Below are 119121 nucleotides of genomic sequence, written 5' to 3' on the forward strand. Positions count from 1 at the left end.
CTGAAGACTTGAATTGTGAGCTTTCAAATTGTGGCTAAGGTGTAACTAAGTGTTTGTACTTTGTTGCCACGACTGGTCTCACAAAACATGGACATTTTTGCATCTCTGTTTACGGTGAGCATACAATGCTATCTGATGATCAGGAAGTAGCACGTCCAAGGAATTACACGTTGGACAGAAATCCAATCAAGGTCCTTGACCCGGGAAGTTGTGATTCATATGAAAATCGGATTCTGAGATTCGTGTGATGGCAAAGTTGTTGTGGAAGTTTAGCACACTTTGCATTGTTCTCTTTGGGTAGGGGAGATCTCAGACTTTAAGAGTCTTGAAAAAGTGTTGCCCAGCAATTCTGATGTCCACATGCCTGATATTGTGATATAGCCCTATGTTAGATTGTGCTAGAGCTGCCCAGTGTCTGGATCTTTCTCACTGTAGCGCTCCATCCATCAGTATATACAAAAGTAGTGGGATAATTTCCAACAATTTTAAGAATATTTTTTAATTCTCCTTTTTAAATGTCCAAAGAAAAAAAAATTTTGTGTTCTGTTGGTCAGGTCGTGGAGGTTCAGCTGGAGGGAAATTCCGTATTTCCTTGGCCCTTCCTGTGGGAGCCGTTATCAATTGTGCAGATAACACAGGTAGGTTTACAGTAATTATCGCATAATTCAGTTTGCGCATCTCCTAAAACTAATTACAAATCTTGGTTTAACTGAAGGCGAATGAAATCAGACATGGTTTGCTTGGAAATATATTTAGTGTTTGTCGTACCTCTGTGGCATAGGGGGTTAGCACACTAGCGCTGCACAATGACCCAATGCAGTCGCTGTGAGTTAGTCCAGCTCACGCTGGCTTCCTCTCCGGACTTACATAGGAAGGTCATCCAGCAACCTGTGGATAGTGATGGGTTTCTCCTGGGTTTGAATGTTAGATAATGGTCCTTTTGGAACTAAGAAGCTGGTTTTTCCATTAAATCATTTGTGTATATTAGGATTTACAAATTCACAGTATTACCGGATAGCACAGTTGGTAGAGCATCCGCTTCATGAGCGGTAGATCCAGGATCAGTCCTGGGTCGAGTCACATCTAAGACTATAAAAGAGGAAATTGTAACTTCCTCGCTTTGCGTTCAGCATGAAGGGGATAGTGCAACGACTGGTTGACCCGTATCAGTGTAATGGCTCAGGCGGGGCGGCTTACTTGCCTTCAGTAAGTCGTCTCAGTGAAGCAGCACTAGATAAAAGAGCGGTGGATATCCGTCCTGCAACAACGAGATACATTACATACATGATCATACACCCTGAGGATTCTTTCGTCGTCATATGACTGAAAAATTGTTGAGCACAACGTTAAACCACAAGCACTCACTCACAAATTCACATTCGCTGTGATATCCTGCAAAAAGTCAATATAGTCTTGCACTCATGCACTCATGAGAAAAATAGTTTGGGTGCAGATTTACAAAATGGATGCACATTTGAACATTTCACTGGCTTAATTTCAACCCTGTCCTCACTCAGTAAACAGTGGGTGTTAAAACATAATGAACCCTAATGGCTATAATATAAGCTACCAAAGCTGCTTGTAGGCGTGGACAAGGGCCAAGTGGTTGAGGCATGGTTAAGGATATGCCCGGTGCTAATTCAAATTCTCTTGGTTTTACTGTTTGTGTGGCCTTTTTGAAAGTAAGCAGTCAACAGTGATTATTTGGCCAATCCAACTTTTGCTGAAGGACACTTGTCTTCCACAAATATGGTGTTCATATTTGTATGTCGGACACATGTAGGAGTCAGTAACTTGCCAAGGGTCCGTGGTTCACTCAGGCCACCTTCACATGTAAACCTGAATGCCATAATATAATTGGAAGATTCCTGATTATAGCCTTAACAACAGTGTGGTAAATAAACAAAGCTGCTTGTCACAGCTGAAAGCATATCCTTGATTACTGGTGAATAGAGTGACAGTAGTTTTACAGGCAAGAACTTAAGAAAGCGTTTGCTGTAAGATGACTAGATCATAGAAAGAGATATTTTGAAACCCTCAAAACTGTTTCTTGGACATACTTATTTGATTGTTGTTAAATGCCATGCTCCAGAAGCTCTGATTTATGTTGCAGTTTTATTTGATGGAGAGGAATCTGGACCTTGTGTCCCAGAAGTCGTTTGTGGTGATGAAGGTTTATGTTGTTCACCTGTATCATAGGTATGAAATTTGTTTCTAGGTGCAAAGAATTTGTACATCATTGCTGTCAATGGGATCAAAGGTCGTTTGAACCGAATGCCTGCAGCAGGCTCTGGAGACATGGTGGTGGCAACAGTGAAGAAAGGAAAGCCAGAACTCCGGAAAAAGGGTAGGAAATGCGACTAAATGATTCCCATGTTAGCCCAGTATTACTGAAGCAAAATCTATCCTTGCAGTGCTTGCCATTCTTTTTGAATTAATCAACAATTTGGATAAATGAAGCAGTGGAGTTTTCATTTGAAACAGGCTCTCCAATTGAAATACTGCCAATGTGACAATAAGCCATAATCATTCATTCATTCATGTGAAACGGGCTCTCCACGGTATGGCTAAAATACTGCCAATGTGACAATAAGCCATAATGGCTCACTCATTCGTTCATGTGAAACGGGCTCTCCACGGTATGGCTGAAATACTGCCAATGTGACAATAAGCCATAATCACTCATTCATTCATGTGAAACGGGCTCTCCACGGTATGGCTGAAATACTGCCAATGTGACAATAGGCCATAATTGCTCGCTCATTCATTCATGTGAAATGGGCTCTTCACGGTATGGCTGAAATACTGTCAATGTGACAATAAGCCATAATCGCTCACTCATTCATTCATGTGAAACGGGCTCTCCAAGATATGGCTGAAATACAGCCAATGTGACAAATAAGCCATAATCACTCATTCATTCATGTGAAACGGGCTCTCCACGGTATGGCTGAAATACTGCCAATGTGACAGTAAGCCATAATCGCTCGCTCATTCATTCATGTGAAATGGGCTCTTCACGGTATGGCTGAAATACTGCCAATGTGACAATAAGCCATAATCGCTCGCTCATTCATTCATGTGAAATGGGCTCTCCAAGATATGGCTGAAATACAGCCATTTGACAAATAAGCCATAATCACTCATTCATTCATGTGAAACATCAAATTCTCACTCAGTTAACCTATAGTTCTTTGATGTTTGCTGAAGCCAAGGCATTGACAGCCACTCAGAGAATGATACGTTTTAGCTTCAGAGATCCTTTGTAATTGTGTGAAAAACAGCAGCACAAGTGCAATTGGTTCATAATAATTGGACTTGTCACTGGCAGCTGTTTACGAGGTTGAGAAAGGAATTCTGCCTCCTGAAAGATCTTGCATAAGTTGGTGAGCCTTTCAGTTTCTTACAACAAGCTGGGGAATTGTCAGCACAAATGTGCAATAACTGGACATAATTGTGGTGTTGGACTGTCCATTTAATTCAGCTGTGAGCGTTTTGCTCAAGAATTGTTTATATAACTTAGACTGGAAAAAAAAATGTAACATGTTCTGAAATTTCTCACTCTTGTGATTTTAGTTATGCCGGCAGTGGTGATTCGACAAAGAAAACCGATTAGAAGAAAAGATGGGGTGTTTATATTTTTTGAGGACAATGCAGGGGTCATAGTCAACAATAAAGGTGAAATGAAAGGTAAGTCACGGATATATACAAGACTTCAAAAACTAACCAATGAAAAAATAAACAATGTACTGTATAATTGATACAGTATACCTCTTTGGGGCTATATAAAAAAAAATAACATTTTTGTCTGAATTGCTGAAGCTTGAACAAGGTATTTAAAGTTTATGGAACACCCCTAGCATATGCCTATCGAATATGTGAACAATTTTTTAGTACAGCCTTAAGAACATCAATGAAGTAATTAGTTACCATAGAGTTGCTTTTTTGGGAGGTGGAAAATACTGTCAATTACTCAAGGCTGTTCATTGATGCCCTTAAAATTGCCAAATTTCTCCAAGGTGTGTCATATAATTTCAGTTGAGGTTGAAAAATGACTGGGGTTTAAAGGAAAAGACCTATAAAAATCGAAGTAGGCATTGCTAAATAGATCACCTAAAACTATGCACAAATGTGCTTTCATTTATTTTTTAGATTTTGATGAAGTGTTTAAGGCGTTCAGACATTTGAATTATAAGATGGGCTTTATGGACCATACTTCAGGAACACACGTCTCTGATCACAACACTGAATGTTGGAATAACTCTTTTTAACCATTAGTAAAACATTACCGAAATAACGTTCCCAAAAATTCCTTTTTTCTGGTGAACATCAGGAAAAAAAAAAGATGACGTGACGTCAGAGTTCCTAGATACCAACAGTATGGCTCATTAATCAAACCATGGTATTCAAATATTTGGATGCCTTTCAACGCTCAAAAAAGTCCGGTAAAATAAATGAAAGCATTTTTATACATAGTTTTCAGTTGTCCGTATGATGAACCTTACTTCATATTTTGGCTTGTTTTTTTTTTTTTTTACTTTAATTGAAATTTTCACGTTAATGACTAAATATGGTTAAGGTACATTGACACGATGTCCATTTTCAGTGATGTATAATAGTGAGTTGTCTCCCTTGCATAAGTTCAGCATATTTTCTTTTCGCCAGGCTCGGCTATTACAGGACCTGTAGCGAAAGAGTGTGCTGATCTGTGGCCCCGTATCGCATCAAATGCAAGCTCCATTTCCTAACTCTGTACATTGACGAAAGTAAAAAAAAAAAGTGAACGAAAACAATTTTTTGTCTTTTTGCTGACCCTGTGCATTTAGCTACAAAGGTTATTCTAGAAGCCTTTTCATCTACATCTAGGTTTTACTGCTGGGAACCCTGGAGATATTTGGTTATCACAAGATGGAAAAGCTTGAAAATAGTGTTTTAAAAAATAAATGATAAAACAAAAGACTTGAGTTTAGCTATCAAACAAGCTATTTGAAATAAGCAACCTGGTATGAAGTGTTATTAATTTGCTTATGATGGCATTTTTCGCAATGAAAATTAACAACAACTTAGGTTGACAATTTTGAAACTGTTGAGACCAAAAGAATGGTGTCATACGTGGAAGGTCTGCAGCAACCTGGGTTCCCCGGGCTCTGCTGAGTTTCCTCCCACCATAATGCTGTACAAGTGAAATTTTTTTGGAGTACGGCAGATAGTGATTGGTTCACGATGATATATCCCCTGTGCAGTTCAATCCTGAGCTGGCTAAAAGAGCGTGATATTTCTGGATGTGCAGGAAGGTCAAAGGAGCAATTCAGCCACAAGCACATGTATTTCTTGTATTACGACAACCGGTTGATTTCAGCATACATGGGGGTCTCCGTGGCTCAGTTAGTTAGAGCGCTAGCGCAGCATAATGACACAGGAGCCTCTCACCAATGCGGTCACTGTGAGTTCAAGTCCAGCTCATGCTGTTTTTCCTCTCCGGCTGTAAGTGGGAAGGTCTGCAGCAACCTTCGGATGGTTGTGGGTTTCCCCACAGGCTCTGCCCTTTTTCCTCCCACCTTAATTCTGGCCGCCGTCTTATAAGTGAAATATTCTGGAGTACGGCGTAAAACGCCAATCAAATAAATCAGCATACATGTGGTTTGTCTCTACCAGTTAAGGTGATAGATCAAGTGTAATAGTGGCTGATGGTCATTACATTAGGATTTCACGCACAGCTTATAATAACACCGTGAATTTCACTGGAAGGGCTGCATAAGCTGATTTACCTGTAACTGGAAGAGACTAGGTACCATGAAGTGTGCATGCAGTAGGATGCAAAGATGAGCTTTCCATCTACAGGGTTTTCTGGTTTACCCCTGGCACTCTGGTTTCCTACTTGCCTCCACCCAATATAACTAATCGCCATCATATATAAAGTGAAAAATTCATATAGAGGTAATGTATAGGTAATGTACATGTTCTTGGTTGGAAATTCAGATTGATTACCTATTGTATATTGAGGAGTGAGGGATACTAGGAATAAATTGTGCTGACGTCTAATTCCATTCTTAAGCTGGCTTTGCCCATGATAATAGTTATCATTCATTCCGCTGATGTAAGATTATTTCACTTGTATAGAATTTACGTGGTTAGTTGACTGCATCTGTGGCCTAATAGAGTGTCGGGTTACCTGGGATGAAACCCGAGTCAGGCTATACCAAAGATTTTAAACATGGTACTTGGGGTTGACTAGCTTAGTGCACAGCACTGAGAGGTTACAGCAAGGAAACGGGACTGCTTAACCTGGTGTCAGTATAATGTGATTGGGTGGGGTGTTATGTCTGGTGTCTTCAGCATGATACTTCAGTGGCGGCACAGACCCTGCCACAAATATGTATACACACCTAATGACTTGTCAAATTGCAAAGTATGATGTAAAATCCCAAGCATACATACGTAGTTGTTTATCTACAAGGACGCTAAGAGAAACCACTGCGGCTTTCCTAAACCCAACCAAACTGCTTGGCAACAGGATCTAGATTCAAATGTGGTCCCGTCCATTGAAGTCTAGGTTTGGTACGATTGTTGTTTGGCATTATACTCGAGAACTTTTCACTTTCACAATGTCAGTCAGTATTATGGGTAGAGGGGTAAACCACTGACAACTAAGTTCTTAAAAGAAATACGTGTAAACTTCCTCACGTGTCTTTATTAGTTACATAATTGTTCAGTGATAGAATACCGAAATATATGGTGACTATATATTTCCGTATCCTATCACTGAGAAACTGAGAATTTAATCTGCTAGCTCTGGAGGGCTGTATACTGTCGCAGCTCTCTCCTGTTACATAAGCTTACCTTGCTGGCTTCAGTATACTACTGCTGGACACTAAATAATTGTCTGTAGTCACAGTCGCCTGCGCTATCAATTTATGATAGGTGTTCCCGCAAGTCATCATTAGTAAATTCACACAAGCATGAAACTACACTGAAAACTGCCATGTTTGACAGCATACTCCTCATAGCCCGTACAAGGGGAAATAACTACTGACACTAACATATTTTGTATTCGTTTAGTCTTTTCTTTGATTTTGTTTCATTTATTTGAGAAATCATTTTAGTGATCAATGTTCATTATGGGTTCCCTCTAGGTCATAACCAGTGAGACTGATCTTAAACAATTAGACCGTATGTGTGAAAAGGTCAATATTTTCTAGTAGTAGTGGCAGTGATAATTGTACACCTGATTCCCTTCACTGTGGGGAGTATACATTCAAATATGGCGGTTGGAGGAAGAATTTATCCAGTTTCAATACCTTAAATTAATTAAATTAATAGCTGAGGCAATTATGACTACAGACCGACAAATTATTTGGTGCCCAAAAGTGGTATACTGAAGCCAGCAAAGGAAGTACAGTGGTGTTCAAGGTAAGGTTATGGAACAAGACAGGGCTGTGATAGTATATGTAATCACCACCCTACAGAGCTAGCAATGACCTACCAATTCAGTACAGAAGACAGACGTATAGGTGAACCGCTTCAGCAAAGTGATCATTGTTTTCACAACTGGACAGTGGGAGATAACCTACTCAGCAGACACATTGCAGAATTCGAAAGAATATACTTCCCCCATGTGATCATTGTTGTCCAATGAAAAGCGGAATATTCTGTCTGATGCGCGTTAAAGAGATGTGCACATCATATTGATCCCTGACAGGAGTTACGTCCCTTTGACCTGTGTGGCGCCATGCATCAATCAGGCTGCATGCTATAAGATGTCCAGCAAATGTTCAGTCTTCCTGCAATTTGGGGGGAAAATTGGATTTATTTTCTAAACAAAATAACAACGACAAACAAACTGTTTTTCACAAGTTCTGTATTTATGTCCTTAACAAATACACATTTAAGATATTTGTAGCAAACAAGTATCATACATGACCAGAATAAAATATGAATGGATGTTTGAAATGGTTCTGCATCGCACGCCTTAATTTGAGTAGAACAACTACGTTTCATTAATGTAACCGCCAATGATTCATCCCCTTACTTCTGGAAGAAGATTGCGTCCCAACCTCCTTACAATTCCAATTAATCTTCTGTTTTTTTTCACAAGCATTGTTCATTAACTGTACACTGTTATTCTAACAATCCATCTCTGTGCACAAACATGAGAAACTATTCTCACCAGTACAAGACTTGACCAAGTTTTTGCCAACTTAAACATTTCAATGGTTTTCTAAGCTTTATGACATAATCAAAAGCAGCTTAAGAACTTGTGAATAAGCAAAAGCTAAGAAGACTTATGGCACAGCTTTACCAAGCCAAGAATCTCTGCTAAACCTGATCACAGACTTCAGCCCCAAGGTACAATTGTGACCCAGTGTTACATCAGAACACCAGTTTTAACAATGGTAGTCTAACTAATGGATAAAATCCCACCGCCCCGGATAACACCCTTTGAATGTTTCTTAAATGATAAAAATCTTTAATGAGATTTTCATGAGTTACATTATTAACTTTTCATTATTTTATGGCAGTAATGAACAGGTTGCAGATATTATTATCTTAGAAAAACTGACTATGGACCACGGCATGAACCCAAAATGAAAAAATCAAATTATTTAAAAGGTCTTTTTACAGTTGAAAATTCACAGATCACATTCCACCACAGGATAAAAATACCAGTCTTACATATGGTTTCAATCTACATTTCACCTTGCCATGAATGGAAACTGGAACTGTTACATAAACTATTCACATTTACATGCTGCACATTACTTTACTTTATATTGTAGTAAAAATCAGGTTATTTCTGCTTAGTACAGGTATTTCAATAATTACAGATAAATAACAAATTGGTACATTTTTTACAAGCTTAGTTGCTGCAATTCTGAATGCTCTTTACATGTATACTACAATTTGTAAACTTATTGTGCTGTATGGAATTCATTTACAGTTTAATAAAAAGCAATGTTATAAATTCGGAATAAAATTGCATGTCGTTATCCTTGTGCTTTTTTCGTGTAAAAACAGCATGTTACATCACGTAACAGCACTTGCAGACGTAACGCCCTGTACAGAGGAGCCACAACCTCCTTTCAGAGTATTCAATGAGATGGAAGAAAGATTATCCCTGACAGAACTAGACGAAAAAACCTAGAAAGGAGGTTGTTCCCTCAACACCACAAAATCTGAGATTGTCTTCACTGTCTTCCACTTGAACAAAGGAATGTCCTGGCAAAAGCATTAGTATCAGTACAGATAACTAATGTAGCGATCGCCCTGATGAACATCACTCATTTGTTCAGGTTGCACTCTCTGTTTTAAAACTGTTCCTGTGCCAGAACTGTAACTTGTATTGACACATACATGAGTTGCCACTTTCCCTTGTTCCATATGATCTGCTTTTGAACATACAATGTACTCGTATTTGTTTAATTTGAAATCATTACCAGGAACTGTGTTGAATTGATACAAATATTTTGTACCTGACTACAATGACTAAAACTGAGTGTAGGTAGGACAATATTTTCATATAAAAAATAATAAAATCTTTTTCCTATTTTTTAATTTTTGGGGCTAAAGGTGATAGTTGAATTAGAGGCTGCCATTTGATTGGCAGTGTTATGAATATTTCCTGTATAAATTATCCATATTGCATGTATAGTATGTGTACATAAATAGACAATGTAAACTTTAAACTTCAAAAGTGTAACAAATCCTTCAGGCTGGTCCGAAAATGGCAAAACAATCTCCTTAAAATTCTTCACTGTTGATCAAGTTTAAGTCCGTCACATAAACTGCGCAGCTGCAGCATTCAGATCTGAACACATGGTATCACAAGTAGCCACAGGCACCCGAGGCCTACTTCATACTAATAACACATCCCACAAGTCACTTTGGCAAGCACCTCAACATTTTGGCATCTCCATCTCAATATCTTGCAAACATGGCAGGTGTCCATACATTTATTTATACACAAAAATAAATCTTAGAAAGTTTGTTCCATGTTTTTGATATCTCCCCACTATTCAAACACTTCTCAAGAAAGTCTCTCAGAGACTTCTGTAGCTGCAACACAGCATACAGCACCCTCTAGTGACATGATGATTACCCTACACCTTCAAAGGGAGTTCATTTGTTCAAAGGCCAACAGTTTTGTTCCAAACCAACTTTAAGGCTTCTATTTTTTACTGGTGTCAGCTAAGAATATCTCAACTTCTTGGGGATTAAGGTTTTCCTGTGCTTTAAGTCTCTGTTGCTTCATTGCAGCACGCTTTTCTGCTAATAACCGTTTACGAGCGTCTTCTCGAGCCTTGGCAGTCTGTTTGGCTTTAAGGCTTTTCTCTGGTGAGGAGTCGGGAGTATCTTTAAGGTTCACAGGTTTTCTTCGAGCAGCTGTTAAAACAAGAACATTTTCCAAATAAGTATCAATGCATTTCACCAGATATCCTGCCTTACTGTTCTACCAGAGACCAGAAGAAGCTAATCTTGCTAGTCATATCAAACATGTAAAATTCAGTTGGCATTGGTCGATATTAAAGTAAAGATATATAACAATGAATTTAGAAAAAAATTATTTGTGAACTTGGCAAAACCTGAAAATGGTATATCATTTTGGCAGGAGTCTTAAACAGGAAATAACTTTGCATACAATTGTAACCATAATCTTCCAAAAAATAACCATAAAACGCAGCACAATTTCATTAAGGTGGACAATAAAAATATCATAAAAAAGAGATACCAGAAAGAGACAACTACACTACCTATTATAATACATTGTTGAATGAGTGATCACAGCTAAATAGCATAAGATAAATTATGAACAGAAAAGTTTGCAATGACTGTATCATAAAAGAAACAAATTTAAAAGCATGATAAACATGTAACTAGTAAGCCACGCCAAAAGCCAAATTCAAACAAAGAATACATCTGATGACTAATGAACTACTAGCATCCACAGGAATCTTCATCTATGGGCATCTACATGTAGCCTCTCATGGCACACATCAACAATATTATCTATGGTTTACTAGTTTCTTCTCGGTTTTTATAACACTGCACTATTTTTTTTTCTAATCTGTTATGTTTTCTTTAATAACAAGAAAACTAAATTGGTATTTAGAAACATTAACCTGGTATTTATGTATTTTTTGATCTAGATATTTTAACTTAAATCTTCTCTCAAAAGCAATTCCAATCGCCATAAACAGGCTTATAGGGCTTACATGTAGTTATGAAAAGTCCCAAACCCTTGTACAGGTTTCACCTACAAATGTGTTAGGCACTCAATTCCAGTGTTCAACTACTTCTAGTATTAAGATAAGACATGATTTATTGAGCTCCTAATAGTATTTCTCCAAACATAACATTAAAGGTTCTATTAACTTGTCAGGATTTGTTCTATCGTGACTTTTCTTTCTTTCCTTCCCTGCTCCTTTTCTAGGTTGGACATCACTGCCAGGTGGTATGTTCCCCTTAACAGGAAAAGTTGTTCATCTTATAAGACACCAACTTGACTTTTGGCAACAGGTGTTTAAGCCCTGACGCAGGACTGACCCACTGCAGTCACTGGGTGTGGGAGAGCTGGCTCACCTGGGGTGTGGCCGGGGGTGTGCCCCGGTGTCTGTGAGGGCGTGTGGCCCGGGGTCTGTGAGGGAGTACTGCTTAATGAGAGACTGGCAGACTTAGGACTAGAATTGGCAGAGCTTCGGGTCGACTGGAAACAAGCAAAAACGAGGTCAGTGCTGAGACAAGGTGACACGAGCCAATAGAAAGCTGCTTCTATATAAAGCAGGGTGAACACAGAGAAAACTGTGGCAACATACAGTGGCATAGAGGGCAGAAGATTCTATCTACCAACATGTAACAACAAACAATTCTAAAATGGGTAAGGAGTCCTCATAAAATGTCCAAAAGTTTCAAATACCAAAAAATGCTTTAGGTATAAAGATCTATTCTGTATACATGAAGGAGTGTATCAGATAAGTATCACAAAACTGGTTAACACTTCAGATCAACAAGAGTCAACAGACATACATGTATGTATCGTAATACCGCATGTCATTTTATATTTTATGACCCTTCAATGTTGTATGAGTAACAGGCTAAGAGCCTTTACATAATCTGCATCATGTAGCCCGCCACATTTGTGAAAATTCAGTTCTCTTCTTGCAGCTTGTCCACAGCATAACAGGTTCATGTAGCAGAAATTCGACTTCATAGAGCATGTACATACCAGTGAGCCACACGGTTATGCAGAGCATAAAACCTGCTGATCAAAGACATTTCATGGGCTGTATTAATAGCTGCTTTGGAACTTATCGTCTTATACATTATGAATATTAATGTGGACAGCCAGCCATTAATCAGGGCATCGGCATCATCCATGCAGATCCTGATAGTATGCGTTGCCATGACAACAGGAAGTCACAGAGTCTAGTACAGATATGGGCACCCTACAGCCTGCAGCATTGGCAGGCCTACATGTACCACACAGCCTTACAAGGAGAGATACTGGCATATGTGTGGGTGCTGCTATATGTACTGGTCCTACAGCACTGAATTCTCTACCTGCAATGGCTTCATCCAGTATGCTATTATGAACCTCAGGTAGACTCAAAGAGGAAGTAAAAAATCATCATTGTTGTGGACAGAATTCTATCCTAACCACGCACCGTAATGGAGAACTGGTAAACACACAGCACTGGGGCAAGAAAAACAAGCAGATGAAAAATTACCTGTACCCGTATTGGAATATCTTTCCATTCATTTTGCCTCATAAATGCTATTTCTGCAAACAGTTCATCAAGGTCATCTATTTGGAGTTTGACCATGTCCCAGAACCCTTGTAAATCTTCCCACTTCGTTGGTCGTTCAGCTCCATCAGGTTTCTGAAAGCAAACATGAAAATATTCCTCAGTTGCTTATATGTACATCTATATACTTTAACATGTTTGTGTTCTGTGAAACTTCACTCAAACTAATCAATTATGCCAGGTATACCAGAGCTGAAGACAAAAATATTGCACCCAGTGTACATACATAAAATCAAACATAAAAATATTCCTCAGTTGATTACAAATACATGTATACAAATACATACATACTTTAACTTATTTCAATTTCACGTGTATTTACTCATATTAATGAACAATATCAGGTATATCAAAGTTTACATGCATTGCTTATGTTTTACACATTATATTTCCAAATAATTCATAGCAATACGATTACCAGTATACCGTTTTGCAAAGAAAAACTGTCTGTACGCAAAACCAAACACACGTTCAGTAGTTGTATGCAACTTACCATATGCTTATGGCATAAACCTCGAAACTGTTTGAATTTTTTCGATATCAACAAATTTGTTTTGCCAATAGCAGCACGTATCCTTCCATTAGCTGAAACAAAAGAAGATAACATTTACGGGTACCATAACCATTTCCAATGCCTTTTTACATAATATACACTGTTAAAAACTTTGTTTTGTCAAAGTATGTTAAATCTAGTGCTATCTCTCCACAAAGAATTCCTTTCTTTATTTCACCTTATTTACTTCTACAGGAGGATAACTGTGTGCCCAGAGAAAATCACTAACCTTTGCTGCAGGACAAACCTCCTGACCGTTACATTGAAAGCAGCATGTTTATTACTGTACTGGTACATCATGCAGCGTGTAAATCAAACCCCCCACCCCCCACCTTGCCATTTCAAATACTGTAAAATACTGTTACCAATATGGTATGCATACTTACCTTATTTTTATCATTAAATAGCATTTGCTGATCAGTGCAGTAACGTACATATACACGTGCATGTATGTTAAATGACTAAATGAGGTTAAGATCACTTTGGTGGTATTACAGCCCTATTGTAGTGATGTACGATGTGTGAGAAATCCCCCAGACTCCTTACCTTCCTCTGGTAGAGCAGTCTCCCCCATGTCACCCTTGGCCTGTCCACACAGCACTAGTAGTCTCTCCTCTTCTGTCTGACACAGGTCCAAGTAGTACTGGCCATCCTGACAACAACAACGTCACAGTTACCCCTTACTGACACAGAATCATCAGTATATAGCAGTACCCTTGCTGGAAATAATACTCTATCAGGGTCCTACATGGAGCCGGAGAATTAATAATCCCGGCATTACATGTAACTTCAGTTCAAACTAAATTAAAGGGCCATTAACTTTGTATCAGGACTCAAAACATTGAGAAATTGGATTCTTTTTGGTGCAAGTAATGCCAAGCAAATGCTATGATTCTAAAATCTGTCTAGAAGTTAACCGTTGGTTACAGAGATGGTAAAGATGCATATAGATAAAATCTATCCATGCAATAGGAACATATATGATTTTATAGGCCCACCTGTTTTACATATACTGTAAACATAAATTAATGGGAAATATGATTTTGAATTTTTAACAGGATATATCACAGCCCTTTAAAACACTATGGTACCAAGAGAATTCTTAAAAAATACATTTCATTCGCAAGTACTTAGTAAATACATATACAGATACACATGTAAACATAGTAACTTCTACCATGGTTTTCAAACTGAGATCTTCTCTTGGGCAGGTGATGTACAATCTACATAACCCCCTGTACCCTCTTCCCCATCACTCAACCCCAGCCCCGGATTTGACAGGGTTGAGTAGGGTCAGAGTATGAGGCAGAAGACATCTGTGGCAAACAACTATGTCAGAGTACACAGCCTGCAGATTTATGAATGGTTTTGCCTGGCCGACTTCCAAGTACACAGTAACTTCCCCTGACAGAAACTGATTACTAGGCTGACCTGATGGATATACACATTGTGGGGTTGGGTAGAATATCACTGTCAGAGTAAAGGTAGATGTACATAAGGAAAAAACATCTGTCACTAACTATTTTCTACTCTTACACGTTCTATATGTTTAAAGCACTAAACATACAGTATTAAAGGAAAAGACTTCTAAAAATCAAAGTATACATCACTAAACAGACCACACACATGTAAAACTATGCATAAATATACTTTTTTTTTTTTTTTTTTTTACATTTTTGTGAACAGAGTTAAAGGCATTTGAATTCTAAGGTGGGCTTTATGAACCATAATATCAGAGTTAAGGAACTCTGACGTCACACTAAGTTTGTCCAACTCTAATCACGATGCTGAATGTTTGAACAGATCGTTTTACCCATGAGAAAAAGATTACTGACATAATGTTGTCAAAAATTCCATTCTTCTAGTGAACATCAGGGAAAAAAACGATAATGTGACGTACAATTTCCTAGCTATCATCAGTGCGGCTCATAAAGCCCACCGTAGTATTCGAATATGTGAGGGCCTTTCAACACTCTTTAAATAAATCTGAAGAAATAAATGAAAGTATTTTTAGGCATAGATTTCAGCTGTCTGTATGACGAACCTTACTTCATATTTTAGCTTTCTTTCACTTTAACCTATACACCAAAAATACAGGTGATTCCTATACATATACATCGATACATCATTTCCCTGCCTTATTTTTTACCACAATGCAAATTACGGAATGCACAATTCCAGTATCAAATCTCTAAACTAGCAGACTACCAGAACAGCTTCACTGAAAAGATGAAAGAAATATACAATTAGGCTTTCCAAATCATTGCCTAATTGAATTCTACCTCATTTTCTCCCTTGTTCAACAAAGTAAATGTACAGTGTATACCCAATAAACCCACATGCATAATATCCACTCTAACCCGGGAAAATCTCTAAATTAGCAAGTCAGTTTCACCAAAAAGATAAAAAAAAAATATTCAAAGTATCCTGGCTCATTTCCGTTCACACTCAACACAGCATACATATACATAAGGTAAATTAGCGCAAATTTTGTCCCTGACTTAAGTTGCACATTTTTCCTGATTGTGATAATTTCATAATTCTACTCATCTTTTAAAGTTTGTTGGTTCAGAACCAAAAGTAATATTTTATGAGATTTATTTGACTCTAAAAATGCACCTTTTTATTGTGTATATACAATCTGGTCAGGTGCACAAATTAAACATTGCTCAAACTCACCTTATACACATCTCCTGTGGGGTAAACACCAGCATGACCATTAGGTATAACACCACTTATCTGTCCATTCACCTGTCCTGCTGGCTTCACCACAGCCAGGTGAGATTTGTTGAAATTCACTGGTAAGCTGCCTGTCCTGGTCACATGCGAAGACGGCAGGCTGTCCGGACTGGAGCTGTCTGAGTGCACGGACGACACACTCGCGCCTGGTGACGACAAATTGATGTCTTTCCGAGAGGAGTATGAACTATACCTGCCATACCCACTCACAGCACAACTAAGTTTTAAATATGACGGCATTTTGTTCACATCGCGTGGAGATATTTCACAGGAATTGGACAATCTTGGCATGTTAGAGCCTCCACTGGAGTGTTTTGACAAGGCACCGTTCTCTAGGCCGACCAGGGGAGCTCCATGAGAGAGCTGCATGTCTGTGGGTGGGGGAGAGAACCTCTGGGGTGCAGAATCCCGATATCCCTTTGATGAGGTGTTACTTGGACACAGGTCCAGCAAGTTGTCCTGACTCAGTATCACCTGTTTAGATCCCGACACAGACGCCTGACCACTGCTATTCAACAAGGCTGGCTCTCCTCCTAGAAAGAATCGAACAGGTACATTAGTCATAAATTTACATAGATAATGTACAAGTTGCACAGCTGCCTAATCAAATACCAGTAAACTATCATCTGATGATAATATCTAAATGCTCTGGCACTGAGTCTCACATATACAGTACATCTACATGTATAACAGTCAAACTATTTACAAACCAGGCCTGCAACATATGTCTGGCAGTACATTTGAATCAATGGATAGTACCCAACATATAATAAGAACTGTAAACGCTACTGGTATATATGGACATTGTACCAATCCACATTTCTGATTGTACATGTATGTAGCTGTTACATTTGAGCTCTAAAGTTAACAGGCTCTGCAGTTCTGGTCAATTTAAAGAAGAGAGAGCTTACACATGCATAGGTCCAGGGAACAAACCTACAAAAACTTCAGGGTGTAATTCTGTCCTACCTAGATACTAGAAAATGTGAACTTTACCATGAAGAGAAAAAAATACAGCAAGTAAATGAGACGACTAAGAAAAACTGCATAGTGGAGGAAAGTCTACTAGTGAGAGTCCTGTGGGTGTATGAGTAAGGTAAAGGGACTGATCGAAGGCAGCTGGCAGGCTGTCTGTCAACAAAAACTACCACCAGTACGGTTAGCTGGTTAAAATAGAACTGGGAGTTGAAACAGCTGGAGATTGGAATTGCTACAGAGTTTTCTACATTCTCTTGGGTTTTATAAAGCAGTAAACTACAGATGCACTACAGCAGATGAAATCTCTGGCAGTAAATAACTAAACATCTCTATGTTGTTTTAACAGATGAGAAACTTCCTCATACATTTACATTACATGTATTTCCAGTGGTGTGATAATAATTTATACACAAATTCATACGGAGTTGCTACCTGTGAGTTTAAAAAAATAGCACACTGTGACATACATGTTGTGTTGTTCATATATTTCGTTTTCTCCCCTTAGAATGTAGATTCTCTACAAATTACATTGGCATTGCTGGAGCTGGTTTTTATTTTCATCTATAAATATATGTACCAGGCGCAATCTCATCAACATCCAGCTGTGTACTGGATTGGAATCTGTGTACTTGAATCTGCTGGATTAAATCCAAATCATATGATACATGTACACCCTATCTAGAATATAAGAGGTAAGGTATAGGAGGACAGAAGTGATATTCCTGTGGAAGAATAATGAAAGTAACACATCTGGAAAAGCTGGCAATAAATAACCATCAATGCACATGCGACATACCATGATGTTGGCACCTCTATTCTGACAAACTCAACATGTATCCAACAGAACTCCACAGACCTAAAATATATGTCTACTTGAATCAGAGGTACATAAGATACTGGCTTGGACTGGTCCTCTACCCCATACACATCAAACAAGAAGCCAGTCTGTATTACATGTGTAACCAGACCCTGACATATATGAGGAGGCTACTTGTACATAGTGTATTAGAGGCAGGTGAAAGTCAAACTACATGAATGTGTGGTATGTGAAGAAATTCAGCTGTTAGATCAAAGGCACAGCTGGATCCTCACTGGACAGATCGTCCCACTGAGTACAGACAGCTTACATGCACACTTTATTATTTAACTATATCAGCTCCTACTGTGGCTCTGTAACAACCAAGCACCTGCAATATTTACACTCAACTGTCTACACTTGATCTGTCATATTCATCTTAGTCATCCAAATATAAGGTACAGATCCAGATTCTTATGTCATACAGTTCATCAGTTTTTCATCTTCACTGCTCCAATGCCAGGTCAGCACAAACAAAACACACCACCAAATTAATTTGTGTCTTTGCCTTTACTCAGTACAGTGATTCACTGTGGGACCGGCATACATAACCAGGCCTTTAGGACTGGAGGAAAAACTTAAAGCCCCATTCAATCCAACTTGTGTTCTGAAGATAGCGTCTGTTATTTACATGTGAAGTTTGTCAGTCCCCACTTAGTTTGTACCTGACTGGATGGGATGTTATACCTGTCCTTGTCATCCTGCTTATTTGGTCATTCTGTTTGCTGTGTACATTTACTGGAGTGATGTGCATAAACAGTGTAGTTCCTGCATGTCGTGAAGGAGTGACCAGAAACAGGTTTAGGTTCATTACCATGTAATACCTGGCTCCACAGAAAAAGACACAACATTAGAACACCCACAATTAATTAATAACAGGTTAGTCTACATCATTCATCACCCTCGCAATGAGTTTTCTTACTTGTTTCATCTGTAAAACTTTCACGTAAACATTGGTGGCATAAAATACATGCATCTAAAGCATGTTACCTTTGTTTTGTTTTGTTTTTTTTTTGGTCAGAGGTGCTGTGTTTCTAGCCTCAGGCATTTTGTGTGAACTAGGGATGAACCTGGCCTATCCAGAGAGTAGTCTCACAAAGAAAACAATTCAATACATTCCACATGTAACATGTATAAGCCCCTACGTCCTTTCATACACATTATATACACGTATGTGTCCATAAAACGCATGAAACCTAGACATACATGTAAATACCATCGTTTCCTTATCAAATTTCAGAGAAATCTAGTACTGCTGGTCATACTAAGTAGTAACAAGCTATGTGTATATGTATGTATGCTCTAAGTCCCTAATAAGGAAATCGGAAAGGATACCACGTGGAACAATACTGTGCGTTTGTATCTACTTGTACACAGTATCTGTATGTCTGTAACTTAAGCTGGCCAGATGATGTATGGCAGCTGAGCAAGCTCACACTAAATGTCACCAGTGTTCTCTACACCTGGTCGATCTGAAGTCAGAAAGCACTTTAACATTCACTCTGCACACCCACATTTCAGGACAATTCAGTCTTAATAATTACACCAATATCTCATGAAACAGAAACAAAATGTACGATATATGCTAAATTAATCCACAGTCAGTAAATTAATTTCTAATTTACTTGGGGCACAATATCGTCATATGGCACCTGTACAGAAAGTCATTAATGTTGAATAAGGTATAATATTCCTGCATACTTCCCAAGCAACCATCCATAGACCTGTCACACGTGACCTGTTATTTATATACCCACACTATGGTATGGTACATTATACAATACAAAACACAGATGTGCCTGTCTATCAAGCTGTTACCATGTGGCAGGCAGGAAGACCCATTAGGTGAACTAACTTAGCCCTGTGAGAGGCTTCTTTACCTGCTCAGTCTACTTTGACATTCTGCTATCAGTGAGTCATCCCACAATACCTACTCACCTGTGCTCCAACACAGATGCGCTCAGGTGAAAACTGATAACACAAGTACGTCAGACTGCTTTATCCACAACAGAGTCCAGCCTCTGGATCAATACCTAATATCCTTGGGGAGTGGAAGACATCCCTACTAGTCTGGTATATCAGCCAATTACTGCTCAGAACACCCACACTACAAAACATCTCCAACAAGAACACTTCAATACAGCATAGGTGAAATTTTACTTAATAATTCACAACCAAGCCACAAACTACAACTCTCTGTAAATCAAAATCACATGATTTAGTCCCTAAAAGTGAAACAAAATAGTTCTGCTTTGTACCACTCTGGAACACTAAAGTAAAAGCTCTTTCATTATTTGTTTTCAGAAATACCATGTCCTGATATGGACAAAAGCTACATGTAGTACCCTACAGTACATGGTGATAATATACAAAGAATACACCTGTGGTTATATTTACCCTCATATGACACTCCCGATGACATCTCACTGACCCAGAACACAGTTCTGATGACTGAACATCAAACACCCTATCAACCCTATTAGACTCCACAGAACTGACAACACAGCTTTAAAATGGGTACTGTGCGCAGAAAACAGTACAGGTGTCTAGGGTACCTCACTGGCCAGTTATAACACTCAAGAGAACAGGTTATCCCAGACAAAACTAAATCTAGCTCACTCAAAAAACATTTACAAGTTAATGCGATGACAAAGAAGCAGGACTTCAGCGTTCCTAGCCGATCTTCCTCACTGTTGGTGCCTACATCAGTTGTCTTGTCCTGAACAAATGTCTCTCCCTTGTTTAGCCTTTACAATAATTATAGCCTGTCAGCTTCTTCTCCCTGAACATACACAGACCTTTGTTTTCTGATGCCTTCAGACAATGGCTGAGATTGTCACTGGGACCCAGACAGGGCTGTGGGGACAAGTTTGGGGTTTGGATAACCTTTCCCTGGGACATGTAGCCACATGCAGATGTGACAGTGGGCTGGGACAGTGCTGACAGTTCTAATATGCAAGTGTGACAAGACTGGAACACTGGAGCTTCACATTAAACATGCGCAAGGCTTTAACAATATAAACTTAACAAGGCTAAGAGGAGACTCCCAGGGTGTGACTTTCCAGTGTACAAAAGGCAAGTATTTTATAGGATGACAGAACACTTTAAACAGAGCCTCATACCAGCTATAATCACTGATAAAATTAACATCTCCAACATGCTTGAATGCCACTACCACAAAAGTAGACTGTTTTAAACTCCAAGAAACTTTCAGAGTTCGAAAAAAGTGCTGCCAACATTGGAAAGAAGTTGACAACTTGAAATAAGCAAAAATTTCTTTTTGTCAGCAAATACTGCAATCCTTAGAAAGAAACTGACAAATAAGCAATGTCCTGTAATTTCTCACTGAACTTAGATTCATGTACAAACAACTTAAAGCCAAAACACTGCAGTGCTTTCTGTAGAGCAGTAACCTAGCAAGCACCCTGGAATTCCTGTGTCATCAAAATTTAATCATTTGTAATAGTTTCTTTTTCTCGCCCTTGCATGCAGGAGTTATCAACATAAAGACGATAGATAAGAACATCAAACAGCACAGCCTACTGAAGGTTATAATCAGTACATGTAATTCTATCTAATAATGATACTGTTATACAGAAGCTAAGATTCTTGAACCAATTCATACATTTCAATGAAACATAACCACATGGCTCAGGAATTACTATATACTTACACTATGAATCACACATAAACCAGTCAGTGGCATCCAAAACATCTGAGTGCAGAATAGTCAGCTTACTGAGCTACATGTACCTCACTTAGCCAAACACCAGCACGACCTTGATACCCACAGCCTGATTACCTCAGAACACCCCAACATGTGTGACATGGCACTGGGACATGAGGAGAAATAGTTACTGTAGCACTGCTTAAATCACGATCCCCTTACCTCAAGCTTCCTGTCCTCGAGATTTCACCCACAAGGGACAGACATATCACAGCTTTACTTAATCATAAACAGTTGTTCAAAAACATATCAGCTTTCTTTGAAATCATATGTGCTGAATTTTCCCATGGTGTAACCACATGTTGGGTATCTACTTAACTTGTAGTATAGACGTTAATGTACCAGGCTCTCCAGCTGGGCAACAAAAAACTACATGTGAATTGCCTGAAAACCACTTCTGTTTCTCAGCATAACATGTACATGTGTAATGTTTCAAGCTGTTAGATCCAGTAAGCAGACACCGATATTCACAAAAACAAATTTTTCACATTTTAAAGGCCATGTATACAAAGAAAAATACAACATGTGTTGGTCACTTTACACATTTCAGCCTTAACTTAAAATAAAACGATGGTTACACTTGGATGGAAATGTCATACTGTTATGGATCCCAGATGAAAGCTATCAACACAATAATTACCACCCTTAATATATGATATATAACCTCACTTAACCTCAGTGATCTTCTAGTGTTTGAGATAACACTGGACATGCAGTACATGTTGTCAGCTTTGATTAACAGGTTCTAGAGAGCATAAGGCCAAAACCCCAACTTCACACAGAAATGGTGAACTTATACACCGTACACATACTGTAACCAGGGTTGTCTCTATCATATCTGTGCTATAAGTGAACAAAATGAAGACTAGAATACATGTAGTACATACACGTACATCTATAAAGGAAGTCACACCGACTGAATGAAAGTCATAACTACATGTACATTTGTATCTCACCTGGAATATTTTATATACAGGGAATAGAAAAGCACAAATCTGTAAAATGGTGCTCCAGGTGCATTCTACATTATGGCCACACTTCCCAATACATGTGTACCCTGTCACATCTAAATTACAAGCTAACTGCCCAGCCCAGCCCAGCCTACCCAGTGACTTGACTACACACTGGTATGTGCCAAGTTCTTGGGTAAACCATGCACACAGGACATTGTAGACTGGACAAGAGAAGGATTACCATTTTGGTCAGCAGTCAGAGAATGGCCTCCACACAATAGAAATCATTTTACCTGGGGAGGGGGGACTGAGCAAGGACAAAGCTGTGGTCAAAACTGTTCAAGATCAGACATGATCTATCTGACCACTGTCCAGTCAAACTGTTAGAATGGCCTTGGGGTCTAGTGAGCCAGCATTTCCATCACAATGTGAGTTGGGTGGTCAACTTTGACAGGGACACTTAAGACACGGACAGTCACAATAAAGATAGTGAAAAGAGATAATTGAATCTAAACTGGCCATTCGGTTGTGGACTTGTTTGTCACAACCGATTCCCACTGTTACTATTCCATTCAATTTTACCTCAATAGTTGTAATTTCCAGCATATTTACATGTATGTACAAATGTATATCAGAACATTGTGGGATGCTGACTTCTAGCAGAGCTTACTCAAAAAACACCATAAGTCATAAACAAAAGTGCACATCTTATATCTTGAAAGTTTACTTGGAAATGAAACTCACATATAGACAAATACATGTACATTTGTCATTTATATATTTGACTGGTGTTTTCAGCCGACTCAAGAAATATTCCTCACCTTGAAGGTACTACATCAAATTTTCACACTATATGTACTAACATATACACTTGTCAAGTATTCAACCAGTAAAAACATAACATTAAAGGTACAACTGTATACTTACATGTGCGTACACAACACAAAAATGTGTATCCTGATGAAGGAAGTCCCTTACATGTCCTCTTCCTGAACTGATACCAGGATATATACCCAAATAAAGATGTTTAGTAATATGCATGCATGCATGGTACGGTCTTGTCAGATAGCTAACTTACACAGGCTCCTGCCTGGGCTGGTGAAAACCAAACACAACCACCAACAAGTATTCACCAACACAGATCTGTCTTCACAAGGATCTTGACTCACACTAGTCATCTGAGGTCAAGCAGAGGAATGTGGCAATAACAATAACACTGCCCACTGCCACATACATGTGTGAGCAGACCCCAGCCCACACTTACAGCCACTATGTAATCTAGGTGATCTAGGATCTGAGTCATCCATCCACACAGCTGCTCCTGATTCTCACACACTGGCTTTTCTCTACCCCCAACACTACTAAACACATCAGATCACCCACAGTCCCTAATCGGGCAATTTTAGCTACATTGAGTGCTTTCCAATGGACTATGTAACATGCATGAATAACAATACCCTTGCCACAGAAATGAAATGGGAGTAGATCTATATTCCTCACCTTGAAGGTACTACATCAAATTTTCACACTATATGTATTAACATATACAATAAGTTTTATACAGCAATGCTTTTTATATTATATATATATATATATATATATATATGATGGCCGCTGACATTTTTTTTCCAGGATTATTGTATATGTGTACCTTCAATCCACCAGGCACCTCGTATGAATGATCCTCCTTTATCAACCCACATTGAGGACATGGTTACCCAGTCATTCACATACATAAATGTATTACCTACACGTACAATACAATATCAGTTCACAGCCATGTATACAGTCAGCAGACAACCTTGGAAATAAATCAGAGCTATGACAGATCAGAAAATGAGCCCCAATATTGGCTCACCCTGGCCTCACACAATCATATACCCATGATACACATTAACAGATACACATACTGAGATTGTACCTTACCTGTTCATCTAACTTGACCAGGTTAATAGACAAATCTATCTTCATCTTCCTACTTACATGTATATACAGGTACACAGTATGAAAATTGTGGTACAGTATATATGTGTTCAGGTATGACACATGTACATGTATTAACCTCAATCAAGTTTGTTCAAACAGAACATCATCCGAGCAATCCTTATACTAAGGGTATAGACTGCAGGCAGAGGTGTGCCATGGAGATTAAGCCATGCTACAACTGCCAGTTACCTCAATATTCTGTTATATTTAGCCTCATCAATACTATGACTCAACTCCAGGTTCATCAATACCCAATCTGACAGCTGCACTAACCCCATTACAGTCACAACCCCCAGCTATAGATAAGACAGGCACCATCATCAGCACCAGCCTCATCACCTTCCACTGCATCCACATCACTGTATCACTACAAACCGTGATCCTATTTCACACACAATACACATGTACCTGACTCACATCCAGCATGGCTGAATTTGTTAAGTATTTTCTGTCTCTGAAGTAACACTGAAGTAGACTCACATTTTGAATGGTTGTGAGTGTTTAATACTATTTAGAGTCAAATACTCTCTCCTTTCAACAACACCACACACTTAACACATCCCAAATGTTGCAATGTCCACACCCTTTTAGGCTAATTGAGGATATTTCATCTCCTTAATGTAAACACATAAACACTGTGGCCACCCTAATGTTAAGTAAGTATCAGATTTCCTGGGCTAAGCCTCTTGAGCTTTAATGAGACTGTTCACTGGCCATGGTGCATGGTTTGTGTCTAGCCTTTAGATTGTACCTCACGCTATCACTGGACATTAACACATGTCTGTATGGACCAGGGAGGCTGTTAAATCAATCCCTCCACTGGGCCCCACTAGCCCTGGTTTACTGCCACAGATCAAGTACAAGTAGATTCTGTGAGGACACAGCTACTGGTCAGCCACCGGCATCTTTCCACTCCATGTCTGCATAAGGGTACCTAATCATTTACATGTGTCAGTGACCAAGCCTACAATATCAGGGCCAATCATCTATTCATCCAGAGAATGACGATAAAACAATACATGTACATGTACAATAGACTTACTGTTTAACTTGGCAGAACCAGTGATTCCAATCATTGTACCAGCTCAATATAAGGTATGCTACAACCACAAGTGAAGAGAGCTCAATACATGTCCATGCCACTGAGAATGTGCATGCCTTCATTCAGAAGATTCCTTCATTCATTCATTCAGCAGCTACGACATGTCAGAGGCGCATGGTGGCTGAGGAGACTACTGTCTGTCTTCATGCAGAACTATCCACATCAGCACATTCCTGGAGACCCAGCATGTGACCTACTCCACACCTCTCACTGTCAGCAGTAGCACATGACACATGCTGCCGGCAGCTTCCGCAGGCCACCCCTCTGGACCCTCTGACGGTCAAACAGCAAGGGGTTTCTACTGTATGACCTAAGACATAATGACCAGGTCAAATGCCTAAACACTACAGCTACTGTATGATCAGTATGAGGGTGGACCCTGGGCTTGATAGCAAGAACATGAATAAATACTGACTAATAAGCTAATGTTAACAACTTGCTCCACACAATCACCACACTATACAAGTACATACAAATGTGTGTCATGACCATACCCTCATTCCTCAGCCTCTTCCCATATGAATTAGCACATGATTTATGCACCTGTCTAATTAGATTTTGAAAACAACACTACACTGGTTGGGTTGGCCAATTTCAGGGCTTAAGAGCAAGTATAATTTTCTCAATCCACTCAGATTAATGCATTCAGAATATGCTTGAATAAATATCTTGAAAACATGCGAAAATGTTGAAAAATTACACTAAACATATAATATTTTCTCCATGTCACGAATATTTTTGTCTTTTTTATCCTTCTACATATGATCATGTACATGTACGTCCATGTAACTGTACCCAACATAACACTGCTGGTGTACATGTACGTCCAGGTAACTGTACCCAACATAACACTGCCTGTGTACATGTACGTCCATGTAACTGTACCCAACATAACACTGCCTGTGTACATGTACGTCCATGTAACTGTACCCAACATAACACTGCTGGTGTACATGTACGTCCAGGTAACTGTACCCAACCTAACACTGCCTGTGTACATGTACGTCCATGTAACTGTACCCAACATAACACAGCCTGTGTACATGTACGTCCATGTAACTGTACCCAACATAACACTGCTGGTGTACATGTACGTCCATGTAACTGTACCCAACCTAACACTGCCTGTGTACATGTACGTCCATGTACATGTACCCAACATAACACTGCTATGTCATATTCACATGTTGCAAGAATGAAGATGAAAATTAAATCCTTGGCAAACAGAACAGAAACAGGCTACTTGATGACTTATCCATTTAAACCTACCAACCTGCTATATGAACTGATCACAACCCCAGCTTCAGATAGGAAATGACATGTGATTTGTCTCTTGTCTACCAGTTTGATCAGCCACACCCTGACCACTAAGTCACATACAACTGAACAGCAAACGGAGAGAGCACATGAATAATACAATGAGCTAAGTCAATTGTTCTGCACAAACGATATGTCAAACTAATGGCCCCAGCAAGGTACAATGAATATTCATATTACATTCTGTCATGTACATGTGGTACTGTTCACTGCATGATAGAACCATCACCTACATTGGCCTGCTACATGTAGTCAGACTGTAAAGCGTACATGTGTATCACATACATGTATTTCCACAACTGTACTCTGAGTCAAATTGATTATGATCACTAAAACTAACAATCAAATGTATGCGCAAATACAAAATGCCACCACAAAAAATATAAACTAACAACATGGATACCAGCTGAGTGCATGTACATGTACGTTGTAAATATACCCCTGAGTTAAACAAGCACTGACAGTTGAACATTTAAACAAATGGAATTGTAATTGCATTCAATGCACTATTACAATCTCCAAGTTGTTATAATATTATGCATGTATATGACACAGTTTATGTAGTGAGAACTGAGGAAATGTTATAAACAGGCCCAGAACAAACATCCACAATGCTGCATAAACCTCACAAAATATGGTGTTTATCCCTGACAAATATACATGTAATTATTATTTTGTCCTTCAAACCAAATGGCCAATAAGTTCTGCAGTCAGCTTTTTGGACTACCAGAAATGTAACAACCATGTGAAACAAATATGTTCACAACATTACTGAAAATGATACACTTACATATGTACTAGACCTAGAACAAAGCATGTTTGAAAATAATGCCCTCTCTTTTTTTCCATGAAAACATACTTCCAGGCAAGACTGTCAACAATGAACGTATTTCATTAGGTTGCTGAGAGACAACCTTAAGTGGCACAAAGAGAAAGTAACTGGTGTAAAAGCCTATCTAACAGCGTAGGCAGGTGTATACATACCACAAGTACATATCTCTATGTACTTCTGCCGGGACATCCCCTCTCACAAAGTGATTACCTAAAGGTCCCAGGTAAGCAGGTGGGTTGTTGGTGAACAGGTATATGTGACCTTAATCTTCCTGTGTCTGATTAAAGGGGGTTATATTGTCAGCTGATTATCGTAATCTCTGTTACTGAGTGAATGTGCAGTCACCTTTCCTTAACAGGGAGATCAGATATCAACGATTCCCTTGGTGACCCTCCAAATTCAAATAGTAAATTCTATTAGCCTAAGACTATGAAGTGATCAGGATGCTCTATATCCTATACCATACACCATGAATCAGTGTAGTATATTTAGACGGGCATGGTTAAACTAAAGCATGTCTAACAAAGCTACATGTATATGTACAGACTGCACCTTCAACTCTATAGAATACCAAGAAAAAAGGGCCCTCTCAAAATAGAAGAATGGAGAGGGTCAAAAGGGGCCCATGCACTTGTCAATGAAATTTGTTTATTGATTATCCATAATAACAATACCTTACACAAACCCTGTGGGAACTGTAAACTAAACTGTGCTTGCATGTCTAAATGACAAGATTGCCCTGTGGAAAATTACGACTACTCAGCAGAATGAGTAATGTTTTAGTACACACTCAGGATCAAGCTCTGTCCCTACAAAGCCCCGTGAATTACCTGATACATAAGAACATTAATTAACAGACTCTTGACTCAGAAAAGAGTTAAACCCTATAAAAAATTCATCCACTGGTTTTCTGTTTTCGTGAAAAATACAACAAACAGGAAAGTCAAATGTACATGCATGTAAACATCTACACTATTGTACAGGAAAGGCTTGTGCTTAGGTAAATCTTTGCTGGGGCTGTACAATAAGTTTACATGCACATGGTGCTCACTTAAAACAATAATTAAACCTCATATGTATTGGACTGTACACCTGTGACATCTACATGTACATCCACTCAAGCTACAATGAGTTTATTACAATGTGTCATACACATATATATATACATACATACATACAACTGAATATAATACATCATGAAGGAATTGTATGACTTTCTCTGGCACTGACATAAATGACAAACAACCTGAAGTATATGGCAAAATGAGTAATGAAAGAAATGACCTGGGTTATCTAATCTATACATGTATAGTGTATAGTGAACATGTACACACACCTTCATGCACCTCTACAATGTACATAGTTTACAGGCGTAAGTCCATTATTCAGTATCTTCACTCCTTTCCAGGGCAGTGGATGATAGAAAAAAGGTGTTGAAAAGATATCTGAACTGGGAATTTTCTGTAACCTTCATCCTAGGAGGACACCCACGAAAAAGCACCACCAGGTTTACAAGTAAATGTACATTTCAGAATATGAACCTATAAAACACGAGTGAAGAGGGAACATCCTGATTCATATCCTGTACATATACATTGTGTAGGGAATAAATTCATAATCATTCCCATTCCACTCCAAGGTTTCATACATTTCCATCAAATTTACTGTATTTATATTCTTCAACATCATCAGAAAATTTTCACCACAAACTCAAAGGTGCTCAAATTTTGAAGCTAGTTTGTTTACATAATATCAATTTTTTCCCCTTTACTCTGAAAATCCAAGATTGCATATGTATATATAATAAATTTATGCTCAATGAACCATGCATGTATATGAATTTCCTGACTGTGAATTTGATCACAAGTATACAAGTAGATAAGATTTTATCTGTGTCCAACAAGATAGTGGTTTGGCATGCTAGCTGGTAACCTGTCTTCTGCCAACACCTGACTACCATACCACGTCACTCATTAGATGTTAAATATATATACAGCCACAGGTTTTGGCCATACATGAATGACCACAGTCATGATCCCACTGGCTCATGTACTCCTCACATACATTAATTACAATGTCAAATAATCTGACATACAGGTAATACATGATACATTTTATGTTTCTAGCAATAACACTCATGTCAGTAGTCACAGTTTGAGAACGTCACATTCACATGTATAATGCATGTCTTACTACTACACAGCATCCAGCTGTCCAGTAATAACTAAACTTTATCTACCGACAAACACATACATGTACTGTAACAATCAAATCCATATTTCAAATACCTGGATATTAGGTTGACAATACTCCCATTCCTTAACACAAAGGTAGTGTTACTCCAAAAAACATATACATTATTTTGACTCAATATTTCAGTATTTTATTTTCCCATGATCAGGAGTCAACCTTCCTTCTTCAGAGTTCTGAATGAATTCTGTTTCTGTTTCTTGTGCAGTAATACCACACCCACATGTATAAGATGTTCAACACAAGCATGTGTACATATATTGTACATACATGTAGCTCATTTCAGTGTAGTGCCTTTCTCTAGCAGCAATGTTGCTGTTAAAGAGAAAGGTGTGTAAGCCCATCCAAACTCAGTATATAGGCGGAGTGTTTGAAGCCTTTGCCAAAGCAGCCATATGTACAACATGTACATGTTTAAGGAATGCCAACATGGCACACAGTATTGAAAAGTACAGCCATTTTACAGTAAACTCGTGAGAAATGAACAAGTGGCAAAGATACAACCAAGGCATCAACCAAAAACAGTAAGTCGCGCTACATGCACATGCAGTGAACAGTAAGGTGTATGTATAAATTCATCAACAAAACAATGTGTACCATCACACCTGATTTCTGTATACATGTATGCAATCTCTATATGGGGCCTGTAGCCTCAATGAACTTTGATCTTCAAATTTGTATTTGCATGTACATGTATTTTTGTAAGGCCATCATGAAAAATATGTTTGATGGGTGTAACCCAACTAACCTTGCAAAACAAGGCCCTACTCAAAAGTGTTTATTGGGATTCAAGCTCTTTATATCAGTTCTTTTTTTCCTTTCCTCATGTAAATTTCACTTTAAATCCCTATCCTTCTAATTAGCCTGAATGAAACTTGCCCACAAATTCCCTACCAATCAACCAAAACATTAAAGCTGATATTTTAATACAGATATGGCCGCTGTCGTATTGGTGAAATATTGTTTAGAACAGCATAAAACACCAATAAAATACATGATACAGATATCTCTGCCGTCGTACAGGTGAGAACACTGCAAAACACCAATTAAATACATAATACAGATATGGCTACCATTGCACAGGTGAGAGCGCTGCAAAACACCAATTAAATACATAATACAGATATGGCTCCCATTGCACAGGTGAGAACATCGTAAAACACTAATCAAATACATGTACATAATACAGATCAGACCACACCAGATGAGTATGAAGTCAGTAGCAATACAAACTGAACATTAAAAATGGACTAATATTTCATTCAAAGCCATATTTCTCTTCATGTCTATGCATGTACTGTAGCTATAATAAAATAAACTGAACTGACATGCCATATTTAGTTGAAGATCTTGTGTTTTTTTTTTTGTCTCTGGCACTGGTATAAACCTTTTGGGTAATGCGGCCATCACAACATACATGTAAGTGCACTTTACCACACATTATTCTCTAGCATAGCGACCCAGAAAATCAGTTGTAATCCTCACTGATACATGTGCAGCATATTGATGCACTGCCAATATTGACATGGGTGTAGAATAAATAGAGAATGTAACCCCACATACAAAATAATAACACAAATATTATAGCTGTAACAACTGTTCTATTTTGTCGTGTGGATTTTCTCGTGTAGATTTATGTTTGTCTGCAAATTGTTTGCATGAGAAAGTTGTTACCAGTATTTATTTATAATTTATTTCATTGATATTTTACGCAGTATTCAGCTATGCTGAAGAAAATAATCCACTGAATCTAAGAGGGGGAATGACCAGAAATAAAACCTTAACTGAACACGGCCAAAGCACGCACCATGCAGATGGAGTCAGGGCAGACAACTTTACTAAGAAAACTAAGGATTATGTCTTATGGCTAGTTGCTTCCCTTTGATATCTTCACCTACAGTGCATACATATACAGGGTTTCCACTGCAATGTATACATGTACAAAAATCAAATATGCAACAGGAAGATTGATTTTGTTCATATGGTCATACACATTTACTTGAAACAGATACTCTTTAATTAATAAACTTCCTGAGCTTAATGGAAGGCATTATCAAAGGAGAGAAAATTGCAACTGTGCATACATGCACAAAAAATTAATTAATTATTTTCCTCATTATTCCTCATGCATCCTCATTATTAATCAGTCATGCATGTACACATAACAGATGATCATAAACTATTTGATAAAACTGGAATTTCAATCATATACTTGTACCAGCTCAAATGATTTGCATTTATTTTCATGTGGAAATTTTCATTATGTAGTTGCATATATTCCATTTACAGCTTGACTTTTAACATGTAATAAGATTATTTTCAGAAAACTTAAATCTGTTACCTGATCTATTTTCAGCAATTAATTGCATGTCCACTGTGTAGTTTATTTGCATTATATAATTTGTACAACATGTATAATTTTTTATTTTTCTTTATTTTTTATTGCATCTTTGCACTCTAGCACTTTTTTCCCTATATGTAAATGCTGGTATACATACATCAACACACACACATTTAAATTCAATTCAACTAAAAAATTCTGCTTACCTTCTAAATTGATGTCCAGAGAACACTCGCCAATCGATTCGTCACAGGAGCCCATACTGGGGTAAGACTGCTGAACGATCCTCACTGGTGGCTTCTGTATCGGTTTGACATTCAGGGACTGTGGAGGATGAACCTTGGCTGGTTCTGGATAGATAATGGCAGGTGAAGAGACCACTGGATGGCTGTCATTCAGCTGGTTTTCCTTGTTTAGCACACTGTCAGATTTGGACGAGTTTTCAGGTGCTGTGGGACTAGTTTCTGGGGAAGCCTTAAGGGCCTGAGATTTGGCTGGGGGAGTTCTGTCCCCTGGTTTAACAGGCGCTTGCCTTTCCTTGAACCTCTGATACACAGTTTTCTCACTGCCCTTGTTCTGTTCAATGGATTTCAGGATTCTATGTGTGGCATCGGGCAAGGGCTGACTACCTGGGACGGTAAGTTCAGACACACCATGGATTTCTGTGCTTTTAGGAGACTTATTTAAATGGCCATCGTCTTCATGGCCTGATGACTTTGACTGTGATCGAGAGCGCGATCGTCCCAGAACCTTAAGGAATGATCTACGTCCTTTACTCCGGGATTGTTCCATAGACTGGCTACTCTCTGTGGAGCCGCTGGTATCTAAACTTTGCGCACTGCCACTGGAGGAACTTCGACCAGATTTATCCCGCCGTCCATCTCTTCGTGACATTCTTGGTGAAATCTTCCTGAAGAAATTTCCTATACTGGAGCTGACTGATTTCTTATGGACGCTGAGGTTTCTGTCACTCTCCGTGAGGGTGTTGGAGGGTAAAGTGTTTGACCGTTCTGTTCGTGGTCCAATGTCAGAGGTTGGAGAGACTGGTGTTCTCGAGCCTGCTGTAATCTGGGGACAGATCTCTTGGATATTGGCTGAAGCCATTCGTTTGACCTCATCAGAGTACTGAGCTTTTATTGCCATCCGGTAGCTGATGGTACGGTCATGGTTATAGTCTTTCTCAATGTTGATCTTGCCCCGTTTAGCTGCCCCCTCTCCATCCGTGTACACCCCAGAATCCCCCCGTCCAGGAGAGCTGGTGAAGAAGTCCGAGCTCTGATCTGGGGAGTGGGAGGGATAAGAGGACATGGACACCTGGAGGCGGTCCATTGTGCTCCCAGGGGAGGAGCTGTGCTGAGAGGGGGAAGAGGTTTGGGAATACCAGTCTGTGATTTGATGACATGTCTGCCGGAGCTGAGAGGCGTGACTAGAGCCATCATCAGATGTCGCCCCAGAATTGACAGACAAATAGTTACTGTTAGGTTTGCTAGCTGGCTCCTGGGGACTCAACTCTAGACTGGAGTCTTTCCCAGAAAGGTCCGTCACAATACTGTCATCTGTGTCTGAGTGACGCACTGTCACACGTTCATCATATGTCACATGCTTGGGGCTTGAGCGCCGGTTACCTGGACTTTTAGAGCGACTTCTCCCGCTGCTTATTAGTGAACCTCCTGGACTTACCGAGCGACTTCGTTCAGACTTCTTCATGCGAACTGGTGGCGCCACAGCTGACAGGCTGGTGCGATATGGCTGCGACACACGCGGCACAACCACTTCCTCGTCCTCATCATCACGGTGTCGGCTCTGACTGCGGCGACGTGTGATGCGGTCAGCATGCACCTTAGGAGAGCTGTTTCTCACTCCACTGTCCAGCACAGACTGGAACTGGCTGGAGCTGGACATGATGACCCAGAGACTAGCCACAAAGTCAGTTTCCTAACCTTAGTAAACAGGCCGGCGGCATCACCTCAGCCCAGCCCACACTCTGCAATGAGAAAATCACACATCAGTAGGAAAGACGCGCAATGTTCCAGCCATACATGTACACCATATAAGTATTGAGAGTAACAAATAATGTCATGCACCAATACAGCCTAATAAGATGTAATATTTAACTATGCCACCCATGTCCTGGGCTATTTACAAACAAAACAATATTGCATTACGCAATAACAAAGGCCAGGCATATTTAACAAGCATGAATTGAAGATTTGTAATAATTAATGTACATACAGTACACAGACAATCAGATGCACTCACCACCTCAACAGTCAAATCTGCGAGTAATGCCATATGTACGATACATGTATGTAAATCCACATGTACATGCTCATGAATACTGTATATCACCTAAAGACTGGTCCATAAAATGCACTTTCAGATGCACATAAAGGCCTTAAAGTGTCACTTTTGACTCCATTACTAAAGTTTTTGGGATAAGAAATTAATCAAGTTTTTAAGTGGCCTGATAAGGCGCATGAAACAGTCAGAATCAATAAGAATGCATCACCTGTGAATAGCTAAACTTTAGGTGAAATACAGTAATCTTGTTTGCTGATCCACAGCCATGGAGTACAATATAATATCCTGTCTAATTAAGTGCTTTCAATTTTTTCAACGTATTATATGAGCCTACACAAGTACACAAGAGCTCCACTGTGTCTGTCTCTTCAGATTAATTAAAAATACCAACATGCTATTTCCCATTAGAGACTGGAGAGACTGAGAGCACAAACATGTAACATATAAAATGTATGCACTAGTACATTATTAACCGTTTAATATGATAAATCAGGATTCTCAGATTCCATGCTTTCACAATAAATTCACTGCTTACAACGTACTAGTCAATGAAATATATATGATGTATATGTACATGTGACAGTATACTCAGGGATATAGATATTTACTGTAGAGCAGATGTAAACACTTTATACTGTATTACATTTGTACACTGTATATATGAATACATGCACATATAAGTACATGTGCCAACCATTATATACATCCCAGATGACTCATGTGAATGTAAATGCAGTCATTATTTGCAAACTGCCTGTAGGATGGAGCTACACATGTAACTATAGTTATTAGCAGATGTACACATGTAGATCATCTACATGTATGTATATAAGCCCATGTGCATGCAATGAAGTGTCATATATCAGTGCCAGTTTATGTTCAGTTCAGTATCACCCAAACAACCTATAGTTGTACAGCACATACTGTACAGGTATATGTATTCCAAGGTGACAAAAATACATTCTCATAAAAGCCTATTTAATCCACTGCTGAAGTTCAACAGTGTTGGTGAAAAAGACCTTTTTTTTTTTTTTTTAAAATAGGTTATTTAACACAGCTGAATACACTTTAGGTTGCATAAGAAGTAAGTTCTTAAGAGTACAAGTCCACAAGAAGAGTTGAGATGACTGACCATACTGCAATAACCCAGGACTGACCTTTACCATCCCCCCTCTCTCTCTCTGTCCCTCTCACATCACTCCCCACCACAGTCTGATTACTGCTACAAGTGTGTAAGATGCTGGAGAAGGATGGCCAATGTGACAGGGAGCTGTGAGATTCCCACAGAAGCTTTCTCCTCACAAGAACTGACCCATGCAGAGCAGCCCATGATACTCAGACCATCAGCATGGAAACTCACATCCAACTAATATTAAGTTTCCTGGCTGCATGGCTTCTGGCTAAACCATTCCCTTCCATCCAGACTCATCTGTGCTAACAGCTCATCTGAGATGAGACAACCGACATCAAACAAACTGGACTGTTTATCAACCAATTTACCAGATTTATATGTCTTTACACATCTGTGCACATATCATGGTACCAAACATGAAGACCTCAGGATTTTTACATCCATGCTGCATACATTTACACTATACATGTAAAATGTCCATACCATTTTCTAATTAAATTTATTTACCAATACTATCAACATGGGCCAATGAATGTACATGTACATGTATAGTGCCTCTTTAATTAAGACGGAACCCATATTAAAGCATTTCTTTCCTTTGTCCCTTTGTAGTATTTGTCCCACAAATCCATACAGTACATGTGCAATCCACAAGCTTGTACAGTATATACACCATAAAATGCATTCACTCATGGTTAGAATTGAAAACCACTTCAAAGTTACAATGTATGAGGATTATGAGGACACTGTATAATTGCATCCTAACACTGGGTAACCATCTAACTAACAGTACATGTCCACCCAAGTTTACAAGAACTGCTGTACATCATGCAGATACCATAGATGTCTCTGCAGTAGAAGTGTATATGTACGTGCACACTCACACGTTACATGAAACTGCTCAAACACCCCCGCACTCTCCTAACATACACGTCTACGTCCTATCCCTCCTCTAGCAGCAGTGGCCACAGGTGTCATCAGGTAAGTGTATACAAGTATCAGATGATATCAACGAACCACCTCACACGTATATAAAGCTGCCCAGGTACATGCAGCAAAGCTCAACTTTCCTTCACAGCTCAAATGACATTCACTGTTAGCTTGTGACTTTCTCAGCATCAGCACGTTTTCATCATCAAATTAAAAATGAGATTACCATGGGCGTTATTCATAAATATCAATTATTTATACATAATGAGTATTGAGGCATACACAAATATATGTATCTGGCTAAGCTTGTCTGGGTTGTTGTTCCCACTCCCAAGGCCCCAGGCGATGTGTGTGTAAGACAATACCACCACACCCCTCAGTGTTAACTCTGCCTCAGCTGGGCGGGGTTTATACATGGAGGAAGTCTAATCGCAGGGATGTGTCAAATATCTAAACACTTTTTCTCAGGAATCTGGTATCCAGAACGCAAAACAAATGTGGATTACTTGGATACTTTTTCCTAACGCCGCTTCAGTTCTGGGCATGTGTGTGTTTCAAATATTTATACACATGTACCTGCAGACTGTAGTCAGTAGCATATGTGTACTTCTTTCACTTGACAATACGACATTAAACCCCAAGCACTCACCCACTCACTCACTCACCTGACAATAAAAGTCCATTCAAAACCAAATTACATGCATCATAAAGTATAATCATCAGAGGGAGAGGTATATTACATCAACAAATTATACACCTGTATTACTTACACACTCTTAACAAGCCCTGTGCCCTAAAGGATTACATACATAAGCCAAAACTTAACACAACCAGAATTTTGATCTAAAGGCTTCTGCAGAAATAAAACATTCAACCCTATTTAAACCAATGTCATTTACACTAACCCACCCACCCTTACCCTGTAAACACCAAACCATGGGGCACAACATATGTGAACATAACTTAAACAACCCTTTGAGCTTATGGACTACAAGGCATCTACCAAGGGTAGGTGTAACTGAAGCACTTCTGTATACATGTATGGCCACTGCATGTACATATCAACATCCTCTAAACGTGATGTTCCCTAGTAACGGGCATCAATCCAAACTCTTTCCAGGACCATGTCAAAAGCATACATCACTCCTCAATTACACATTTATCTGTCAAATTGGCTTTGGAAAAAATCCAGATCACAGAGAGCACTTGTTTATCCTGAGCTTAAAAAAATTAACAAACTCACTAGCTAAAAGGGGCTGCATATTAATAGCCCAGTCATCTGGAGCCAATTTTGTTTAATGAAGATTTGATTGAGAGCTAATTTCTTTAACACTTTACAGAATGGCATCAAAAGAAGAGTTTTGTTCCAGTTCACAGTCAAGTTACTTCACCTTTTCATAAGATAATTGAGAGTCTAACTAGACCAAAACATATGATACATCTAAGTGCACGTGTGTGGAGAAAACAGAAAGTTTTCTGACAACAAGTTTTCTGCCTTCTGACAACAAATCTTGTCATTGGGCCCCCAGAATCCAAATTTAACTCTTAAAGATACATGTATGCATTAAATCAACAAAATTTTGACTGCTGATTCGTTGCTGTTGTAATTTGATTTCAACCAACTTTGAGCAATCAGCTTTAAAGTACTTGTGAAATATGCCTTCAGTCAAACTTACTCTATATACATGTACACATGCATTCTTGACTTGTGCCCCAACAAATGAGATCAGCTCACAACACACAAGCCTCTGGTTGCAAGGATGATGTAATGAAGGTTGATTTCTTCTAAATTGCAGAGCCCAGCAGGAAACCACAACAATCTCCAGGTTGCTGGCAGACCTTCCCTATATGCCCTTATGCCCGGAGACAAAGCCAGCATGAGATGAACTTCAACTTACGGCAACTGCATTGGTGAGAGGCTCCTGGGTCATTGTGTTGCACCAGCACTAATCACCAGACCTTACTGAAGTTAGATGTAGAGTTACTTGCACACTTGCACAGCTAAACCTGACAACTTGTATCTGAATGACTTAATACAATTATTGAGTCAAATTAAAAAAATCAAAGAAAATAACAGATTTTTGTTGTTTTGATGGTTACACCCATTACATGATGATATAAATTATAAAAAATTTGACCTACTGAGTCAGCTTGGTTAGGTAAGGCATCTTTTATATATGTATTAACATGTCATTTCCTCTCATGTTTCTTTCTGGGAGTTCACTGGCAATTTAACTCATTCATGTACTTGATGAAAACCCACATATGATCATCCTTTATAAACATTATACAAAGAAAACAAGCTTTCAACAAATCTCATCTAGACCTAACTCCTGTGATAATTCTTATCATGACCCTTAAGAAAGCCTGCAGACAGACACACTAAGTGCCAACAATATCACCCTGCTTAAGTAGGGCTGTTCTGGTAAAAACCCTCATGGTTAAGTTTTATGGATAAAGCGCATAGTTCAAGCACCTGTCTGTAATGTGTTCGCTTAGCCATTACAGCAACCAAAGCAACAAAACTGTGACATCTGTCAAATTCTCTCCGTACTAATGAGCTGTTTGCTATTTGCTTGCCATTATGCCTTGAAATGTACGTGCATATACAGTATATTGTGTACAAGTGGAGCCTGCTGGCTGGTAGAGAGACAGCCAGGCATCAATCAGTGGCCTCATCCCTACATGCAGATTTCACCTGTTTTGCCCATGGGGATAGTATTTAATGACGCTATACACAGGTAACCCATACAGGCACAGGTGAAGGCAATATTGACGCTGCTGTATTGATCTATCATTTATTGTAGCTTTGCATTATGCATACAGAATCAGCCAATAATGCCTCCAACAACTTCATCAGGAACGTGCTGGTAACACACAATAAACCTGTACACGTTCATTAGAACGTAACTATTGTTCTATGTGTAGCTTTTGCAAAATGTAAACACATCAGGCTTTTGGTACTATGTTTTGTCTGCTTCCAATGTTTTCTCACATGAACCGAAATATCAGACAATAAGGATAAAAAATAATTTGCTCTCCCGATACACTTTTAGCATGGGTAGGGCAGGCGATGGATCATCACGTTTCGGGGGAGTTTAACGAAGAAAGCACATATCCTCACAAAAACACTGATGGAGAAATGTCCAACAAAAAACAGCTAACATTTTTTCTCTGTCAACTGAAGCTGTGGGTTGTGGCAGTGTCTACCTCAAAGATTAAACATTACATGGAGGTCTATGTTTGTATAAACAAGGTTATGTCATGTCTCACAACAACAGCTGAGAGCGGATTAGAATAGCCAGCTAAGATAATCCCTTAGCCCCAGTCTGATGGCACTGTCTGCGTCTGTAATTCCTTTTCACACGGTAATAGCTTCAAGGCACTCATTCACAACATACAGGCACTTTCGTAACCTGATCATAATGGGATAATTTGTTTTCTTTTTAACAGTTCTTCTATTTTCTTTTACTTTTGTATTTGATGAATTTTTTCGCAAAACAATATTTTCATATTAAAACTTATTGGCTATTAAAACCTGTCTTTTATTCTGGTTTAACAAATCCAAATACACATTATTTGCTGATCTATTCAAATATTAAAAGTGTGTATTTCTTAGGAATTACAATTTATACAGTAACTGTCTCCCCCATAGGAAGTCTTGTTGGAGACAAATCTACCTACCATGTTATAAATTAAGTGTGTTTTATGAGGATTGTAGGCAGCTGATGGTCAGTGATACATCTCACATGTAGACAGACAGCCAGGCTGCAATCACAAGTTGTGGGTAGTAGCACCAAAAATTTCAGGTTAAATGCAAACTAAACCAACATTAACCCCACAGAAGACATCCAGAAGCAAGCCTCAGAAAGTAAACAAATTGTAATGGATTTTCTAACTGAAACGTTTGAAAGTACAGCACATCTATACACAGAAGCATGAAACAACTTGTAGAGAATACATGTACTTTATGTAGAACACATCTGAGATCATATTGTATCATGTGCTGTGAAAAAAGAAAGCTGCATTGAGGGGGGAGGTGTACATGCATGTTAATACACGTTAATATATTATATCACCGTGTTGACTGCAATTCACCATGGTTAACATGTGCTTGTATTCCCATGTACTTATTATCTTCATGTAACTTTGTGCATATTAAAATCTAACCATTATTACCAATAAATTTATAAAATTGTGTCAGAAATCTGCCATTAAACCTATCAGTTCCAAGTTATTAATAGTACATGTAAATCTGAATATGCCATTTCCTCATCTAACATACATGTACATGGACTTGGCAGACAAGTTATTTGAGCATACATGTACCTATGTAATGGTAGACCATCCAAAAAAACAGTTTATCAGGACAGACAGACAATCTATGTCTGTCGTATGACTCACTGGTGTGAGCCTCAATGCAGTCTCCTACTTTCCTGTAAATGTTTGGTCAGGTCAGATGCTTACACCTTCATGTAATAGTCAACACCTACTCCAGTTCTGTCACAGTTGTGTAATATACCAGTTCTGGTACGCATACACATATATACGGGTCCATTCAGAACTGCAGAGCGGTGGGATCATTCACTGACATGGTACAAGTTCTGGGACAGCTTATTTAAATTAAAGTTCAGCTTGAGGAAAGAAATACTGTATATATGATTGTTAAAGAACACATGTGCACTGACAGTGACAATCGAGTGTGTATCTCACACAAAACTTCAAAACTTCTTGTATTTAGTGAGAATACAGCCAGGTAAATCACAACACATGTGAACATGTAAATACCACTTCTACTAAAGTGTACATTCTCATTATGTATATAGTAACCATATACATGTACTCTGACATTGTTTTTCACTCAAATTACATGTACAATGCAATGTAACAAAACATGTTAGCCTAGTGCACTCCTTTTGGAACGGGTTCAACATTTGTTCATGTATTTTCTGGTTAATAGCTCTACATAGTAATGGCATTTGATTTTTATACTTTGAAGTCTTAAGACCATGCATGTTACTGCCAACTATGTGGATGGGGAAAAGCATCTCACCTTGCCAGACTCCTGACTTAAAGCCTTGACCAAAGCAGCACAAGCTGGATTTGAACATGTAACATTATTGGTGGAGGACTGGATATGTACACGTACATGTGACTGGGCCAACAATGGTCTCTCTTTGAAATGTACCCCATAATCAGATCACCTGTGTTTGCTTATATGTACAATCAAACTGTGATTTGAAAACACATACTTGACTCTTATATTATTGTACATACAGACAGTTTCATGTAGATGTACATTATTGCACTGACATCATTTGTAACTGTGCTGAAAATAATTTTCCTGTCTAGTGGACCAGATCATATCAGTAACTGTAATTTGCTTGAAAATTTAGCCAACAGGGTTAAAGAATTACAGCACAAAGGAAGATATGTATGTAGATGGGGATAACATGTAAATGTAAATCACAGTCACACACCTAACACACTCATGAGCCAACATCTAGGTGTGCTAGTAAGACACACCATGTCCAGACAAAATCAAAGGTCTTGGGAGGATGAATTTTGGTGTGCAAATCACTCCCTTGGTCTTATGCAAGGGGTGTGATACTCACACAGCAGCTTAAAATAAAGACACAGGATTTTATGATGTACTACATTTAGTCAACCTTAAGCTGAAAACACATAGCTAAGCATAACTATCACACAAATCTCTTACTAATCTAGAGTCAGTCACCTATCTGTAGACATACCTGAGCTGTGTTTGAAGTTGAGATCATGTCATTTACAGTGGTGTTAAGAGGTACCTGGTCACAGCTAGGGCTCAGCTGTGACCAGACCTCATGAATGCAGAGTTGTGAATCAGCCGAATAACTTGTCACATCTGTTAGTCTGTTCGGTTCTGCTGATATGTATGTACCCGCACTAGGAACAGGCCTAAGTGTCAGACACTCACAGGCCCATACCAGATACCCAAATGGCACAGCTCAACTCAGCTTCATAATTCACTCAGGCGACATGATTTGTACCAATAATGTCAGTGACCCACACCCTATCCAATCCTAAACATATATCAATTTTTTTCTCAACTCACTAGCTTAGAATATATTTACTGAGTGTTCCTATGTTTTCTATCTGCCTAACCTGGAATCTATGGCCTGGCTTCCTGCCACCAACACCCACTGCACCAGACTAGAATATGCGAGAGGAGTGAAGCCCTACAGGAGGTTCACTCAGGTTCCTCTTCAAGACATAATCAAGGGTACATTCGGCACGCTCACATACACTTAGCTCCTGAGTATTAACACTGGATAATGTATAATGTACATGTGGGATAGAAGAGAGAAGATTAAAGGGTAATCAACTGTCGTGACGGTAGTTAACTACTCGATGTGCTAGCATACCATGTTTTCTGAATTGTACATTATTTATCCCTCAGTACAATTCCAGTCAATGAATAATGATGACCAAATTTACTCACATTTCACTCTACATTCATTTGATACTTGCACATGTACATGTACATGCAATTAAACAAGACAGATATTAACACGGATGATGCAGTCTTAACTTACAGTCAAAAAGTCCTATGCGGCTAGCCTTGGATGACTATGCTCATAGGGCCTCGCATAATCATGGATTGCTTCCATTCATCTCTGAAGGGAACCATCATAATATTTCAGAAAACTGTTGATTTCTAACCTCTCAGGCCTGTTCAGTTACTTCATTACAATGGTCAGCATCTGAGGGTGCCTGTTAAAATCCCGAGCTGTTGATCACCCCAAAGATAAATATCCATCCATATTTCTGCAACCTCAAGTTGTCCCCTGATTCCAAGTTGAGAAAATGGCGACTGTTTCCCGGGCTAAACGATGGGCATGCGTATGGATGCTTTATGTGATGGGCCGCCATCTTTGTGAAGTTAAGGTGAGCAGAGAAGTTGAACTTGCTGAAATATGGATGGATATTTACCTTTGGGATGACCAACAGTTCGGGATTTTAACAGTCAGGTGCCCTGGGAGGATAAGCACTGTAAACGAGTAACTGGACAGACTGGGGAGGTTAGTAATCGACTGTTTTCTGAAATTTTATGATGGTTCTTTCAGAGATGAATGGGAGGAATCCATGACAACCAGAGGCCCTACAAATGTAGTCATCCAGGGCTATTTGCAGCTTGACATCAAACCTGTTGTATTCCACGAATTTATTTATGACACATGTACATGTATATTCACTGCGATGTTGCACTGATTTGCCAGTATCCCTACGCATAATGTGATCAAAATTCTACACAGGTATTGTACATGAACTCACCTGTCAAATGATGAATCCTTCGGTCAGTACGAAGTCAGTGCCAATGTTCAAAGGAGGGGTTCACTTGTACATGTACCTGTCAACAACAACAACAACATCCCCAGTATTAACCTCACATTGCACAGGGTAATGTCACATTATGAGAGAACAGCATCACGATATGTAACAGGCACTGGGTCAAGTCACTGCAGAACAGCAGCTATAGCCACTCACCTTGGGAAACAGTAAATATCCAGAGTGAAACATACGCTCAAACTTCCCACAAAACAGCAAAAAAATCAATAGATTGCTTAAAGAGTATCGATAGCCGCCAGACAAACAGAGTGCGAGAGCTTCAGTGGGACTGGGGGCAAGATATTCCCTTCATCCCTCCCGAACAAATCAGGTTAGTCTCTAGGGGCCCTCAGCATCAGCCCGCCAGGCAGGCAGGCAGTATCCAAGCTTGCTGGTGCCCAACAACTCCTTCTCTGAGAGAGCCTTATATATTTACTGCCATCAACACTCCCACTCTGGTCCTGTTGGTCCAGGCATATGTAGCAGTAAGAATAGGTTAACTCCAAAGACCCATGTGTTGGCTATGAAGACCCCTACCCCAACTTCCATAGATATACTGCCACCAACACTTCCTTATCCTTCACCAATGTACACGCATCTAGTATTCTGCAGTTGCCATTAGCAACAGAAAATCTATCTCTTGCCCAGCTGTTTGTCCAGGAGTGGAGCTGGAATTTCTGGCTTTTTCCAGGCATGTTTGTCAGAATACAACCTCTGCTGAACTACAGTAAAAGGTACATGTACACGTAATTTACATCAGCATTATTAATGGGTAAAATATATCTGCCATTATGCAAAATCCTTACTGGAATTAAAACACTGTATGGTAACCAAACTGGCAAGCGTTTCTTAACTTCATAAAAAATTGTTCTGGTATCTACACAGAACACATACAAATAAGGCAACGCTTATTTTTTATTTCGTGTTTTATGGGCAGATTAACACTAAAAATCCAAAAATGCAATAAAATAAAATTTTCTGGCAGTTTCTCACAAATCAATGGAGGATTTTTAATTTTCATTTTTATGTCCTCCGATGAAACTGGAAAAAGAACTATTCTGCCTGTAAAACATGAGTTTAAAATGATGTGTCTAATATCATTTATAAATAAAATCCTGATGTTCATTAAGCAATATCTACACATGTCGCATCAGTTCAAGTTAGATTCATATTACACCATAAACTGACATCATCAATTCTCCTGATTACGAATAAATGGCAAAACAAAATAAATGATTATCTACCGCATTCCGAGACCTTTAGGCAAGGTGCAAAGACGAGTTCAGTTTGCTGTATGATGTCACAACTCTACAACATTGCCCCGCATTTTCCGAAATGAAGTATACATCAGAAGGGATACCATTAAAAACTGTCCAAGGAAATAGTTGGATTTATTTTTTTTTACAATTTTTCAAACGAAGTAAAATTGTGTTAAAACCTAAGATTCTACCATGGTCTGTTGTGACCCCAAAGGAATCCATTACGTCAGATCTATACTTTTTGCCTGAAATAATTTGTTTCAAGGTCAAATGAGCAAACGTATTCATAGATCTACATGTATATGCATTTTTAATGATGAAATGTAGCAGTCTAATGTGTGGTAAGTAGCAAAAACCTTATGTGACGCCACTGTGGTCAGAAAAGATCACCACAAAAAAAATTCACATGAATTTTACCAAGTTAAACAAATTATACAAAACACAAATCCAGCTATTTTCCTGGACAGTCTGTAATGGTCTTTCTTGTGATACTTACTTCATTTTAGTATTTTCTTTGCCTTTGAAAGGGCATGAGGAGTGAGTGAGTGAGTGAGTGTTTGGGATTTAATGTCGTACTTAACAATTTTTCAGCCACATGACGATGACATGCCATGAGGACGCTGTCTAACTTATTTTCACACCACTAAGCATATACCTCTACAACCTACATGTACTTGCAATCTCATAAGCAGTGTACATGCTGTCTGGCTCAGTGCACATACATTGTACCAAAAACTGTTTCAATGGTATCAGTGTCTTTCAAACACCTTACACCTACATTTATGACATCACGAGTATACAGACATATAAATGAGACAGCCTGACATCAAACCATGGCTAAATCTAATGTGTTCTGGCTTTGTTGTAGCGTTTGTATGCATAGTATTTATACATGTATGTACATGTAGTTCAACCTGGTGCAAACTCTCAATCACATTAGGTTAGGACCTACAAATCATGCTTTCCCGAGGTCTCTTGAACACACCTAGTGGATGCTTTGTTATCCTTGCTAAGTTAGGTTCCTGTTTAAACAACATCTGGCATCATTTAAAGGGTTCCTGTACATATGAAGAGATGGTCAGAGTTTTATAAGCCTACTAGTACCTTGCAGATTCATCCATACAATTCTCAACATCAATGCGACATTTTTCTTCCTCCATACTTTTTTCTGTACTCAAGAATTTTCCCATTTATACTGTTAGCAGTCACACTTATGAGTGGATTGAAGAAGCCATAGAGAGGGGTGAATGAATGTTTTCTTCTATAATAACCCATTGTAGGTCTTGAAAACTTAGATTTAGGCGCATAGCATATCATATGGTAACCTAAATGTCTTCACATCCTGGTTATACAGGGTGAACCAGCATGGACCCCCATATTGTTTACTGTATGTTCCACAATGCTTGTTCTAATATTTAATGTTATTTTCTTAGATTAAAAACATATCTAATAACAAACTTAAGTCAAAATAGCTTTTATTGCAGTGAAAATAATAAGTAAGAACAATTGAAAAAAGACAAGATTATGAAAACTATGGCATTTTTGCTAAATCACGAGAAACATAGATTAAGTCAATTAGTGAATGCAAGTGGAGAAAGGTACAAAGGATTTAAGGGTTGTTCAAACTGAACTCTAAGAAATGGAAATGAAGTACAAGTCTGACTAAAACTCATGTATGAAAAGTTTCAAACACTGTCAATAATACAGCTCTAAAAAATGAGGTGAAGAAATGTGTATTGATTCTCAGTCATTTGTAATAATTCCAACATATAAATAACAAGACAATAATAATTTTCACAATGGTTATGGTTAATGGATTTTTCAGGGTATTTATGCTCATAATAATATCCAATATACTCTCACTATTCAGTTTAGAGATAAACTCTCTAGAGATAAAACTGAACCAGTTTACCAGTTTTCAGTAAACGAATGCCAAGTCTCAGTAAGAATATAAGAGTTACATCGTCGGTATTGCAGTTCCTTCTTGCCTGGTGATGCCTACATAATCAGAGATACGGTACCTTTTACAGCAGGCAGTAAATGTATATTCATCGTACAGTAACAAATTCCCAAGGACATTACCGTACCGACAATAATATTTCATCAATGTCTCCCACATACTCTGGCAATTGTAGTTTTTTTAATGACATCCTCAAGAATTTTTTCAATACATTTTTAAACAGATTCAATATGAGAACAGCCCATTATCCCTTTGCAGAAATACAGACTTATTCTTAGACTTTAAAGGTTTAGCACAGTGGCCATTTTTTTTTTCTTGCTCATTACTTTTCATATTGCATTGTAAGTTAGCTCAAGCTTGAAGCAAATCACAACGAAGATGAGGCAATTAAAGGATACAACTCAGTCAATAAAAATAAAAGTGTACAACATTAGATCAGATGCTTGTTATGTTCATGTTTAAGATTAACTAACTGATGTAAAAGGTAATATTTAAGACAAAATAAATCTGATGTAAACTACTTGTAATAATACTTGTGAGCTGTGAAGGCCATTTTAACAGCTTGAATCATTAGGTAAACAGGTACATGTACATGTGCCTTGAAAAAGAAATGGAGGAAAATTGCAAAAGTTCTTTTCCTATATTTCATATAAGGGAAGTTCTCATCCCCGACAACTAAAAGAGGTGTTGAAGATTTTCGTCTTGTGCTTTTCAGGTGTTTCTGTTTTCCTGTTATTTTTTTTTTCGCATGTTTCTGAAATGGCTTTATTAAAATTGTGTTGATGCGCCGACTATTCCTGCTGTTGCCTTTACATGCTTAATGACCAAACCCAGGTAAGGGACAATGTCTGTCCAACATAAATATTGATCATGTTACCATGATATGTTTGTAAAATCACTAATATACCACATATCACGACAGAACCATATTGTTATATCCCATGAAGAAGTTCCTTAATTGAATTGTTCTTCTTCAACAGTTTTAATTGTGGTCTGAGATTGCTCCGACGTTCCGTTTGGCCAAATTTTGTTCAAACAAGAATAGCCTCAACCAACATGTTCCATGTAAAAACCTGATGCAGTTACCTGCCCTGCTCAAATATATTGAGGTTGTCAGTACAATGGGTCAGTATCTCGGAACAATGGTGTCTGGAAAATAATCAATAATCGTTGTGCTTGCAATAAATCAACTGACAAAAAGGTAAGGGACAAAAGTGTCTACAAACTTAAGGCTATGGAGGCATGTTTCATAGGTAATTTGCATCAGGTTTTTTAATGGAGTGCTCTCTGACGTTGGTTTGGGACTCGCCGATTGGTATATTGGTATTTAAAAACAGCTTAACTCAAGGAAACTCTGTGCAACACTTACTTGCCATGTTGACATTGTGACCTAATAAATCGTTCCTCCCCACGCATGTGTGGTTGACCTTTCACGTCACCATGTTTTGATCACCTGGCTGTCATTTTCGACAGACAGAAAGCCATGTGACCACAGAAACACGAATCTGCAACTGACTGAAGGCTATGGAGCAGAATGACGGACCCCACAGTGTGTACTAATTGTCAAATTAAGTTTCCAGTGAAAAGTGGGGGTTATCTTCTGCATCCGTTCCGTTCAATTTCGCGGAAAGGTCAATCACTGCTGCGCATGCAAACCTCGCTGACCCAGGTTTTAAAAACATGGAAGTACGTGGTGACCTGCTAAATATGAGCATAGTTTCGACCTCTGCTAGAATTTATAGGAGAATGGTGATACAGAGGCAAATAGCAATTGTGGCGAAATGTGCGTAAATATTTCAGCTTTCAGAACTGCCATGCTTTGTGTGTACTCAAATACTTAAAATATAATACACTCAAATATTTGTGTGACGAATCTAACGCACATGCATCCGAACTGAACGAGAGGGTACTCTCTGTAAGCATTATACCGGAATCGAGTCCACAAAGCTCTCGGGTTAAGGGTGGCGAGTGGTTATAAGACACCCTTATACCGAGGCCTCACGCTAGTATGGCGCCATCCTTGTCCTAACAAAATTTCTGTCAAACTTGACGATACCATAACTGTAGCACTTGTAGATGTATTAATCTTGAAAACATGTTGAAGTCTGTCAGTCAATCACATCATACACTTGACTTATGTCCTAACATGATACTGGACAGCACAATGTCATAAAATAACTTTGCATTAGCAACAAAATCAAAAACCTTTGCAGCAGCTGTAGAGACTAGGTTGATCCTTTCTTTAGCCAATAAGCCCCTTCACAGATGTTCATTGTGAAAAGATGGTTCTTCAATGGACTGACGTCACTCTACCACATGACAGCAACATTTAAACTTCCCGTACAATGTATTATATCCAAGCAATGGTGGCAAAAGCCACTCTTCTGCATGAGATTCTTTCTAGTTTAAATTACCGTGGAATATATCACGACAACGACGACAACAACAACAACGGTTAATAATAGGCTTAGTTCTCTTCTTCGATCGACAGAAATCATCCTTACCTAGAGTAAGAGACAATACTTACCCAGAGTTGATTTTTAGCGTATCAGCAAAGCTCATGATATCCAGTTGGATGTGGCAAAGAGAACATTCAGCCACACAAATCAGACCATGACAACCGCCAGGCGCCCATTTGAACCTGGAATTTTGTCTCTTTTGACAACAACCGCGCTTCTGCTTTATCCATCAGTCATGCGCAGTTTGCTCCGGAGGAGCAGGTTCCGGTTGGAATCACGTTGTGGCGACCTCAGCACGTTTGAGCTAGTGCGTTGCTATTTTCTGGACATTTGCAAAAATCTAGAGATTCTTGAGGTAAGGATCTGGTAGAAAATGTTGACTCTTTGTACAGTTAAAGACTGTCTTACATGATCAAATATTTCGAATATTGTAACAATCAGTTTTTCTTCTATGTACACATTGTACGTCTCAACTACTTCAGTTCGGATATTCGGTTTAAATTTTACACAATCATGTAACATTTGAAACAGCTGATTCAACAGATTAACAGTTCTTTCATCTTCAGTGTTGGAAAAAAAAAATTAAATAATATCAGATTTATCAAAGTGAAATCCTCACAATATGTAAAGGAAAAAAAAACAGCTGATATTAAATCATTGACTCAAGAATGGACATTCTTATGAATGTTACACAAGAATTTTGGAGTCTTCAAGATAAGCCTTTCAAGTTTAAGGATGTATCATACATAAGTATTTGAGACATCAATAGTTTTCATAATTTATGTATGTTGTGCTGATTGTCCTGTTATCTGTCTGACTATAATTTCTGAATATCATCAAGCATAGATCTTGGAACATTGGTGTTCATTTCTCAATACTTTCCATTGCTGTTATCCACCTTGTTGACTGCTTGCCGCAGCCACAAACGAGTGATGCGCCTGGATAGTGGTTAAACCATAGTCCATAACTGCTCCTCTGTAAGGTTGGAACAAATTTGTTTGGCCAAGGAGGGCCCCAAACCAGTGTCAGAGTAAATACCTTTACCTGTTCTGGTAAATATGTCAAGGCTTGCAGTACAGACAATGTGGTCTTGAAAGTTACTAATTGATGCTATGCTGGCAATAAAATAGAATCAGCAGTCAAAAAGTTAAGGAAAATGTGAGACTGTAAACTTAAGGCTGTGCAGGTGTTTTTGATTGATAATTTTTATATAAATGTATTGATAGCTGCCACTTGACAGCTGTTGATTTTGGGGCCATCCTGGCCAAACAAAATTGTACCACACCTAATCCCGAGCAATCTCGTTAATTCCTAGTTACACCAGTTTAACACTGAAAAATTCTTTGGGCAAATTGGCACTAAGTAGCACCTAGTTTTAGGAGATACATGTATTGACTTATATTATCTTCTGGAAATACTGTGGTTGATTGTCCAAAGCACTCATAACATTGCATGCATTACGTACATGTATCTACCATAACAGCATTATGCCTTCAGTAGTTGTCACTAAGACACTATGGTTGTTGTTTTTCCTCCAATTAAAAAAACCAATCAAATAAATAAGTATCCATGGTTGTTATGTTATAAAATCACCCCCTGTATGATCTCAGTGAATGGTGATACAGTGACACAGCATGATAAATTTGTTGATATAATTTGAGAAATATAAGAGTTGTTGAAGAAATTTCTTTGTTGTATTTATATATATGGACGAGTTATATTTTTGTGTGGTGCCGAAGATGAACAAGCTTGCAAGTCCATACCTCTACCAAGTAAAAATAGAACAAGTCCACATCAGCTTGTATTTATTCCATAACCTATTTATAATATTACACATCAAACATCAATCATTTTAAGTATGGAGCAATATTTAGTTGCCGTAAATGAAACTTATGCACACAAATTTAAGATAGTAAAACTCCTGAGCACGGATTTATACAGAGAGAAAACACACTGTCATTGAATGAGGTTATGGCAGCGTCACATTTCTGGTGCCATTGTGCTAATGACGACTGGCATGCAATATGAAATACATGCCACAATTTTAAAAAGTCATAATGATTATGACTTAACACCACATCGGCAATATCTCAGCCATGTCGTGGCGAGCAATGTTAAAAGAAAGACAAACGGGGAAGGAGTATAATAAATTGCCTTAAACACATCTAACTCTGACATCTGAAACACCTGCCAGGGCACTTGCTGTTTGGGAAAAAGCCTATTTCATCTCACATGCCTGAAAACTGCTATTGCAGGATGCAGTGTACTAGTATGTTAGTGTCTGGCTGATGCAATCCACTCAAACATTGACTTAGACATTGACAAAGCTGTCTGTGTGGGTTTGTTTGTTGACGGATATTCCAGCTGAAATTGAATCAGTGAAGACAGCGAAGATGTTTTGTATAATTTACAAGGGTTCATGTACATGCGTGGTGCAATGCATACTTATATACAGTTCATGAGATGTCATTGCAGAATAGTGATGTGATGTTACCAGAATCATTGGACAAGCCTGAGCTGGTATTCTTGAACAGAGTCGGATTGAATATAACTGATATATGGCACACAGAATTTTTTCATGCAACATTAAATCTTAAGCAGATTTATTTTAACACACACCTATGAAAAAGACACACATGTCATTTTCACTGACAATCACATGTATTGTTTTAGTGTAAAGTTTAAGCTTTTAAAGCAGTATTTTTGGTAAGCTTTTATCCTCATTTTTTGTGCAAAATAAGACATTTGTTGCAGAAATTTCCATGGTGAAGTCTTATTGGTGTAAGACATGTACTAGCTTACTTAATACTGCCTTCAAATGTCTACAACAGTTGCAATAGTTACAACATGTTGCCATATACATGTTGGAAAAGGGCTTATCTGCAGGTTAGCAGCGCAGATTGAATGGTTTAGGTTTACATCTGTCTCACACATGATGCAATACTTCAACCTGTTACTTGTAGACTAAGAATGCCTGTTGTGTTCAGTATTTAGTTGTTTGAAATGGGTAGTATTTGAGGATTTAGGTACTGATAAACATATGTTTATCACTTTGCCCTCATTCCTGGAATAATAGCTCCAAGTCAGCCTTGTAGTGGGCGTTGTTTATGTAGAGCCTGTGTGTGAATGTAACAGTGTAATGGGCGTTGGGCCAAGAGATTTGGCAGTCATGTGGTAAAGCTGGGTAAAGCTAAAGGGTATAAACTGTAGTAGACATTGAAGGTTGTGAATTGACCTTGTGCATTGCATGTGAACTTGGCACAGGGGATGGGATGAGACTATAACATCATGGTACCAGGCTGAGCTGGATGAAAGGTTGATACATTTATCTGGTAATTGTGCAGGATTACTTATTTTATTTGAGAATCCATACAGTAATCTGATCAGTGATATTGTTTATCTGTGGATATATCATATTGTCACCTGTAAATGCCTTCACATCACTCTTTGAAAGGGATATGTGTATTACATTTACCACAGGAGCAGTCTTAAGGCATGTGAAAAGCCGCACTGCCGTCTTTTTATGTGGAATCTTCTTTTTTGTTTACATAGACATGTGCATATGCCATGCTGCCTCAGATTTCATTTATAAATTAGGCTTTTGTGCACTAATCTCTATATTAGGCTGAAGCAAAGTTGTGTAAGTGAAAAGTGCAGTGACCTGTGCAAGAATATAATAAATTATAGGTCCCATTTTTAGCAAAGATGTTTGTGTGTGACATTGCGCAAATGATACAATGTCATACTGAGGTCTGATTACCCTAAATGACCTAAACATTTGACAAGAAAAGAGCATTTTTGAGGCAGACAAATGTCACGAGATACTACTTCTGGTGCTAAAATTTTCCCAGTGGGACATCCTCCGACCTTCCAAACACCTCTCAAAGCACCTTTCTAAATCTCCCAGAATCTGGACAAATGAGCGGCTTAGTCATGGGTGCAATTTTAGGTCATTTAGACCAGATGTCAGTATGAGGCATGTGTGTGGATGTAGTAGTGATTATCATTACATGTACACTGGGATGTGTGGGGTTATGGGTACTGTAAATGTGTTCACTATAAACTCTGAGCATGTATTTAGTTTAACCCATTAGGCAGAGACATTGTTACTAAAAAGACCACAGGTTAAACTCAGGTTAATGCTTAAATCTCAAAGTAATTAAGACTCCCTGCTGCTGTTTTATATGTGAACTAAAATGTTCTACATGTGTTTAAGTAACACCAAGTGATACAAATATTTATATAGAAGTACATCATTATTGTGTTAAAACTCGTGCTATTTTTTAATGGCTTGTTAGTGTAGGACGTGAGGATGGGCTGAAGTCATTTAATAATGAATCTGTCGTTGTGACTGGTTTTGGTATTAAATTGTCACTAATTTTTCAAGGATGGATCACTGATGCGGCCATTGGTCAGGTGTGGTGTCAACAATGTTATATTTAGTCTACATAAGAGGAACACCAGTATAAGTTTACTTTATAAACCTTTGCACCAGACACTGGCCCTGGGGACACAGTGTGTAAAAAGCTCATCTTACTGAGGCTAACCACTGTCTGTCGATCTTAGAATTATTTTGGCTCTAGTGAGTATCGTTATTCAGAGATTATTTTCACTCTCTTAATGTTGAAGTATACATATTTCATTTGAAAGAGACTGCTTAGACCATTAATGTAGCAATGTGACCTTACATATTTACTTTTTATTAGTGCACAAAAATAGGCATACACTATGTGGCTGTGTGAATTATTCATACTGAAAACCTTAGGAATTTAAATATATATATATATATATATATATATATATATATATATGTATATGACTTACATAATTGCTATTTGCTTGTATACATTGTGTTCGTATGTACTACATTGTGCAGTTCTTTAAGGTATTGGAATAATTTTGCTACATTCAACAGATTGAAATCTTCAATGGATACTAGTATGGTACATGTATAGAATGATGGGTGAAATTTTCATACTGTGTTAAAAGATCACCAGTTGTCTGTTCGTTGAACACACAATAGTGACTGAAATTTTTTTCATTCAGGGTTGCAAGATGAAAACTTGAAACTCCATATTCTTCTGTTTTTCAGATGTGAATGAAGTAAATCTGCCATCATGAGCGCTATACTGATATCTCGTAGTGGACAGCTTACCCGCCGTTTTTCGAATGGTCAGCTGCTTCTGAAACTTCCACAGGTAAAATTGCCCTTAAAGCGCGAAGGCTTACAAGTACATGTAAATGTTGATGTCATTTCGTGCACAATCATATTCATAAGAAGTTGTATGCTGAAAAAGTTAGATGGCAATATGCATGGAAGTTTTCATTTTTAGTTTCACTGGAGTAATTCTCGCATTCATTAAAGATTTGTTCTGTTTATATCAGTGTGACCAATTGCCACGAAGCCTGCTTTACGGAGAATGTTGCCTGTATCTGTGGAGAATGTTCAGAGATACACGTACATAGTGGATGTATTCAGAATGAATGCATGGACGGAAGGAAACCCCTAGGCTTAAGAAAATTGGAATATGAGGCATTATGGCATATGCCAGAGAGCAAGAAAGAGACAGACTTGCAAATTCGATGCATTTACTTTAGATAATTTTGGCCAAAAACAACGAAGAAACAAATCATGAAAACATTCCTGGAATCTCTTTACTTACAGGTATAATATCCAGTAAGTTATTCAGTGTAAATGTATTATGTTGGTATGGTAGGATAAAACTTGAGTTATCCCCCCTTCCAAAGCCTGTATACCTTTGGTGTGGGTCAAACTGCACTGATGGGCAATAGATGTGGATGTTACATACTGTATCATTAATTCATTTAATATGTGAGAATAATGTTCAAGGTTATGTAGTAATGTGAAGCACTTTCCTCCAGGCTCTGGTTTTCTAAATCAGATTTTCTTTGCATTTTTCAGACTGAAGGAACTGTGAGCTCTACAAGAAGCTCTGACAGCTGGATTTTACGCTCAGCTATTGTCCTTTCCTTCCTGGGATTTGGATTTTCGGCCTTCTCTACTCAGAAGCTGTGTGACACGAGTAAACACAAAACACCCCTTGCTTTTCTCAAAAAGTCATGATGGCAGATATAGGAACTTGTGATATAAACTAACAATGCAATGCTGAGCAGACAGTGTGAGAGTTGGCCTTGATTCTTGGGCTGACATTAGAGTTAGTTTGTGATAGGCATACCGGTGCAGTACATATTCATATATTAACCAGGACCAGGATGGGTGTTTTACCTTATAACATATATGGACATGTGAGTCAGAAATACATGTACATGGATGGACTGTCTCCAGCTTGGTCATACAACCGTACATAATTCACCAGTTTTGTCTCTTTCGCTATCTGTGCCCGGTTATATTTATGAGTTATCAAAATTGTTATTTAAAGAGTGCCAGTCAATCTTATGATAGGTATATGCTGAACAAATCCCAAAACTGTCTGTTGTGAAGAAACTATACCATGGACTGTGGTGTAGTTATTGTTAAAAAATTGTTTATTTGTGTGTATATGTGGAATGAAGTAGATAAGTCTGATTACTGTGAAGATGTTTTATTGTCATTAGTCATTTATATTACAAAGAAATAAACTAACCTCTGGGCTTTTCTCGCTGTAAATTGGCAGTTTTGTCTTACCGTTTCTCTTTGCTACATGTAACAAATTTGGATGCAGTTTATCCCACTTTAAATCTTGAAAGTAAAACTTTATTTTGGTCTCACCAACTTCAAAAGTTAAAATGTAGTATGATTTTAAATGCACTAATGTTCTTTAAAAGTGTTCAAATTCACAGGATGTAAAGATTAAAAAATTTAAACAATTCAAACTTAGTATGAGAAAAAAGTAAATATTGATTTTTTAATTGATTAATTTAGTTTATTATATGTATAATATTTATATATAATATATAATATTTTTTGATTAATTAATTTATTGGTTTTTACACCGAACTCGAGAATATTTCACTTATAATATGCAGCTAGTATCACGGTGTAGGAAACTGACCCCGAGGGAAACAATTGATTACATGCTGACTCAGTCTTTTAAAGTGCTGCACTCCCAGCAGATGGCAGGCTCTTGGCCAGCAAGATTGAGTGTTCAAATCCAGATCTTGCTCTTTTAGTGTTCTTTTTCATCTACAGCTTTGTCAACTACCTGGTGAAAGGAATGCAGTTATTTTCTCCCATAGACTGCCATTCATTGACTATATGATTGTGGTATTTTTGAATATGGGGTGAAATACAAGTTAAATATCTGACCAAATAGTTGATTCACTGCAACAAGATATTATCATTTCATCTTAGTCAGAATCTGGTCACGTAACAGAAAGAGCAGGACAAAATTACGTTTAACTTTTCCTACAGTGTCAGGATCGGGGCACCTAAGAGACACTCACAAGACAAAAATTCATGCCAGTGGCAGGGGGTTTGTACTCAACTACCTAAACCATGGGCTTGAGTGCATTTATATAAATGAAAAATACTTGAATATGGCATCAAATACTGATCAAAGAATTAAATACATGTAGTGTATTGTCCGCACTCCTAGTACCTACATGTGGATACTGGGATTGTCACTGTGAAACAAATCCATCTCTGTAGTGAGCATCTGTACAGTGACATCAACTAGACTCTGTTAACTGTAATACCGGTATCTGGATGCCTGTCAATCATGACATTGTTTTAAACCCAGTCTGGGCCTGATATTTGTTTTAGTTTATTAGCAGCTAAGCCAAGAATGTGGACTGATGTCCCGTGACATGCATATTAGGATAAGACTGCTACGGTGTACTACCATTTAAGTCTACTGACTTCTGATCAACACTGACTGGACATTATTAGTTCACCCTAGTATCTATAACTGGGTACTTGCACTTCAGTGACCAGACATTTTTGTTACACAGCAAAGACATACCTGTATGCAGTGCCTGTGTGTAGACACCACCATATACTACCAGGCATTATCACTTCTTATCACCACACAAGATCTAATACTGACATGGCCAACCAGCAGTATCAGTTTGTCCATGTACCAGTATCTGCACACACTGTCAACTGTTACCTGCCATCAGTTCATCAGGGACACCTGGCTGGTTTTATCCAAATACTGACATCTGGCCGAACACCTGTATCATGTACATGTAACCGTATCTAGACACATTGTCAACCCATATCCGACATCAGTTCATCAGGGACACCTGGCTGGCTTTATCCTAATACTGATATCTGGCCACCTGTATCTGAACGCCTGTATCATGTACATGTTACAGTATCTAGACACACTGTCAACTGATACCCGACATCAGTTCATCAGGGACACCTGGCTGGTTTTATCCAAATACTGACATCTGGACGAACACCTGTATCATGTACATGTAACCGTATCTAGACACATTGTCAACCCATATCCGACATCAGTTCATCAGGGACACCTAGCTGACTTTATCCTAATACTGATATCTGGCCACCTGTATCTGAAAATCTGTATCATGTACATGTAACAGTATCTAGACACACTGTCAACCGATACCCGACATCAGTTCATCAGGGACACCTGGCTGGCTTTATCATAATACGGACATCTGGCCAAACACCTGTATCATGTACATGTAACTGTATCTAGACACATTGTCAACCCATATCTGACATCAGTTCATCAGGGACACCTGGCTGGCTTTATCCTAATACTGATATCTGGCCACCTGTATCTGAACACCTGTATCATGTACATGTTACAGTATCTAGACACACTGTCAACTGATACCCGACATCAGTTCTTCAGGGACACCTGGCTGGCTTTATCATAATACGGACATCTGGCCGAACACCTGTATCATGTACATGTTACAGTATCTAGACACACTGTCAACTGTTACCTGCCATCAGTTCATCAGGGACACCTTGCTGGTTTTATCCAAATACTGATATCTGGCCACCTGTATCTGAACACCTGTATCATGTACATGTTACAGTATCTAGACACACTGTCAACTGATACCTGAAATCAGTTCATCAGGGACACCTAGCTGACTTTATCCTAATACTGACATCTGGCCGAACATCTGTATCATGTACATGTAACCGTATCTAGACACATTGTCAACCGATACCCGACATCAGTTCATCAGGGACACCTGGCTGGCTTTATCCTAATACTGATATCTGGCCGAACATCTGTATCATGTACATGTTACAGTATCTAGACACACTGTCAACTGATACCTGACATCAGTTCATCAGGGACACCTGGCTGGCTTTATCCTAATACTGATATCTGGCCGAACACCTGTATCATGTACATGTTACAGTATCTAGACACACTGTCAACTGATACCCGACATCAGTTCATCAAGGACACCTGGCCGGCTTTATCATAATACGGACATCTGGCCGAACATCTGTATCATGTACATGTTACAGTATCTAGAAACACTGTCAACTGATACCTGAAATCAGTTCATCAGGGACACCTAGCTGACTTTATCCTAATACGGACATCTGGCCGAACATCTGTATCATGTACATGTAACCGTATGTTCTCCATATACCACTATCTCAACACTTGTCCAACTACCGTCAAATATCATCAGCTAGTCCAGCACCTGCAACTGGCCATTTGTAACTGACATGTCATCTAAGCAACTGTGTCTATTTACCTGGTTGACCATTAATAGACATGCCATCTAAGCACCTGTGTCTAAACACCTGGTCAGCTGCTAACAGACATGTAATTTCAGCACCTATGTCTAGACACCTGGTCAGCTGCTGAAAAACAAGTCAATCCAGCACCTGTGTCTAGACATCTGGTTAGCAGTTAACAGACATGTCGTCCCAGCACCTGCTTCTAGACACCTGGTCGACTGCTAACAAACATATCCCAGGACCTGCGTCCATACACCTGGTCAACTACTAACAGACCTGTATTCTCAGAAACTGTGTCTATACACCTGGTCAGCAACAGACTTGTCATCTCAGCACTTGCATCTAGACACTTGGTCAACTGCTAACATGGCTTCTCACCACCTGCCTCTGCAGAACTGGTTGAGAGCTAACATATGTTTCATCCCTGTAGCTGCTCTTTGACACTGTGGAAACACACACAATTTATGTTTCATCCATTCAAGCCAGTAACAGGACTTTATACACAGCAGTCAAGAGATATTTTATTTTCAGCCCTTTAGCAGGACTATGACACTTGGTCAATATCTGCCATATGTCATCACTTTATCCACGTACTCAACAGAATAAATGATTATGGCTTAACACCATTTCGGCAATATATCAACCACATCTTGACAAAGGAACTCAAAAAAGAGCACATAAAGCCACACAACAACTGCTTTGAAAACAAGGGGACAAGTCAGAACCAGACATGCATGTATTTACATTCCAGTGTGGGGATGTAGATGCTTGGCTAACTACAGCACACATATCTCAACCTTCTCACAATTAACCTGTCAAGCCCTCTACTCATGAACATGTACAATGGGTGGAGGAATCTGTTTAAATCTTGTGAGAATTTGCCAGGCTATCACATCAGTTGACATTACCAAAACAGGATTGAATTGACAGTGATCAACTGACAGTGCAGACAGGCTCTCCTGGGTTAAATTCGGCTACCTTGGTTACACTTGAAAAAATCTGCAAAACCCTGTACCTAATTCAGCTTAGGCCAAGCAGAGTCTGGACATGCCTATCTCTCATATCTGCCAATCAGAATCTGTTCTGTGTCTCCTTAATAATGAAGTAGCATAAGCCAAAGCATGACAACGAGGCACTAATGCGACACTATAAAGCAAGTCCATGCACTTTTTTGTTTCCCTTTTATAATACATTTATTTAATTCCAGAACTGAAATTACACATATACAAGTTTAATCTTTTAACAAGCAATTTCTTTCATGTATCAACACACGCACACACTTTCACCATCTTATCAGACCATTCCATTTCAAAGATCCCAGTCCAAACTAATTGTTCAGAAGAAAGAAAGCTATTAATTTACGTCCTACCAAAATGATATTTAGCTGGCTTAAGAAAATTAAGTACACTGAATAACAAATTAGTAGTTTCAAGATAAGAAGCTCTTTTATACAGTTCAGTTTAAAAGCTTGCCTTTAATGATGAGAACATCAAATAATCAATACAGATTCCCAATAAGCTGCTAAGGTCCAGAAACCTGTCACCGGAGATCACATTACCAAGCAAAAGTTTAATAAAGCTTTTAGACAGAGTAAGTTTAACTTCCACAATGGACCACCTTGCTTTACATATACCTGAGCAATACAGAAATCCTGTTCAACATCACAAATTTACAGACAGCGATCATTCGAGGTTTAAATATGGACTGAGATGCTTTACATCGACCACCCAACTTGACAGTCAGCAAATCCATCTCAGTCAAAATTGTTCAAAAAATTTTGACCTGCAATACAGAAACTGTTGGATACCAACTGATATGATAAAGGCAAGGAATATAAAACAATCAAATTATCACAGGAAACTTGTAACCCTCCCCTTACCACAAAAACACCTCATAATAATCATTGTGAAATTGGAAAGTTATTCTGGTTCATCAGAGATCAGCATGTCCTTCGACTTAAATCCAGTACAGGATGTACCATATGTAACTCTGTTGATGTGCAGTAAAGTTTTATTGATTTATCTGATTAGGGTGTTACGCCATAATCAAGAAATACTTCAATTAAACGAGAGCAGCCAGCATTATGACAGGAGGAAACAAGGAAAACCACAACCATCTGCAAGTTGCTGCCTCACTGGAGAGGAAGCCAACATCAGCTGGACTTGAAACTCTCAGTAACCGCACTGTTGGAAGGCTCCTGAGGGCCACAAGGTAGTTAAGTAGTAAACTTGCAACATGTGAAACCTCTGGGTTCTTACATTCACATGTAAGTGTGTGACTAAGGCTTTGGAACGAATTCAATAGAGCATAGTTGCATGCAAACACTCAGAACGATTCAACAGTACAATAGAAGGATATATCTATCATCAAACAATTTAACTTTTGTTAAATCCTTGAATCCTTAAAACGACTAGTTGAATATAAAAAAAATTATTGGAGTGAATACTGTCACATCATTTCACCCACATATCAACACAATGCAAAACAAGAAGTGAAATCGACTGTCACTGCAACTTGCCGCAGCCTGTTGACTGGGGTATTTCAGTGAGATAATTCACTCTTATATGTAACTGTTCTGTTTCAAACAAACAGCATGCATTCTGAAATTTCCACCTATCAACCAGAAAGAACCAGTCTGAAAGAATCCCATAGGGTGAATAAGTACTTAACACATACATATCAATCTTGAAGCCTGCATATCCTACAAACAGTCGCTCTGACAAATTCTGTTCACAAGCAACATTGCACACACAAAACACACATTTCAATGATTATCTTCCACTCAAATCATGAATGATGAGTTTAGTTTTTCTTTTTCAGGGATTTCCAAATATATACAACAACAACTCTAAGAAACACAGAAATGATCTCTGGCAGGTTCATGTCCTTTACAGTATCAAACTGTGATAGACTGCCTTTCCTGGATTCTCGATTGAAATGAAGAACTTTCTTGTTGATTTTTGGTCCATGGAAAATCCCTGATTTTTGTGGAGGTCTGTTTAGCTGGCTCTCACTGAATGCTGTGTAGTCTAAGCCAGTAATATATCTTTGTGTCAATAACAAGTAACACTCAGTTATCTCCCCTTGATGCCGACTTCTCATGCAGGCTCTTTGCATGAAATACAGTATGTTGAGTTTACCCATATTACCAAGTGCATCAATGCAACTTCTGGTAACCAAATCTGTACATATCATATATACAAGTTCCTAATGATTCAAGTTTCCTAAGTTGAACATTGTTCAACTGAAGTCATACAGATTGGCAATGTTCGATTGTTGACTACTGCTGGACTTGGACTTTTTCTTCTTACTGTGGGACTTGGAGCTAGATTTACCGGAGCGCTTCCTGGAACTTGTACCTGGGAAACAAAAAGTAATGTTGTCTAAGTTCATTACACAATCATCTCAAACTTGGAAGTAGGCTGTATGCTTACTGTTGTTTAGCTGAGACAGAGATAGGGTTGTTTGATGCAGGTACAGTTAATAGTGTGTACACTTACAAAGGTTTATTGAGGTGAGGTCCAGGTGTACACTTATTGTCTTTGGTTGGTGTATGGTTGTTACTGTGTTATTGAGGTAGAGTTAGGGTGTAACATTACTACTGTTTGTTGCGGTAAAGTTATGGTGTATAATTACTGTTGTTTGTCGAGTTAGAGTCACAGTGTAGACTTACTGTAGTTTGTTGAGTTAGAGTTACAGTACACTTACTACAGTTCGTTGAGGAAGTTATTTTGTACACTTTCTGTTGTCGGTTGGAGCAGAGTTATATTGTACACTTACTGCTGTTTGGTGAGATAGAGTTATAGCGTACACTTGCTGTTCTTTGTTGAGGTAGAGTTATAGTGTACACTTACTGTTGTTTGTCGAGGTAGAATCTGCAGGGGAGGGATTAGAGCCGGCTTCCCACTGTAGAGTTTCTCTCAAAGACTGGCTGTCAGTGTCATCAAAACTATCAATGTCAACCTGGATGTCCTCACTCTCAGTAATGCCACTGAAAAATATAAATCACTTGAATCTACAACAAAATGGTTGTACATAAAAGCGAAAACAAGCATTTGAGCACAAATATACCTGTTTAAAAGTATTTGTCTCTCTGACTTGTATGCTACTGCAATGTCAGGTTTAGGGTTGGATGAAACTGTTTTCCCGTTACGGGACAGACCAGATAATGATAAATGACAGAATCGATTTGGTTTAGAAATCACGAGTCCATTTGTTTTTTACAATGTATTCAACTCATATATGCAAGATAAAAACAACTTATCAGCTCCAGAGAGAGAAACTCAAGTCTGACCAACAACAGGCTTGGGGAAATGTTCAACATTTAGACAACAACATTAGGGGACCTTCACTTCACACTAGACTGAAGAAGGTCACTTACAGAGCATGACCTAGCAAATACTGCCTCACTGATCTTCTCTGGTCATCTGAATGCTGAGGACATTTGTGAGACCTGCAAACAAAGAAACTAAACTGCTCAGATAACTGAGATTATAACTTGGGAACAACACCCATATCTTCAGCAGAGCAAAGAAAACTGAAAATACTACAGAACATGGAAGTCTACAAACAATTTGAAACCAAACAACAGAACTGAACTGGATTTTTTTTTTTTTGCCAGTTTATACAATCCATATTGGCTATTTTTGTGGGTGAAATCATATCATAACACCTTGGGGGTTGCTTCTCAACAAAAGTTTTCTTCTAATGCAATGACGAAAATAAATTCCAGTAACTAGTTTTCCACAAAATGTACATTAAAAACTACTAAACATCAGTGTAAATCCAGTTTCCTTACTAACCTAGTACACATCTTTTTGGTATGTTCTGAAATAACTCCACATGTCTGTCGAAAGAAAAAAGGCCAACAATAATCATACAATTTACGAAAACAACAATAAATGACCAATGTTTACAGTTAAAACTACCTACACTGGTTAAAGCAAAAAATATGCCACAGCTTTTACAGCAAGAGTCATTGAAATGCTGAAATTCATAAAACTGTTTTTTCCTGAATGCTTTACTAAATGAACGAAGAAAACCAAGTTACAACATCCTCACAAAAAACTTGAGTTAAACTAAGAATAACATACATGTTGACTTAAATGGGTCAAATGAACCACCCTTGTGGCTGTTATACATATACATTAGATTATTGGGATCACCTTAATTTTTTCACCTTAATGACATCGTAACAGTTAGCATGTCATTAAAAATCAATATGATCCCATTCTGGATCATTTGCAAACTGAAATATTTCTGTCATTATCATAACAGCTTCTACTAAATTTGACACCTTTTCTTGCACTACAACTTACACTCAATAATAAAGCTTTCCTTTCATCTGAAAGAGAAAGAAAACAAACATCTGCATAAATGACTGTGCACTACAATAGATGAACGCTGGGATATTGTTACACGACATAACAAGCTTACCAGTTATGAAGGTCTATGAAATTAAGCTGCATCATAAATCTGCACAAATTTAATAGAATATTTATTTACTTATTTGATTGGTGTTTAGTACAATGGGATATTTCATTTATAATTATTATTATTATTATTTTATTTACTTGAGTGGTGTTTAACCCCATACTGAAGAATGATATGACAGTGATCAGGTTTATGGGGTTGAAGAAATTGCAATATCTGGAATAAAGCATCATGCATGTTGATTTTAGAATTAATTGATGAATCAATCTATTTGTCTTCTATATTATTACTACGATGATAGCGACTTGATAAACATCTACATACATAATTGTTCACAAAAAAAGTTATGTGAGATTTAACTAAAAAAGTGTAAAAGTGTAAAGTTTCTAAATATGGGGAGCATATGATTCACAAAGTATTTACCTCTTGTCATGGACTCATAGACAGGGGGCCCAGATTCTGGAGTGCCAGGCCTTGGGGCATCAGCATAATAGTCGCCTATAATACAATATCATCTATGTATATCTCCTACACAGATGATACTAAATAACACCCAATACAGTTTTGTAAATAAAAGTTATAATAAAACTGCCATCAAGGTATTCAATGTAAAGTAACAGTGTCAGTTTTTACTGAAGTGGTAAGTGTATGGAAAGAAGGTTTCGTTGGTATAGCTGGATTATATATACAAGTATATATAAATGTAGTCATCATTATGATTTCTTTCTGCTTTCAACATGCAGCAAGCTGACTGGCAGTATGAAAGCCGTCATAAGAAATTTACAACAACAGCGTGATTGGAATCACCATTCAACTGGCATTCTGAGTGAAATATACTAACTCTCCCTGAATCATTTTCAGGTGAGCGATACATGTATAGGGTACAAAAGCCTGTGAGGCTGAGGAGTAAACCATTTACCATTCCTGGGCTTCAGAGATTTAGTCCTTCTTGGGGAATCACTCCTCCTGTCTTGTCTCTTCAGCTTACGTACTGTGAGCAAGAAACAAACACATTGTGCATTCTGTGACAGTCATTATGCAAATATACACTGGTCCTTTTGAAACATTCTTTTGAAATAAAGATGCAATGGGCATTAGTTTTATAACAAGGACCAAGTACAGAGAAAGGCAAAAATTTTAGAGGACCTTAAAACCAGTGAACCAGTATTTTATCTCCAACTTGTGAAATAGTTCAAAATGGCAATACTTTAATTCCTCAACCTCTTCACATTTGAAAGAGCAACAAAATCTATACTTTTATCAGTCAACAGATAAAAATGCGTTCAGAATATGCCTGAATAAACACCTTGCAATCATGTCCAAAGTTTAAAGAATTGTAGTAATCTTAAAAATACAGCAAAACACCAAACTTTGCCTTAAACCTCATTCTGCAAGGAAGTTATTTACTGTATTTCACTAGTTTAACATTTTTCAAATGAACACATTCTGTCTGATTCATCCAGCATATAAGCGTTTTCTGTGAAGTTTGATTAATTTCTAAATTAATTTCAAACAAAAACTTATGTGATGGCATAAAATGTATCATCTTAAGGCCTTTCGGTTCTTCTGAAAGTACATTTTCCCAGTCCTGTGACACTACAACTTCTCTTTTTAAATCATTAAGACAAGAAGAAAAATCATTAAGTACTTCATTTACTTATGTGAAGCATTTCAAGAAAATGCCATACCCAGAAGACAAAAATTATTTATTAATTTATTAATTTGATTCTTGTTCAAATCTTTAACTTATGTGACGGCTGCCAAGATTTTGGTGGGAGGAAACAGAGCGGATCCTGCAGGAAACCTACCACCATCTTTAGGTTTCTGGCAGGTCTTCCCAAGTATGACCAAAAAGGATGCCTGCATGAGTTGGACTTGAACTCACAGTGGCTGCATTTGTGAGAGACTCCTTGGTCACTGTACTGCGCTGGCACGTTAACCACTAAGCCACGGACGCCCCGCAAAAAACACAAACGGGCTGACAAAAAATTACATTACACTATGTCAAACTATGCACCACACATTCAGATGTGGATGCTCGAACAAAACACCTTCGTGAAGAGAACTTGTGTTTCACAATGAATATGGAGATCACTCATAATTATGATAATCTTCATGAGAGTATTCAGTTTTACTACAGGAACCAAGACCATTCGATGAACACGACGCCATCCAGATTCTGTAAAACCCTTACCTTTAGCATGCTCTGGTTTCTTCTCGGTGTGGCCACTCCAGTCAGAATCATTATCATCATCTCCACTATCATCACTGTCCCTCTTCCCAACATTGGCAATCCTACAACAACAACTCAGCATTTGTCAACTTATTTTCTTAAAACATTCTTAAAAAGGACTTTGCCAGTAAATCCAATCCTTTAATGGGATAAAAATTAGCTGAAATTTTATGTGGTAATGTGGCAGCATGGCCTCATTATTTGGTTCCCAAAAATCATTCATATAAAAGTTTTACCCTGTTTTCTGTTTGAATCATGGCAATAAGTCAATGAAACCTATTTTTATTTTTCTATTGTGTTTTGATTAGAAATAAGGACTCACCACAGATCTGCAGATATGATCCAGTCTCAAGATCAATTGCCCAACATACCGTATTTTACTGATCACTCACCTATCCTGTTCACTCAGCTATCCTGCCCAATCACTTGTGCTGTTAACAAACATATACTGTTCACTCATATATAGTCCTCACAACTCTATACTGATCATTCTTGTGTACTGGTCACTCACCTGTTCTGTCCACTCTAATTCCTGTTCACACATGTATAATGTTCACTCACCTACACTGCTAGCTCACATACGCTGCTAACTCACCTGTACTGCTTCGTGTTCACACTACTCATCTACACTGCTTATCTTTTATTCCTCACTTACATATCCTGCTCACCTACTCATACTGCCCACTCACCCATCCTGGCAACTCATCCATTATGGTCACTCACCTGTACTGCTCACCCATCCATACAATCCATCTTCACTGCTCACTCACCTTTCTACTCACCTGCATATATTGCGCACCTATTATTCATGCCCATTCACCCTTCCTTGCAATTTGCATAGTGGTTACTCCAACTATACTGAGCTCTCACCTGTATTGTTCACTCACCTATACTCTTAACTCACCTGCGACTAGCAATCCTAGAGCTATTCCTGCCCATTCCCATACATTTCTCCAGGTGAGGAGCAAACCTTGAGGCTGCCAAGTTACGCTGACAGTTGGGACACACGCACTCAAACTGTTTCTTGGATGGGACATGGCCAAATACATCCACTCCTTGTTTATCAACAATAGCTGTTCAACACAATGAATAGCATACAAAATTAATCTACATAGACAATTTGAAACCAATGTCACCACATGTATCAATAAATAGGTGTTGCAAAAGTATTTCTCCATTTTCACTCAAACATACTTAGCTTCATTCATCAAACGTGGAAACCTGCTTCAGGTTGATCAACAGGAAAAAATCTAAAATCTCAAAAATCTTATGTATTAAGCTTGATCAATAGGAAAGATTTAAAATGTCAAAATATTATGTATTATGATATGGAATAGTTAACTGGACTTCTAAATTTACTATTTTCAGGTAGAAAATTATAACAGCTCTATTTTGTTGAATTCTGGTGTTGATGAAAACAGTAACAGTAGGGTAACAAATACTCAGTTAAGACAATCCTACCATGTTGACGCTCCGATCTGAAAAACAGAGCAAATGATATTTACAGAGTGAACAAAGTCAATAGTTACAACAGCCTTGTTTTCAGATGTTTTAAATACATACATGTAGGTATATATTAAATGTTATATTAAATACATGTAGAAAAATGTTAGTGTAATATTGGTATTTCCATTTGCTAAAAAAAAAATGGGAAAAAAATTCTTCATAAATATTTAACTTAAATTCCTACCAATTTCAATTATTTTTACATCACCTTATCAGTCAACTTTTATTTTAACTCTGCAAATTTGTAATAAATGTTTACTGAATGAATAATGATTACAGTGTTAGTCAACAGGTGTATTGAGAGTTTTCTCTTTGAATTAGTCATACAATGAGGCCCCAAAGCTTTACTTACTGTGGGTCTGTTTCGTCTAGAAATAAGGTTCCCATTTTACATGAACGATGAACTTCAAAACAAAGGCCCAAAGAAACCTCATCTATGAGTTCATTCATGATATCTACCATTCTGCTCTGTTGCTGCAAACAGAAATCCACTGATTAGCCCTCTAAAAACCATGATGGCAGCCTGCATTGTTGCAGGAATGAAACCAAGCAGAGCCCAGAGGAATCCCCACAAACATCCACAGGTTGTGAGCAGACCATGAAAGACAACTAAATTTTAATTGGAAATGTTACATTTACAAGGTTAAATGTAAACGCTTCTTGGAACCAGGGACCGATTCCACAAAGCCAATTCTGAAGTCAGAATTTGAAATATGATCTTAAGGCTTATTTTTCAATATTATTAAGTAACATTTTGTTCATCTGATCAGTGTTATCTCTTAAATGCATCCAAATTTTAACTTTCAGTACACAAACTGAATGTTTTGGAGAGGTTTTAAATTTTGACTTGTGTCAGAAATGCCTTGGAATCGGCAAGAGGGGGTAAAGTTACACGCAAAGTTCAGTTTTAACACATGGAAAGAAAAATAGCAAAATAATGAATGCTCAATGATTAAAGTCTCAAAAGAATCAGGAGTATTTTCAATAGAAATAATAGCATAAATTCTCATGGATGAACACAATCCCCAATGAGCCGAATCGGCATTTCAGGAATCAAGAAAGGGTGGGGACTATCACCGCTAAAAGGTGCTAAGTTGCTAACGGTGCCATTGGGCCGCTTATACAAGACAAGTATTCAATCTAGTAAGTACTGCAAAATCTCACCTTTCAGCTGTAGTAGTTTGAGAGAAACCCCACCCTGTTTCATCTATATCTGCGTAAACTCACAGACTTCCTGAAATGCTGACTCGGCTTATATCAGACGTCAATACACAAGCTAGAATCCGTGAAACAGGACAACTGAAATATACTGGGCCTGTTCACTCGTAACTCGGTTAATTCTGACAAACCTCTGCCTCAGATGACTTCTCTCTGCCTGCCACAGACATGACATGTGATCTGATTTTTAGACCACAGTCATTCCTCCAAAGTCAACTCCACCTGCCATCCTACAGGTGTAAATGGAAATGACTGCAAAATACAAAAACTATTATTATAGGAGTTACTTAGTAATAGCCATGTGGAAATTTTCAACAATTTAAACCCCACAATTACAATACATACAGTACAATGGAAAAGCAACTTTTATAACTACAAGTATAGTAGGTTATATACCACTTTTCAAGTACGGGTACACATAATTCGAAACAAAATGATTCAAGCATCAGTGTTGCAGAGTGTTGATCTTGTCATTTTATTTCGAAATCTGAGGCTTCGGGGGGGGGGGGGGGGGTCCAGAATGATACTATTCTCCAGACCTTACTGTAAGTTTTTATCGATACTTGTAATAGTACCGACCATAACACTAGTATCACTGAATACCGGTTAAGTTTGCTACACATCACCGTCATCGTGTCACCGACTTATGCACATCAAATCAATTCTATGGTTTCGCAAGCACATTACAGCGAGAACTAAATATAACTCACTGACCCATGGGTTCTTCGAGACTTCCATCTGTTCTGTTAGCTAAGAATTGTTTAAATTATCGAGGCGATCTTTCAAGAGACTGAACCAGTGGGTATCACCAGCGTCACCGCTGACAGTGACAACAACAACAACAACAGTGTTCCTCTACTTTACAGTACATAAATGATTTCCCAGCTTACAGAACACTGCATAATTTATTGCACACTACAGGCATCAGCGGCTTTTTCACCTGGCCAGTCTGGTGCAATCAAATCGACTTAAAACGCTTCAAAACATCGTTGATGCTCACAGCCAAACTCCGCTCCCATGTTATTTCACTTGTGACCGGCGCTGCCAAGCTTTGTTTGGGGCTTGATCAAATTCTTCACCCGTTTACAATGCGACGAGGATTGCACGTCTCAAAATAACAGTCACGATCATGTAGCTGTGTGTCTCACTAAAAAAGCCATCTTTAAACAACATTATCGAATCATGTGCATCGAAGCTCTATTTATTTTCCGAACAAAAGGGCTACTTGTTTTAGTGTTACATTCACTTACTGACTGCTGATGGCGAACTGCGTCCATATGCACCCATGGTGGCCTGTTGATTCCAAACGTCTTCACAGTGCGTTTAACTATATGGTGTCATATGTTGGCGATGGCCAAGGCAACAATTTATTTGTCTCCACTTGCATAAGCTTTTCACATGTGCATTTCAGATACACACCAGTACCTGGTTAACACGACTAAACGAACAACAACATAATTGTTCTTGATGCCTATATAGTTCAATTGTCTGCACAAATATAGATGTAGGCCTAGGTCACATGGGCTACATGTGCGCTCATGTAAATATTGTAATGGTAATTATGTAAGGAGGAAAGTGGAATAGTTGTTATTTGAGGCACTCGATCTTAACACTCTGATGATAAATAATGCATAATCCATCAGTATGTAGAGGCACCACAATGAGATAAGTGTAATTCCAGGTGTTATCAAATATACATATATGTACAGCAGGTATATAAATATAGGTATGTGTATACTATATAGATAGGTCTACAGATCGTATGTGAAGTGTTTCGACCTGCGTACATTGCATGCCGTTGATATATACGCCTGCCGAAAATGAATTACAAGCTTGTTTATTCGCAGTAACCAATATTCAATGATTGTCAATCTGTTTTTTTCCACACACAAAGACTTGATATGGCCTTGTAACTGTTAAGCTTTACTTACGGCTTGGGCACATTTACAGCACCTTTTACCATTTTTACCATTTTCATCATTTTTTCACTATCGAACTTATGATCTCCTTAGGCCAATATATATATATGTATTTTATGTTATATGATATACTAGTATATTAAAGTCGATTTAATGTATGATTTATGATTCCCAATGCAGTAACAGCTGGTTACAGGGCCATGCATGGTGTCGATGAAGCATTTCCACCGCATAGAGAATGTTGTAAAAAACATATAAAGTGAAAGTGAAAATAATAATGGAAATGAAAGAATAAAGCCATCCACTCTTTTCATATAACACAGAAATAAATTGGATGTATAGGTTTGCAAACCGTATACATGCAGTCAGCGACATTAATTATTTAATTATTTGACTGGTGTTCTATGCCGTACTCAAGAATATTTCACTTATACGATTGTGGTCAATATTATGGCGGAGCCCGGAGGAAACCCACGACCCGTGAATTACTGTCAGGCCCCCACACTTTCGGAAGCCAGCATGAGCTTTACTTGAACTCGTAGTGATCGTAGCGTTCGCACTGAGGCTCCTGATCATTTGAACTAGCACGCTGACCACTTGGCCACATAGGCAACAATGAAATTATTGAGTTATACATGAAAAAAATAAAGACCGTCTATGCATGGTCTACAAAACGTCAACAAGAACAATAACTTATTTTAATTATGTACTTGAATGCGCGAGTTTCACACCGTAATCAAGACTATTTCACTTATAAGACCTCGATTAGACATCTGACAAAAGCCACATGTAAGCAAGATGGAGGCCGAACCAAAAACCTTTATAACAAACATGTATAACTTGCAAAACCTCATAGGCTTATATATAGGTGTCACGCATTAGGCTACATGCGCATACACACGGAAACACACGCACACACATGCATGCATATATAACCTTCCTTTCACTTTCAACACGCTCAAGGGCAACAAAAATATGCATTGGTCAACCATTGGTTCAATGTTTACACTGGAAATTATATATCCTTACTAGGATAGCAATATATCACAGGGCCCTGCAAATGGCGTGTGCTTTCTTGCCTTTGTTAGATTCTCAAAGTGTGTTATGTAACCATTTCGATTAACTTCATAAGTTATTACTGCTAAACCTGGTGTAACACGGTTATTCCGACAAGCGTGTAAATTTATATAAGTTTCTCAAGTTACACCATGAGTATAATCTAATTCTCTTGTAGATAACTATATATCTGGCACTCTGCTTCATGACTGTCTAATTTCGGTTAACCCTTGTATATTCATCGTGTTGAATTAGATCGCCATGTTGTATATACACGGACAGTTGCAATCAAAGCGCATCTGGGAAACATATTTCGAACATGGACAACTTGTTTACTACCATGGTACACAATGTGGATACTGATTCAACTCATTCCCCCAGAAGATCCCTTGCGTCTTTCGATCAGCATTGAAAATGGCTGACTGCTTCTCTTTGCATGAATCCGTCCTAATTTCGTACTTTATACACTTTCTTACTTCTTTCGTGGTTTGTGTTGAAATAGGGAGATCGACCTACACCCGAGTACTTGTTGCTGCCTCGCATGACACTCAGTGTTGAGAGGTTAAAGCTAGAAAGCAGGACCGTTGTCAAGATTTTTGTGACTGGGTGGGTTGTCATGTCTGGTCTCGGCCTGATACTCGTGCAACAAGAAGACACATGCGGCTATGCATTTAGCTTGGGCGAAGTTCTGGGCTCTCTGAGAGCTAGCCCAAGTTCATTTAATCCGTTTAATTTTTGTGATAATCCGATCTGGGTCCAGAACTTTATTTTAACAGTTTTTATGATTTTCAGCTGAAATGCTGAAATTTTCCAAAAAATTATGCACGGATCGAGTGTTCTTTGTGCACAGCTTGGCCTTGATACAAGTAACAATCCTTGTTATATTGTCTTTCTGATAAGGGTAATGTAGGCCCTCTCCAGGAATTTCTGCGAATATTCTGCTTTATCACATATGTAAAGGCGTTATGCACGGATTTTAATAAAGCTTTGCAAATAGCTTGACCTCGGTACAGGTACCAATCCAGTAATCTGGATACTAGGGTTATTCTTCACCGTTACCATATATCTTAAAGAAGTTATGGCGGGATATTTATGAAACTTTATGAACAAGATCAGCTACGCACAAGCACCAATCCATTTTATTTTGGTGGTGATAGGGAGCCAACTTCGTTTAACGAAGTTGTGCCTGTAGTGAGATGCATACGTCCTATGCAGAGCCTATAGAGAACATTCCGTTCAGCGTGCAGTTTAGATAACGTCTTGCTTTTCGTGTGCATAGTTAGGGTTGTAATCCAGTCCAAAATAATCGCAAAAACGTACAGACCGTGTTGCATGAAAAGGGACACGTAACGTCAGTCAAACTCAAGGTAACGTCGCTGAAGTTTAAAGAACAAAATCGCTGTACGAACGACAGAGAACGTAACTACAGCGAACGTCAACGTCACATAAAGACGTTCGCGTCCTAAAATTTATATGCGTGTGAATTTGATTCCGTTGTGTACTCAGATAGTTATAGGGAATGATGCATGCATGAAGTTAATCATGGACCTTAGCAATGTGCTAATGAAGAGTGCCTTGCTGGACAGCTCTGGAAACATGGGTCTGTCCAGTTTGTTTGGATCGATGGGAGACTTTTACGACAACGGTGCCAGAAGAGATGCCAAGTCTTCTGGGAACAGACGAAATACGTCCTACGGGGACAACAGAATTTACACATCTAAATACCGACAGTCCTGGGACCCTAGTTTCGAGGAATGCAACGACGAAGATGAGCTTGCCGAAGAATTGGCGAACAGAGCGATACTTTCGGCCACAATGAACGAGGACGACGAGGACAGTTTTGGAATAGGTACGTCCCTATATATGTAGATTAAATGCATTAGGTTATTTGATCTGATAAGGCCTATAGTACGGTAGAGTGTCATCGACATTTATATTTTTATTTTAGTTTTGTGACCTTTTCTTTGGTTTCCAACTGAGTGAAAACAGTTATCGCCTATGTTAAAAAGTTTTCACCATGTTGAAACATGTGGAAACTCAAGTGACACAAGAAGTGTCTTCGCGTCTTCGAACCCACGGACTAAAGATGGCAGAATATTATGTATACACACAAAATAAGATATATATATATATATATATATATATATATATATATATATATATATATATATATATATATATATATATATATATAGGTGTGTTGTCATATATGTTGTTATTGTCTGGTGAACGCTGTTTTACCGTTTTACCTCACCACTGGACTATTTCGATCCAGAGTATGGCAATGTATAACGTTTCAACCCTGTTGAAAACCTTTTCACATTGGTGATAACTGTTTCACAAGACTTCCAAAAAAATGTACATGTAAATATCATATATAGGACACCATGGATAACTGTCTGAAGGTCAAGTATAGATGAAGTTCCAGGACGTGATGCTGGCCTTGTATCGGCCTTTAACAATATGTGCAAACTAAAAGCTGGACATAATATATGGTACTGACAACTACCACGACAAATGTGTAGAGCCGCATTCTTGTATGTGTGCACTGAATTTTGTGTCATTAAGCTTTATCAGCCTTCAGATAACCAAACAAATGTATATAATTGCAGATAACTACACTGCCATGTGTAATATATGATAGCGGAAAGCAGTTATTATACTGTTCCTTTTTGCAGCCAGATCAAATGACACATCGGGCAGAAAACCCAGAGACTACATGAACCAACCGAGGAGAAAAATCGTGCCGATAGAAAGTTTGATCAAAGGTGAAAAGTACAAGAAATCGCCAAATAAGCTGGATCGAAAAATAAAGCGAGTGAAAAACAGGCAAGATTCTGCAGAGGACGTGATTTATATGGCTGAAGAGGTACCCACGGGTAGCACCCAGCCCCCGCCCGGTATGCCTCCGGGTCCTACCATTTGCCTTCCCCTCCATACTTACAGGTATATGGATAGGTGTATTGTCTATAAACATATCTAAAGTGTCATCTTATTTAGTTTTATTCTATGCCTATAAATTTGGCCGACATGATAGTGAATTTTGTTGTGACTTTTGTAGACTGAACTGACTTAGCACAGCGATAACCTATGTACAAAAACGCCAAAAAAGAAAAAAAAATTAAAATATTGTATGGAAATTTCATGCCTGCAGCACGCTACAAATTGGCAACCCTGTAGCTGAACGATACACTTTGTTTATACATAGTTGCTAAGTGCTGTGCGTGTTGTGAGCCACACCATGCGGCCAACGAGTTTAGTACTTACCACGACTCTGTTGGCCTGTAAGGCTACATTATTTTTTTGTTACAACAAACATTGCTTTTCTTGAAGTTGAATGATGACACATAAATGCCAAAGTTTCTTGGTTTACATGAATGAAATTGGCACTACACCAGATTTGTACTGATTTTAACAAAATCCAGAAGCATTCCTTCAAGGACTCTACAAATTTGGATGAGCAATTTAACGTTTCAACACCTTATGGAAAACTTTTGTTACAGGAGAATGATATCGGCCGAGATCGCGGCAGAAGGGAGGTTCATGCAGGAATACTACGCTCATTCAATGCAATGTCTGATGAACGAAAAGGACGCTGCTCTACGCACCCAGATTTTCTGGCAAGGTAAAAAGGACAAGTGAAATAAAAATAAGCTACTCCTACCGGTAGTTGACTTTTTTTTCAGCTTAAGCTATTCATAGTATAAAAATGGCGTCGCCCTGTGCATATATATTATTTCAGTCTATGGACGATGTTGTAAAGTTATTCATGATTTTGCGGATCTAAACCTCTGGTGCCATATCTAGAGGGCAAATTCCCATGCAGGTTTTTTTTTTTCAAATCAACGTAATTGAACACGGACTACAGCACTTTTTGTCGTCTATAATTACATACACTGTGGCGTTCGATGTACGTGGTGGGCATAAAGCGGATATATATACTGTATGCTACGTTTCATTTCTCCATTCAGTTCCAGCGATATCAAATCTACAACTACGAAGGCATACACCTGGATGGTCCACATAAAGTTTCAAAACTTTCTGTGTCCTCCTGGTGTCAATTACGTTTTTTTATTACGTTTTGTTAAAGCATTAACATGTCGACAACTAGATCTGAGGCCTGTTTCATTCATACCAGCTTAGCTCTCTGAACTTAATGTGGAAGGTAAGCTGGGAACATGGCCAATCGATCTCAGAGCTAGTCGACAACTATAAAATTTTACTTATGTTTGGACCTATTACTTGGAGTTATATCAAAATATCACAATATATTATCCTAATTTATTACTTGGTTCTAAAAACATCAACGGAGAATTGTATGTATTTTGATTTAAAATTAAGTAATTATGAATTCTTCATAATACTTTAGATCGGGCAAAAAAAACGGAACAAGAATGTGAGTTCTTTGCTGACGAGGCCGTCATCTGCGGACCATCAACGAACATCTTCGTACTGAGGTATGTTTTATTAAGCAATTTCCACCCGGGACATTGCACACATCAGGTTCACATGTTATGAAATTTCTATTGGAAAGTATCGCTTTAATATCATAGAGACTGATAAGGTTTATCATGCAGGTATTATATAAATCCATTGTCCATGACTCCGCTTTATGCAACCCCTCTATATATGCAAATCAGTTATATTGGCATTTCTTTATGTAGTACACATATCGTCCGTGTAAGCAATATCACTATGTATATATGGCGAACAGAACGATGATATTGAATAAATAATTAAGTATCTGCTGAAACATTTTTGGTTTGTGAGATATATGCATGTAAAGGCTAAGCAATGTTGTTTTACCAGATCGTTACAAGTGCACATCTCCTCTGTTTCAGATTCTGTCGTTGAAAGAAGCGAAACGCAGGCGCCGCAGCGCCAAGAAGCAACGGAACCGACCTCTCAGCAACCAGTTAACATCGAGTATTACCGAGTTAGAGAATGCGGAGGGAGGAGGCGACGAAGCGAGCGATAAAGAATAGAAAACCAGCTTTAGACATTTCCTAACAATCACGTATATGTATTTATTACAAATAAATTACTTCAACACAATGCAACAAATGATCTGTGTGATTTAATTTAAACGTGTTATTAGAACTTTCTTGTGAACTACGGGTGAGAGGAACATCTCCACTATATATCGCTCCATGCATGAAATTGACTTCAATTACACTTTCCCTTGACTTATCAATCAAACCACCGGAAGCCTATTGGTATCATGTTGAAAAAGTGGTGGGGAACGGCGAATTTTCGTTTTTCTCATCTCGATATTTCGGCTCTCTTGTCTCAAAATTCTGACACTATTGTCTCCAAAGTTCGATTCTCGTAACATCTTGATATAAATTACGTTAATTTTGACTTTTCTGTGACGAGATAGTTCCATATTCATTTATACATATCCTGTATGTGGAACTGTGTGTTTTATTTCCATCTGTATGTTCGGTTATGCTGTCCAGATAGTCATCTCTGCCCAGTACAGGGACGTGGAGTCATCAAGTCAACGAATAGACCTAAGTTAAAATTCCTGGGCATTGTTGGGCATTATATACAAGTAAAACGACCTCGGACGGTAAGGCGGAGAATCGGTATCAGAGAGATACGATAAGAAAGTGCAAATTTCAATATCCCATCACAGTTCTGTACAGTTCCAAACCAAAAGTATAAAACTTGGTCAAATCGGCCTATAAAAGTTATATGGCCATAAAAGAGATGGTTGCTTAGTAAGAACCCACCAAAAATGCACTCCCGATCAAAAAGGCCAATATTTCCTTCAAAACGAGGCACAGTGTCTTTAATTTACAATATGTAGATTAATGTTAACCAGAAAAATATCTTCACTGAATCTTTTATTTGTGTATTTCTACGTGCTGTCAAAGTTTCGTTCTGGTTAACGTATGCCTTCAAATGTAATAAAATAAACTTTATAACGTTATCAGATTCGTCATATATTTTGGAAAGTTTAAAATTCGTTTTTCGGCATCCGGAATTTTTCGTAGTACTGTGAACTAACCAAGTCATTATGGAGATCAGGTTGCATTTCTGGAAAGAGTTCGAATCTCTCTCTCTCTCTCTCTCTCTCTCTCTCTCTCTCTCTCTCTCTCTCTCTCTCTCTGTCTCTTTTTATTCTGGCAACATACTTTTGTGTGACATAAGATATGGACTAACTTACTGACTGACAGATGGATATAATATTATTGGCGTCCATTCACTGGAATTATTCACTCCAAAGCAATACAACAGCATCGATTACAGTTCATGGCAAAACCACACAAAAGGTAGGCACAGAAAAACACAGTTCATACCAACAGCACATAAACACAAATGTAAACCAGAAACATGCAGAGTGGAATTCTGATCATGCAAAGCAATAATAAAACACACCATTATACACAAAGCAGTATTTCACGCAAAAAAGAAATCGAAACAAGATTACAGCTCATGACAAAAGGCACAAGTATGTTAAACCAAAAGCATGCAGAGAGTAATTATGGCTTTGCGACTGAACATCACACCACCAGCATCTCCAAAAAAAAAAAAAAAAAAATACAAAACATTATTAGCACCATGCAAAAACCAAAATTAGCACAGTACGGAACTGTAGTAGCCAAGTGCTTGGAACACTTTTTGCATGTGTCTTACCGGCTTAAGCACAGATTCCATATACGGTCTACGCACCCCTGCACAAATGAGATCATGAAAAAGTTTAGTTCTTTCGGTTGTAAACCTGTTGCATTTAAACAAAAAATGTTCAACAGTTTCTTCAACAAGACACCTTTGATACAGGCTCGAATCACCTAATTTAAACCTGTGGAGATATGAATTTAATGGGATACGGCCTGTTTGTAATCTATAAAACATAACTTCGGCTCTACGTGATGGGAATGTTAACAAAGGAGAGGAAACTCTGGGGTTGAATTGAAAAAAGAACCTTCCTTTCCAAGAGCTTTCCCGCTGACTCTGCCACAGACCAATAAAATATGACTGCATGGTGCTAATAATGTCTGATGGTGTAAAACTAATATTTCGGGTGACACTCGTGCAAGCAAGAGCTTGTTTTGCTAGGAAATCTGTCAATTCATTTCCAGCTGTACCAGCATGTACAGGGATCCAACCAAGACTGATATTAACTCCTTTAAAATGTAGTACTGTACACATATGTAATACCTCTAAAACCATGGATCAGAATACACTCCAAATGAAGTTTCTTATGGCTTGTAAAGCACTTAAAGTATCCGTAAAAATAACAACATTATTCGGATTAAAGTCCAGCACAAAATATGTTGATGTTAAAATGGCCATAGGTTCGGCAGCAAATGCTGAACTGAAATCGGATAACCGGAAGCTTTTATCATACGTCAATTCTGGGACAAAACTGCTGCCCAACTTTGCCACTCTCTGGACATTTGAAAGCATCCGTGTAAATATTCAGTGTTTGAATTTTTCGCAGACGTAACTCATTACAAAGGATTTCATGACATTTACAGGATCAAACATATAGGCTGTCATGCAGGTCTTGTTAAGTTATGGTATTACGTAACGTGTGGCAACCAGAGCGAAGTCATACGTGAATCCTTGTTGAGAGCACATGTGGTCCTCTAGCTATTGTGAACTTTAACACGTTATGCGTAGCGGTAGTATAAGGCTGAACATTTGTTATATATGTATTTAATTGATTGGTGCAAAACTGCGTGTTCATCAATTTTTCGGAAAGTCACATTTATGATGCAGTGATTCCACTCTACAGTGTCCGATACAAAAAAAGATATTTCAGTGCCACTAGAGCAGTCAACCAATTTTCGATTTTATGACCTACAGGTTGCTTAAATGTATGTTTGGTGCTTTATCAATCGCGTGCTTGCCATATTGGAAAAGAAGAGTAAAACAGAACTGAAAAAGAAGCAGCCTGACGAGTGTGTCTGTAGCTGTCACTCACAGCAAGTCATTTTCGCTTCTTGAGGTGGGCACTTTCTTGCACTGGGGCTGATTCCCCGCATTACCATACCGGGTCCTTTCTGGAACAAGGCATTGACAGGGGTGCATACAAATACACATTAAAGGAAAAGAGTCCAAATGTCGCTACTGGTCCTAATTTTAAAGATTATAACCTGTTTAAACAGTATACTCGGGTTCCTGAGAAACGTTTGAATGACGTTAACTTCACCCAAAACAATATATTTACTACCATGACCGATCTCCAACCGCCCGCCCGGTACAGATCAGCGGGTGTTTTCATAGATGGCCAACCCAAGCCTAACTGGCCTAAAAACCTGGGCAGTTGTATCAAAACGATGTCATTTTCGAGATGGATTCTAGCTCCGCAGATGCAAGTATACTGTCGTATCAGTCTCAGCCCATAATGGATGACGTTGAAGTTCCTATTTACGACACAGACATTTCTGGCCAGACTTCACATTCCGAATATTCAGGCGTTGAATTTGACCGTTGTCCAGGCATTTCCAACAGCGCGGACTTACTGATAAGCTTTAGGTTTATCCTGTGTTACACTGTACATTTCGTTTATCTTAAGATTTAATATTTGTTTACTATTCTTTCCCTCTGTCCACTTCACAATAAATATCATCCTATTCCTTGGGGGATTCTGAATTCACACCTACATCACATGTATATATGCGATAAGAACTACCGGTACATGTTATTGTCGGGCATTCCGTACAACCTATACATATAGGGTTATATATACATAGTCGCGTACACTGTAAATACAAGAACATGTGCGATATGAACATGTGCGATATGGCATTAATGCACAGAGATTTACTACCCATCACTTTTAAGTTCAGTTAATAGGATTTTATAACTATTGTGTGCAGGTGCCGTTGTGGAAATTCAGCTGCATTCTTCTCGTAGCTTTAAGCTATATAAAGTCGAAAGCAGATACGGCTCTTTTTGGTAGGTACAAAACCCTTCCGTTTGCTGTAAATCCATGCTTTCCTGATATTCAAATCGTCTGGAATTTGAAAAAAAAATAACTTCTTCGACCACTTGTTTCTTCAGTCGTGTGCAGAAGAGCAAACCATTCCGTGGAGAAATACAATATGCTGGTTGTCACTCTTGTAGTTTTTTTTAACACTGAACTAAGCGGCGAAGCTCTGTCAGCTCGTAAAGGTCGGACTTGTGTGACGTAATACGGCGGAGACTACCGAGTATTGGAGGAAAAAATGCATAAAACCAGTCAAAATTATCTAGTCATTTTAAGTCCCATATTACTCAGATTAATGTACCTATTTTCAATAATTTTTACACTCAGCTTAACAATGTATACAGGGTTATAGCTAATTATGAATAAGTAATAAATGTGGACACTAATCCTTTAAGTGTGTGCAAGTCTCTCTCGAGATTTCTGAACAAAAAGGTTGGACGAAATTTTAAGAAAATTTTTGCCCTGTTTTGCTCCAATTAGTTTTACAGACTGACTTTGACAGAATTGTTCTGGAGCTATAATCTGTTTTAGATGATAAATAATAAGGGATTAGTCTTACATCTATATATTAAAAAAGTGTTTCTACCTTCATACAACGTTTACCTGACTGTGATGTCAACATATCTATGTGTGGCGAAAGAGAATCTCAGAATACAACTATATACTATATAATATATATGTATATTGTAGCCGTCTAGTAGTACTACATGTAGGATTCTGTATCTGGCGCTGACTTCTAATCGACTGTGTCCGAAGAATGATCAATTTACTATTTGACACAATCCTACCTTAATATTGAGCTGCTTCAATTTTCACTGTGTGGAGGTGGCTAATGACAAATGTTGTGTCGCTGCATGGAGTGTTGTGTTGGAATCTAGCTTGGAGATTATTGACTCTGTTGGTTCTGCTGGTGATTGGTTTTATGTCTATGTCAGTTATCCCAGGCACAACTCCTACTGAAATATTGAAATATATCATATTTATCACACACACACACACACACACACACACAAACATACACACACACACACACATATATATATATACACACACACACACACACACACATATATATATATATATATATATATATATATATATATATATATATGCTGTTTACAATTCTGTAAAATTACGTAAAAATATACAAATCTTTCCTTTGCTGCCATGATTTAATTCTAGTGTATTACGTTTGATAGCTAAAGCTTCTTTAAAGCAGAACCCCACTAAATGTTCCCTAAACACAATATCTATGCTATGTTAGTGTCTATATCGTAAATAAGCCTATGTATTCCTTACTGTAGGCCTACATATTTCCTGATGATGGCGCAAACATAGTGACCGAAACGTAGACTAATATGATTTCAGTATTCGGAGTTACTTTCTTTCTGTTTTATGCAAAACTGATCTGTGGAACCACTGGATTCTGTAAGAAGGCTATATAACCAATATATAGTATTCTTATGCAACATTTAATTACACACAAACTTTTTTTTTGTTTTTCAAATCTCCAAATGGTTTAAAAGACAAAAAAAGCACGAGAGACACCAATATATAGTCATCAATTTGTTCTGATGATAAAGATAACAGAATTTAAGCTGGAAATTCCTGAACCATGAATGCAGAACTTTCCAACGTAGTCACACCAAAGACAACATTTAGACAGGACAGCAAATACAAGTGAACATGTGTAAACTAAAACTTGTGCGTGCTATATATGGAGTTTAGGTCAACTTTTCACATGTGCGCTATGCATATGTCAGAAAGTGTTGTCAGTAACTTGGCAAATGTTTGTGGCCTGCCCAGGCCTTTCCGCGCGATGTCTTCCATTGAAACTCACCGTCATTTTTGCCGCTAGTTCCTGAATTCACTGTTTATTGATTTTTAGATCAATAAACTACTTACACTACCCAAGTAGGCTATAGGCCTATAACCTATGTTACAGGATTGCGACAAGACTTACAGAATTGCGACAAGACTTCCAAAAAAAAATATATATATATATATATATATATATATATATATATATATATATATATATATATATATATATATATAAAGAAAACGTGGAAATTTTCATCGATGTTCATATACATTTGCATGAAGTTGAAATAAATGCTACAAGCTTGTCTACATGTACATCTAGCAGATACCTAGAGTGTATCAACCAATGAAATCGCATATTTCCGAGACATATTCAACCAATCGAATACAAGCATTTCCTTGAGTGAGGACCTGTAATAACAGGAAAAGGATCGTGAAAACGTGGACCCTAAGCCGCTGACAGCAGGCAGACGAGGTAAAATAAAGCAGAAAGAATTGTCTGTGGCATGTAATTTGACGTCTGACTGGTTAATCTGTGTTTGATTCTCTGTGATCAACATTTTGTCACGGCCACTCCATGAAGCTGTCCGTTCTTCTCTTTGAACATCAGCTGTAGAGTTCAACTTCAACGCTGACAGCTGTTGAAGATGTGATAAAATAATGACCAAGAGACGACTTTTTGAGAGATCGGGGTCGTGATTAGTCTATCAAGACCAATGTCATCAGTAAAGTGATCTTAAGGTCTGAACTGATTTTGGCCATGTGATAGAATAGATTATACCAACGTGTTGGCATTAAATCATTAAGCTGATCACCACAATCATGAACAGGAAGGGCCGAATATCCTACGCCCATTATGGCTCCATGGTCGGCGTATAGCGTACCCACCATGGTACCATCGTGGCCGGAGAATCCGAGCATGATTTTACATCAACATAACTGCTAGATGTATATGTTCTTGGGACGAGTCAGCATGAAAACTCCACTACAATGTAACTATATATTTAGATGCCTGCAGATTATTTACTGCAGCTAATGATGACGTCACAACATCATTGGTCTATGTTCCCAGTCTATACAGGCATGTACGTTTAAAGTCTATGTTGTATTAATACAGTATATGCTTGGTGTATGCATGCACAATAGTCCCAATTAGTAGGCTACAAACAATGGTGCTACAAACTCACATATTGCATGAAATTGTCGAGTAGGAAGAAATACTCGTCAATGCATGGAGACAGGACGAATTTGTCGTAATTAAGTTTGTTACAAACACTGCATGAACACTGGCAAATTTTATTCAGGATGATATGCCTGTGATGGGCCCATCAAGACCATACAATGGTGTCACATTGACAGGAAGTTGTGGATCGGGGTCTGCACTTGATGGCTGGCCACAATGGGCATAGGATATTTGGCTAGAATTCCGCTGTACTGTACCTGTGTCTTTGGTGTAACCTACTTCTCAGATGTTCATTGTGGAAAGCACTCTTCAGTGAAACTTTACTAGTCCCGAGAAGAATTAATGATATATATAGACATACTGTATAAAAGATAATGTGACTCATTTGTGTGTGTCCAAAGGTTGAATATGCAACAAAAAGCTGTATCCTACGCTTTTTATATTGTGGTAAGATCTTCTATTGGCTGATCTGTGTAAAAAGTTTGGGATACTTATTTTTTTTAAGTAAGGCGCACTATAAACATGCCAGAGGGTATTGTGATTCTTTAACAACAAACCCTAATTCCTCAACATTTTTGCGTATAAAAAGATCAACTTTCAGTGCAATTTATGGAAACTTTTAATTTGACTTTAAAGACAGAGCTACATTGATTGGACTGGCCAGTTTCAGGGCTTCACAAAATGTACAACTATATCAGTCAGCCTCAGAATATGCTTGATTGAAGACCTTGCAAACGTGAAAATTTTGAAGAGTTAGAGCACCAGTACTATATGATCAGAATGTTTTTGAAATTGAGCATTCTTTAATAAAGCTTGTTTGACAGCCATGGTGTCACTTAAGCTCAGTATTTATTCATTCTTCCAGAAAAACATCCAAATGTCATCACAAAACAATATGGAGAATTTGCCGATTGATATTCATTACAACAAACTGCTAGGTAAGTATAACCCATTGGTGATACAACTACGTACATGTATAGAATGAAATTCCCAGTGTAATCCCTATGTGTATTAAATGCACATAAGGAAACCAATAAATTATAATAAATCTTCCAGTTCATCCATAAAACTGACACCCACCGAATGACTCCTTGTTATCATATGGCTGAAAAAATACAACACAAAAACCCAAGCACACATACATGTACATAAAACTGACAGCCGGTTTTAGAAAAACTGTGTAAGTATTGCATTAAAGTGAAAGAAAGCCAAAATATGAAGTAAGGTTCATCATGCAGACAAATGAAAGCTATGCGTAAAAATACTGAAATTTTATTTTTCTGATTTTCTTAAGAGTGGTGAAAGGCATTCAGATATTTGCAGACTATGGAGTGCTTTATGAGCCATACTGATGGTATCTAGGAACTGTGATGTCACATCATCTTTTTTTTCCCTGATATTCACCAGAAGGAAGGAATTTTTGTGAACATTATTTCAGTAATTTTTTACTTGTGGGTAAAAAGAGCTGTTCCAATGTTCAGTGTGGTGATTTGAGTTGGAAAAACTCCCTGTGACATCATATTTCCTAACTCGGATAGTACGGTCCATAAAGCCCACCTTAGAATTCAAATGTTAGAACGCCTTTAACTTATTTAACAAAAACATAAAAAAATTAATTGAAAATGAATTTATGCATAGTTTGAAGTGGCCTGTTTAGTGATGCCTAGTTCAATTCATAGAGGTCTTTTCCTTTAATAAATAATTATATTTGAAGGTAAGGTCTGTTGAGACAAAGTAATAGATCTTGTAAGTTGTAATGTGTTGGTTGAACCATACTTCATGAAGTTGAATGGACTGAATATTGCACATTTCTTTTTGGGCTAATTGTACAGACTGGTTGATCAGTAGACGACACTGCTCCCAGCAGTGGCAGTCAACAGCACTTACCATTCGAGAGAAGATCAACTTGGCTATACAAGACATGCCCCCGGTGGAAGAAATTACCAAACTGCTTCAGGGAACATGTAAGACATTGTTATTTTTCTTGTGGTTTTAGCTGTTAAAATGCTGGTTGGCGGTTGTTAGTGTGGTTTTACGGTTGCAAAGGTTGTTAGGATCTGTGGCCAGTTTCATGAAGCTAAGTAAACTCTCAACTACCAAGGCAACTTATGTTGTAGAGATATAAAGTGCACTTCGCTAAGGGCACCTTAACACTAAGTATGCTTCATGAAACTGGCCCCAGAACTTCATTACTGAATGCAGGAATAATTTCTTATAGATATGACAGAATTTGTGTATTATTATCTTTTCTCTTCATTCAAACGTTAATCTAAACATGTAAGGCAGTATTTCTATAATGTTTTACTCATATTAAAAGGTTGAGTGGTTTGTGATATTGTTTTCTTTATTCAGATATCAACTATTTTCACTGTAAGAAGATTGCAGATTTATTAAAGAGTACTGACTCAGGAGCTAAAAACATATTTGGACAGTATTCTTCACAGAAAATGAAGGTGAGGATTTTACAGTTATCTCTGTCTAAAATATTTCTGGACTTCCTTAATTGTTATCCAATAAGTGCATTTCAGTTCTCATTATTAGAGATACTTTTGTGACTTGAAACTGTTTTTTTATTGCTAAAATGTAGACCTGACTAAAATTCAAAGAAACAGAATGTTCATAGGTTTAAAGGTTGAAAAGTCATGGTTGAAAGAATTAATCATGATGTATCCCTGAATGCTAAATCCTGTAATAAATTGTGTGTTACCTTCCATAAGACATGAAACCTTAGTTTACAAGTTTACATGTTTATCTTTATGTTATGGTTACAAAACATTTGTCTGAGTTTTCCATAATAAAATATCGTATGATTTATTTCCAGGATTGGCAAGAAATTCTGAAGTTGTATGAAAAAGATGGTGTATATTTGGGTAAGTTTTGAATGCTGTTTGAAAACAGGTGCAACATTTGAAGAATAGATATGTGAAAGAAATGACCAATAATTGGATTTGGATGTGAATTGTTTTGGATTTGTATTTAGTTTTGTTAATTATCACCCCTGATATTTTCCTGATGGATTGATCAATGTTTTTTCTTCCAGCTGAGGCAGCCCAATTATTAACGCGGAATGTGAACTATGAAATTCCTGCCCTGAAGAAACAGATTGGGAAATGCCAGCAGATTCAGACAGTGAGTGTATAGACAGAATGTTTATCCTTCATAGGCCATTGCTGTGTTCAAAAGTGTGTTGTGAATTCAGTCAGGTACATGTATTAGTAATAAATTACCTCTGACTAAACTTTCATTTGCCACACATGGATTCTGTGTTGACAACAATTGGGTAAACTTTCGTAGACTTGCACTTCAGAGTATTAAATAGTAAAATAATGTTGTCAAATTTCAAAGTTTCCATAAGTCATCTGTAGAACTAATAAATATTTGTGTAACTTTCACAAGCTGTTATTTATTTCTGTCTTATCATATATACATGTTTACTTACTCTGTTGACCGTCTTACAGGAAGGTGAGAGAAAGGAGTCAGAATATATCAGCAATGCAGCTAAATTAAAGAAAGAGTACAATGACACCTGTAAACAGATGGGAATAGAGGTTTGTAGCAATGCCTAATTCAGCTGATAGCTTCATGTTATACCCTGATACCTGATTGGTTATACACAGTTATATTATACCCTGATACCTGATTGGTTATACACAGTTATATTATACCCTGATACCTGATTGGTTATACACAGTTATATTATACCCTGATACCTGATTGGTTATACACAGTTATATTATACCCTGATACCTGATTGGTTATACACAGTTATATTATACCCTGATACCTGCTTGGTTATACACAGTTATATTATACCCTGATACCTGCTTGGTTATACACAGTTATATTATACCCTGATACCTGATTGGTTATACACAGTTATATTATACCCTGATACCTGATTGGTTATACACAGTTATATGATACCCTGATACCTGATTGGTTATACACAGTTATATTATGCCCTGTCTTACATCTGTTTCCAGTAAACTGTTTTCCACCTAATCTTTTTTCAAGTGACATATGTTGCTTGACGGATTGATTCATTCAGTTTTTAGGGTCACTTAGGAGGTTTTCTTGTGAATTTCTCATCAGAAAGACTCAACTTCAATAGTATCATTTTAAGGCCTTACATGCTTCAGAAAGTTCCTTTTTTAACGTTGAAATTTTAGGTGAAATCAGTAGATTAGGTTTTATGATTTGATTTTGAGATTCTCACATCCTGTACTTTGTGAATATGTTAAAGAGTAAGTTTATTAAAACTTCCAGCAATTTATCGCTCACTCATTACTATTTTTCAGGGGAAGAAGATCAAATCAGAACTGGCGACTTTGGTTCGGGATATGCCTAGTGTGTTTGATAAACTAGCCAAAAAGTCAAAAGGACTAGAAGGAGCTGTACAATATTACTCAGCGTTTATGGATTTTATTATGAACAGGTGAGAGAAGGTTACATTGGTGGTAGCTATGTCTGGATATATACTCTAAATGACCTCAAAATTTGACCACAGAAGAGCAGTTTTGTAGGCAAATAAACAAATGAGGCATTGATTCTAATGCTGAAATTTACATTTTCACAGTAGGATATAATCCTACCTTCCAAACATCTATCTAAGCAACTCTCAGAATTTGGAAAAATGAGAAACTCATGGACGAAATTTTAGGTCATTTAGGGTAACTACAGAAGAATCAAATGCTGTACTATGCAAGATTCATCAGTGCCAGATATAGGAGCTGCTCTCCATATTGACTCGTCACTAATTACTTCTCAAGAAAGACCTACACCTAGCCATTTCATTACTCTTCTTTGAATTCTTTATTATTCTGAACTTAAGCCGAACTAGCATATAAACCGAAATTGTTAACAAAATGCTGTGCAAAAATTTTCTGATTGTGTAAATGTCATTATGAATTAATTGACTGAAAGGTTTTTTTTTGTAATGTGCAGAAGCCTATGTTTTACAGCTCTGTGTTCTGCTGTGTAAACATTGCTTTTAACCAGAAATACATAAATGAGTTTACTGTGTAAAATAAAACACCAGGAGTAAGTGTAAGGGAACTACAGTAAATGGCCTTATTAAATATTTTCATGCACTTTATTATCAACTAGTTGACATGGAAAAATCATGTGCAATTTTTTTTATGTAATTCAACAGTTTGTTGATTAGTAGGTGTAAAATTCGAGAACATTCTATGTGATTTGCTGGAGTTCAAGTGAAGTCTTTAGGAGGTTTGAGGAATGAAAGCGTGTGAACTGGCCTCTGATTTCAGGTCAGATTTAGGTGCCTCAGCCGTTCCAATGTTGAGATATGTCCAGCAGAAAGGCAGTACAACAACATATGAGTGGCAGACAGGGCATAAACCCAGCCAGGTGATAGAGTCAGCCATTAACATAGACACTGCTGACGAGGTGGACAAAACTGCAGATACTGGAGACGTAAGCCCAAGATTCATTTATACATATAGCATATATTCCCAAAGGGGTATATGCACTCTAGTTAACTGCATAAGGTCATGTGTACATGTGTAAAAGTGGAGAATATAAAGCCGCTAGACTTTGAACTTAACAGATCAGTTTTGATTTATGTCTTTATTTATATATTTACTGAACTGATTTTGTACACCATACTCAAGGCTGCCAGAATTATGGTTGGAGGAGACGTGAGACCATCAGCAGGTTGCTCGCAGATTTTTTTTTTTGCAGACTGGAGAGAAATCCAACCAGTTTTTGATTTGTTTTTACCTTTACCACTTGTGAAAGAATAGATAGTTCATGAGTTTAAGTCCTGCTCATGCTGGCTTCCTCTCCGGCAGTACGTGGGAAAGTCTGGCAGCAACCAGCTGATGGGCTCTGCTCCCACCATAATGCTAGCCGCTGCCGTATAACTAAAATATTCTTGAATATGGCGTAAACACCATAAACACCATTGAAATAAATAAATAAATTCAGTAGATCAATGCTACATGTACATGTATATTCTGGCACGTACAATGGTTTGGCAGATTGACTGGGGAGACATAGGCACTGGAGAGGAGGTGGATTATGCGGCTGACATTGACTTTGATATATCAGAAGTTTCTGTGGAAGGCGTGGGCATTGAGACGGTTGATGGTGGAGAAGAGGTGAGTGTCAATTTGATTAGAATATATATGAAAGTCATATATTTACATGAAGATATTATTCCAAAACTTTGTTTTGATGACTTTTTATGATATAAGGAGGTGCTGAGTGCTCATTGTGACTAGTTACCTGTGTGTGGTTTATATGTTTTGATGTCTCCTCTGAGCCTAGAAATGTGAAGTGGAAACTGTAAGGTACTAAGTGTTGATGAGCTGCGGTGGCATAGGTGATAGAGCGTCTGCCTTGTAAACGGTATGTCCAGGGTTCCATTCCCAATTGAGACATACCTTAAACATAAACATTGTTATCTTGGTACTACTTTGCTTGGTGCTCAGTGTAAGAGTAATAGGCCACACGATAGTTGTCCCAGTGCCAGTATACTGTCACTGTGTGGGCATTGTTTCTGGTGTCTTCAGCATGGCGTTCCAGTGAGACAGCACCATAAATATGTCGGTGTTCGGACTGGCGTGCAACACAGGAACAGTGTCATGATGACACCAAAATAGTGTTGATATTGATGTTAAACACCAAACAAACAAACAATACTGTGAGTGTTAACGTTCCATTCCTCATATTACAGGTAGGAACTGGTGGGAACATAGACTGGGGAACAGGTGAAGTGACCAAATCTGACCAATCAAGCTCCAAAGGTGAGTTTGTGACCTTAAAGGGGGACGCTGCCGAAAGAAATTCAGAATTTTTGAATAGGTCCATCTAAATACAAAGATGAGTTGCATTTGACTCCTGGCTAAACCTCCTGGGCTTATATTTTCAAAACAATGTCTGTTAAGACAAATGTAAGAAAAAATCCGTCACTGGTATAAGCTGTCCGCCCGACAAGATAACATACAAATCAGGTAGCGCAAAGATTCTCGCAATTCAACGTTTGCTCGTGGATTGCACATGTAAACAATATGACAGATTGAAAGCGTATTGTAGGTCTAGTAAACCAAATACGATCTTCCTTTCTATGGATAATTTATAATGAAGTATTTGTAATTCCCAATGATCTGTACGGCAGAACTGAAGTTACATGGTAGGCCGCATAGTTACAAGAAAATAATACTAGTCTGACATTTTTAGTTCGCTGAACATCTCCCGTCATGTAGATAACAAGGGTAGGTAAGCCAGTCAAAAAAGTCTTCGGCCATGTTTCTAAATATAGTGACTGGAGCGATTGGATGGTCAAAGGGAAACACCAGATAAAACTGAACTTTCCATCATCCACTCACACATGTCAGTAGATTTATCTGAAGCCTTAACTTCATGCCTCTTTGATGATGGGTTATTAAAATGCCGTTATTCACGTCCCAAACTGTAAAACTTATCAGTGTGTTTTGATCTCACCTATCCTCCGATTTGCCTTGTCAGGCCATGGTTAGCAAACTTTCTAACCCATTTTTTTAGTAACTGTTTTCAGAAATCTTGTCTAGCCTAAAATAAAAATTATGTGAGAAATTACAACTAATGTTCTTTCAAATTTTAATAATATTGGGCCATAGAGAAATGCAGCAAAGAATTTGTATGAAATTAGGCAGTTTCCTGATGTGACATTGTACAAGAACAATGCTGTACGCTGTAATGTCTTCTTAGTATGTAATGGGGATAAATTGATGATTACCCTAATTTCTCAACCTTTTCGCATATGAAAGAGCAACTTTCAGTGAAATCTGTGCACATTTTTAATTTGATTTTGGAAACAAAACAACATTGATTGGATTGGCCAGTTTCAGGGCTTCACAAAAAGTATAATTTTTCAGTCAGCTCAAAATAATGCCTTCAGAATATGCTTGAAAAAAGACCTTACAAACATGCGAAAAGATTGAAGAATTACAGCTCTACTTATTAGCTTTACGTATGTGGAAAGGGCAGACAATTCAGTATGTTTTAGTTTGTTTTGCAGAAGGTGTGGCTCAGGGAGAGAATGCATTATCGCTGTTAGACAATCCTAAAACCAGGAACCTCTTTGTGGATGATTTATCAGAGGTACACTTAGTCTGGTTCACTGTTACACTGTTTCCAACTAGAACATGCAAAAAGTGCATTTTCACAATTCTTGGTTATGCTGGCTAAGGTCATATAAGTGAAATATTCTCGAGTACAGTGTAAAACAGTGCAATAAATCAATAAATATAATTCTTGGAGTCAAAGAAAACTGAATATATATGAGATCATAAGATTTTTTTTGGTTCTTTTTTTTTTTTTTGTTTTTTAATTTCCAAAAAGTGTCACCATAGTATATTAATAATTCAATTGTAAGGTGAGGTGGCTGTTAAGGACTATGTTCACTATGTTGTGATGAAATTATGCTCACATTTTGTTGTCACATACACTGTATAAACATAAATTTATGTGTAATATGTATGAGTTTATGTGAAAGTATTTCACATAAAATTGTATGTTTAACAATGCAAAAAGTGTAAGAACCAGACTTTTAAAATAGTATCTAGACTGGCAACATCAGTTTTAATTGCTCTATTGGGGCAGAATAAACCTTTTTTGTATGTCGGAGAAACGTATGAAAATAAAAACTTGAAAGTTGTGTGATTTGTGGAAATTGTAGATTTATTACTGAGATAATATATGTAGTTGGAAACACATTTAGATGATTGGAAAGCCTAGAAAAAGAGGTGATCAGACAAAATAAAATGATGGATTTTCAGTTTTATTCTTATTCCAGTTTAGGATTTTTTAAAGTTGGCTCACTCATCAAACACACTAAAGTAAACTTGATGTCGCCTAATGATTATTGGTGAAATTTTGCCCATCCATCTGATGTAGACATTATCATCCTTGTTTCTCTGTCGTCAGCTGGAGTGTTTCCTGGCACAGCGTCTGGTGGAACTAGGAGGGGAAGGGGATGTACTGTCTGGCAGTCACAGCCAGTCTGCTCCTGCCAGTATCCAGGTAGATGTCACTAAGGTTACAGAGATGCTGGAGGCTGTCAGGGCCATTACCACAGAGCTGACGTCAGTACAGATGCACCATCTCATGCTCATCCGCAACTCCCCAAGGTTGGTATAGCTTGATTTATTATGGATCAGTCATATTGAACAGGAACTCAGTGACCTATGAGGGCTTTCCTTGGACACAGTCTGATTCCCTCCATTCATAAGCCACCGGCCCGGATAGCACAGTTGGTAGAGCGTCCGCTTTGGGACCGGTAGATCCAGGATCAGTCCTTGATCAAGTCACACCTAAGACTTTAAAAGAGGAAGTTGTAACTTCCTCGCTTGGCGTTCAGCATGAAGAGGATAGTGCAACGACTGGTTGACCCGTATCAGTGTAATGGCTCGGGCGGGGTGGCTTACTTGCCTTCGGTAAGCCGTCTCAGTGAAGCAGCACTAAATAAAAGAGCGGTGGAAATCCGTCCTGCAACAAGGAGGCACATTACACGTACATGCACCCTAATGATTCCTTCATCGTCATATGACTGAAAAATTGTTGAGTACAACGTTAAACCCCAAGCACTCACTCACTCACTCCATTCATAAGCCTGGCTCATGAAATGCAAAATGTTCAGTTCGATGTAAATCATGATTCAAGTATCTTTTTGAGGCCATCTTGAGGCCATCCTTAAGTAAAATCTTTATTTAGGCATTAACCAGCTGTGTCAGAATAAGTATAATGTTGGTCAATAACTTTGAGAAAGAGGGGTTTTTTTTTATTCTGGATAATGAAAAAGATTAGGATATTAAAGGAAATATTATTCCCTTTTTATGTGCGAAATTATTGATAAAACTTGGCAATGTTGATTTACGTTTTTATTCTGACCTGAAAAATCCCATTCAGAGGAGAAGTTCAGACTGTTTGAGACTAATTTGTTCCGTTAAAGTTATAATATTTTCAGGTGTAACTTTTTGTGCTGAAGATGTTTATTAACATTAGATTACTCCATACATTCAGTGAGGTGAGTTGTATGTTTTCGTTGTTTAGGTATGTTGACAGACTAACAGACACATTAAAACAGAAACTCCAGCTGGCAGACAAGATGGTTTTTTACCAGAAACAGTCGGTGGCAAAGCGCAACCAAGCCTTGGAGGAACAACGCGATTTGGAACCCAAGCTGGATGTCATTATCCAACGCACCAAGGAATTACAAAAACAAGTACGTTTTAATGATCTAAGTATATATAGGTCACACAGGGTAAAATGGAAATCAATACATTGTTTGCTGTATGGAAGCATGAGTGGAATAAAAAAGTTGTTTTATGAAATGATAAGGAAAGTTAAGAATATCTTAGTAAGCTGCCTTTGTTGGCATTGGTTATTACTGTTGGCATTGGTTATTACTGTTGGCATTGGTTGTTAGTGTTGGCATTGGTTATTACTGTTGGCATTGGTTATTACTATTGGCATTAGGCAAGACCAATTTTATTTTGTCCCCAAATCCCAAATGCAACAAAAATAAATATGAAATCCACCTTTTTATTTTGTTCGTTCTTGATACTTGATATATCATCTTTCAGTTTTCAGAGCTTTCCATTTATGTGAATGTGCCTTCAACGGCAAAATTCGCTGGCACAGTCCATATTTAACATCTGATTGGACTTCCACAACCATACAAGTTTTACTCTTGGTATAATGACCATAAAATTAGAAGCTCTCATTTTTTATATTTATTTAATTTTTTATGTTTATGTATGACTCATAAATCTTTCACTTGGATAATGGGTGTTGATTTTATGGGTGAAGGAAACCAGAGAATGGAAAGTAAACGAATGACCATAGACAGGTGCCTGACAAAACACTTAACTCAAAGCCACAGTGACAGCAGGAATGGGGTGCCAGGGGCCAGTTCATGGTTTGATATATTTTATAATTGATTGACGTTATACTTTGTACTCAAGCATATTGTTCAAGTTTGTAATTTACATACATATGTAATAACTTTTCTGTATTTTGTGTTTTATATCATTGCAGATGCAGAAAGAGATTTCCAAAAAATACAAGGACAGGCCTGTCAATATCATGGGGGAAATCAACACTATCTGATTATATCATTATCCATTTTATGGCTGTAAATTATTCACAATCTACAGTGTACATATAACATAAACCATAATATTAAAGGTTTTATGTATATTTGGCTGTGTTGGATGTCTTTTTTTTGTTCCCAAGATGAACATTTTATTTAGGGTTTTTTACATGACGATCAGCTTGGAAAAGGTGTTGCATGTGCTGGTATGGTGTCAGTGTACTCTGATTTGTTTGGGTGTCACATCATATTGTTTGAGTGTCATAACATTGTGAAAAGTCTCTGGGTATGATTCATTTACTGTCAGTGTTTATACACAATGTCAGCTCATATACTGCATGTCTGTGATTTCTGTTTTTCACGGGCATATGTATGAGGAAGATTATACATGAATACTAATGAATGCTGCATCCAGTCATATATTAGGCTGTCTGTCATGACCAACATGCACGAAACGGCGGGCAAACTTAAGTCGTAGGACCGTCACTTTGCACAGTTTGCGGCTCTTGATTCAGTTGAAAACTAGGCTCTGTTAATTAATATTAATAATTTTGTGATCTCTACTTTATGACATGTCAAAATGCCCATGGCCTGTCAGTATCACTGTCAGTGTCCATGGTATCTGCGTCGTCTTTGCTAAATAAAAAAAAAACTGTCACTGATATGATAGGACACACATCACATTTCAAGGGCTGAAATATGTTTGCTATACGTTTAACTCCAATCTAATGACTAAGTCAGTAAAGAAAGTAAAAAACAACTGAATATTGGCTAGCTGATTTTACTTTCAATATTTTTGGCGTGCAAAGACGTATTTTTATTGGTCGAATAGACACTGGCTTTTTTGGACTGCCCATGTATCAAGAACCCTGGAAGTAGAGCGCATGCCTTAAGCCTGGAAATAAGCAGCCGTACAAGGACCATGTCCTGCACCAAATAGTATTCTGACAGGACAAAACTGCCATGGAAATAACATTGTATCTTTTTAATGACATGAATTGGTGGACAAATTGCCACAAACTGAACCGTTATTCCCCGCCTTGTGCCTTAGCTTCATGATGATGATGTACGTGTGTGTATATACCACAGCACCACTCATGTCTTTGCCGATGAGGTCGCCGGCTCGATTCCAGCACCTGCGGTTCAAGTGCAGCTTTAAGTTATGTGGGCTTGTCAGGCAAGCGGTGAAAGGCGACTGTGTTCTCAAGGCTCACTCTGATACCTTTCACCCGTGAACTTGACCTCCGTCGTGTCAGTGAATTATTTTTGATTGGTGTTAAACCTCAAACAATAACACCGGATAGCTCCCCATGACATCTGTGTAACTCTCGTTTTTGACGGATGGTGGGTGAAGGGTCATCGATGCAGGTTAGTTGCGCTTATAACTTAATTGGAATATTATTTCAGCGTTCCACAAACACAGCCTTGCAGGCTCGTGTCTCGCTGGATTATGCAGTAGCTACACCTCGTGTACAGCTGACATTAGGAGTTACGTTGCCTCTCGCCAGAGCGAAATCAGGACCCTATTAGCACTTCCGTTGGGACGAATGTAATTCTGTGTGTTTTAAGGTGTAAAGTCTTTTTTCGCTCCCAGCTTGCCAGTTTTGGTGTACAGGTGCATGCTTGGTATTAAACAGAAGGAAATTGTCTACGCTTTGGGCAGGCATAAGTTTTAATGATGAAAGGTTAAAATTCTGGGCGAGAGGACACAGGGAGACAGCTGGTGATGAGGGCCTGCGAGCGCCGTCCCCTTGGCGTTGCTAGGCACTCCTCCCAGCTACCGGCAAAGAAAGGTCCAGATTTTAACGATCAACCTATGTCAAGATTTTTATGAATTCTTTCTCACGGACTGGGCTAGGTATGCGCCAAAGCTTATTGGCGACAGAATGTTTGGGACTGAGCAACTGCGCTAAACGTTAACACTTAATAATTAATAATTACGGGAAATTCATGGGGGTCAGAGGGCCTCTGTCAGTTCCGAGTCTAGCCCATGATGGCTTCCTTTTGAGATATTTGTGAGAGAGTCTGCCAACAACCTACGGATGGCTGTGGGGGTTTCCCTCGTACTCTGACCGGCTTCCTGTCACCATGATGTTGGCCGTCATCATATAAGTGAAATATTCTTGAGAACGGCGTAGAACACAAATCAATAAATAAAAAAAATGACCTTGAAAGTTTTGCCACAGTTTTGTCAGAAAAATGCCACATCGAGTAAAGCATTTGGGAATATGAAGAATATAATGATTGAATGGCAACAAATCAGAAAGTTGATGAATATGCATGTAGACTGAGGTGACTGCATGATGTTATAGCGTCGGTAAAACTTTGGTTTGACCATCATTGACTGAACAAAACTCTTTGCCAAAGCGAACGCATTTGAGGAATCTCAGATCAACATGTATAGGGTTATATGTTTAGCTAAACAGTTTCTGATCATCTGCATGTATGCACTTGGATGTCTAATAGGAGGTTGATCTATTTCAAGCACATGGGAGTGCCAATATGTCTCGTTCGTAATTTGGGCCAAAATGTCGTGCAGTAGATTCAGATTTCTGTAGTATCAATATTTATATATTTAACCGTATGTTCCTGACAGATGTGGATAGAATTAAAAAGTGTGTATGATGTAATCTAAATAAGGCTCATTGACTGAATTAAAGAGAAAAATCTTTTTGCCTTCCTATTTATCAAAACACCCCCGCGGACACATTTCCCATAAGGATTTATTTGCTCTTTGTGGGCCTTCCGTATTTGCTCAGTAGTTCTCAAATACTCAAGAAGTTTTCATTTATGTGGCCACACGAGTCTCGTATGTACCACTGCCTCACGGTCATTGAGAAATCAGATGGATCTGCCGTAAAGTAGGCTACATGCATGCCGGCGGCTGGGTTTAATCTCTCACCGACATTGTGCCAAAAGACTTAACTGCATATAAAGACGGCCTCATATGTGGACATGGTAAATCATAAAATTATTTGTAAATCGCAATGAGCTGAAAAATATTCGTTAATTGCACCTGAAATGCATGTCTACCATTGCCCATATAGCCGTAAAGTCCGCTTTCGTGTTAAGAATTTGTGTCTTATTTTAGACACGCCCATACCGGTGTTCGTTGGTTTTCTATTTCCGGGTGGATGAAACTGGAAGAATAGAAAGAGCGATCTGGTTATAAAGAATCAGTGCTATTGTAACAAAGAGACGATAATTGCTAAAGAAACTGAAGTTCATTTTATGCAAAGAGAACGGATTTTGTGTACTTGGGTTAGTATAAAACCATTAAATGATTGCTCTGGTTAAGTTTTATCACGTGTTCTTATTTGTAGGCGGGGCCCTCGGTCAGAATTCAAAATTTCGTTCATTTTTCGGTGAGATTGGGTCATGTACTTTGATCTGAAAATGTGTACATGTTCATTTGTGCTTATTCCACTTTTTTGTAATAACAATCAAAGCAAAGAGTTTAATGTTGCCATTGCCACTGCTGTTTTATTTACTCCTTATTTTGACGTCAATGTAATAATATTTGCTACATAGTTACACTTATTTGTCCCAATGTTGCCGTTTGTACTTGTGTGTTACATGAATTATTTGGACGTGATAGAGAATCTAAGTTCCGATCTAAGCTATTGGTGTAAAAACATCGATTGTTTGTGTTGTAGATTGAACCCAATCATCATGAATGTTGAACATGAGGTGCAGCTTCTCATCCAAGAAATAAAAAGACTTGGAACACCAGGTAATTTTAACAACATTACGCAGAAGAAAAAAGAAATCCCAAAACAACGCAATCATGTGTAATACTTACTGATTATGCCAATAAATTCATAATTTAACAAGACACGTTTGTTGTAATTATTCCTGTGGAATCCTTTGTTCATCTGATTAATGCATGTTATGTGATCACACTATCAGAGCTATTTGACGATACTTATCATCCATTTTGGAGTAAGTAAATACAGCCTGGTATAGCAGTATTACTTCGATATGGCTGAAGATCTGCCTGCCAGTTCCATTCCCTCCATCAACCTGCACGTGGTCATGTGTGCACCCACCCCTCGGGGGCCTGCAGGCTCAGTTTTCTCCCACCATAATGCTGACTGTCGGCGTACAAGTAAAGTAAGTATTCTTGAGAACGGTGTAAACATCAATCAAATAATTAAATAAATGTTACAAACCCACAATCACTATATAGGGTTGGGGATTTGTGATATACGTCATTGGCATTATCGTGGTTGACTTTTGAGTGTAGGACAACATGGAAGTTCTGCTTTAAGTTGGTTATGATTTAATTTCCAGATGCAGATGGGAAAATTTCTGTAACATTTGGGACACTTTTCAATGATGACGTATGTGCTAACCTTTTTGAAGCCATGGTTGGAACACTACGTGCAGCAAAGAGGAAGAAGATTGTCACATATGACGGAGAACTTTTATTACAAGGAGTTCACGATAATGTGCCTATTAAACTCCTTGTAGAGTCTTAGAATGAAGAACTGGCTGGTTTTTAGTTCAGATACTCATTGCGTTAATTCAATTTGCTGAAATGAAATCTGTAGCTTGTAAATCTTTGGAAGGTCCTGTTAAGTGCCTGTTGAAGACCGTAGCTATGTACATGTTTATGTGTCTGTTACTGAAAGGTTCTAACGGTAGCACATTTGCTTTTGATTCATTCATGTACATTATGGTGCTACTTAAACGGTATTGGTCAAGTCTGATCAGTTTCTTATCTAGAAAACTTAAGTGCTGGCATCAAAAGTGCCCTTATGTACAGGTACTTCTGAAAGTGTATTTTTACATACCAAAGTTTAGGTGATATTTGCACAACATAGCAGTTTTGCTGTGTTATGGCAGCACTTATACCTATGCACCGTGTTGTGAACATGTTAAGTTTACAGTGTATGTACCATATACTTACATGATGGTACTGAGGTCCTTACTGTCTCAGGGGTGATCATGCATGCTATATTAAAAAAGGTTAGCTTCCAACTTCATTTTCACACCTTCAAAAGCATCTTCTCGTTTAACTGCAGTTTCATCAGGGAAGTTTTGGTACATATGCTTGGCCATAAACAAAGGTTTACATAGGGGATTGATTTTGCTTAATCTCCAAATAAACATGCACTTATATGAGTAAATTATGTCCTGAAGGGTAACCCATAGCCAACCTTCACAGTGAGGGGGCTGTTCAAAGGCAAGTGGAATCCTCATCCCAGACAAATATAGGTGAGGATTCTGATACTCCAGACACATTTTAAACACAATTTTGAACAAGTTGAAGTGTATATAATCAGATGTTCATGGAGTGTAATACTTGAAATATGTTGAAACTTGTGTCAGCTGAGATGGGAATCTATCCACATTCATATGAAAAGGGGCATGTGTTTGGAACCCGAAGCCATCACTAGGTATGGGCCTGGAATGTACTTAACATCTTGATATGTAATGAGTTATTTTATATACCTTTAACACTGTTACTTTTGTCAGGTTATGTTCGTCAAGTACAGAATATACACTAGGGCATGTGGTGAGAGACACAGGAATGCCTGTACCCATGCAGCTGATGCTACATCAGTACATGCATGGCTCAACCATCATGCCGTATCTCATCACTGTACAGGTTAAATGTGTATGTGTGAGTATCAGCATCCCACAGTCAGCCTGTACATGCATGGCTCAACCATCATGCTGTGTCTCATCACTGTACAGGTTAAATGTGTATGTGTGATTATCAGCATCCCACAGTCATCCTGTACATGCATGGCTCAACCATCATGCTGTGTCTCATCAGTGTACAGGTTAAATGTGTATGTGTGAGTATCAGCATCCCACAGTCAGCCTGTACATGCATGGCTCAATCATCATGCTGTGTCTCATCACTGTACAGGTTAAATGTGTATGTGTGAGTATCAGCATCCCACAGTCATCCTGTACATGCATGGCTCAACCATCATGCTGTGTCTCATCAGTGTACAGGTTAAATGTGTATGTGTGATTATCAGCATCCCACAGTCAGCCTGTACATGCATGGCTCAACCATCATGCCATGTCTCATCACTGAACAGGTTAAATGTGTATGTGTGATTATCAGCATCCCACAGTCAGCCTGTACATGCATGGCTCAACCATCATGCTGTGTCTCATCACTGTACAGGTTAAATGTGTATGTGTGATTATCAGCATCCCACAGTCATCCTGTACATGCATGGCTCAACCATCATGCCGTGTCTCATCAGTGTACAGGTTAAATGTGTATGTGTGAGTATCAGCATCCCACAGTCAGCCTGTACATGCATGGCTCAACCATCATGCCATGTCTCACCACTGTACAGGTTAAATGTGTATGTGTGAGTATCAGCATCCCACAGTCAGCCTGTACATGCATGGCTCAACCATCATGCTGTGTCTCATCAGTGCACAGGTTAAATGTGTATGTGTGATTATCAGCATCCCACAGTCATCCTGTACATGCATGGCTCAACCATCATGCTGTGTCTCATCAGTGTACAGGTTAAATGTGTATGTGTGAGTATCAGCATCCCACAGTCATCCTGTACATGCATGGCTCAACCATCATGCTGTGTCTCGTCAGTGTACAGGTTAAATGTGTATGTGTGATTATCAGCATCCCACAGTCATCCTGTACATGCATGGCTCAACCATCATGCTGTGTCTCATCAGTGTACAGGTTAAATGTGTATGTGTGATTATCAGCATCCCACAGTCATCCTGTACATGCATGGCTCAACCATCATGCTGTGTCTCATCACTGTACAGGTTAAATGTGTATGTGTGATTATCAGCATCCCACAGTCATCCTGTACATGCATGGCTCAACCATCATGCTGTGTCTCATCAGTGTACAGGTTAAATGTGTATGTGTGAGTATCAGCATCCCACAGTCATCCTGTACATGCATGGCTCAACCATCATGCTGTGTCTCGTCAGTGTACAGGTTAAATGTGTATGTGTGATTATCAGCATCCCACAGTCAGCCTGTACATGCATGGCTCAACCATCATGCCATGTCTCATCAGTGTACAGGTTAAATGTGTATGTGTGATTATCAGCATCCCACAGTCATCCTGTACATGCATGGCTCAACCATCATGCTGTGTCTCATCACTGTACAGGTTAAATGTGTATGTGTGAGTATCAGCATCCCACAGTCAGCCTGTACATGCATGGCTCAACCATCATGCCATGTCTCATCAGTGTACAGGTTAAATGTGTATGTGTGATTATCAGCATCCCACAGTCATCCTGTACATGCATGGCTCAACCATCATGCCGTGTCTCATCAGTGTACAGGTTAAATGTGTATGTGTGAGTATCAGCATCCCACAGTCATCCTGTACATGCATGGCTCAACCATCATGCCATGTCTCACCACTGTACAGGTTAAATGTGTATGTGTGAGTATCAGCATCCCACAGTCAGCCTGTACATGCATGGCTCAACCATCATGCTGTGTCTCATCAGTGTACAGGTTAAATGTGTATGTGTGATTATCAGCATCCCACAGTCATCCTGTACATGCATGGCTCAACCATCATGCTGTGTCTCATCAGTGTACAGGTTAAATGTGTATGTGTGAGTATCAGCATCCCACAGTCATCCTGTACATGCATGGCTCAACCATCATGCTGTGTCTCGTCAGTGTACAGGTTAAATGTGTATGTGTGATTATCAGCATCCCACAGTCAGCCTGTACATGCATGGCTCAACCATTATGCTGTGTCTCATCAGTGTACAGGTTAAATGTGTATGTGTGAGTATCAGCATCCCACAGTCATCCTGTACATGCATGGCTCAACCATCATGCCATGTCTCATCAGTGTACAGGTTAAATGTGTATGTGTGATTATCAGCATCCCACAGGCAGCCTGTACATGCATGGCTCAACCATCATGCCGTGTCTCATCACTGTACAGGTTAAATGTGTATGTGTGATTATCAGCACCCCACAGTCAGCCTGTAAATGAAATAATTATTTAAGCCATTTTATTTGTCTTGATGAATTTACACTCATTCATTCTAAGCCAGCATACAAAATCACTAGCTGCATATGTATACATTTATTAAAAAGTGTACTTTTGAATCAACCAAAGATTTACAAAGGGGATTATGATATTGTTGGGTCAATTTGAAGATGATTTTGCTGGTTTGGTATAAAACCTACATACCCATACACATGTATTTTTTGATACATTCCGATTATAAGTAAATCTACGTGACGCCCAAAGACATAATGAAAAGAATGACTGATCTTCTCTAGGATGTAGCATGTAATTTTCAGATAATAAATTACAGCTTTTTTCACATTCTGTTTGGTGCAACAAAATCTGAAATTTGTAATTTATTTTCATTTCTTATATGTATGGTACTGTTTTCAGGACAGTATATATATTGCTAATAAAAATCGACATGATATAACACTGTTTAATGTTCATATATCTTCAAAGACTCCTTGTTGTTTACATGGAATTCTGTGTCCTCTTGTTCTTTACATTGACTTCTGTGCTCCTTTCTCTTTACGTTGAATTCTGTACTCCTTCATTTTTATGTTGAATTCTGTACTCCTTCATCTTTACAGTAAATCCTGTGCTCCTTATTTTGTAAATTGCATTCTGTGCTCCTTGTTCTCTAGATTGAATTCTATGCTCTTAATTTTGTATATTGTTTACTCATTACACTGTACATTGAATTCTGTACTCTTTACTCCTGTAGTAAATCCATGCCCTTATTCTTTTCCTTAAATCCATTTCACCTTTTTCTGTACATCAAACTGTTGACTTTATGCCTGACAACGTTTGCCTTATTCTGCACATTGAGTTTTAGGCTTCTTATATGGTGTAAATTGAATTCTGCACTATTTTTATGTTGAACACATTGAATTCTGTACACCTTACTCAGAATTATGAATGAATAATGAGAATGCTCACTCCCTATGTATATAGGCCACTTCCCTCTTCTATTATACCAGCTTTCGTTTTCCAATGGGTTTCATTTTCTTTTACTGCATGGATATAATGCTATGTCAGAATACAGTGTACTTTGCTTAGGGAACAGAATTTGTTCAAACAATATAAGTATGCAGCCTGAATGTACTAATGAATTCATGCGTACCCCTGTCAGTAGACAGTTTGTGCGTGTGAATGTGCAATTTGTACGCAGTCGTCTTTTTTTTGTTTTTTTGTTTGAGAGGGGAAGTCACGCCGCTTTAGGACTCAAGTTGTACATGATTTAGGCCTACTTGATGTGTGTATACATGGCGTTCCTGACAGACAGCACTATAAATGTTTATGAGGAGACACCGTCCAGGTTTTAAACAAAACAAAACGCGCACTGTAACCATTTTACTGTAATGTAGTGTATGTATATACTTGTCTTTGTAACAGTTAGGGGGCATCCGTGGCTCAGTTGGTTAGCGCGCTAGCACAGCGTAATGACTCGGAAGCCTCTCACCAATGTGGTCTCTCTGAGTTCAAGTCCAGCTCATGCTGTCTTCCTCTCCAGCTGTACGTGGGAAGGTCTGCCAACAACCTGGTCTTTGGTTTTCCCCGGGCTCTGCCCGGTTTCTTTCCACCATAATGCTGGTAGACGGCGTATAAGTGAAATATTCTTGAGAATGGCGTAAAACACCAATCAAATAAATAAATAAATTGTAACAGTTAACTTGATAGGCGGGAACGTTCTTTTCTTCCATGTGTATGTAGGGTTATCCCCCTTTAACTATATTATGCACATTTATACCGCATGCATGGGCAGCAATCCTGTATCCATACACATTCGGCTTAACATATTTCCGTAGCCCAAAGAATTATATTTCACAAAATATAAGCTTAATTGGTCTGTGCGCTCGTAAACGTTCAAAATCGGTAATAAGTAAAGTTTGTCATTATACTGTCATTATATTTTTTGAAAAACTCAACACAATCATTTTGACAGTATAACTACATGTTCGAGGCGGAATTTGAGCTAATATATTCTTGGTAAATACAGAAAACTTGTTTTGATTAGCCAGTATTGATTTTTGGCCAAAGTCTGTCTTTGAGCAACAATGAAATGAGTAGATAAATCTATTTTTTTTTTCATATTCATATCTCCATTAAGCTCATTCGTTCATGCAGTTAAGCTCATTCGCTTTATACTTTGCGCATTGGCAAAATTCTTCTTGGCCTAGTGTCAGTGTATATACCGTGGCTTGGTGGGGCGTCACTCTGTCATGTCGTCTGCTTCAATCGAATTATTGAAAAGCTTACACGGAGTTGTCCAAATGGAATCCGAAATAATTGCACAAGATGTCAGGTTTAACCGGAAAGAATACTTCAGAGATTTAAATAACACCCCACTGGAAACAAATATCGCATTCCCTGTTGTGTTGGTCATTAGGAAATGAATAACATTTAACAAATAACAGTTTGGTTACTAGAACTTCAAGCATCCACGTCCGTTTTTATGTCATATATCTCCAGCATTCCACTGTTAAAATGAAACTCTTATATATTTCTGAACCAAATACTGCGATGACACCAAAAATTATATTTCGACGTATGTCAGTGGTTTTTAGAAGATATAATATGGTAAATGTTATTTATCAATGATTTCCATATTGGCTGCTAGCAAAAGCCCAAGATTCGCCATACTGGCCCAGATAAGGCCGCAGGTTAAGGGCCTGTACGGGAATTCGATCATCTCTGACTCACCCAATGTCAAAATCGTTGATTAATGGAAATTTTATTGATTAACTATCAATGTATGTAGCAATATGAATATAAAAATAAACATATTTACATGTACATCTCGTGTGCTTTTTATACAGACTAATGGAGTATTGGCCCTGTCAGGCCATAATGGCCCTGTTAGCTGATATTGGCCCTGTTAGCTGATATTGGCCAAGCTAGACCATATTGACCATATTGTCCCAGCTGGACCTTATTGGCCCACATTGTTCTGAATATGACTGAGACCGTTTCCACCGTGTTGTATCAACAACGTCAATGGTTAATTAATAATAAATAATTTTATTAATCAATAATTTTCAGATTGGCTTAGTTATGAGGCTTGGACTTCACCTTGCTGAACGCCTTCAGATCGAAGTATTGCTTATCACCATTGACGAGAACATTCTAATACATGCATATTGCTCTATAATTATGTTTATTTTTTATTAATACGGCATACTTTATAATCCAAACAAGGTTGAACAAACAACAAAGAATTAAATTAGACTGAATTGTTTGATTATCACAAAAGCGTATGTATTACAGACAGTGAAAGTCAATCTGCTAAGTTTACAGAGCAAGACGGTTGAGAGTGGAGATTTTCCCCGTAATAATCTTAGGTTGTTTACTGTATATTTTAAACAAATTCACTTTCATTTCCTTTTTCAAAATCATAATGAATACGACAAAAGCTTATTTTGCACACGATTCTATTTATTTAGGCAGAATATTGTGAATACTCCGTATTTCTCAGTGTTTAGTTGACAAGGCGTTGTACACGTCATAACCTTTCTCTTTGAGCATTACGAGCAGGGTAATAGATATTTATACAGAGGTGAAAGCGACCACAGAATACAAAGTGGCAATTTAACCGGTTAACTGTAAGCTATGCGATGTTCTCCCGAGCTAGATCTGTTTACTTTAAGCCATTTACAGCTAAGTTAAACGAGAAAAAGCAACCTTGGCCTTTCAAGGCTCAGCAAGAGCCAGCTATTTATAGCACGATGAAATGCCAGAAATAGCTCGATGACGTAGCATTAGTTAACATTCTAGAACCCACCACGTGTTGTTACTTTGGTTACCTTAACGGAAACTGTCTCTGCGTGGACCGTTGTTATAATGACGATTTGTCTCTGTTTGCACATGCGCTGGTTTGCAGGCGATTTCCAGATTATCTAATTATGAGGAAAGGGATTCTGGCTGATCCGATAGTTTCATCAGTTGGTAAATTAACCAGCCAGTGTTAATTGTATGTGTGTACACGTGTTTATGAGACAAGAGAAAGGGGCGGTATTTTTCATGATCAATTGGGTTCTTCACACGTAATTCTCACTCCGATAAATTTTATCCATATCTGCATTAATTGATCAGAGTGTGATAAAAGCCGATTGTATGGATGTAACTAGTGTATAAGCCACAACGACACGAGTGATATTCCAACGAATCAAACGAATTGAATGGATCAAATATCTATTGATCCAATTTGCAACATTAAAAAGCGGATATTATGAAGGCTAGTGCCCTTGAAACTTTGTACATTAGGATTAGGCTTTTGTTTAATGTTGTTCAGGATTCATCCGTTGTTGATTTGTGTATCACGGTAGTAAACATTGACAAATGTATAATGTTTTGCAAGACTCTTTTTTATTTCGCGATTCTGTTATATCTTTACACAACATGGTAGGGATTTTTGTCTTTGACGTATGTCTTAAACTTTGACATGTGAAGCTTGGTCAATGAAAGTGGCATTGATTTTGCGGCCAGTATAGGGAGACGATTTACGTTTGTCTGATTTGAAAGGGAATGATGCTGCATGCGGTCACAAAGAATGGAAGGACCAATGGAGCTAGGAAATGATGCTGCATGTAGACATGAACAATGGAGGGCATGATGCTGCATAAAGACACGAAGAATGCAGAGAATGATGCTGCATATAGACACGAACAGTGTAGGGAATGATGCTGCATGAAGACACGAACAGTGGAGGGAATGATGCTGCATAAAGACACGAACAGTGGAGGGAATGATGCTGCATGAAGACACGAACAGGGGAGGGAATGATGCTGCATAAAGACACGAATGATGGAGGGAATGATGCTGCATAAAGACACGAACATTGGAGGGAATGATGCTGCATAAAGACACGAATGATGGAGGGAATGATGCTGCATAAAGACACGAACAGTGGAGGGAATGATGCTGCACACAGATGCGAACAAAGCAGAGAATGATGCTGCACACAGATACGAACAAAGCAGAGAATGATGTTGCACACAGATACGAACAAAGCAGAGAATGATGTTGCACACAGATACGAAGAATGCAGAGAATGATGTTGCATGTGGACACCAACATTGGAGGGAATGATGCTGCATAAAGACACGAACAATGCAGTGAGTGATGGTGCATATAGACACGAACAATGGAGGGAATGATACTGCATAAAGACACGAACATTGGAGGGAATGATGCTGCACACAGATACGAACAAAGCAGAGAATGATGCTGCACACAGATACGAAGAATGCAGAGAATGATGTTGCATGTGGACACGAACAATGGAGGGAATGATGCTGCATAAAGACACGAACAATGGAGGGAATAATTCTGCATAAAGACACGAACATTTAGGGGATAATGCTGCACACAGATACGAACAAAACAGAGAATGATGCTTTATATAGAGTGAATGATCCTGCACACACACATCAGCATTGGAGGGAATGGCGCTGCATGAAGACACGAACAATGCAGAGAATGATGCTGCATATAGATACGAACAGTGGAGTGAATGATGCTGCACACACATCAGCAATGGGGGGAATGATGCTGCACACCGACACGAGCAATGAAGAGAATCCTTGAGGAGTGTTGTCGGTACCCATTGTACTGCTCAACTGCAATCCGCTATGTCAAATACTGGCTTAAGATAATAAGCATGCCTGACACTAAATACCCAGAAAAGCATACTCCATGTTACTGCATCTTGATGGCACATGAAAACATACATGGGGCATAGCTATAAAACAGCTGCTCTTCAAGCCAGGATTTGGTTTTGTTTGGGTCATCCAAGGGTTTGTGAACCAACAAGTGTTTCTGTCAGTGCTGACAATTTCCATCAGGAGTGAAGTGCCACTCTGGTATCTAGCAGCAGATGAGATCTGTTTAGGATGTATAAAACTGTATTTTGTGAGGGAGTCATACCTAAGTCGTGTTAGAAATCCTAAATACTGGCGAGCTTTGGCAAGTACAAGAGTTGGTACGGCTGGCCTTGAGATCGAAAATGTACTGTGTGCAATCGAAACTTTGTTGAAGACCAGTTTCATTTCACTTTTGCATGCCCATTGTACGAGGACTTGCGTCATGAATATTAAGCAGTGTATTTTTTGTCAATTAGAACATTACACCGTTTTGTACTATTCATGACAAGTGCGTCCTTAAGTCTGGTAAATGTAGAAGGTCTTTTTACCTATCTCTAGGCCGGCCCACTAAAATCCCAAAAAGCTAAAATCTTCGTGTCAACAGTATGTAAAGTATTGTCGCAAAGATCAACACTGTGCAGACATTTTGAGTTACACCACCAGTCTGTGTACTTACAAAGGTGGATGTATACGGGCCTAAATACTGTCAATAAAGGAATTTTTGAACAATGAAGAGAACAATGATGCTGCACACAAGCAATGGAGAGACTGGTGCCGCGCGCACACATGAACATAGGAGGAATGGATATGATATTCTTGATTCAATATGTTCGAGCCTTAAAATCTATGCTTAAGGTTTTTAGTTAGGATCCCCTGACACAAGTAAAGGACCTGGTTTGATAAGGCAGAGAATAGGCCCCATAGAGGTACGATAAGAAAGTGCAAATTTCAAAATTTTAGCACAGTTCTGTAAATTTCCGAATCAGAAGTACAAAACTTGATCGAAGCACTCATGAAAGTTATATGGCCACACAATATATACTATTGCGAAATTATACGTGAATCCTGGTTGGGCGCACATGTGGTTCTCTAGCTGTCATTAACATTAACATGTTATGAGTAGCGGAAGTATAAGGCTGAATATTTGTTATTTATGTATTTAATGGATTGGTGCATAACTGTGAGCTCAAGAATTTTTCAGAAAAGTTACATTTGTGGTGCAGTGATTTTCCCCATTCTGTAGTGTCTAATCCGAAAAAAGATATTTCATTGTGACTGGAGCAGGCTACCAATTTTTCCATTTTATGAGCTGTACATTCCTTCGATGCATTCGTGCTACATAACAGGAAAAGAAGAGTAAAACAGAAGTGAAAAAAGAAATAACCTTACGAGTGCGTCAGAAACTGTCACTCACAGCAATAGTCAGTCTCGCTTCTTGATTTGCATAGTTTCTACCACTGGGGCCGAGTCCCCACTCTACCAAACCAAGTCTTTGTGAACAGCGAAAAATCGTTAGGTTAAATTTACGAAACCTTAACGATTCAAACTACCAGAACCATGAACTAAAGTTACAATGTTTTAAAGGTTTATTCTCAACACCTCTCAGAATACAAGCTATTTACAGTGTGCGTGTACCAGTAGATGTGAATGGCAAATGAGGCAAACAGTTATGTTAAGAACAGCCTAATGCCCCGTTCTGTATGTTTATTTACCTGAACTGTGTATAGTTAAATGATAAATATAGCTATTTTTGGCTCTTTGTTGTGGTGTGAGGACTGGGGACACACAACACAAAGGCTTTGTCAAGATATTTTGGCTGATTCAGCTACTTGTGTCGTCATTGCAGTGTATGGACTGACGTTGTTGTATTGTAACGTTAAGATACAGAGCCATTGAGGGCTCTGTTGTGGAATTAACACCTGTTCAGACCTGAAATAACAGGTAAAATAATGAATGAAAGTGGCCAGTGGCAAGGTTACTTCTACTACAGTGTACACACAAGGTCTCTGACGAATCTCACCTGACCAGAATTTAAAACTACTTGTCCACCTGTAGCCTATAGCTACCTCAGGAAAGCATCTGTGAAAATTCCATCCTACGCGCTGTGATCTAATTCTAAATTAAGTACGCATGTCTATATATGGTAACGAGGCAGGAGCATCATATGACAGAATTTAGTTCATGACAGAATTTGGATCCATTCTACGCGCTGATATGGATTTTCATTTATATATTTCACACTGTTCTCTGCTCTTTGCCTTCTACCCCCACGCATATCGCGGCGACAAATAACGTCATGTATTCTGTCCAAGCTTAATACTTTATCTTGAATTAATTTTTCCCTGAGGATGTTTTTTTTACTGGAATGTTGTTTTCCTCAGCGTGGTGCAACATACGTACATACGTTATGGCAAAAGAACTGAAAGGGTATGGAGACTAAAACCAGTGTAGCGACGGCAGTGTGATAATTGACAAATTTATAATGGTCATACGTAACCAGTGAAATACGACCTCTCCTCAATTTATTGCAGATTGGATTTTACTCTAACTGTTTTAATTGCATGTTTAAGTAGTAGCAAACTAGACCTAGTACATGTCATTCCAGAGTACCTCGATACACACTGATACCTATTACCACAGAGCAATTTTGCTGGCACATGGCATAAGCTGATATTTTGGAAACATATGAAAGCATGGATATAAATAATTAAGATTGATGTAAAATGTGTTATCGACGTAGCACTGATATAAATCGATGTGTAAGGACTACAGCAAACGGGCGCTTTAAAACATATCAACATTCAGGACACATCGGGGCATCGGCCAAACACAGTTATCGTTCTGATTACAATTGAACATTTTATTCAGTGTTTTCAGTTTACAGAACTCTATTGCATAAGAATGGACATGCATTGGATATTGTTGTCTCTTCCCAGAAGATGATGTACTAAAACATGTTATAGTTGTATTTTGTGCACGAGCTATTCGCCAGTTAGGCTTAAACAATGTGCGGCTGTCGACGTGTCTAGAAGTACAGTCAGGTACTGGTACCGTGCGAAATTACCACCTCAACAGTTTAACACTTCGTAAAACTGTTGAAAACAAGTTCTGTGTTTTTTTGCACTCGTTTTTTTATAAGTAATATGTCCGTGGCCGAGAGGGTTAGCACGCCAGCACGGCGCAATGACCCGTATGCGGTCCCTGTGAGATAAAGTCCAGTTGATGCTGGCTTCCTCTCAGACCGTAAGTGGGAAGGTCAACCAGCAACATGCAGAGGGTCGTGGGTTTGCCGCGTACTGAGCCCGGTTTCCTGCCATCATAATGGTGGTCAACGTCGTAGTAGTGAAATATTCTTGAGTACGGCGAATAAACACCAATCAAATAAATAAATAAATTATATGTATAAATGTTTTTTGTAGCTTGTAAGAAGTCTCCGAAACAATCGTTAAAAAATTAATGTAATATGTTTGAATAAACCCAACAAGACTTGTACCACTCTCCCACTGGGCCTTGGATTACAGATTTTGCAGATGACACGTATGAGGTAATCTCTGATACAACACCGTAAACATAAAGAGATCTGAATATTGTTGCCAAAACAACATCCGATGGTGATTTTGTGTATGTGTATTTAAACATGGAGGGGGGTGGCTCAGCGTATCGAGTGCTCGACTCCAAAAACGAATCGGCGCTATATCGGCGCGTGTTCAATCCTGTTCAATACCTCCTATAGGCATGTGTTCAACTCCGGCCTTGAGGTGGGCATTCTTACTCACTCGCTTTCATTGCCGCACCTTAATGACCAAAAGTCGTGGACGCCGTCGTCTGCTTCTCGTCACTGAGGCCACTGAGGAACACACGGGTCTTTAAAAACTTCCAGCTTAGGCCTATAGCGATGGAAAGTAAAACATCATAGCTAGACAGTCATGAATCGCTGTCCAGCTCGAGCCTAATGCCATGTTTATGTCCGTATATATGTTGGCCTATACGAGTTGATTGCCTGCTGGCTTTTGTCCTTGTAGGTTTTAATCGACAAACTGCAAATGTTTGAATGCAACTGTATCCATGGTTACTCGCTTCATATATCAGACTTAGAGTTCTTCTTAGTTACCCAATACAGTAAGATCATCCAAACATTGGATATGTGGTCCTTTATAGTCCATGAAAAAGAATATAGTTGTTAGTGCTCCTTGTTTTGTGGTGTTTCTGCAGCATTGACAATAGCAGAACGGCGCCACGGGTATTCAGTTCTGAACGACAGACGTACAGGTAATCACTGATAATTTCATGGATGTTTTTTTTTTCACCAGAACAGCCCAGCTACTGCAGGAACTGCAGTAATCGCTCAACTGTACGAACTGTAATAGTCGCAGTGTTCTTCGAAGAATACTACCAAAGGATGATTACTGGGTGAAAACACAAGTGATTCTGTGTTCTGGCGAAATATACAATTCTACACAAACCGTCAACAACCGTCAATAAAAACTCCAGGTCAATAATCGCAAGACTAAGTTCCAAAACAACTTTCAACACTACCCACTAAAGCATTATGAATTAATATAAAGTAATATGTGATCTATCGTAAATCATGTTATATTTTGCATTATATTTCACCACCTTTACCGTAAGGCAGGATGATTCGCTGGTGAAAAATTCCAGGCAATTATAGATGACCCAGAAATGTGTGATATGATTTGATTAGTTTGACTTATATACTGAGCATAGCCAGCGGGAAACGACTGACATACGCCTGACAAAACTGTCAGAATTAAATGAAACCCTTGGTTTTCATTTCTTAGTATACAGTTTAAGATGTGTCCCAACCTGTGAAAGTACAAAAAAGGTTTTCACCTTTGTTCTTCTTGCATAAACTTGGCTTTAAACTACAATTTCAGCTTTAAACAAGACTCTAGCGATTAGTCCGGTGACACAGTGGTGACGTCAACGATGATGGCTGACAAACAGTTTTGTGGGGAAAAATTGGAGAGAGCGGTGAGCTGGTCCCGTGTTTCCAGTTTATCGATGATGTCGTTTCAGAAAATTTATATCATGTGTATCAAAATGAAAAAAAAATTAACACATTTTTGGCACAACTGTATTTATTTTTCTTGAAATCACATTGTTTTAAAGCACCTTGTACGTATCCTTTTAAGACTGAAATGGCATTGTTGAATCTGCACTTGGCTTATACCTGAATCAGAGGTAGTTGCATTTATTCGAACAGGTGACCGGATATGTATACACCATACAGTATAATGGTCTCTGGGGGCGACCCATTACACAGTTAACACTGAATTTATTTTCTACTTTAAAAATGATACCCTGGAATTCTAGTAATGGCCTATAAAGTAAAGGAGACCAACATACCCTTAGTACTTCAGGCTGTGTACCATGCACGTGTACCATCAATCGAGTTTCCGAGTTTCTAAGTTTACCTGACAAGAGAACATAATGCCGAATCAATCTGACCAGACTTTAATCTTCAAGTACTACATACCACCAATGGCGCCTTTCCACAAGCGTTTGCCACAACTAGATTTGGTCCATAAAACAGACGTTCCTGGTGGACTGCCAGCAGGGTTTAAACAAAGAATGAATGATGGGGTATACAAAGTACCATATGTAGAAACACGTAGTTAGCAAGTAAGTACACGTGGTGTATTCCATTACACAGACCTGCTGGATCGAAGGGGACTGTAATCACTTCGACCAGTTTCTTACAGAGCAATAGGTCAAACGGTGACTTTGTCACGCACAAGCATTGTCGTACAAAAAAGCGTCTTCCGTGAAAATGTGCTATAAGGAACTGTACAATTCAACACTATATGCACTCTTCAGAGAAAACAGCTGAGAAACGCTAAAAATTCTTCGAAAAAAAAAAAGTGTCGAGCAAAAGCCCCCGCAATACAACAACTTTCTACATAACCCATTCTAAAAAAAGAAATTAAATACTTAATATCAGACAGCAAAGGCGGTCGGAGGTTTAGGTCTATTAATCACGTGTGGACAAAATACACGGAAGAATCATGGTCTTTATATGCATATGTCCTATTTTATATAGCGCGCCATGTGATGCCTATGTACAGAACTAGATAGGTTGTCATACATGACGCTATACAGCTATAACTGAACAGAGTACATGTGACCCCGTGGCTTGGAATTGTGTGAATTCTGACATCGACTTAATTCTTTCCAGGATAGCTGTCAAAGCACAGTTCTGTTTTCTTGTCTTGTTTTACATGGAATCGGTCTTAATGTGTGCACTATGCTGTAAACCAACGCTGAAAGCAGTTATTTTAATTAAAATTACCTGAATATCCGTATAAAAACAAAGTCATAAACGTCACAATGGAACACAAATTTACCTGGCGTATCGGCAGCATCCGAACTTCTCCAACTGCCTTTTTCGAATCACTTGACTCCGTTGCAATGCTCGTGCCGGCAACATCGACATGAACAACGTGGACTCTGGGAACGCGAGGCATGAACCCATAGAGTTGTACACAATGGGAGCTGGTAGATGCACATCGTCATAGAGAATCTTCACTTTAATTGTTCCTTTCATAACGAACGGTTCTAAGCAGCGTTAATAATTAAAATAAGCATTGAAATGACGCGCGAGTCACCATTTGTGTTTGTTATGGACTATTAGTCTTTGATATTCATAGCCGATCGAACAGGGTTTTGGAATTATTCAAGAAACCCATTTTTATGGCTCATACCTTTAGGGACAGCACAAATTGTTACCATGAACGTTCAATAATTTTTCACACATATGATTTTTTTTTCACACAAAGAACCGATAAACCGGAAATCTAGTATAAATCAGGATAAACCGCCAACCTCGGGCAAGACGAATTAGTCCACCTATAACCTTTTGACATTCACGGTATCTTATTCGTACAAACTCCGCAGCAAGGTCCCAAAACATGCAATGGGAGTGTGGAGCAATATAACTATCGCCTGCATGCTATAGGTCAAGATTGAACCTACAACTCCTCTGACTGCTTCGGTGGCCTGGTGCATGGTTAGATTGTCCGCCTCGAAGTCGGAGACCCGTCTTCTTCATATCCGGGTCAGGTCATACCGAAGTCTTTTAAAATGGTACTTGTTGTTGCCTCGCGTGGGGCTCAGCACTGAGAGGTTAGAGCAAGGAAAACCGGATTGGATGGCCAGGTGTCAGTATAATGTGACTGGGTTAGGTGTCTTCGGAATAAGGGCAGCACTCTTGCGGAAGATGAAACACTATATGTGTGCACACCTAATGACTCCTCGTACCCAAATGACTGACAAACCACAAGCGTACATATACATACATATGGAGCCCGTCTGTCAGTCTCTCTCCTCTATAGCAAGCATTTAACTACATAACTCATTTGATCATTATTAAATATTTGCTCAAAGTCTAACGTCGTTGAACGTAATCTAGGCCTAGACATTTGCCTTGTATCAGTATTAAGATTTAATTCTGACTTAACTTTAAATACACCTTGTTAAAAGGCAATCCATGACCGCACCTGCGTGACACACACGTGTAAGGCGACAAGCTGGAGCCTATACAGCCACACACGCACTGATCATCCTGAACAGAGAGATCATGCATACATGCATGTCACGTAAGCGGCGTGTCTCACATCATCGACTAGAAAGTAAATAGATGCCATCTTTAAAAACTTTTATACGATACATTAAGGTAATTGGAGGGAAACCATTATATTGATCAGTGGGTGTTACTATAGAATGTGAGGTAATAATATAGTATTATAGTTATTTATTCATTTATCATTTTACAGCGTTCTCCAAATTCCACGGCGACAAGTTTTTAATCTTATATTTGCAGTTATGGCATTTAAATCCTTCAGGTAAGGGTATTGTATTAGCAGTAAGCACCCATGGATCAGTTATACCTGTTACATTCGTTGGACTATTAAATGCATTACTCCATGGTTTGCCGCCAAAACGGATCAGCTAAATATTCGAACTAGAACTGAAGCTAAAACAACTCTAATAAGGAAAGCCGTCATGAGCTACACCACAGAGAAATGGTGCATATTTCAAGCTGAGATTGCTTTTATTATGACATGGTCTCGAGGACGTAACTGTGTGCATGGTACATTCATACGACGGTGTTGCTCAGAAGCTATAAGTATGTTATAGATGTGCCGCAGTTAGGGATCGAACCCGGATCCTCCAAGTCCGAACAGGAAGTTCTGGTATGTAACCACAACAGTTTGACATATTGATGCATACAGTCATCACATTCCTATGACCGGGTGACAGACCTGATACCCTATATTTGGGTCAAATTTCTAGAAAACGGGAAATGATAATGTATTTACCACAAGAGATAAATAATGAGTTGTTCTCTCACTAATACACGGCCTGATAACAGAACGCACTTATATATAAGTACAAAGCAGCAACGGAAGCTGCCCCATTGCCCATGCATGTACCCTTATTCAGAACAATGCTTATCTTCATAGGTTTGTATGGTTTACAGAATCGAACAGCTGGTGGACATCTGTGTTGATCTTGTCTGATATACATTCCCAGTAAACACTGGGATGTTAGACGGTTATTTACAACAATGTACATGTGGCGATCGCCTGCAATGGTCCCAGAACAAATTCCAAGAAAACATACCATAGATGCCAAGGCCACACTTGCATATAATGGCTCTCTGCGCAGAACCGGCCGAATAGCAGCTTTAACACCGCGGATGCAGGTGAAAGGCTTACGGAAGTGCAACACAAGAGACCTTTTTGTTTTATTTGCTACATCTAAAATTATGCTAATTAGGTTTTGTTACAGGTTTTCATATCTTTTTGTTTTTATATTGTGGCCTTACTGAAGCGATAGTTTAATTAGCTGTGTAGAAACGTTAATCGTTAATTTGTATTTTTTTTCTCATTAAAATGAATACAATTTCTTCTTTTATGTTAGAAAAGTGTCATAAGCTTTCCTTCTTTAAGTTTTATTAAAGGTTTAATGAACTGTGCAGCAATATGTATATATAAGGTCGACAATTATATGCAAGTCGAACACAAAGTGACATAAATTATTGTGCAGTTTTTTATATATCTTATTCATTATATCTTATTCGTGGCTTAAAATTTTCCAAACATTATGGCTTTGTAACTTTTCATTTCGCAAATAAGTTAAATTATTTCAAAATTACTCCTTGTGTATTAATCATATCTAATAAAAGTCACTACTCTTACAATCATTGTTTACCAAAGTACCAGCCAGAGGTTGATCCAGTTACAATGCACCCATTGATCTATGTTTTCGCCGATATGTATATTATTTCGAAAATACATCGTATGAAAATATGGTAGTTGATATAGCAAAATTGTGTTCAGTGAATGTTTAAAAGCACAGAGTATGTAAGACAATACGCCGATGATTGGGCAGACAACGTACGTGCGCTTAACTTAAGGTGCGCCGAAGCTTGTTTTTCTACTTATGTTCACTTATGTCACACTCATCTTGCAGCTTAAGATTCTGCCAAATAAGCTGGCCCTAATAACCCTCTTACACGTACAGTGTTTTATTTACACTCTTTCAACTCGTTAT

General features: G+C 38.3%; 5 protein-coding genes and 1 long non-coding RNA gene across 12 annotated transcripts in view; 4 read left to right on the forward strand and 2 right to left on the reverse strand.

The window, feature by feature from the left end:
• Positions 1 to 4888, forward strand: part of LOC135475841 (large ribosomal subunit protein uL14) — a 7591-nt gene extending 2703 nt beyond the window's left edge. Inside the window, exons 2-5 of the mRNA XM_064755785.1 lie at positions 555 to 638; positions 2219 to 2347; positions 3577 to 3690; positions 4666 to 4888. Coding sequence (XP_064611855.1) covers positions 555 to 638; positions 2219 to 2347; positions 3577 to 3690; positions 4666 to 4748 — 410 coding nt within the window. The 3' untranslated portion in view covers positions 4749 to 4888. The remainder of the gene's footprint in view (positions 1 to 554; positions 639 to 2218; positions 2348 to 3576; positions 3691 to 4665) is intronic.
• Positions 4889 to 7761: 2873 nt separating this feature from the next.
• LOC135461267 (uncharacterized) lies at positions 7762 to 50072 on the reverse strand. 4 transcript variants are annotated; one of them, XM_064738272.1, is made up of 9 exons: positions 49912 to 50072; positions 44112 to 44187; positions 32641 to 34418; positions 16033 to 16625; positions 13900 to 14005; positions 13294 to 13385; positions 12723 to 12875; positions 11578 to 11701; positions 7762 to 10380 (listed from the first exon to the last, which is right to left on the reverse strand). In XM_064738272.1, exons 3-9 carry the CDS (start codon positions 34334 to 34336, stop codon positions 10166 to 10168), a joined length of 2979 nt encoding a protein of 992 aa, XP_064594342.1. In that variant the 5' UTR covers positions 34337 to 34418; positions 44112 to 44187; positions 49912 to 50072; the 3' UTR covers positions 7762 to 10165. The 4 variants fall into 4 exon arrangements, with proteins under 4 accessions (XP_064594342.1, XP_064594343.1, XP_064594344.1 ...); XM_064738273.1 differs by lacking the exon at positions 49912 to 50072 and adding an exon at positions 44325 to 44634; XM_064738275.1 differs by having other exon boundaries at positions 7763 to 10380; positions 12729 to 12875.
• Positions 50073 to 50075: 3 nt separating this feature from the next.
• LOC135461268 (uncharacterized) lies at positions 50076 to 56456 on the forward strand. Of its 2 annotated transcripts, none has more exons than XR_010443350.1 (3): positions 50076 to 50198; positions 54936 to 55041; positions 55767 to 56456. It is a non-coding gene; the product is annotated as an uncharacterized LOC135461268 (long non-coding RNA). The 2 variants fall into 2 exon arrangements; XR_010443349.1 differs by lacking the exon at positions 50076 to 50198 and adding an exon at positions 53030 to 53175.
• A 6267-nt stretch (positions 56457 to 62723) lies between these two features.
• LOC135463737 (ataxin-7-like protein 3) lies at positions 62724 to 70913 on the reverse strand. Its single transcript, XM_064741152.1, has 13 exons — positions 70823 to 70913; positions 70014 to 70134; positions 69017 to 69138; positions 68620 to 68636; positions 68063 to 68231; positions 67120 to 67220; positions 65845 to 65916; positions 65349 to 65423; positions 64811 to 64836; positions 64295 to 64338; positions 63874 to 63945; positions 63347 to 63483; positions 62724 to 62851 (listed from the first exon to the last, which is right to left on the reverse strand). The coding sequence occupies exons 2-13, from the start codon at positions 70050 to 70052 to the stop codon at positions 62733 to 62735; spliced, it is 993 nt and encodes a 330-aa protein (XP_064597222.1). The 5' UTR covers positions 70053 to 70134; positions 70823 to 70913; the 3' UTR covers positions 62724 to 62732.
• A 3707-nt stretch (positions 70914 to 74620) lies between these two features.
• On the forward strand, positions 74621 to 77902 carry LOC135462180 (uncharacterized). The gene is made up of 5 exons (XM_064739574.1): positions 74621 to 74706; positions 75536 to 75803; positions 76361 to 76482; positions 77227 to 77314; positions 77699 to 77902. Exons 1-5 carry the CDS (start codon positions 74673 to 74675, stop codon positions 77709 to 77711), a joined length of 525 nt encoding a protein of 174 aa, XP_064595644.1. The 5' UTR covers positions 74621 to 74672; the 3' UTR covers positions 77712 to 77902.
• A 6136-nt stretch (positions 77903 to 84038) lies between these two features.
• Positions 84039 to 95985, forward strand: LOC135481791 (CDK5 regulatory subunit-associated protein 3-like). Of its 3 annotated transcripts, none has more exons than XM_064761503.1 (15): positions 84039 to 84100; positions 85674 to 85746; positions 86641 to 86772; positions 87161 to 87261; positions 87630 to 87678; positions 87849 to 87937; positions 88267 to 88356; positions 89107 to 89243; positions 90076 to 90241; positions 90808 to 90927; positions 91506 to 91575; positions 92829 to 92911; positions 93737 to 93939; positions 94862 to 95033; positions 95849 to 95985. In XM_064761503.1, the coding sequence occupies exons 2-15, from the start codon at positions 85686 to 85688 to the stop codon at positions 95918 to 95920; spliced, it is 1545 nt and encodes a 514-aa protein (XP_064617573.1). In that variant the 5' UTR covers positions 84039 to 84100; positions 85674 to 85685; the 3' UTR covers positions 95921 to 95985. The 3 variants fall into 3 exon arrangements, with proteins under 3 accessions (XP_064617573.1, XP_064617574.1, XP_064617572.1); XM_064761504.1 differs by lacking the exon at positions 84039 to 84100 and adding an exon at positions 84119 to 84366; XM_064761502.1 differs by lacking the exon at positions 84039 to 84100 and adding an exon at positions 85164 to 85255.
• The last annotated feature ends 23136 nt before the right edge of the window (positions 95986 to 119121 follow it).

Source organism: Liolophura sinensis, chromosome 1 (assembly GCF_032854445.1).
Source record: "Liolophura sinensis isolate JHLJ2023 chromosome 1, CUHK_Ljap_v2, whole genome shotgun sequence".
Lineage (NCBI taxonomy): Eukaryota > Metazoa > Mollusca > Polyplacophora > Chitonida > Chitonidae > Liolophura > Liolophura sinensis.

Coding starts and splice junctions, on each gene's coding strand:
- LOC135463737 (XM_064741152.1), bottom strand. CDS start 70,052: ATGTCTGTGGCAGGCAGAGAGAAGTCATCTGAGGCAGAG. Junction 65,424..65,844: donor ATCTCTGAAGCCCAGGAATG/GTAAATGGTTTA, acceptor ATTGTATTATAG/GCGACTATTATGCTGATGCC. Junction 63,484..63,873: donor TATTTGCTAGGTCATGCTCT/GTAAGTGACCTT, acceptor TATATTTTTCAG/TGGCATTACTGAGAGTGAGG.
- LOC135462180 (XM_064739574.1), top strand. CDS start 74,673: ATGAACGAGGACGACGAGGACAGTTTTGGAATAG. Junction 74,707..75,535: donor CGAGGACAGTTTTGGAATAG/GTACGTCCCTAT, acceptor TCCTTTTTGCAG/CCAGATCAAATGACACATCG. Junction 75,804..76,360: donor CTTCCCCTCCATACTTACAG/GTATATGGATAG, acceptor CTTTTGTTACAG/GAGAATGATATCGGCCGAGA.
- LOC135481791 (XM_064761502.1), top strand. CDS start 85,217: ATGCAACAAAAAGCTGTATCCTACGCTTTTTATATTGTG. Junction 85,747..86,640: donor TCATTACAACAAACTGCTAG/GTAAGTATAACC, acceptor CTAATTGTACAG/ACTGGTTGATCAGTAGACGA. Junction 95,034..95,848: donor CCAAGGAATTACAAAAACAA/GTACGTTTTAAT, acceptor ATATCATTGCAG/ATGCAGAAAGAGATTTCCAA.
- LOC135461267 (XM_064738272.1), bottom strand. CDS start 34,336: ATGTCCAGCTCCAGCCAGTTCCAGTCTGTGCTGGACAGTGGAGTGAGA. Junction 13,386..13,899: donor GACTGCTCTACCAGAGGAAG/GTAAGGAGTCTG, acceptor CTTTTGTTTCAG/CTAATGGAAGGATACGTGCT. Junction 12,876..13,293: donor GTTTATGCCATAAGCATATG/GTAAGTTGCATA, acceptor GTTTGCTTTCAG/AAACCTGATGGAGCTGAACG.